Below are 121,896 nucleotides of genomic sequence, written 5' to 3'. Positions count from 1 at the left end.
TCCGGCTCCCCAGGAACCTCCCCCCGGAGCCGGGGAAGCAAACGCCCCTGCTCTTTCCCATGTGTTATTGTGCTGTGCAAATATTTGCTTTGGAAAGCGCTGCCTTGCCCGAGCCCCGCAGCCAAGGCTGTTCCCTGGCAGGAAAGCTGCTCGCACCCGGCACCGGGGATGGATCCTGCTCACATGCAAAACCCTGACCGTTATTGACGGGAAAACACCAGCCTGGAGCTCCGAGGATGCTCTGGGGAGATTTGGGACCTTCCTCCTCAGCCCCCTCTGCAGTCAGGAAATCACACAGGGAAGGGGGCAGTGGGGCTGGAGGGGGGTCAGCACCCCATCCCACAGCACCCTGGGGTGCAGAGAGAGTGCGACAGGCACACAGAGGGTTCAAGGTTATTGGGGGTCTGCACCGGGCTTGGAGACCCCAAAATTCTAGGAGATGGGCTGGGAATACACCTGCAGAGGGAAGAGCCTTGGGAAGCTGCTTGAAGGTCTTGGAGGGAAATCTCAGCCTTTTTTGTGCTATTTTTCAACCCCGGTTTGCTCCTAGAAATGCAGTTTTGGCTGATGGCAGCAGGACAGGGGTTTGTGGTGGGAGCTGCGCACAGCTGGGGGTTCCAGGGCAGGAATTTGGGGCAGGAACCCCCACGGTGGCGGCATTTGTGGCTCTGCCCGCGCTCCCCAGCCCTGGCCTCCCCAGCGCCGGGAGCCCGACCAGCCCTCGGCGGCTGGGACACTGGCCTTTGTTTCGGAGAATAAAGTTAGCGCTGTTACTCAGCCTGTCGCTATTCCAGCAATTCCTGCCTCCGCTTTCGCTCAGCAGCGGGGAAACATTCCTGCCTGGGGGCTGCCAAGAAAAATACCCACCGGAGGGACACGCGGGGACGGGGACCGGCAGCACCGCGCTGCGGGGACATCCGCGGGACGGCGGGTCCTCCACGCCGACACCACCCCTGCCTGGTTTGAGTCCCATTAGACACCATTCCAAACACGGGACACCAGTAACTCATCCCATCAGTGTGGCGGGTGGCTTGTGGTCCCTTGGGTGACCTGACAGCAACTGGAGGACATGGGGACGAGGTGTGTCACCTCTGCTGTGTCCCAGAGGTGAAGCATTATTACCCAGTGCCAACAATTTCATAGAACCATAGGATGGTTTGGGTTGAAGGGACTTTAAAGCTCCCCCAGTGCCCCCCTGCCATAACAGGGACATCTTCACCAGCTCAGGTTGCTCAGAGCCCCGTCCAGCCTGGCCTGGGATGTCTCCAGGGATGGTTCATCCACCACCTCTCTGGCCAACCTGGGCCAGGCTCTCACCACCCTCAGGGCAACAATTCCTTCCTCATGTCCAGCCTGAATCTCCCTCCTTTCGCTCTTTCCACGGAAAGCTTTGCTGGTGCCAGTGGGGCTCCCGCAGCTGCAGCCACACGGGGCTGTGCTTTTTTCTGCTTTCTGCCCTTCACCTTGTGACAGGCAAAGCAAACAGGTCCCTCTGTTCCCAGGAACCTGCCACGTCCCCGTGCTGCTCCTCCGCTATCGCCCCGAGTGGAAAATGGCAGTTGCGCTGATAACCCCTCTCTGAGGGGTGAAATAACCAGCTCAAGCCAAAGCTGTGGCCTCTGCCAGCTCCTACCGACCATGGCTGCGGGCGGGGGGTGCGGGTGGGGGATGCGGGTGGGGGATGCGGGTGGGGATGCGGGTGGGGGATGCAGACAGGGAATGCAGGTAGAGGATGCGGGTAGGGGATGCAGGCAGGGGATGCAGGCAGGGGATGTGGGTGGGGAATGCGGGCAGGGGATGCGGGTGGGGATGCGGGTGGGGGATGCAGACAGGGAATGCAGGTAGAGGATGCGGGTAGGGGATGCAGGCAGGGGATGTGGGTGGGGAATGCGGGCAGGGGATGCGGGTGGGGATGCGGGTAGGGGACGTGGGTAAGGGGATGCAGACAGGGAATGCAGGTAGAGGATGTGGGTAGGGGATGCAGGCAGGGGATGTGGGTAAGGGGATGCAGACAGGGAATGCAGGTAGAGGATGCGGGCAGGGGATGCGGGCAGGGGATGTGGGCAGGGGATGCGGATGGGGATGCAGGAACAGGGCTGGAGATGATGCCGTGGCTGAGCCAGGAGGTTTGCGGTGAAATCGCAGGCGGGCTCTGCTGGGAAAGCAGCCGTGGGAGCTGCGGGGGCTGCGTTCTGCCAGCCCGGGGGCTGACGTGCCGGGGCTGAGCACATCCAGCCTGCCTGCGCTGGTTCCTCTTTCACTCTGGCTGATGCTGGCAGGAGGGTGGACAGACGGAGATTTGAAACCGAAAGCCACCGGTGGTGGGTGACGCCAGCACCCTCCTCCTGCACCCATCCCTTCCCCTGCACAGGAAGCCCCAATGGGGAGATTTGGGTGCTGGCTTGGCTGGCACCTCCTGCCCGCACTGGAATGGAGCTGTAGGACACATCAAGCCTCGTGAGAGCCAAGAGCAGGTCCTGCTCCATCCTTTTTTGGGGGACAATCCTCTCCCCTCCACTCCATCCCAGCCCAGGGAGATGCTGTCATTGCATCCTCACCCTTTCCTCTGTAAAACCCCAGAAAACAGACCCCCACACCATGTGCAGCATCCTAAACCCCACTGAAAAATCCTTGCGAGCACCAAGATCCAACAGCTTTAATCTGCCCGGCCAAGGACTAAGCAGAAAAGCCGGGGCAGCACACCCGCAGCTGGGGCTCCGCGCTACAGTGCCCAACGCGGGGAACAAAGGGAGGTCGGAGGCCGAGGAACGTCCCTTCCCAGCCTTGGGGACATTAAACAAACCCCGAGAGGCCGTTCTCCTTTTGTCAGCCCCGCAGGTCAGCCGAGGTTTGATCTACAGCCCAGCGCACCAGGTGGAAGAGTTCCCGGCGAGGGTTTTGGATCAGCTCCCTCCGTTTGCTCCTGGACGCCGGGACACCGCTAACCCCCCAAAACCCTGCCCGTCCTTTCAAACCCCCTCTGAATCAGATCATAGGGTTGTATTTTCCCCACTCACCCTTTTCCTAAAATCCTTCAAGTCTTTCCTCTATCTAAGAACAAATTTTCAAGTGTGCCAAGTGGTCTCATCAGCTCCTACATTTAAGCCCAAGCTGCAGCGTGGGCTCCCGAGATCACAACCCTCCAAGCCCCCATCACCTGCTCTGCTTTCAGCCCAGGGTTTTAGCTCAGATCTCCCCTTGCTGCCGGAATTTTGGCCAAGCTGAAGCGCTATTTCCACTGGAGAAGAGCTGCTCAAGGTTTTGGTGAGAAAACTTGTAGGCCAGGACATGTGGAGAACCAGCTGGGGTGGGAAAATAGCCACATTACATTCCTCCTCGCACCCCGGGCTGTTAAAGCAGGTGGTAATACGCCCCAAAAATCTAATTGAAAAGGTAAAAGCGTCACTTGGCGTTGCATGGCTGCACGGTTGGCCCATCCTGAGTGTGGAAAAGGCACAATATTCACACTCGCTGCAGCTTATGCACTTTAGAAACCTGTCAATTTAGCCTTATAAAAGCATTATAAACTGAAGCCAATTTAATGTTGCTATCTCCCTCTCCTAGGCGCTTTGATAACCCCAAAGTTATGTACATAAATAACGCCAAACAGCTGCAAACTCCCATACTGCGCACAGAGAAAGCAGCCAGGACACAGAGCTTGCTGTAGTCTCAGAACACCTGCAGAACAGGGCAGAGCAAGGGGGATTTATTACCTGTCCTCTCCCTCTGCCCCGGCCAGGGGAGCCTGAGCCGCAGGGTCACCGGGAGAAATTCAAACAGTCCACTGAGAGCAAATAACCCAGCCCCGCTGCGGCTTTTGCGGGGTTTTGGTGCCGTGGTGGTGGTGCGGATGATGGGGGGTTTCAGAGACATGGGGGGTTTCTGGGCTCACCTCATCCCACAGCACTTGGTGGGACGGAGCTGGTGCTGCTGGCAGGGCCACCGGCACTGGGGACACACGGCAGCTCCGGCATCGGGCACATGGGGCTCGCAAGGCACCCGGTGGCTCATCACCTCCTCTTTGCAGCCCGTGTCCTGGGAGGGGACAATTAAAAGGTCTCTGAGTGTGACACACGGCACAGGGACGCCCAGAGCTGGTTGGGGAGGGTGATGTTCCCCTCACACCCCACCCCGCTCCAGCCCGTCCAGCCTGGCCTGGGATGTCTCCAGGGATGGTTCATCCACCACCTCTCTGGCCAACCTGGGCCAGGCTCTCACCACCCTCAGGGCAACAATTCCTTCCTCATGTCCAGCCCGAATCTCCCTCCTTTAGTTTAAAACCTCATTAATGTTTATAAATATATGAAGGGTGAGTGTCAGGAGGATGAAGCCAGACTCTTCTGGTGACAACCAGTGACAGGACAAGGGGCGATGGGTGCAAACTGGAACACAGGAGGTTCCACTTGAATATGAGAAGAAAGTTGTTGGGGGTGAGGGTGGCAGAGCCTGGGCCAGGCTGCCCAGGGGGGTTGTGGAGTCTCCTTCTCTGCAGACATTCCAACCCGCCTGGACACCTTCCTGTGTAACCTCATCTGGGTGTTCCTGCTCCATGGGGGGATTGGGCTGGATGAGCTTTCCAGGGCCCTTCCAGTCCCTGACACTCTGGGATGCTGTGAAAACCATCACCTCCTCCCCGGGTACTGTCTCTATTCACAGGGCTCCACTGCAACACGTCCTTTCACCCCACTAATCCAGTGAGATGCGCCAGAGCAGCTGCTCGCAGCTCTAATTCACACCCGGGAGCAGCACGGGCTGCAGATGGGCAGGGGAGCAGCTGCCATGGGGACAGGGGGGGGTTGTGCCAGCCAAGCTCCTCGAGTGTCTCAGCAGCTCCCTCTTCCACGGGGACAGAGCAGCCCGGTGTGGGAGCATTCCTGCGTGGTTTGCGTGTCCCCCAGCACAGGGCGCAGCAGGAGCTGGGACAGACCCGGGCTGTGGGGCAGAACAACGGTCACTGAGATTTGGGGGGACACGGGGAGCGGTGGACACCCCCCTGAGAAGACAGGAGGAAAGGGAACGAGGGAGTAGCCGCTGCTGGGGCAATGAGAGGGTGGATTTCCTCAATTATAGGATAACGCTGGTAATCCCGGCTTTTGAAGGTTTAGGCTGGAGGATGAGGCTGCGTCCTCCCACCCATGCGACGGCCAAGGAGCTCCAGTGTCTTAGCTGTGCTGTAAAGCGGGGAGTGGAGCAGCTCCCCCTGCCCACAAACACCAACCTTTGCACTCACCTGGGGCCGCAGGGAGCTGCTGGGGGATGGTTGTGCTGCAGGGAAAGCAGCGATCCCAGGAGCATCCCGGTTTCTCCAGGGATCACTGCCCTACACCGGGAATTTCCTTTATTCCAGCCAAAAAGCCGTTGTCCCTATCGCTGGGGCGGGACGGGGAGGCAGCAGTGAGCAGGGCGCATTCAAAGCCAGATTTGAACACTTGTTTTCCCCCGTGGTCCCACAAAAGCCTTAAATGTCTCTTTTATTCTCCCCATCGCAAGGAGTGAAGAAAGAGGTGCCTCCAGATAAGGAACTGGAGGGATGACCGAGAGATAGGGCTCGGTTTTGGCACCAGATAAACCGCGCTCATCCAGCTGGGAGCTGGCTGGGAAACAGCTCGTCCCTGCGGTCTCTCCCGGCTCATCCGCGCAGCCCGGGATGGCCCCGGGGTTGAGGTTGGACACAGGGCAGCCTGCCTGGATAAAACAAATCATCGGCTCAACAACTACCAGGCAATTATTGCTATTAGCAATGCCACCCATCTCCAATTCCCTGGGCATTACTGGGAGGTGGAGGGGACCCGGCCGCTCCCAGGGCAGGTCACCCGTGACGTGGGACAGCGGTGAGGGTGTTCTTACTCACGTCGCTCTGCGCCCTCCGTCACGGGCAGAACCTGCCGAGTGTGAGCTGGAATAGCAGCATCCAGCCCCAAATGAGCAGGTTGGGTTCAAGGCCGCCCTCTTCGGGAGGGCACGGCACAAAACCCCCAGGTTTGTGGTAGGAGCAACCCCGAAGCTGCACAGAAGGACACACGTGTTCCGTGTGTCTGATGGGAGCGGCTGAGGGACCTGGGGGTTCAGCTGGAGAACAGGAGCTGAGGGGAGACCTTCTGATCTCTGAACTGCCTGAAAGGAGCTTGGAGCCAGGGGGGGTCAGGCTCTGCTCCCCAGGAACAAGCGCCAGGAGCAGAGGAAACGGCCTCAAGTTGCGCCAGGGGAGGCTGAGGTTGGATTTAGGAACAATTTCTTCCCCAAAGGGCTGTGGGGCATTGGAACAGGCTGCCCAGGGCAGTGCTGGAGTCACCATCCCTGGAGGGCTGGACAGACGGACATGAGGTTCTCAGGACATGGGGCAGGGACAGGGGTGGGTTATGGTTGGACTCGATCTTGAGGGTCTTTCCCAATCAAAATGATTCCGTGATTCCATTCTATGACTCCACGGTCCCTCGCAGGTTGTTGTCACCATAGGGAAGGGCTTTGTCTCTCCTGCCTTCCCACCACCCACAATCAGGGTGTTTCTTTCAGCCTTCCCAGGATGGCAGCACTGCCCATGGAATCACTTTGGACCCTCAAGATCATCAGGTCCAACCAACCATCATGATCTCAGCTACAACACCCTGGGCAGATAATCATCCTTTCAGGGACCGATTCCTCCCGAGTCCCACCACGGCAGCAAGAAAACCTCCCTGTGAAGGGGGACAACGCTCAGCCTTTGCGACCGGAGAACGCAGGGACCACGAAGAGCTGCTGGGGAGGAGGAGCAGGGGAAGAAACCAGCCGAACTCGTTAGGGTGATATTTGAAAAGGATGGTTAGTAAGTAGCATGTTAACATGATGTCCAGTCTTTAAGGAATGCATCCAGGCTTCATTAGGGAGCAGTAGTTAGGTGAGTCACGCTGCGGCCATGCGGATTTAACTGGGATTTCAAGCCCAAGCGACCTGTAATTGTATATTAGCCGAGGGATGCTTAAAGTAATCAGCTGTTCCAGCCACGCCGGCCGGGTGGTTACATGGGGAAGGGAGGAGGCTGGAGGGGTGTCCTGCATCCAGCCCCTCCTTGGATTACAAGGCAAAAATATAGGGCAGGCAAACACCCCAGGGAACGCGCTGCTTGGTGGCTTTTCCTTTGAAGGCAGTGACACCGCTCCTGCTGAAATTGGGGGTTGATAGCGGCGAGATAAGCAGGGTAAATATGTCACGGTGGCAGGAGAGGGCAACGATCAACCACCCCAGTGCCACCGGCTGAGCCCCAAGCAGCCCGGCGCTACCCCCGAGAGGGACGTCCCCATGTGTCACCCAAGAGAAAGCTCCTGGCCGGGAAGGAGGGGTGGGAACGGCCCTTCCATACTCGGCTCTGACACCCTGGAGAAAACGGTGGGAGCTCTTAGGAGTGAAAAATGCAAGTTCTCACTTGTATGAGGAACAAGAGCACGTTACACATCGCCCTGCGCCTCCCCGGGCACCGCGCCAGCCTAACGCCCATCTCCAGAGCCACGGGCCCACCTACACGTCCTGTTCTCTCCTAGAAATGCCATTATTTCCCCTGGGCAGCACGCTGGGGTAAGGGGGTGCAAGAACACCCGTCCCATCTCACAGCTCGTTGTGCAACAGCTTGAGGCTACAGGCTGACTCTCTTTTCCCCTCCTTTCCGAAGAAAACATGACTTCACAGCAGCTGTCAGTCACTCTCCTTAATAACTTGGGATGCCAGCGGATGATTTCCATCAAATTTGTCAGAGCCATCAAGTTTCTACAAGCTGGAAATGGGTGGCCGGGCACGGGGATCCACCCAAGGCGAGGGAGCAGCAAAGCGACCGCGGCCGAGCCAGAGCCGGCGCCCGGCACGCGCGCGGCTCTCACCGCTGTGAGCTGGGGAAGAGAAGGAGCAGGGAAGAGCAGGAACCCAAGGAGCCGGTGGGGGCTTTTGTAGCAGCACGCGGGGTGTGGGGAGCGGGAGGCTCGGCACAGGCTGGTCTTGTGGTGCGGTGGCTCAGACATACAGACATGAGGTTCTCAGGACATGGGGCAGGGACAGGGGTGGGTTATGGTTGGACTCGATCTTGAGGGTCTTTCCCAACCAAAATGATTCCGTGACTCCATTCTATGACTCCACGGTCCCTCGCAGGTTGTTGTCACCATAGGGAAGGGCTTTGTCTCTCCTGCCTTCCCACCACCCACAATCAGGGTGTTTCTTTCAGCCTTCCCAGGATGGCAGCACTGCCCATAAAATCGCTTTGGACCCTCAAGATCATCAGGTCCAACCAACCATCATGATCTCAGCTACAACACCCTGGAGCAGGAACCCAAGGAGCCGGTGGGGGCTTTTGTAGCAGCACGTGGGGTGTGGGGAGCGGGAGGCTCGGCACAGGCTGGTCTCGTGGTGCGGTGGCTCAGGAGGGACGGGGACGCCTGAGCTTCCAATTTGAGGCTGGATGGAAGAAATCAGAGGTGGGGGAATGTGGTTGACACAGGAATTCATGGAGCTTCCCGCTGTGCCTCCCTGCCTTACGAAAGGTAAACTGCATTTGGAGCTAAACAGCGCAAATGCCCCATGCACAGAACAACAAAAAAGCACCTTTGAAATGCTCTGCCTCCACAGCAGCTCCAACACAAGCTAAATCCTATTTGTCATACAAAAACCTGAAGCAGAACTTGCAGCAGGCGGGAGATAAGACGGGAGGGTTCAAGGGCAGAGCACAAGCTGCACGTTTCTCGCTATCAGCCGTTCACCCTCCCAAGGCTCCGCGGCCGAGGGGACGGGGTTTGTACCGCCCTGCGGCAGCTCAGCGCCGTCCCGGCCCCGCCGGGAGCAAACTGCCCTCCCGGTATGTCCATATCAATGAAGCATTTGTCTCGTGCTTGGCACCGGGCGTCAGCGCACAAGGGTCCGTGTGCTGGATCGCCTAAACACGGCTATAAATGGCAAGAGGAGCCGCACAGACAGACTGTTCTCTCATTCGGCGCGATCTCAAACGGCGGAGTTAACACCCGCGCTGCCCGAGCGGCTACCGAGGAGGACGGCGGGCGGGCAGAAACGCTGCCGTACTACAACAGAGGCTAATTAGGGAGATTGGGATACAATTAGAATGCCAGGCTGGGTCTAGCTACTCGCCTGCATGCGATGGTGCCGCCCTCGGCGCTGAGCCAACGGGTTGAGCAGAGCTGAGAGCAGGAAGGCTGGAGCAAGACGCTTCTTGCATTCTGCAGATTCAAGTCGAATTCCTGCCGTTTCAGTGATTTTGGAGCTCAGCCAGCCATCCTCCCAGCAGAACAGCAAGTCTGCAGATGGAAACCCTGCACCGCGAGCCCTGGAAGTGATCAAGCTGATACAAGTGAATACTTTTTGGATGCATCTCAAGACATCGATCGCGCGCCAGCCCTTTGCAGAGGTGCTGCCGGGCATGGGCTGTGCTCACACACAGTGTGGGCTTCTCCGGTCCTGACCCAGCTGGGCCCAGGTCTGGGTAGAACACTGGGGTCTAAAAAGAGGGGATTGCTGGGGCAGAGCCACAGCCACCCCAGCACATGTCTGAGAGGAGCCCTGAGACACCCAGCACACACCTGAGACACCCAGCGCACACCTGAGAGGAGCCCCAAGACACCCAGTGCACACCTGAGACACCCAGCGCACACCTGAGAGGAGCCCCAAGACACCCAGCACACACCAACACCCCCATTAGAGTCCAAATCCCATTCACCAGTCACTTGGGCACAACCCGATTGTCCGCCACCCTCTTTTCAAAGAGGAAAAATAATGACGGACTACAGGCTATGGAAAAAAAATATATGGTTTTGTTGTGTTTTTTTTATTTGACAATTAACAAAAGAGGGATCCAAATCCCAGCGGTAAACATTAATAGCTCCTTTCTGATCACAACCAGTACTTTCCACGAATGTCCCTTTGTGTTCTCTGATCCACTCCAACAATGACAAGCCGACTCTGTCAGGGCTTTTGCTGCTCTGCTCAGGATCACAAATCCAGAGGCAGCTTATTCACCAGAGCATCAACAGGCCCCACCGCTGGCACCGAGAAGACAACTGACAAACTAAGCAGATATTTGCGAGCCGCTCCCATGGGCAAGACGCTCGGGGAAGGCAGAAGCTTCGCGCTGGGTCGTGTGCCAGCGAGAATCGAGCATCTCACGCGGCTGCCAACTGGTTTAGAGACACCGGCCCCGCGAGAGCAAAACGCTGCTCCAACGGGTGACAGGGACACGGCCCAGCAGCAACCACCCAAACCTGCTGGCAGCGGGGAGCTCGGCCCAGGCTGCGAAACGCGGAGATGCAGAGTCAGCAGGTTTGCCCTGCGCTGGGTGGGTGCAGTGGAACCAGAACTGCCCGTCGCTCGGCCAGGGGAAGTGAAACCTCACCCCAGGCTGGAGGGCAAACAGAGCGGGGGGAGCCCCAATATCCATGGATTCGAGGGGTTTCTTTGGGACATAAAGCCCCTGGAGCCTCTCACCCTCCCCTTCCCAAGAGGAATCGCTTTGCAGGTGGGTCAGCTACACAAAATCAAGAATTAATTACTCAAGCAACCTGATGAGAACATCATGGAAAGCCGGGAGTGAGAGTCTCCCATCCTGTCCCCACGGGGACCTCGGGTGGACACCAAGGGGCCGCCTCCCCCAGTGGAACCACCAGGAAAACACTCACAACACTAAAAACCAGTGTTATAAATAGAAACCTCCCTCAGCCACCACCAGCCACACAGCTGCCACTTCGGTTTGAGGGACCGAGGAGCCCTGGCCAGGTCCAGACCCAGGATCGCACCTCGTTCCTCTCGAGGAGACCAGTGGGTTCAGAGACTGGTTCTTAATGGGAGCAGAGTCACCCAACACACCGCCCGGACGAGAAGCAAACAAGAAATCCAACCAGTTTGAATACACTGTATTTATTTGTAACAGATTCTAAAGAATCTAGTGAGTCTATGTCAAGCCCATCGCATGACAAGTGATACAGGTGTAGGAAAAAAAGACATTTAAACCAAAAAAAAAAATAATCAAGTGTCATTCAAGCTACCGGAATCTTGCAATTGCCCCTCACAGGAGGCAGCACAGTATCACTGCAAGGTCTAGAAAAATTCAGATTCAACCCATTCACAGGAGTCCCACCGCACGCACGCCGTCAATCAAAAGTGCAATCGCAACGTTAAGTCGCCCTGTCGGGAATCTCGACATCTGTAACGGGAAGGAGGGGATCTCAGTTCAGTGCGCCTATGTGAGTGTGGGCAGGGGGTGAGCAGCCTGGACAAAGAGCACGGTACGTGCCATCTATGTTCATCTGAAGGTTAAAACACAAGGAAAATATATATATCTATCTTCCTTTGAAGCCGTGAGGCGGCATTTCAAAGCAGTTTTACCTCGCACTGGGAAATCTCAGCCCCACCGCGCGGATGAGGCTCCGGGCACCAGGGATGTCGGGGCTGCGGCGGAGCTGACGCAGCAGCTTGGCCGTGAAGGCAAAGCTGTTCTAGGGGAGGCGGTTAAACCTGTAGTAACTACATCGTTAGTGACACTTTTTCAGCTCTGACTGAACAGGAAGCAAAGCTGGACCGGCTGTAAATTGGTTAGTTTGCGTTAAGTCCAAAAGCCCCCAAAATCACTCCCCCCCCAACCCCCTTACACCCACTCCACCCCAAAAAAGGGAGCAATCTGGCTATGTGCATTCCAAGGATCTAAGTCTTTTATTAGAGCATTGTCTGCCCAGCTATTCATTACAGTTTTGTCACAAAAAAAACCAACAAAAAACCCCAAATTGAAGGAACTCGAGTGTGCCGGGCGCAGAGCCGCGGTGTCACCGAGCAGCACCGGGGGCGCCCGCTCGCCGCTCCCTCCCTGCGCGGTTAAACCGGAGCCGACGTCTCCCCGGAGGGACACGGCGATCCCGGCACCCCGTGAAAAAACACTGTGCTCTTTGACACCCAACGACTTCAAAGCCACGGTTGACTGAAAGCCAAACCCTCCAGGGGGTTTGTTTCGAGAACACATAGGTTTGGGGTTTTTATTTCCAACTGACTTTTGCACAACTTCCCACCCCCCCGCCCCAAGCCGAATTTCTAGCTAGAGGATGAATTTCAAACGCTATCAGCGGCTCACATGTGGAATCACGTAGCTGGAAATAGCTGCTTTTGAAGATAGGACCTGCCCGAGGGAAGATCTCCAGCCACAGGAGGCTGGAGAAGGTCTGTCTGTCTGTCTGTCTGTCTCCTAGAAGGACACAGGCTCCAGCCCCAGCACAGCAAGAGCTGGAGGTAGAACTGACTAGTGAACTAGTTGGTTTGTGCTTCAAAGGACAAGCCTCATCTCCCCGGATAACCCAGCTGGTTTTCTGCCTTTGTGCATTAAAACCACACTGCATGCCGAAAAAAAAAATCATACAAGCAGCATTTCAAATTCCCCTAGAAAATACAGGATTAGGTAGAGCAGCCTGGGGCAGGCTCCTGGACAGATCTGCCTCCCCGTTTATGGACACAATCACATTTTGGCACCACAGGCTTGGGAGCTTGAGGAAATTCATCTGCAGGTCCCTAGTGCCTTTTCTCCACAAAGCTCTGCACATTCTCCCCCCCGCCCCCAGTTTCAGGCGTTCCCACGGGGTCACTTGTCCCCCCCAAGTGCAAAGCCATCAGAAAACCTCAGCGCCACGTAACCCGCATCCCATTGGTGCTTCCGCGAGGCTACTAGAAATGATCTTACGACCCCCCCACCCCGCAACAGAAACGTTTTGCTCTCTGGACATCCCCACTCGAGCTCTCGGGATGTCAGCCCCTGCAAAAGAAAATGAAGGTTTACAGTACAGTTGTGTTTATATTGTTACAGGCACTTAAACAGGATTCTTTGGTCCATCAAAGGAATTAGCCACTCTGGCTTCTATCTTCAGAAACCACAAGTCTGCACACCCATAACACCTCCCGCACTAAAACAAACATAAATCCCAATTCAGATCCGTTTCAGGGCAGTGCAGCTCTACCTCAGCAGAACTCTACAATCTCCCCTCGCGCTTCCCTGCCCTCCAGGATTCAAAAAAGCAATCGAGTCTTCCTGTAAACGTCCGAGTTCTCTCATTTCCAACGCACCGCACTTCCCATCACAGTGTACAGCAGACAGGCCTCGTTCCAGCCACCCCAGGAACGAGACGCTCACGAGTCCAGGAAGTTTCCTTTGCTTAGAGTTCTAGAAAGTTCTTTTTTTTGCCTCTTTTCTTTTTGCCCCCCACTCTCCCCATTCCCCAAGGCAAGGAAATACCTCGGAGGACAAGACCCTGAAGTTTGTCCTGGCTCAGTTACAGGGAAGCCACGTCGGGTAGGACTGATTGCAAGGCAGGAAGGGTTGCACGTGGGCGACATAGTAGTTGAAGTTTATTTCGCTGACGTAAGGAGCTGGCTGGTAGTAACAGGTAACGTTTGTGATGGTGGGGATGATGTTCTGCTCAGCCAGGACTCTGACAGCCAGCATGGCAATGAGGTTCAGGGTCTGCCTCCTTTCGTGTCCCATGAGACAGACCGTGCTCTCATTGACCACCCTGTGGAGGGTCATCAAATAGTCATACCGTTTGCTCTCCATCCCGACAAAGTGGCTCTGAAGGTAGCACTCCAGCTTCCTCTGCTGCTCCCCGATGTCTGAGAAGTCTATGAAAAATCTGGAGCACATGTATCGCTGCAGCACCTTCATATCCGCTTCCGATTTGGGCTTAAAGCCCCTCACCAAGAGGTTGCAGTATTTCAGAAGCCCCCCACCTCTGATCTCCTCCGGGTTCCTCGTGGCGATCACCCTGCTCCGCAGATGGTCCATCGCCTCCTCGAAGTCCCCGTACATGCTCTCCCCGGTGACCGTGGGGTGGAAGCTCTCGGCCATGGGGTTCTCCGAGCACTCCCCGAACAGCAGAAACGAATCCAGGATGATCTGGAAGGAGTCCACACTGAACTCAAACTGCCGCCGGAGAGAGTCCACGAATTTGAGCTCCACGTTCTTCCCACTGTTGTTGGAAAGCGAGATGAGGCTCCAGCGGTCGGTCTCGTTACAAACCTTCACCAGCTTCTGCACGTAGGCCTCCTTCAGAGTCATGGGGGTGATCTTGTCTTTGTTGACACCTTCTGGGAGGAAGTCGAGAAGGCAATCCATGACCACGTCCTTCACCAGCTGGAACACATCTTCGGTCTTCAGATCCACACCGAAGATGAGGTCTAAGTCTTTGTACCCCAAGCCACTGTCTTGATGTAGAACGTGACTGGCTGCTGAGCCATTCAACCTTACGTTATGCACTGCGATTCCTTTCTTCTCCAGGCGACTACGGACAACCTGAGATATAAAGAGAGTCAGTGAGAAGCAAGAACACGTTCTTGGAGCAGCCTGGTTACGGCAGCAGGATTCACTCCCTGCGCTTTACGGGTCACTCCAGTGCCAGACAGTGAAATAAAAAGCTAATCCAGCAGAAATAGGTCACTTTGGGAAGCATCCAGTCTGGCCAGCAGCTGGGGGCAGCTCTCCCTTACTGATTTCCCTGAGTTAAAGGGCTCTTACTGCACATCAACAGCTGTTTCTGCTTCCGCTACAGCTGCCTGCTCTCCCCTTCCTTCCCCCACCAGAACCGAGAGATTATTTGGACTCTTTGGGGTGCGCTCTGCTCCCTTCACCCCCTGTAGCCGCAGCCAGACCTTCCAGCCACCAAGCCAAGCGCAGCCGATCCAAAAAGGCCTTTCCAAATGCAAGGCGGCAGCACAGTCTGCGGCAGTCCCTGTTGATTTAATCAGGGTGGCTCCCGCCTTTCAGCCGTCCCCTCCGCCTGTCGAGATTCATTAAATGTAAATCAAGATGCCAGAACTGCTCAAAAGCCCCAGCCAGGCGTATGCAAGTTCATGTCCTAACTAGTAAGTGTATCCTAACAATTTCCAGTGTGTCAGAGCTTCGTGCTGCACTTGGCACGCTATCAAGCGCAAGAGGCGGCTTTCATCTGACGGGTGTTACTCCAGCGATTTTCATGCTGCCTGCTCAGGCCCGGCACACCCACCGGTACCTCCAAAGCTTTGTTCCTTCAGAGCTAAGCTGAATCATTTGCCCGATTACTTAACATGCAGGAGGCCAAAATAACCCCAAGACCAAAAAATAAACTACCTGGACACCAGCTTATAATTTGAGTTTAACTGAGCTCAAAGATCCCAGGATGATTAAGTTCCCATCTTCCACCAGAAGCTCTTCCCATCCCTCACCCTGCTTTCATGTTTCTCTCCAGCAATTACCAGCTGTCCTGTGCGCCCCAGCTCGCCAGTCTGCTCAGCCGGTGCTTGAAGCGAGGTTAGAGCTTGAAAGAGCCAAAGCTCGGGATACAAACACACAAATTATATCCCTAGGAGCCAGTTTGACTGGGCTGCTCAGCCCGGTGAGGTTGCCCCGGCCTGAGAGGAGAATTCCAAAGCTCATCAGAGGGGCTGCGACTCCTGCGTGGTTGACACGGCCCTGAGCAGACAGCTCTGGGGACACGGAGCGTTGCGGCTCCAGCGAGTCGCAGCAGCTATAAAACTGCCCCTCCGTGAGTCTTGTTTGGAAGAATTAATAAATAAAGGGGAAAGACAGCGGTAAGGAACCCTTAGCATGCCACGGACCACTTGGTGACCAAGCTAAGACACTGTGCTACCAAGCTCCTGCCACCCCAAGGTGCCCTTGCAAACAGACTATATCTTGGTACCAAAGAATGCACATTTTGAAACACATTAAGTCTCACGATGCAGCTTCTCTGCTGGCATTTCCCTTATTACTCCTTGACAGGAGCCGTTGCTGCTCAGACTAGAAACACACCCGGGCTCCTGGCCAGCCCAATGGTGACAGTGTCATGTCACACAACAGTTCACCATCAGAAGCCCCAGGTCCCCTCCAGCACATCCAACCCAGCCAGGGAGACAGTCTGAAAACTGAATTTACTCCTAAAAGAGACACTGGGTTATCTCCCCACACAGAACAAATCCCAGGCAGTGGATCCAAGGGAGTTCCTGGTGCGCAGTGATGCCAACTGATCCACTCACCCAAGGCACAGCTCCAGCGCTACTTGTGGCGTTAAGGGTTCTGTGTTATTAGGCTTAGAGAGAGACAAGATATAGGTCAGAAAAGCGTTAGATGCAGAGCTAGGAGCACTGCTTGGAGAAGATCCCATCCCAGATTAATTTCCTAACCCCAAAGAGCAGCTGCTTAACCCCTTTCTGGGCCTGGCTCAGGATCTGCAGCACTTCAGACCCATAAGCTTCAGGCTTACTGGAGCTCCCCAGGCTCACAGTTCCACCCATACGAGATGTATCCAGAAAAAAGGATAAAAAAATCCAGCTACTTCAGGCAGTTTCATCCCAAATCACCACAAAAACTTCCAGCCTCGCTGTTTCCCCAAGGACAGGAAGCTTCAGCCAACCCGTCTCAACCTGAAGCGCATCTCCCGGCTGCTGCCGGTGGGTTCAGTACGTGTTTTCCCCGAGGGCTGGATATTTCGAGGGTTAGCCAGCTGCTGACCTGCTTCCTAAAGCAGCACCTCACGTTACGTGTGGTTCAGATAATTGAGCCTGACAGCCCGGCGCGCGCAAACCCTGACCTGCCGCTTCCCACCTCCCACAACAGCAGGCAGGCAATAAATAAGTGCCTTTTAGGTTACTTGCTTCACATTAGTCAGCCCTAAATACAGGGTCTGCCAGCGCGGTTGGTCAGAATTACAGCCCTCAGTTATTTCGTGTTTGAAGTTGCTAGTGGCAACATCCTTTTCAGCAGCTCCGACACCAAAATGCTTCGGTTTTATGGAACTAAACAGTAATAAGTGGTGGAACATTTGATGCTGCACCGCGCTGGGATTTTAACAGCGCTGGTGTAAAGTCCCTTAACGCTGGCCTGGCACAACCCAAGAGCAGCGTCCTGACAGTAGCTTGGAGCTGTCATTCGGTTTAAAGCTTTAGCAGCCAAGATTTAGCACTTCTGCCCTCAACAGATGCAGCAGGAACTCGAGGAATTCAAAATCAGCTGAGGCTTTCGTACAGCCGAGTCTTTCAAATGTCACCTTTCCATGTTTTCAGGCTCAAGCACAAATATTCCTCAAGCAGCTGAGGCTTCAGAATCCCAGTGATTAGTTTATTGTGAAAGACAGTTTGGTTTTGGCTTTGTGAATAGTCTTTTTAATTAGAAGCTAACATGCCCGATTTTATATTTGATGAGTCATTACTGAGGAATGAAGTTGCCTCCCAAACATGAATATGCATCAGCTTATTTGAACTACATTGTTAGTTTAATATTAAACACAGTTATTACTTTATGGTTAAACTAACAGGAACTCTTCAACAAGACGGAGTCTTCGGCAGACTCTGGAGGGTACAGTCAGTGTGATGAGAATCAAAGGACACTGACATCTGATCCAGCATTTAAATTAATAACCACCTCCTACAACGCACAAGCCCATCACGTCCCCAGCATGAAGCCATTTCATGGAAGCAGCTCCAAAAAGCCTTTTTTGCTTTGCCTACCCGCATTTCACAGCCCCCTGGGCACTAAATCACCCCAAAAGGAGGGAGGCAGGGTGGGATGAAGCCAAGCAAGGATCCACAGAACAAGTCACAGCAGCTCCAGGGATCAGGCGTGAGTTCTAAACACATGCGGTTCTTTTCTAGAGGAGCCTCCTTCCAGATTTAAACATTTCTGCTAAAAACGCAGCAGAACAGATGAAGGGAGGCACCTGCCAGCCCCACCGAGGCCTCCAGCACCACGAACCGGGGCCAACCGAGCACCCAGCACCTGCAGAACCATGGGGTCCCGCTGCCCCCCCACCCGGTTTTTAAACCCCCAGCCCCCCCGGGGGGACCCGCGCCCGGCCGGGAGCTCTGCCCGGAGCCCGGCGGGGCTGGCTCGGGGCCCGGTGGCCGGTTACCGCCGCCTCAGCAGTTTTATTTTCTCCCTGACCCCCCCGGCAGCGGGGCAGAGTCCAACGAGGGGGCGAAGCGCGGCCTGCACCCCCCCAGCCAGCCCGGCCTACCCAGGCCTGCCCGCCCCGGGCCTCACCTGGACGATGGTCCGGGGCCGCACCGAGAGCGTGGGGAAGTTCCCGCGGCCGTGGATGGGCACGGCCTCGCCCAGGATCTGGTCCAGCCGCTGCACCTGCTCCCACGTCAGGACGCTGAAGCGCTCGCCGAGCTTCTCCGCAGGGCCCGGAGCGGGCGCGGCCTCCGCCACCAGCATCGCCCCCCGCAGCCCGAACGCGCCGGAAGAGGAGCCCGAGTCACCCGGAAGTGCCGGGAGGAAAAAAAAAAATAATAAACAACAACAACAAAAAAAAGCTGCTTGAGAGAGGAGGGTCCCGCGGGGCGCAGGCGGGGAGGCGCGGTCGGTGCCCGAAAGAGACGCTACAACGGACGAACCGGCCCGCGCCGCTCCCCGCCCGCCACCGGCTACGCTGAGCGCTGCGCTGCCCCGCGCCCGCCGCCCCCTTATATAGAGCCCCCGACCGCGCCCCCATTGGCCCGGCCCAGCCGCCAATCGTTGCCCGGCTCAGCCGCCACTCCGGCGCTTTCATAGGCTCAGGATGAAGGATGGAGCTGGGCTGGACGCCAATCAGAGTGGGGGAGTACGAAAGAGGAGGGGCGAAGGCTGGAGGGGGCGGGACAGGCCGGTGGAGCCCCGCCCCTCGGGAGCGGCGTACTGCGTGCGGGAATCCCGGCGCTGATTGGTCGAGACAGGGCGAGTGTTAAAGGGACAGTCCAGGGACACCCCAGTGATGCCCCATTGACGCCACATTGATGCCCCATTCATGCCCCGTTGATATCGCATTGATGCCACGTGGATGCCACATTGATGCCCCGTTGTTGCCCCCTTGATGCCCTGTGCCCTGGTACCCCATTGATACACCACGGCCAGGCACCCCCAGCCCGGTGCCCCCCAGCTGGACACCCCCCACCCCAGGGCCCTCTGTCCCCAGCCAGCAGTGTCCCCAGGCACCCACCAGCTGCAGGGAGCTCCCACACCCAGGACGGTCACATCACGGAGTGACACCCCGGGGTGACAGAGCCCACCAGCTCGGGAGGCTGATGCCGGCTGCTCCCAGCCTCAGAAATTCAACTCCAGCCTCTAAAACCCACCGCGTGGCCCTGCAGTGGCCAGGCCACCGCCTCCTCCCCAGGCCAGCCGTGTCCCCAGCCGCTGGCCGCCCATTTCCTTTCATCCCAACCATTCCCATCACTTTAAAGAGCTCATTTCTCCGCAGCATTTAACCCTGCAGACATTTCCAGGAGGCGCCTCCCCGCCGAGCCACGGCCTGATGCCCCACGGTCCCATGGACAGACGGGCACAGCGCCAGGATCTGCATCTGCAGCCTCCACATCCATTTGCTCCGTTCCTGCTCGGAGCTCGGATCCATCCTTAGAAGCCACGTGCCCTGTCACGGAGCAAGCCAGCACTGGTTTGCTCTTACACTCTTGCAAGCGTTTATTGCAAGAGGAGCACCTGAAAACCCCCAGGCCCCCAACCTGGGGCACAGAATCTCAGGGAGGCGCCTGCAAAACTCTGCCAGGCTGGAAAGTCCGTCCCTGAAGCTGAGGCTCGATGGCAGCGCTTTGTCCCCTCCCATGTCCCAGGGATGTTCCACTGGAAGCTGGGGTTGGCTACGGAAAGAGTGATGGGGAGGTTTGGTTTTGGGGGGAAATGGGGTGTTTAGGAGCACGCACAGCTGGGGTTGGAGGGGAGAGCAGGTCCTGGGGTGCCCCCAATCCCTGGTTTCCTCTGAATTCTTCCCCACATGTTGCACCAACAGCCCCAGGGGTATTGTGTGCTGGGGAGTCTCTTCATGCCATAGGGTTTCGCTCTCTGGAGTAATTCCACCAGGCATCTCCATTGGGATTAAATGCTGCTCCTGGTTACGCCCCACGAGGCTCCGAATCGGGGTGCGGGAGGTGCTGCCCTGCCAGAAAGTGATTTTCCAAGTAACTTGATAAAAAATCAGGCAGCCACCTCCCATTGCAAAACCCTTTTGATCCTGTCGGCAAAACAGCTGCATCAGGAAGAGTTTCCCAAGAGGCTGAGAGGGGTCAAATGGCTTTAGGGGTCGAGATCCGCCCCACCAGCCCATCCCGGGGTCTGGCCGGGGGGATTTGGGTGCGGGAGGAGGGTGCTGAGCACCCCACGGGCAGGGCGGTGCGGGGCATCCCAGCACCATGATGGGTGATGGGACAGGATGCGGCTGCGGAGCCGAAGGGATGAACAAGGCGCTGTAGATCCTTGGGGACGAGCCGGTGGCCTGGTGACGAGCCAGGGGACACACGCAGGTGCTGCCGGGGCCGAGAGGGACAGGCAGGCTCATTGCTCTGGAGAAAACACGGGCTCATTAAAAAGAGCTGACGCGCTCAGGCCGGACTAGCTGAGCTGCTCGTTAACATCCATCACCAAACGATTACCCCAAAGAGCTGCCGGCAGCACAGCCGGTGCGGGAATGGCACCGCGGCCATTTCCTTCCAGCTCAGCAAGGGCCGGCCCCGGCTGCATTCGGTTGTTTTGTTGGCAATTAAGGAATAATCACCATCTTGGAGTGAAATGCGGGCGGATCCTGCTGCCTGGGTGACAGCACAAGGGTTGTAAAGCCCATTTTAGGGGTATAGGGGTGGGCTGGAGACTTGGGGATGCTGTGACCCCACTGTCCCTGTGGATGTGGGGTTGGCAGCGTCCCAGTTGTGCCCAGGGACACCGGCTTTGCCCTGCTGGGAAATCAGCTGGGGAGGAGCTGGGAGCCGCCCCAGCGTGTGCGTGGGGAGCAATGGGGCTGGAGAGCGGCAGGGGCTGCGGGGAGGGCGGCTGGGGGTGCAGGTTGAGCCCCCCATCTGAGCGGAGACCCCCGGGCCATTTGGGACCTTTTTCTGCCCTGAGCGCCCATCATGGGGGGAAAGGGCTGGAGGAGCTGGGGATTGTGACAGCCCAACCTGGAGGTGACGAGAGACCTGGGGGACTCCGTGACCCGCCTGGGACCGGCTCTGTCCCACCCGCATTTACGCAGGGTGTGTGTCAACTCCCTGAGCAAGCAGCAGGGACCAAGCCCTTCTCCCAGAGCCACCAGCGTCACGCAGTGTCACCCCGGGGCAGCAGCAACGCTCCCCGGCAGGGCAGGGACATTCCTCCTGCCCCGCTCCCACAGCAGCCCCTGCCACAGCATCGCCACCGTGCACACCCCACGCTGCCCCCATGCACATACTGGCTGTCCCTGTGCCTGCACAGCTGTCCCCATGCACATACTGGCTGTCCCTGTGCCTGCACAGCTGTCCCCATGCACATACTGCCTGTCCCTGTGTCTGACACAGCTGTCCCCATGCACATACTGCCTGTCCCTGTGCCCGACACAGCTGTCCCCATGCACATACTGCCTGTCCCTGTGCCCGACACAGCTGTCCCCATGCATGCAGCCACTGTCCTGTGCACGCCTGGGCTGCCCTGTGCACACACAGCATCTGTCCCCATGCACACACGTGCTGTCCCCATGCAGATGCCAGCTGTCCCCATGCACACATGTCACCGTCTCCATGCAAACACCCACTGTCCCATGCACATGCGCTGCTGTCCCCACACACATGCCGCTGTCCCCATGCACATAATGCTGTCCCCACGCAGACACCCACCTCCCCGCACCCGCTGTGGGTTTAGGAGGTGAAGCCACCACCAGACCCTCACTGCTGGGACACTCATGTCCCCATGGCTGTGCCACCATGGTCCCGAGTGGCCACAGCAAGGCCAAATGTGGTGTCTCAGGCAGCACAGCTGCACGGTGACCGCCCATGTCACTGCCTGGCACAAGGAGTGTCACAGCTCTATTCTCAGCCCGGGGTCCCCGTGTCACTGGCCGGGACCCCCAGACCCTTCGACATCCCCGGCTGCCTCCTGGAATTAATGATAAGTGATGACGCCGGGACGCCCTCGCCCTGGAGAGGGACACCTCGGGGGCCCTGACATGAAAGGGAGCGCAGGGTGTTATTACCGCGGGTGACACAGAGCTGGGGAATGGCACCCGTCACCTCCCCCGGCTGCTGCAAAACGCGCCGGGGGGACACGGCACCGCCAAGGCACGGGGAGGGGGACACGGCACCCACATGGCCCCAGAGCGGGGCAGGGACCCAGCTGCCCCCTTGAAGCTGCTTAGGGTGTCACTGGGGGTGTCCCTGCCCCCCAGTCCCCTGTGGCATGAACAGTGACCTGCGTGTCCAGGGCTTGGTGGCTTCCCGGTGACATCACGCGCTGTTTTGCTTGGGGTGACTTGTGCTTTTAAAGCTGTGGCAAGGGATGACCCTTCTCGAGGCCACTCATTTGAGCCTGGTAGGGAACACAGCCGGTCCCTTCCCTTTGGGTTTTTGGCCTCCAGGTGACACTCGGGCACGGCTGCGGGTGGTGGCAGCTCCGGTGCACCCTGTCCCATCGCCCACCAGCTGCTCGGCATCACCAGGCCCGTCACCCCGTTGAAGCTCGTGGGAAAGCTGGGGACCAGTGGGAGCTCTGCTTTGGGGGGCTGCTGAGCCTGGAACTGGTGACACCACGGGTGACTTCCCGGCCCTTCCCGAGGGGTCTCGGTCCTTGCTGCTCGTGCAGTTTGCTCAGCCCCTCGCTGCAAGCCTGGGCTTTGTGCCGGACCACACAGAGGGAAACTGAGGCACAGGGGTGCCCGTGGGCCTGGCCAGGGCAGATTCCTGCACGGGCGGGTGTTACGGAAAGAGCCATGAACGCCTCAGCACACGCGTGTGCAACGAAAAGCTTCATCCCACTGAGGGTCCCTCTATTCTCCTTGTCCTTGGTGCCACTGCCACAGCCAAATGTGCTTTGGGAGGGAGCTGGGGGGCGTGACAGGGGACAGCGGGGGCTGCGTATTGGAAAAGGCATCAACACCAGCCCCACGGGGCCGGGGACACGCACAGCACCCACCAAACCCCCGTGCCCACCCACCCCCGGCCTCGGCGCTGTGTGTGCTTTGGCAGTTGCTCAGCGGTGACGGCCCAGCCCTGGAGGGCTCATTAGTCTTTCCTCATTAACAAAAGTTACTCATCCTTTTAAAACAAGACCAAGAATATCCTGGAAATGCCTCGGTTTGCCGAGTTCTCGCACCAAAGGAATGACTGAACCGGCGGGCGGCCGCACGTGAGGCTCCCCGGCACGTGGGGACGGCGGGATGCTGGGGCAGGGGCTCCCGCTTTCCCCCGGTGCCCATCCCCGGGCTGCGCCAGCGCCTCTGGGTGCCCCCACCCTTTGGGCTGGGACAGTCACACCGCCGCTCTCCTCCAGCGAGAACACAGCTTGCCCAGCCCTGCTAAACCCTCCTGCTTCGGGGTCCCCGTCAGCCACCGGGGATGAAACACCCCCAACTGCACATGGGGTGCAAGGATGGCACCCACCAAACCGGCACCGCTGCGAGCCCCACGGCGTCGCCTGCCCCACATCCCCGCTGCATCATCCTGCCCACGACCCCCCGGGCAAGGGGGGAGCCCCGGGGCTGGTGTCCCTGCCTGGGGCCACGGGGGACCCTGGGCTTGAGGTATTTTCAGTAGATGAGCAAACCCAGCGACGATGCGCCCGGGGATGGCGAGGGGGTGAGTCACAGCCGCGCTGAATCACAGCGTTCATTCGCAGCCACCAAACACGCTCCCATTGCAACCGCCCGAAAGGAGCCCAAACAGCCGGAAAAAACCCCACTAAAAAGTAACATTAATTTATTAGAACATTCATGATAAAAACCAAGATTCTCTTTACATGTGTTTGGTTTTTTTTTTTCCTTTTTATACAAGAGAATTTTCATTGCTTTTGTGTTTTATCCTCCTGGAGACAGAGCAGGGCAGGCAGGCGCAGGCAGCGGCGCGGGCGCTCGCCCCCGCGGGACGAAGCCGCACGGACGCCGGTCCCCGGGGTCCCGGTTGGGACGCGGAGCGGGTGGGCATGCGGGACGGGTGCCCACCAAGGCAGAGGGGGCGCGTGGCAAGGCACGGCGCGGGGAGGGGGCGACGAGCACCCCGAAGCATGGGGGGGCAGCACCCGGGTGGCACGTGGTGGGAGCCGGGCGGCAGGTGGGGGACGAGGTGACACGCTCGAGGACAATGCAAGACACTCTGAGCCCAGGAGGGCTGTTAAGTCACCCAAAACCCAGCGCTCCCCTTGGGGACGGACACCCGCAGCCATCCCCCCAGGGGGGAGATTGTCCCCCCACACCAGCCCCAATGTGTCCCCACACTGGGTGAATTGGCTCTTGGCTCCTCCCCAGCTCCTCTTGGTTGCAGGGAGAGCAAAATAATCCTCCCCATGTAGCAAACGGAACCCCCCGCCATGTCCCCTCCCCGTGCCTGGGGGGCCCGGACGCCGTCTTTGGTTAAGAAGCGGCCGATGCCGCTGCCGCGCTGGCACAGGGCGAGGTGGCGGAGGGTCCCCGCGGGGACGGGTGACAGGCAGTGGTTCCAGGAGGGACAGAGAGGCCCAGGCTTGCGGGGCCGCTCGAAGCGAGGGGGGACCCGGCTCCCCCCTTGCATGGCTATAGGAGGTTTATTGAACAAGACCTGGCGTGAAATGTGGGGCTGGGGGAGAGGGTCCCGGGGGGCAGGCGGCCCCGTGGGGGACACGGCCACAGCGGGGAGCAGCGGCACAGCCTGGGGGGTCCCAGGTGAGGTGGTGGGTGCCCCAGCCCAGAGCCCAGCTCCTGTCTTCCCATCTCCCCACTCCGGAGCAGGTAAAACACCAGCCAGGGAGAGACGAAGCCTTGGACCCCCCAGCCTCCTGGGCAGAGCCCACCCTGCGCCAGCAGGTCCTGAGTGGGGAAAAGCCCCCCCGGGGCTGCGAGGCACCTGCAGAACCCAGTGCTGGGCGGTAAATTGTCCGTCACCCCCAGCCCGCGGTGGCTGAGGAGCCCGGTGACATCCCGGGGGCTCCGTCCCCGCTGCTCGGGGCCAGCCCAGGGCTCGCTGGGCAGCGCTGTCCTGGCAATCCCGGTCCATCCAGGATGGTCTCTCCATCCCAAACCCGGTGTGTAGTGAGAGGAAACCAAAAGAAGAGCAAAGAAAGAAAGAATGAAGAGAGAAAAACCGTACAGAGGCGCGGGAGGCTTCGCACACCGGCAGCTACTGGCCCTTGGGGATGAAGGGCTCCCCCTCCTCCGGCTCCGGCCGCGGCCCTGGGTCGCTCAGACATCGCAACATCCGCTGGTTGCTGGGGCTGTCGCTGGTCCCCGGGGTGAAGACGTCGTCAGTTCCTGGGGAGGAAGGCTCCTTCGCCCGCATCACCAGCCCTTCCTCATCCTCCTCGGGCGAGGGCGGGAGCCCACCGCAGCCCTTGGGCTCCTCGTTCACCAGGTCCACGGACTCCGGGGACTGCGGGGACGCTGGGTCGATGGTGATGATGGGCAGGTTCTCCGAGTCTGCCTTGGGTTCATAGGCCAGCGGGTCTGGGGGGGCACAGAGGGGTCAGGATAACGTGGGGAAGGGAAAAGGGGTCTCAGGGACCCCCAGCTAATGCACCCCAGATGTTTGGGGCTGGGACGCCTGGGTTGTCTCTCTCTTGATTTCTAAGCCTGTTGTTTAATTCCTTTTTTCTGATCTCCACATCCCATCTGGAGCCGCTCCAGACAGCCCAGCCCTGCTTCCCACACTGAGCCGCTCGCAAGGGACGAAGCTGCCCTCTGCCGATTAACCGCCGGCTCCGCCAGCACCGGCGTCACACCCTGTCACGCTGTCCCCAGAGCAGGAGAGGACACGCAGAACAGGAGGAACCAAAGGTGGCAGAGAAAATGCATGCTGGGGGTGCAGGGCAGGTCTTGGCGCTGAGCACTCCTGGCCCTCTCCCCCACAGAGGGCAGGGACGGGCACATCCAGAGATGTGGCTGCGCGGATGGACCGAACGGAGCAGCCAGGCTGATTTCCCAGCAGGAACCATGCCGGGAATTCTGCCCAGGCTGGAGAGCAGCAAACCCTGGGGCTTGGTTCATCACACACAGGGGAGCGGGATGGGGATGATCGGGGCTGGGGAGCTGCAGATGAGCTGCAGGAAACAGCCTCAAGTTGCGCCAGGGGAGGTTGAGGTTGGGTTTAGGAACAATTTCTTCCCCAAAGGGCTGTGGGGCATTGGAACAGGCTGCCCAGGGCAGTGCTGGAGTCACCATCCCTGGAGGGCTGGACAGACGGACAGGAGGTTCTCAGGACATGGGGCAGGGACAGGGGTGGGGGAGCGGTTGGGCTCAATGAATTTAAGGGGCTTTTCCAACCAAAATGGTTCTCTGCTTCTATCAAAGTGCCAGTGATGCCCAGCGAGGTGCCCGCAGTGACGATCCCCAGCAGCTCCATCGCACCTACCTGAGCCGATGCGAGCCCGGGACATGGTGGGCGAATCCAGCTTGTGAGCCGGCACCGTCAGGTAGTTGTTCATCTGGAATGGGAGCACAGGGACCGTCTCTATTGGAGCGTCCGGGATAAACGGGGAGGGGAGGCAGGGAACTGGCTCCGGAATGAGTGAGAAGCAGCAGTGGGACACAGAGGACACGTGTGTGCATCCTCCAAGCCACGCTGCAAGGACTCGCTCAGGGCCTGGGGGGTTCAGAGGACCCCAAGGTGTGTGAGGGTGACCCAGTGGCATCTGAACCTTGTTCCCCTCCCCATGCAGGACCCTGATGTCCTTCCCAGGCTGGGAAGCCCTCCTTGGCCCCCCATCCCCACCCAGCCTGCGGCAGCATCCCTGCTCCAGCATCCCCGCTCCAGCATCCCTGCTCCAGCACCCCCGTGACACCTTCTGTTCCAGCTGCCGGGCCTTCTGCCGCCGCAGGAGCATCTGGTTCCAGGCTTCCTCGTAGGGGTCGGCCACGAGCGTGTGCCGGTTGTAGGATCGCAACTGGGAGAAGACCCCAAGAAGAGGAAATGTTAAAACGAGACACACAGACAGGCTCCGTTTCCCTCGGAGGTGGATGAAACAGCCATCGTGGACACCTTACCCGCTGCCTGGTTTTCTGCAGGTTGTTGCGAAGGATTTTGCGGATCTCCTCCTCCTTGTCCTTGGACAGGGCGGGCAGGATGCGCTCCACGGGGAGGGTCTTGGGGTTGATGTTCCTGCAGGGACAGATGGGGTTCAGAGTGACACGACGATGGCCATGGCAAGGCCCACGGGCTCCTTGCCCTGTGGCCACGAGCAGGGAATGCTCAGACTACACAGGGCCTGTCAGAGGCACAGGACGGCCAGGGAACTCACTGGATGGAGACGGTGGAGACAGCAGAGGGGATCTTGCCTATGCCCCCGCTCTCCACCAGCTCGATCGCCTGCTTCATTTCCATCTTGTGATAAAATGCGATGAGCTGGGGCTCCTTGGACCGCTCCCCCGCTATCAGGCACTTCTTCACGTACTTCTTGTTGAAGCGATTCAGCCTTCCCGAGGACAGGAGGAAAGGAGGAGCAGAGATATATCAGACCTGGCTCTGCACCAGCACCACCTTCCTGCTCCCCATCCCTCTCCCAGGCCAGCAGAAGATCATAGAGTCATCAAATATTTTGGGTTGAAGGACCTTCCCAGCTCCCCCAGTGCCCCCCCTGCCATGACAGGGACATCTTCACCAGCTCAGGGTGCTCAGAGCCCCGTCCAGCCTGGCCTGGGATGTCTCAGGGATGGTTCAGCCACCACCCCTCTGGCCAACCTGGGCCAGGCTCTCACCACCCTCAGGGCAACGATTCCTTCCTCATGTCCAGCCTGAATCTCCCTCCTTTAATTTAAAACCATCACCCCTTGTCCTGTCACAACAGCCCCTGCTCAAAAGTCTGTCCCATCTTTTTCATTGGCCCCTTTTAAGTCCAGAAAGGCTGCACTAAGATCTCCCTGGAGCTTCTCCTCTCCAGCTGAACACCCCAACTCTCTCAGTCTGTCTGTGTGGATATCACAGACTGGGGAAAAACCTCACGCAGGGCTGATAAACCTCTTGGGTTATGATTCAAACCCTTTCCCATCTCCAACACAGGTCTCCCCAGTCACCAAACCTCCACACTCACTTGTCCTTCCAGTGGTGATGCCCATAGTGACCACAGATGTCCTCGATCCCCGTCAGAAGGTGATCCAAGAACTGCAAGAGAAGGTCCGAGGCATAGGCAGCTCGCAGGGCTGTTGCCCACCCTCTCCCCACCCTGACACCTATGCTGACACGGGGGTGAGGGCACTTGGGGGGCAAAATTAGGGCTGTGGGTCCAGGATGGGCCTCAGGAGGGCAGCACGGTCCTACCCAGCCAGGCTGCTTGGCTACCAGGCACAGGGGAGGTCTGGGTCAGAGCGGGCACTGGACAACACAGACGGGGAGAACCCTCGCTCCGTCCCCCCTTACCTTGGGCACCGATTTAGGGGCAGGTCCCACTCTGTAAACCCGCCTGGTTACAGCGGTGGAGGTGGCAGAAGCAGAGAGAGAAGAGGGCAAAAGCGGCGAAGAGAAGGGCCGGCCGGGCGCAGTGGGTTACCTGCGTGTGGATCTCTTCGTTGATGGAGCGTTTAGTCTCTTGCTTCTTCTTCACGGCCAGCAGGTCCACCAAGGGCCGGATGGTCATGCCCTGGGGAATGGGAAGGGGGGGTGAGACCCCAAGGGAGAGGGACGGGTTCAGCACAGCCAAACCACAGGGCTCCTGCACTGCTGGTGTCACTTCATAGAATCACGGAATAGTTTGGGTTGGAGGGACCTTCCCAGCTCCCCCAGTTCCCCCCTGCCATGACAGGGACATCTTCACCAGCTCAGGTTGCTCAGAGCCCCGTCCAGCCTGGCCTGGGATGTCTCCAGGGATGGTTCATCCACCACCTCTCTGGCCAACCTGGGCCAGGCTCTCACCACCCTCAGGGCAACAATTCCTTCCTCATGTCCAGCCTGAATCTCCCTCCTTTAGTTTAAAACCATCACCCCTTGTCCTGTCACAACAGGCCCTGCTAAAAAGTCTGTCCCATCTTTCTCATTGGCCCCTTTTAAGCACAGAAAGGCCGCACTAAGGTGTCCCCGGAGCTTCTCTTCTCCAGCTGAACACCCCAACTCTCAGCCTGTCCCCAGCAGAGCTGTTCCAGCCTCGGATCATTCCTGGGGCTCCTCTGGCCCCTCTCCAGCAGCTCCATGTGTGTCCTGTGCTGAGGAACCAGAGCTGGACGCAGTACTCAAGAGCTTTTGGAGAAGGGAGCCAGTGACGGGGTTAGGGATGGAGGCTGGGGACGTGCTCCTCACTCTCCACACACATGTGGCTCACCCTTTCCCTCTGAAACCAGATGGTCCCCACCTGCGGGCCACCAACCTGCACGAAAACGGTGAAAAAGATGACGGTGATGATGGCTGTGAGGAACATGTCCCTCATGCCGAAATGCTTATAGTCCAGGAGATAGCAGAGGGAGAAGGCGATGGCTCCCCGCAGGCCCCCGTAGGCGATAATGAACTGGTCCTTCGGCGTCAGCTTCACAATTCGGAACTTGTTGATGAACCAGGTGAGGACCAGGACGCCTGGGGGAGCGGGGCAGGGACGTGGGTGAGCGGATGGTGGAAATGTCCTCCAGCCCCAAAAGGACCCCCCGAGCTGTGTCGCCCCCTCAGGGCCATGGATGCAGGTGGGTGCTGTCGTGTTCACTCATCCCAACGCCCCTCACCAGCTTCAATCTCATGTCGAGCACAAACGTGGCCTCTACCCCACCTCCCCAGAGAGCCAACCCCCAGCAAGGCTGACGCCCACGGTGGAGCTGTGCCTCCCAGTCAACCCCAGTCTCCCCAGCAACGCAAACTGGGGCCTCATGGCTCTGAGAGTTCACCCATGGCCATCTCCGAGGGCTTTGCCACCACACTGACACCTCACCTAGAACTCTCGCGATGAGGCAGAAGAGCAACGTGCTGATGACGAAGGTCCAGTTCCAGTAGTGGTGGCCGGCCACGGTGGAGACACCCAGGAAGATGAAGATGAGGGTCTCGCTCACACTGCTCCACATCTTGAGGAAATACTTGATGGTGGTGTGGGACTTGTGCGAGATGTTGGCTTCCACGTAGGGCCGCATGACCACGCCAGAGGCGATGAGCCTACGGGCAAGGTCAGGGCACTCAGCAGCCACAGGGACACGGGGACAGCCCCGCCTGCTACTGTGTGCCCAGGAGAATCATAGAATCACAGCACAGTTTGGGTTGAAGGGACCTTAAAGCTCCCCCAGTGCCCCCCCTGCCATGAGCAGGGACATCTTCACCAGCTCAGGTTGCTCAGAGCCCCGTCCAGCCTGGCCTGGGATGTCTCCAGGGATGGTTCATCCACCACCTCTCTGGCCAACCTGGGCCAGGCTCTCACCACCCTCGTGATAAAAAACTTCTTCCTTATATCTAGTTCATCACATAGTAGATCATACTCCAGTTATACCCTGTATTGCACGCGTTTCTGGATTCCTTTTGGCCCCGGTTGTGCTGCTGCTGAGCCGTTCATTGCAGCAGGCAGTCAGAAAAGGTTTCTCTTAGACTGTTTGTATATCACACATGTAAACACTTTGTCCTAACTCGGTGGCTGTTTTTCCATATATGTGAGCATTACTTGCCCAGTGTAATTGTTCTTACACTTAAAAAGGTATCCATTGCTACTCTTCCTTTTATATCAGGCTTTTCTTTCTACCTTCTACTTATATTTTATCTAAAAATGAAAGTAGAATGGGACGTGCTGCCAGCGCCCTGGGATCTGTGGGACAACGCCAGAGTCACTTCCCGTATCTGCCCCCCCGCACACCCCACCCCAAACACACCCTCACTGGGCACGTACTGGCCACACTGGGACAGCCAGAAGCTGCGGTTACACCGGAGTCAATCCTCCCAGCGGTCCTGGGGACCGGAGGCACCTCACCCCAGCCCTGCCCAACTCACGCCATGATGCCGGAGAGGTGGAAGAGCTCGGCGGAGAGATACGCCATGTAGCTGTAGAGGAAGACGAAGAGGGGCTCGATGACTCGGATGTGGGAGGTGAAGCGGGATGTGAAGGCAGCGATCACCCCGTAAATGACACCCACGAAGACGCCGCCCAGCGACACCACGAAGAAGCTGAGGAAGCCGAGGATGATATCGATAATGGTGACCTGCTCGAAGGTGGCGAACTCCTCAAAGAGGTGGTAAAGGACCTGGGAAGGAGAAGGGAGAGGGGGGTTCACACTGTCCCCCTGGTAAGGGACAGCCTCACCTCGGAGGAGATGGGCACAGGGCCCTTCCTTGGGACAGCAAAGGTGAGACGAGCAACACCCGAGATGAGCAGTGCCAGTGCTCGGTGACCCTGAGCTTGGCCACAAAACACTGCTGGTGCTTTGCTGTGCAAGACACAGACCCAGAGGGACCAGCTCCCCGTTCTCTGTGGCCCACAGGGAGACAGAAACACAGAATCATTTGGGTTGGAAAAGACCCTCAAGATCATTGAGTCCAACTGTGGCAGTTGCACATCCCTGTCTGAGAACTGCAGCCTTCAATGGGGCGGTTAATGGCTCTTCTGTAGGACTCGGAGTTGGTTGACAGGGTTGTTAGCAGAGGAGGGGCCCGGAGAGGCTGAGAAGCTTCTGGGATGCCCACAGCCAGATCTGATCAGACTATAGACGGGGCTCCCGCTGAGATCCCCTTTGTGTGATCTTCTCGGAGCAGCGGCTCTGCTGACCCGGAGCCCTCCCCTTAGACTGGAACGCTGTCTAAGGAAACTTCCTGGGATTGGGAGCGTCTCACCTCCTCGTTTGAATGAGCGATAATTTACCGGATATATCCTTGAATAAGTCCTTGCCCAACCAGGCGAGTGAGTACCCTTGAATCAGAGGGCTCTGGTTTGTTTCTCGTGTGTGTGCATGCACACTGTGGATCCTCATTATTCTCATTTTGCTGTACCCCAATAATCTCCTCAACTGATATATGAACCTGTACTTTATGTTGTTGGAGTGCTAACTAATTGTATAAACGTCATTTGGGTCGGTTTATTGGCTGCACTTTTCCAGCCAGAATAAAGTCTGTTTTGGAACTTGTTGTCCGCCTAAAACTGCCTTTGGGTGCCTCCCTGACACCGACAATTAACCCACTCCTGGCAGTGACCCACATCCCTGAGAACGTCATCTCCGCATGGTGCCATGGGAGGTGTGTCTGGGCCAGCTCTGCCCCCAACACAGACCCTGCAGGGAGCCCCTCTGGTCAAAAAAGCGGGGAGACGTGGCTGGGAAAAGCCCCGTGGTGGGACAGCGTGTTCCTCGTCACCAGGAACCTCGTCAGCAGCGTGCGGCGCAGCGGACAGCTGGGATGTGGGAGAGGAGCCAGGAAAAAGCCATGGGTTAGGAGTAAATCTGGAGGTCAGCTCTGCAGAGAGGACGTGACGCTGATGGCCGAGCCAGCACCTGGACACAGATGTCCTTTGGAAATGGCACAGCCCCAGAGCGGGTGGTTGGGTCCCCAAAGGTCCCTGCGAAGCTGCTGCTCAAAGATTGGGGTTCAGGGGTGACCAAGGGGGTCTACCCTGGCTGTAGCCCCCACGGCTTCCCCCGGCCATGGCTGGCCATGCCCTGCGCTCCCACCTCCTCGGTGCTGCAGCTGGGGCACAGCGAGGAAGACCACGCGAGGAAGGAGACGGGAGGAGCAGCAGCGACGTGGCAGCGCTGCCTGACCCCGCGCCGGCCCCTCGCGCTCCCGCTCGGCCGGGACAGGCACGAGCACGGCCACGGGCAGCCCTTTCACCCCGCAGAGCAGATCCCCAGCAGATCAAGGCATTGGGGACAATCCTGCTCGTCACCGAGAGGCGGGAGTTGATCTGGGACGTGCTCTTGGCCTCCTCAAACCACCAAGGAAAAGACTTCACCTTAACTCACCTCTGCAGTGTTTTAAGTCGCTATATTTGGCTTTACAGCCTTCAAAAGGTGAGGAGCAAGCGGAGCTGCTGCTGGCAGGAGGCACCTGCCAGCTTGTGATGGCCCATCTAAGGTTCTGCCCACAGGGACTGATCAACAGCTGCCCATCCTGGTGCCACCACCCAAAAAAGCTCCACTGAAGCAAACCCCGTCCCCTCGGGTGATCCCCCTCATGCACTTACGACTGTGACGGCGTCGTTCAGCAGGGATTCCCCGAACACCAAGATGTGGAGCAGCTCGTTGATGTGGATCTCCTCAAAAACGGCCAGCACGGCCACCGGGTCCACGGCCGAGATGATGCTGCCGAAGAGCAGGTTGGCCAAGAGGCCGATGTGGTTGAGGCCGGGGCCACCGAGCTGGCACACGGCGTACATGAGGCCACCCAAGAAGAAGGCGTTCCAGAGCGTCCCCACCACGGCGAAGATGAGGATGGTGCCCAGGTTCTCGGTGAATTGGCGCAAGGGGAGGAAGTAGCCGGCATCCAAGATGATGGGTGGAAGGAGGACAAGGAAGAAGATGTCCGACTTGAGGATGGGGGGTTTTTCGCCCACCCCTTTGATGAGCCCCCCAACCAGAAGGCCCACCACGATGAGCAGGCAGCTCTCAGGGACGATGCTGGACACTGAAGGGATCACGTGGAAGCCTGGAGAGAAGGAGAAGAGAGCAAGACACATGTTTGCTGTGTGAACGGAGGATGGTCTGTGCAGGACACCCTTGCAGGAGACAGGGACCAGCTCCCAGCCCTCGCTCCACTCCTCAGGATCCTTTTCTCTTTGTGCGCCTCAGTTTCCCCTTCTAACCCCCTTCTTCCCCACGCTGTAAAGTAGAACCTGTGGCTTCACCAGACCCATATACCCTGGTATTGCTTGATCTCAGCCCAGAAGAATAACAGTGAGGCCCAGTTCAAAAGGCGGCAGCCGCCCTCTGGGCAGCCCAGGGTCTCTGAGGGGACCCCAGACCCCCATCTGTGGCACAGGCAGCATGACCCACATTTCATAGAATCACAGAACGGTTTGGGTTGAAGGGACTTTAAAGCTCCCCCAGTGCCCCCCTGCCATGAGCAGGGACATCTTCACTAGCTCAGGGTGCTCAGAGCCCCGTCCAGCCTGGCCTGGGATGTCTCCAGGGATGGTTCATCCACCACCTCTCTGGCCAACCTGGGCCAGGCTCTCACCACCCTCAGGGCAACAATTCCTTCCTCATGTCCAGCCTGAATCTCCCTCCTTGAGTTTAAACCATCACCCCTTGCCCTATGGCAACAGGTCAGCCGGGACCCACTGGGATGACACCCCAGCCCCGATGCAGCTCGATGCCAGGCACAGCAGCGCTCCAGCCAACGCACCGATACCACGGAAGGATTCTGGGTTCCCTGGATCCTCTCCCAGGCTTTATAATTATTATTTTGAAGTGAGGCACATTTGTTCCCTGGCAAGGGAAGCGGTTTAAAATAAGGAACCCTGCCTTGGCATCCCATGTTCCCCCGTTCCTTCCGGCCCGGCGGCTCTGCCATCTGCACAGCATTTCACAACAGATAAAAGAGAAAATATTCCCTAACGAGTCAGCATCCCGCCGATGATCCGGAGCTGCTCTGCGCTGTGGCGAACCCCCCGATGAGCCTGCGGGGACCACATCTGCGCTCATCCCTCCTCCACCTGCACGGCTGAGCGGGGAAAGTGCCGCACGGATCTGGCTCCGATGGGAAAAGCAGCTGCTTCCACAATCCCTCATTGCACTCGAGGCTCCATGCAGGGCCAAACACACCATTTTGGGTCCTGGGTGTTGGAGCGAGTCTGGTTTCTACGTCGGCTCTGCCGCAGCAGCACCGGTCACTGAGCAAACACCCTGTGGTGCTCAGGTTGGGGCACTGGGGACACCGGGAGGGGACGGGAACCAGCCTATTGCTCTCCCAGTGTCCAGCCACCTGAATTAGGTTGACAGAGGCTCTCCTGCCCCTCTGCTCTGCCCTGGGAGACCACACCTGGAATATTGTGTCCAGTTGTGGCCCCTCAGTTCCAGCAGGACAGGGAACTGCTGGAGAGAGTCCAGCGCAGCCACCAAGATGCTGGAGGGAGTGGAGCATCTCCCGTGTGAGGAAAGGCTGAGGGAGCTGGGGCTCTGGAGCTGGACAAGAGGAGACTGAGGGGGGACTCATTCCTGGGGATCAATATGGAAAGGGGGAGTGTCAGGAGGATGGAGCCAGGCTCTTCTGGTGACAACCAGTGATAGGACAAGGGGCAATGGGTGCAAACTGGAACACAGGAGGTTCCACTCGAATATGAGAAGAAACTTGTTGGGGGTGAGGGTGGCAGAGCCTGGCCCAGGCTGCCCAGGGGGGTTGTGGAGTCTCCTTCTGTGCAGACATTCCAACCCGCCTGGACACCTTCCTGTGTAACCTCATCTGGGTGTTCCTGCTCCATGGGGGGATTGCACTGGATGAGCTTTCCAGGGCCCTCCAACCCCTGACATTCTGGGATTCTGTGTAATTCTGTGAATTCAGAGACCTCCCAGCATGACTGAGGTTTCTGATTCACCCCCACAGGGTTTTTCTTCTGTCTCCGATCCCCCCACCCAAGGCAGGGAGCTCCATGGGGGGGAAAGACAATAACCCCCTTTTCCAAGCTCAGCTCAAGCAAACGCCGGGAACAACCGGCCCTTCCAGCACTCCAGATGACCACCCATCTCAACATATGGCAGCCCTGGCCAAAACAAGGTTTAAAGCCGCACAAGCAGCGAGAAGCCAGCAGAAAACCAGTTTTCGCTTTGCTAAGTATGTTCAATCATGAAGAAAACACAAACGCTGACAATTAAGCATCTCTCACTTCTTCCCCACAGGCCCCAGGATCCCATTAAACTGGAACATTCGCGTGCTGATGTGAATTCAATGTTTTAGAGCCTTTTTGTAGGGCCCTAAAAATACCCTCGCATGGGCTGCGTGTTAATTATGCCTTTGATTTCGCTGAATCTCAGCCATTTCTCGCTCCCTGCGTTCTCCGCTCGGTATTTTTAGCGCATTCCCAAGCTCATGGGTACCAATCTGTTGCCGGGATCCTGCTGGGATCCAGCTCGGGGTGCTGGGCCAGCATCCCGCGTGGGGCGCGGGTGATTAATGGGATGAAACGCTCTCACCACGGGGGCGATTCCAGGCTTGGAGAACCATCTCAATCCCAGCTTTTCCCATGGAGAATCACCCACTGGTTTTCCTGAACCCCCCGAGGGAGGAGAGTCCCCCGAGAGCCGCCCGCGATCCCCAAATCCCCAGCGCAGGGTGCGTACGGTCACCCCAGCTTCTTCCTTTGGAAAACAGCCCCCGTGGGAGCAGTTCCCCTCTCAGCGTCATCAAACACCACCGAAAACTATTAAAAGCAAGAACGGTTGAGTAAACATCAACCCCGAGAGCCTGAGCAAACAAGGAAAAGGAATTCCAGAAGTTAATAGTTCCTATTAAAATGGTTCTTCGGCCACATCGCGCAGCGTGGTTTGCGTGTGCCCAGGATCGCTGCCCGCTGGTGCTCAGCTCTTCCTTGGGCTCGGCTTTCCAGTCTGAACCGATTCTATGATCCTCTGATTCTCACACTGTGGCTAAAATAGAGATCTCTGTGCCCCGAGCCGCTCACAGCGATTTGGGAACCCCCCTTAAGGCCCGAGGGGATGATCTGCAGCTCTGGAGGCGGTTTCGGTGCTGGGAGCCTTGGGCCGAAGGCGCAGGGAGCGTCGCTCCTCGCTCAGCCCGCAGCACAGAGCCCTGGGGGGCGCGGGCGCATGTCCTACAGCACCCATAAGGTCCCCTCCCTCCCCGATGGCATTTCCCTGTCCCACCCATGCAGGACTCCTCTCCCTCCCCATCGCCCCAGCTGCTGCAATCCAGCTCCATATGGCACTAGACCCAAGGTCGGGCTTAGTCAGAGCTCTGGCAGCGCTCGCCTGGTTTTAAAGGCCTCTCTTAAAGCGGCGCGGAAAGAACATTTTAATCACATTCTAATCAAATACTTGAAAAGAAGGTTTATGATGAAAGCAAGGAGGTAAAGCTTTCATGTGCTCCCCTGCTCCGGGCCACGTCTGGGAGGTGTTTCTACCTCCCACCATGGGGACATGGCTGGAGTCGGAGCTTTAAGAGCTGCTCAGTCCCCACGGCCCTGAAAAGCACTGGTGTTTAGAGGTGAGAAATAAAATAAAATTGAAATTTAAAAGTATTTTTATATATAAAAATATATACAATGTTGATGGCAGCCTGTGTCATGAGACAGCGTGCCAGCCCTGGGGACCATGGAGCCCACTCAGTCTCCCCAGCTGGGATTTCCATCGGCCATCACATCCTCCCAGAGTCGCAGGTTGAATTAGGCTGGGACTAACGTTCCTTCCTCTCCCAGGAGGAAAAGAGACAGGAAGGAGGAAGGAAGAAACGCCACTCGGTTGGTGTTTGAGCTGGAGCCGGGTGAAAAAGGGGAGGAAAGAGGGACGGGAGCACGTGCGGCGGCTGCTCGGCACCGTCACGGTTAAGCGCGACGCTGCGGCGGCTTCACCGGAGGCTCACGCACCCGCGGGAAGGCCAGGCTGCTCCAGGAGTGCCTGTTGGCTGAGAGGAGGCACAAGGAACCAGACCGGTTACAACAACACCCCATCCTCCCGGCGGCAGGAGCTCACGGGAGCAGCTGCAGGCTCCGGCAGGCAGGCGGCAGCCCCGAGAGAGAAATCACGCAATGATTAACCAGGGATTAGGCAGCTCAGCCACCTCCTGGATGATTCTTTTTCTCCTGAAAGGAGGTAGATGAGGGGTTAGCGTGGGCAGTGAAGACCCGTGGGTGATGCTGCTGGCGGGGACCCCTGGGTGGTGTTTGGGCTGCAGGGTGGGATGGAGCAGCACAGGGTTTGGGTGCGGAGCTGGAAAAGCCCCAGGAGAAGACACGGGGGGCCGGGAAGGAGCGGCGAGGGGGAGCAGGCATGCTCAGAAGGGCTGCCCTTCTGAAGGACACTGCAGAGGACCGGCTGGAGGACACACACGTGGCTCGGCAGCACCGGGGTCCCTCCAAAGGCCACTTTAACCCTTCGGGACACCCATCTGGCAGGGACGCGGGGACCACGGAGAGCCCGGGCACGTGGATGTTTTGCTGGATGAGCCACAAAGTCACTGATGTGTCACCATCCACGGGGACTCGTCATCTGCAAAGCCATTACCCAGCACCGTCCCCTTATTTCTCTGCTTAGACGCAAGCGCGGGGCAGGGAGGGGCCGGGGCTGCGCTCCAGGGTCTGCAGAGCACCGAGACCCCCCCGACCTGGAGCTCACACCCTGTATTTTGGGGTAGCAGAGGCTTGAGGATGTGGGTTAAAACCCTGCAAGGATGGCGACGCAGGAACAGAACGTTTTGCAACCAGCTTCCAGGTGCAAACACATCTCAGGCTTTTAGATTCCAGCCACGGCTTCTTTCCATTTATTCCCTTTCCTCCCCAAAACGGTGCTGGATTCCTCTGCTCCCTGCCCGGCCATCAGCCGCTGCTGCTGTTGCCCAAGGAGCAGCCAGGTTTGCTGATTGCTGGTGGCCTCCAGCACAACCCTCGTGGGTCCTGCTGTGCATCCTCCTTTGAGAAACGGAGCTGGATCCATCGACCGAGGAACCCGAGGAAGGGCACGGACAGAGCCGCACCAGATACACCCGGCACCAGATACAACGGGGAAGTCTCGAGGGAGGGGGATGAAAATTGAACTTGCTAGAAAGGAATTAAATAGCTGGCGATTTACGCCTAAAAATAGAGCGAAGCCACGGCTGGTGTGACCCTGCAAGGGGAGGTGGGAAAAGTGCGGTACTTAAATTACAGCCCTCGCGTCCCACGAGCTCCAGCGGCAGCACCTGCCCTGGACCTTCAGCCTCACCGAGCACCAGCGTGGCCCCCGCCGGCCTCGCCAAATCTGTTTGTGCTTCACCACGGAGCGGGTCCGGGTCTCCCGAGTGCTCCTGCAGCTCTCTTTGGGCTGGATTCGGCCATTTGGGTTGGTTGGGGCAACCTTTAAGATAAGCATCCAACAGCTGCCTAGTCCTGAATGGAAAGCTTTGATTTTCCACCCCAAAATGACATTTCCTGGTTAGAATTGGACTTGGCTTTGTTTTTTAAATACACTGGTACAGAAAGAGCTCCTAAGGAAAACCATCTCCCCCAGATCAAATCAAACGTTTCGCTCAACCCTCATTATTTTCTTGTCGCTAATTATGAAGAAAAGCCAAGAACCAGGAAGGTATAGTAATTAATTTATAGTGCTTTTTGTGACTCACTGGGTTAATGCAGACACCACACAGCCGGCACCCACCCAAACCTGGTGTGTGCAAAGCGAGACGGGCAGAGAAGGGAAAACCAAGACGCCCAGCCCTGGTTTTGGGGGTCACTCCTCTGCACCCCAGCCTGGTGCTCAGGACTCAGCTTAAAATCCACGAGCACCCCTGCAGCCTCCAGCCAGTCCCCGTCTGCACAAAGCAGGGATCGAATACAATCCCTTTGTCTGCTAAAAGCAAATCCAGATGGGATGTGGGTGGGAGGGAGACGAAGCCCCGCGGGTCCGTGCACCCAACACAAGGTGCCAGCGCAGCCCCGTTGGGATCCCGAGCAGCCCCCCGTCCCCAGCTCTGAGCTGCATCGCACACAGTGTCCCTACAAGCTGTGTCATCGCAGTCAATAGCCATTAAGAGCCGTTGCTAATTGCCAAAGGTACGGTTTTATTTCCTCTCGGTGTGACGTTGTCCCTCTCGCCTTGCTCAAACACCCGGGTCCCACCTCGCAGCCGCTGCATTGTGCCTTGTTTTCCCTCTTTTCCCCCTGTACTGCAAACAAACCGGGGACAAATGGAGATTTTGCTGCGATAGGAGAGCGAGAGGCGCCTGGTACAGCCCCCGGCTCGCTAAATCCCGCGCATTCAGCCCCAACGCCCACGATGTGTGTGAGAAGGTGACCTGCCTGGCCCCTGCTTGCTTTGCAACAGATAAGAACAAGCGTCGATAGCATCGGGCCAGCCCACGAACGAGTCAAAACCTGAAAGCTACGGAACAAAAAGCAGGCGCTGTCGGGTACCAGCGTGCAACAGCCTGGCTGCAGCCACCGAGACTTTGCAAGGGCTCGTGCAAACGGGCTGTGCCATCCGAAGGGGCGCAAAGCTTCATGCTTTGTCTGTGCAGCATCCTTCCAGATGTGCACAGCATCTGGGAGCAGAGATGGGCCTATATTATTCAATATATTCATCAATGATTTGGATGAGGGATTAAAGTGCACTATCAGCATGTTTGCTGATGACACCAAGCTGGGAGGAGTGGTGACACTGGAAGCTGTGCTGCCATCAGAGACCTGGACAGGCTGGAGAGCTGGGCGGGAAAGATTTAATGAAATAGAACAAGGGCAAGTGTAGAGTCTTGAATCTGGGCAGGAACAACCCGAGGTTCCAGTGTAAGTTGGGGAATGACCTATTAGAGAGCAGCGTAGGGGAAAGGGACCTGGGGGTCCTGGGGACAGCAGGGTGACCATGAGCCAGCACTGGGCCCTTGTGGCCAGGAAGCCAATGGTACCTGGGGTGGGTTAGAAGGGGGGGGTCAGTAGGTCAGAGAGGTTATCCTGCCCCTCTGCTCTGCCCTGGGGAGACCACACCTGGAATCTTGTGTCCAGCTGTGGCCCCTCAGTTCCAGCAGGACAGGGAACTGCTGGAGAGAGTCCAGCGCAGCCACCAAGATGCTGGAGGGAGTGGAGCATCTCCCGTGTGAGGAAAGGCTGAGGGAGCTGGGGCTCTGGAGCTGGACAAGAGGACACTGAGGGGGGACTCATTCATGGGGATCAATATGGAAAGGGGGAGTGTCAGGAGGATGGAGCCAGGCTCTTCTGGTGACAACCAGTGACAGGACAAGGGGCAATGGGTGCAAACTGGAATACAAGAGGTTCCACTTGGATATGAGAAGAAACTTGTTGGGGGTGAGGGTGGCAGAGCCTGGCCCAGGCTGCCCAGGGGGTTGTGGAGTCTCCTTCTGTGCAGACATTCCAACCCGCCTGGACACCTTCCTGTGTAACCTCATCTGGGTGCTCCTGCTCCATGGGGGGATTGCACTGGGTGAGCTTTCCAGGGCCCTCCAACCCCTGACATTCTGGGATTCTGTGCAATACCCGAGGATGGTGACAGCACTAGCAGGAAACCACAAGGTTGTTCTTTTACAGTAGGGCTGGATTTGGAGACGAATAAAGGTTCCAAAAAGATAAGCGGCCTGGGGAACACAACCAAAGGCATCGCTGCGTCCTGCAGCAGCCGGAGCCACCAGCCGCATGCAGATGAGCCCAGCTCCCCACCCGCCCTGACGCCAGCCCCGCAAGTAAACGCAGCCCTTGGCACGGGAAATCTCGTGTTCTCTGCCCAAAGCCCCGCTGGAAGGTCGCGGGGGATGAGGAGGAGGAGGAGGAGGATGCTGCGCCGCGGGCGAGCGCACGGCGGGTGCCGCGGGACCTCGGCAGCACCGCAGTGCTGCAAAGCGGGAGGAGGACGCACCGATCCCAGGCGGGAGAGCTCTGAATCATCCGCAGACACCCTGGATATCAGCCTGCCAGGATGGGCGGCCCCCCCTTTGCAGAAAGCGCTGTGTACACTTATAAACAAGCTGTTTACGCAGCCCAAGAGGACTTCAGCGATAACACGGAGAGATCTCTTCCTCGCGGCACAAACTCACCCCTCCAGCACAACGCTCCTTGATTTGCATTTGCCCACTCGGCTATTCCCCCATCCAGAGGGGCTTTGTCCCTCTCTTTTCCCAAGCACCCAGCATGGGACAGCTCGGGGAAGCCCCCAAAACCTTTGCATGGTTCCCCGCAGCTCCGCAAACCAGACAGCAAGCATTCGTGTCACCAAGCCTGAGACTTTGCAGACAAGCGCCAAACAGCCGGCAGCAATTCCTCCCAATTAGACCTCGCTGCCCTGACACAGAAGATCTGGTCAGGCAGGCGAGCCAGCAAACAGCCTCAGCACTCTCTAATCCTCCCCCCTCCAACTCGAAAAGATACGCTAATTAATTAAGATGAACCCAAACTAAACAGTTGGCTCTGCCGGGCTGTGCGGAGCAGCTTGCAGCAAACTCTAATTGTGGCGTTGGCATCATCGGCGGGAAAGGGACTCATCCTGCTGCCCGTCTGCACCGCTCCACCCTGTGCTTTCTCTTGCCTTAGGCTTAGCTTTAGGTTAGGCTTAGATTTGGAACCGGCCTGCCCAGCGTTCCGGCCCAGCCCTGCGGAGCTGGTCCTGACCTGGGGCACCAACTGTGTTTCGGAGAGACCCATATCCTGCCCAAAACAGGCAGAGAAGTGCAGGGGCAATCGCTGCCTCCCTGACTCACCCTTTGGTTCAGCTGGCGACGCGCACACAAGCCCTAAAAAAGGCTTTTTGAGTAGAAACACTTGAATACTTGTTTTTTCAAGAGCAGGGAGAACCGAGGCAGCAAAGGCACGTCCCCTCGTTTTATCTCTGAAGCACTCACGAGAAATTAACAGATCAATTGGGAGTCTTTTATAGAGCTGGTATTAATTTTCTCCAAGCTGTAAAAGGGAAATGAGAGACAAAAGACATTAAATGGACTTGCCCAGGTCCCCGAGTGAACGGCGCAAGAGCCGGTGTGAGAACCCAGCAGCTCCCAGTTTCCAGTCCTATGTTTAGATAACGCTTCACCTTCAAACGAGAAGGAAAGCCAAGGACACTCTGCAACAAGAGCAGATATTAAGAAAGACCTAATTGCTTATTAAAGAGCGAGAAACCCACGGCGCCCCGGACTGTCACCCGACAGCCACCGCATTTTAAACAGGGAGGAAAGCACGGAGCCAGCTGGAGATGCTGCTGGAGCAGAGGTGACGGGGAAGCTTCACGGCTTGGCTCCATCACGCCTTGAAGGAACCTCTTCCAGATCCAGCTGTGCCCAGCTGTGAGCAGGGCAGCCCCTCCGCCCCTCTGCAGCTCCAGACGAGCTGCTGCAAACCCAACGTTCTCTGGAGAAGAAACTGGTGGCTGTTTAAACCCGCCGGTGACTTTGGGTGCTGCGGTGACCCCGATCCTGCTGGCGCGGTGACTACATTCCTCTAATGGGCGCCTTACAAGGCCGCTCCCAAACCGCAGGCGGAGATTAGCGAACCTGCTCAAAGCCCTGGGGCGAGCTCCACGCAGCTTTTCTAAGGCAGGACTGTGTGGATCCTCACCAGCTTGTGGCATTAACCCAGCAAGTGCCAGGCGCGCGGGTCCCGAGCTGCACGGGACAAACCACCGAGCAAATCACTGCTGCTCAAAGGCTCATTTTGACTCTTGTCCACCATCTCTGGTTGCTGGGCTCTTCTTGCACAGCTCGTTTACCCACAAAACTGAGTTTTCCATAGGGCAACAGCGTCCTCACCCGGGTTTCTATCCTTGAAAAGCATCAGAAGAGCGACAGCAGCTGGACTTGAGTGTTTTGAGGAGGGCCTAATAAAAGAAGGTCTGGAAAAACTGCTCCAGGGAAGGGAGCCAGGAGCTAAACATAACCACAGCAGCCAGGCGCTGCCAGCTGGTGCCACCAAGGGCCGGGTGCGGAGGGCTCAGCGCCGCACGGCTGCTCGGCCTGCCGTTTCTACCCTAAAACCCGCCCGGTTACCGTGGGCACGGCGCAAAGCGAAATTCCACGCTGCTCAATGCAGATATTGAATTGCTCTGGAGCGGCGGGTACTCAAGGGGATGTGAAAAGATGGTCCTTGGTCACCCAAAATCTATAGAATCACAGAATCATTTTGGTTGGAAAGCCCCGCAAGATCATGGAGTCCAACCATAACCCACCCTGTCCCTGCCCCATGTCCTGAGAACCTCATGTCCGTCTGTCCAGCCCTCTAGGGATGGTGACTCCAGCACTGCCCTGGGCAGCCTGTTCCAATGCCCCACAGCCCTTTGGGGAAGAAATTGTTCCTAAATCCAACCTCAACCTCCCCTGGCGCAACTTGAGGCCGTTTCCTCTGCTCCTGGCGCTTGTTCCTGGGGAGCAGAGCCCAACACCCTCCACGCTACAATAATACAACACCCTCCATGCTACAGCCGCTCTCCCAGCTCCTTGTCCCCAACCACACGATGCAGCATTTAACACACGGCCCCCGCTGGCCCTCGAGGCCCCGGGAAGAGTTAAAGCCGAGCCTGCCCGAGGTGACCATGACAAACTCCCCAGTGCCAATCGCCCTTCCCAGGAAAGGCAGATTTCCTACCGGGAACGCGCGCAGGAAAGACAAACAAAAGCTTTTCAGGAAATAACCTGTTGGCCTCCGCTCCGATGGGAGGGAGGAGGTAATTGCAATTATCGCTGATTACTACCGGGCTTTGCAAACCCAGACAAAGCAACAGCGCTTGTCGCACACGCCAGCGACGAGTCGAGAGCCAAGACGAGCGTCCAGACGCCTTTACCCCTTCCCCGGATTTCGGCACAAGCAGCCGCAGTGTGGGGACCCCCCTGTTAACCGCAGTGCCAGCGAGACCCAGGGGATGGAGAACCAGCCCGTCAGATGCCACTTCATCCATCCTCTGAGCATCCCCCTCAGCCGGGATGCAGGAGATGCCATTTCACACCCGGCCAAGCCGACAGGATCACCCCCGGAGCAACGCTGCCATGGGAAAAGCGCTCCCAAGGGAAACTGAGGCACGAGCAGGGCTGGATGCACCAGCTCTTCTCTTTAAAGGCCTTTGTGTGCTTAAGTCTGTACCTGTGACGCTCTCCAGCGCCGGGGTGGGGAGCTGCCTTCTCTCCAAATACATCACTAAGATTTAGCACGCCGTGACTCCGAAATGCAGCATAATTCCGGGCACTGAAAACCACCCAGCACTGAAAAAGCAAGTCTGCTTCTGCAAATGTACACCTTGCAGGCTGGACAGAGAGAGGGGAATTATTATATTTCCCTACTAGTACCCTCTATTAAGTGGAATTTAAGAGCTGTCCCTCAAGGTTGATTGTATTGCGACTTTCTGGAGACAAAGAACATTGATGCAATGATGTTTGTGCGTCACTTCTGGGCAACCCAAGGAAACTAATTTGTTCTCTTCCGATTGCAAAAAGTACTTTGTATTCTCCAACTTTCCGCTCAGGGATCTCAAAACATCAGCCCAGCTTCAAACGAGCCTCCGGTCACCCCTGTCTCTATCGAACCCGTCCCGTGGGTCAGGTTCTCTCGGGAAGGAACCCCAAGCTGTGGGTGAGGTATGACCCAAGGTGACACAGCACCCAAGGTGACACATCACCCAATTTGTTCTCATTACTCCCTCCAAGCAATGATCAATCTTTGGTCTCGCCTTTCCCGACAAACACGCGGCGACATGTGTGTGCATGCCCTTCTGCAGGGCTTTTCGTTGCATTTCTTCCTTCCCAAGCAGAAAGACACGTGTTCTTCTGCCCGAGAAAAGAGCAAAAGAACAAGACACAGAATCACAGAGTCCCAGAATGTCAGGGGTTGAAGGGCCCTGGAAAGCTCATCCAGGTCAATCCCCCCATGGAGCAGGAACACCCAGATGAGGTTACACAGGAAGGTGTCCAGGCGGGTTGGAATGTCTGCACAGAAGGAGACTCCACAACCCCCCTGGGCAGCCTGGGCCAGGCTCTGCCACCCTCACCCCCAACAAGTTTCTTCTCATCTTTAAGTGGAACCTCCTGTGTTCCAGTTTGCACCCATTGCCCCTTGTCCTGTCACTGGTTGTCACCAGAAGAGCCTGGCTCCATCCTCCTGACACTCCCCCTTTCCATATTGATCCCCAGGAATGAGTCCCCCCTCAGTCTCCTCTTGTCCAGCTCCAGAGCCCCAGCTCCCTCAGCCTTTCCTCACACGGGAGATGCTCCACTCCCTTCAGCATCTATCCCTCAATCAACACACAACTGGAAGACACTGGAAAATTAGATAAGCAAGATATCAAACGCCACGTAGGATAGATGGTGGTTATACCCCTTGCCTAAGGCCAGCACCGCAAAGCCAGAGGAACGAGCATCAGTACTTGGTTCAAGTCAAACCACCACCGCAGCTTCCCTGCCTCCCCAGCCCTGATTTCCAAACCCTGAGGCCGTTCTCCAACCTCCCCCAGCAGCTCCGAGCCCCAACGGGTGAGAACCAACCCCTGACGACCCAGGGAGCTACAACCCAGCTCCATCTCCGCTCAGAGAGCCTGTGTTTTCACAGAGTATTCCGCATGGATTTCAGTTTTTATTTGAACAAATTAAGCCTTGGGGACCCGAAAGAGAAAAAAAGAATACAATAAATCAAGTGTTTAGAAGGCAGCTGCAGTAATTCACCCTCGTTGTTGCTTAAAGTTTCCTCTCTCGGCACTCTCAGCTCCAAGGATGCTCTGGTGAAGGACCAACCCCTGCGTGACCCCGGGACAGTCTCCACAGCCCCATCATCTCCACAGCCCCATCGTCTCCACTGCCCCATCGTCTCCACAGCCCCATTGTCTCCACAGCCCCATCGTCTCCACAGCCCCATCGTCTCCACAGCCCCATCATCTCCACTGCCCCATCGTCTCCACAGCCCCATCGTCTCCACAGCCATCGCCCAGGACGTGCAGGAGGGAAAAGGGAAAGGATTATGGTAATTAAATACTCTTCTAACGAGCACCTGGTTTATACAAGTGCCACTGAGAGATCTGCCCCTCTGTGCCCCAGTTTCATATGCTTGTAACCCAAAGAACGACCCTCTCCCATCACCAAAGTCCAGTTTCCTCCTCAAACCCCGAAGGACTCTATTTAACTATGCTAATTGCAGGCAAAAGACTCGTTCTCCAGCCCCCTAACTCCCAAAGGGACTCCAGCACCGCTGGGTGTCGTGGACAAGCTGCAGTTGGGTGCCGGGGCAGTTTGGGGCTGAGGACACAAACCAAACGGGCCAAATCATGGATGAAACAACAACTTGGGGTCCTGAGTGGCCTCGGGGTCCAGAAAGCCACGGGTGACAGGGTCCGTGTGGGACAAAGCCATGGGTGACAGGGTCCGTGTGGGACAAAGCCATGGGTGACAGGGTCCCTGCAGGACAAAGCCACAGGTGACAGGGTCCCTGCAGGACAAAGCCACGGCTGCAAACCCAGCATCATTCTGCTTTAACGGAGGCGTGGGCTGCCCCTGCAGACAGGTTCAGCTTCTCCTGCTCCATCCCCATCTCCTATTTCACAGCGGGAACCTTCCACTCTTCCAGCACCAATTAACGTAATGGTTTTCTCAGGGCCGTGGAAGGAACAGTTTGGATGGTGTTTTGCTCAGACACCAGCAACGGGCAGATTAGGGAGGAGAAAAGATGCTGTGGCTGTTCCTTCTGAGACGGCAAAGCAGAGAGAAAGGGAAACGACAGCATGCATTTGGAAGCAGAAACGCAACAAGTCTGCTTTAGAAGAGGCTGTTTAAATTCATTATCATGACAATTTACCCTTCTGTGGCACCAGCTGCATCAGTATTTCAAAATCCTCTCCTGACAGTTACTCATCAAGCCTCAATTCCCCTGCAGAACAGCCACCGCTCACCAATACAAACAGGGAAACCTTTGGGGTGATCTCAGACCACACGCCACCTTGATATCTGCAGCCTACGCCTAAAATAAGCCGGGCTGCCGCTTGTGAGTGGGCAGGGTTTAAGACAAACATTTCCCTCCGGCTCGGTGAGGGAATCCACATCAACCAGCCCCACAGATCCAGATAAACGAGCCCACAAAACCCCTTCCCAGCCGAGTCCCGAGGAGCCAGCCTTGCAGAGCAGAGATAACCCCGTCCCGTACATCGGACACACGTATTTCCAACACGATGACGAAGGCTGGGGTGACGCACGGCTCCCGACGCGCCCGTGCTGTCCCCGTCCCGAGCCTTGCAGTGGCAGCAGCGTCCCCGCTTTGCTTTGGGGTGTTTGTGCTGTGTCTTGTCTCAAGATCCAGTTCCAGCAGCAGGTTTCCTGCTCCACTTATGGCACCTCACCCAAACAAATCCTCGAGTCACACAAGTGTTTTGGTTGGAAAAGCCCCTCAAGATCACCGAGTTCAACCGTTCCCACCCCCAGCACTGCCCCATGTCCTGAGAACCTCATGTCCGCATCTTTCCTGTAAGACCTCTGGGGTGGCCCCTCCAAAAGCCCCGGGTTCAGGAGAGGGACGTGGGCCGATAAAAGCATTTGAAAAGCACCCAAGTGTTTTAGCACCCAAACCCCACTGCCAGCCAGCAGCCGCCAGCCTCCAGAAACGTTTCTCTGGCAGTTTTGTTGCCGTCCCCACTCCTTCGAGCGCAGGAGCCACCCGGCCGTGCCCAGAGCCTCTGGCAGGCTCCAGAACTGCACACAGAACCACACAATGTCAGGGGTTGGAAGGGCCCTGGAAAGCTCATCCAGTGCAATCCCCCATGGAGCAGGAACACCCAGCTGAGGTTACACAGGAAGGTGTCCAGGCGGGTTGGAATGTCTGCACAGAAGGAGACTCCACAACCCCCTGGGCAGCCTGGGCCAGGCTCTGCCACCCTCACCCCCAACAAGTTTCTTCTCATATTCAAGTGGAACCTCCTGTGTTCCAGTTTGCACCCATTGCCCCTTGTCCTGTCACTGGTTGTCACTGGTGGTTGTTTTGCTCTTCCCAGCTCCTATCACCACCCCGCAGGCACCGGGAACTTCCTTAATCTTGTTCCTCCCGTGGCAGCAGCAGCGATGGGGATGATCAGCACCGGCTGCCGCAGGAGCAGCACCAGAGCCCGACACCGGGGTGCCCTGTGCCCAGTAAACCAGGCTGAGATGCGTCACCAACCAGTCATACTCAGCTCTCCAGACGTGAACTGTCTGATGGAAATGGAAAGAATTAAAACATTTCCAAAGACCTAAGTGATGCATTGAAACCTCAGTGGTGCTGACCCCCCTGTCCGGATTCACCTGGGGGGTTCCACGTGGGTGTGCAGCTACAGCATTAAGCCAGTAGATGCCAAGATGCTTTCAAATCTTTGAAGCCAACCTGCAGAGGTCATTATAAATGGCTTCAGGGAAGATGTGTGAGGCAGTAAAGCGGGACAAAGAGTTTTGAGACAAGCTGTAATCTCATGCTCTGCAGACGGTCGTTGGTAAAATATAGAGAGTACTGTGGTTGAGTCTAGACAGTCTAGTCTAGCTATGCTCATGGTACGACACACTGGCACCTCGGTGATTGCTACAGCCCAAGCGGAGCAGCGCGCGGCGGGCATCGGCGAGCAAAAGCAAGGCAGGAGAGCTCCTATGTCCTTGCAGGGACCCTCTGTAGCAGTCTCCAGCACGGACACGTAGGAAATCGAGTCCCCACCACCCTTAGAGCTGTGGGTGGAAAGGTCGGGATGCTCCATGGAAGCTCTCGGATGCAAAAGAGCCGCCTGGTGCAGACAGACGGCCCCGCGGACAGACGTCTTGATCCAAGGCAGCTCCTAATGAGGGACGGAAATATGATTGCTGTGCTCTCCTGCTTTAGAAGGCAGGGGCTGAGACGTGCTCTGGGGACACAGGTCAGCCCAACTCTTCTCCGAGGTGGCTTGTAATCAAGGTCTGATGGCCCCAGCCTGTGCCTGCCCAGCCAGCCAGCGACTGCTCACCACGATCTGTATTTACATTCCTGACTCACTCCTGCCCTTTCTCCTGAAATGGAAACACATTTACAGCCGAACCCAAATTTCCCTGAACACCTCCCGGAGTGTGTGAGCCGAAGGGTCAGTGCTCAGAGTCAGGAAACAGGGTTCTTGTGCTGAGAGACCCCCCAAGCCCTTCCCTACCCCTCCTCGGGCACAGCAATATCCTTGCAAACCCTTGGAGACGGGCACAGCGGGCTCCTGATTTGGATGTTTTATGAAGGTCCGACCTCCTGTAGCAATGCAACAGGTTGCCGCACGGAGCCGTGTGGCTTCGCCGGAGCAGGGATGTAGCTGTGCATCACCCCCTCTTCTCCTACACAGGCTCAAAATACCGCGTGAGTATTAAGCAAAGCAGCCGGCACCAGCCTTCCCCTTCTCTACTGGGATTAGCACACCAGGAACAGCCCACGCCTGCAGGACACGCCGGTGACACGTCCTTCTGTCCCACAAAGCGAATCCACCAGGAACTAACAAAAGGCATGTTACAAAATCTGCATTGAGGGGAAGGGCTCCACTCGCGCCTTGGATTCCCCAAACTAACTCGCAGTTTGGGCTACCGGAGAGAGGATAAATCACCTGGAAGGGACAACGCCGGGGCTCATTTGAGCCCGAGGAGCTGTCTGAGTGTCTGAGTGATAAGGGGAAACGGAGCAACAACAGGGTCAGGTTGCATCTTCTGGCCCCAAACTGAGCCATGTAAGCACTTGTGAGCTCCTCGACGTGGTCACCTCGGGATGACACCCAGAAACCATTAACAGGGCTGAAGACTGTGTTTTGCAGCAACACGTGGCTCAGTCCCCAGCTCGGCCCAGCAAAGGGGCGCCCTGAGCTGCAGGAGAAGCTGGGGAAGGGAAGTCAGGAGGTGCCAAATCGTGATGCACAGCCACGCTGCACAAAGCCCTTCTCTTGGAGAAGAGACGTTTGTCCCCTGCACCTCTGGGTTTTGCAGGGTTACCCTGATCCACATTAACAGGGCAGGAGGGACAGAGGGATGAGAGTTCTGCTCATCATCCCCTTTCCCCTCTGCAAGGAACCTGCAGGTTCCAAACCCTGCTGTGTTTGGGGAGCCCAGGGCTGCATGTGCCTCGTCAGGGCTTGTACTGCACAGGCGCCGGTTGTGTAAGAGCCATCCCCGGGTGGAAAACCAGCATATTCTGCTGCTCCTGAACAAGCTCCTCTGATCCAGGGTGGGAATGACGGGCCAGTATTCAGACACTGAGCAGCGAGCCATTTTTGCAGGTCACAAGCCTGAATATTCAGCTGTACCAGCAACTTGGGAATGATGTACCAAGACAAACATGAACAAGCAACATTATCCCCTCACTCTGATGCAGCTTCAGAACCCCGGAGGGGCCAAGGACAAGGATTCCCCAGGACTGCTCTGCTGTTGAAGCCCCTGCTAGAGGCGCAGGTATGATTTTGGCACAATCAGCATCCCCGGAGCTCTGCAGATCACCTGCCGTCTCCGGAGGACCTTTGCCAAAGTTGCACGGCAGCTCCTCCTAAAATACACCCCTTAAACACGCAGTCTTGCATAAGACTTTTAACACGTAAGAGCCGTGGGGACTCAGCTCACCGCCAGAAATAACTTCTCCCGCAGCACCGACGAGCTCTAACTTTGGGCAGAAGCGGCTTCACGCAGCGACCAGCGCCAAAGGGCGCCCGTGGGAGCGGGGGCGGCGATGCCCCAGTGCCCCCACCACGGCCATCCCTGGGGAACCGCTTTCCGCTGCCCATTCTGGTGCTTTCCAGCGGCGGTTCCTCCACGCACGCCCCGAGCAGGGACGCAGGCCAGCGCCGTTAGCCCCTCCTTTCTCCTCCAGCTTCCGCACAGATACTTCTGATTTCATCACTCGGTGCTCTGCGAGGCAGCAGGACTGCAAGCGCAGTGCAATAGCCCCGAACAGCTAGCAGAGGTCGCTTAACATGCGCTGGGCGAGCCCTGGGAAAGGAGGTTTCACGGCTGCATCGCCCATGGTGAGGCACCTTGGGGCTGAACGTGCCTTGAATCACTTTGGGCAAAGCCGGGAAGGGATAAGCCCCGCGGATCCCCGCCGGTTCCGCTCCCCAGCGCTTGTCTCGCAGACCGGCAGGAAGCCTCTGGGTCTGAAGTGTTTGCGCTCTTGCGTCTACATGTAAATAAAACACCCAGGGGGATTGGGAAAATGGGGCTTTACCTGCCTACGCGCAGGCATGGAAGGGGATGAGGTATTGTTAGAAAAAATAGGCAGGGAGGATCTGAGCTCCTGGGGGTCTCTCGGACCCGTCCGGGCCAGGACACGGCACAGTTTCTAACAGGCACCAGCTCCAAAAAGCTCCCAAAGCAAGACTTCCATTAGCAAGCTGGAGTGCTCCATAAGGAGCACTGCCGTTAGCGTTATTAAATCGCTGATGGTAATTGAGGCGCAAAATGACGGAAGCGCAGAGCTCCCCTCCCTCGCACCACCCGCTCCAAGGCAGGAACAGGCAAACATTTCACCTGCCCTCTCGGCTCTGTCACCGCCGACGGGACCAGGGCCAGATCGAGCTCTGCGCTGCCGGCGCCGGGCCCGGCACGCCGGTGCCGGTGCGCACGGAGCAGTTACATCACATCACACGCTTTGGGGTAATTCACTTGGTATTGATCCAGCTGCAGAAGTTTGGAAAACACTTTGTCAACAACCTCCACCCCGGCAGACTGATGCTTTCCCAGAGCGGGTCATCATAGCGGTGACTTTTCCCGGCCCTCTGGCCCGTGACGCTCATGATCTTTAAGGCAGAAATCCTCCGGATGCTTTGCAGCAGGGGCAGCTGCCCAGCCCGCTTTGCTGCGGAGGGGCAGGAAGAGGAGGCTGAAGCACTGGGAGATTTTAAGTGACTTCTCCAAGGTTACAAAAGGCATCTGTGGTTGAGAAAAGGAAGCAAGGAAACAAACCGGATGCTTCCCCCTCGCTGAGTGCCAAAGGGAAGAAAAGAAACCTGGTCCCAACAGGGATGGTGAGGGGTCAGGGAGCATCTGCAGCGAGACGAGTGAGCCCATGGGCGAGCAAAGGGGCTGGGGGGCCGCTGCCCTGCCTGTCAGGCCTACAGTGCTGACCCAAGGTCGTGGGAGAGCCGTGCCCACCCTGCCTGGGGGGCTGCACTGGAGAATTTGCCTTGGTGTGCTTGAGGGGTCCCAGCCTGGGATGCTCTGGGCAGTTTGTCTTTGGGATGCTCAGGGGGTTCCTCCTTGGGATGGATGCTCAGGGGGTCACACCCTGGGATACTCAGAGGGTCCCACTCTGGGATGCTCTGGGGGTCCATCCTTGGGATGCTCAGGGCACCTGCCCCATAAACCCGGGGGGCCCTCCCCGGTGCTCCCCCCGGGACCCCACCGTGGCGCCAGCGACCTACCCAGCTTCATGAGACAGGCCAGCAGGATCCAGAGGGAGATTTCGAAGGGCATGCGGACGCGGGTGTAGTCGGTGCCCAGCACGGGGAAGGCTTTGCGGTGCTTGGCGTGCCCCTCGCCCGAGCCGTTCGCCGGTTGCTTGTTCAGCGGGTGGATCTCCTGCACGGAGGGGGGGGGCGCGGGGGTGAAACCCCCCATGTCTGCCCCCGGTAGCGGGGCCGGCTGGCCCTGCGGGGGCTCGGAGGGGTTGGCCTGCAAGCCCTGCCCGGGGAGCAGCGGCCCCAGCAGCAGCAGGGCCCAGGGGAGGGCGCGCAGGGCCGCGGCGCCCATGGCGGCGGCGGGGGGCGGCGGGGGGCTCGGGCGGGCGGCGGGGCCCGCCGGCGGCGTGGGGCTGGAGCCGCCCCGCCGACAGCCGGAGCGGAGCTGGGGCGGCCGCGGCGCCCGGGAACATCCCACCGAGCGGCCGGGGCGGCCCCGGGGCGGAGGCGGGGGCGGAGGCAGCGCCGGCGGAGCGGGGGGGCGGGACCGGGACTGGGGGTGCTGCGGGGCGGGGAGGGGGGAGATGGGGGTGCTGGTGCCAGAGGTTGCGGGGTAAACGGGGGAGGCGGGGGTGCGGTGCAAAGGGGGGGAACTGGGGGTGCTGGTGCGACAGGGGTGCGGTGCAAATGGGAGCACGGGAGCAGGGGCGCTGGTGGGAGATGGGTCTGGGTGCTGCTGCGGAGCAGGGGGAGGAAACTGGGGGTGCTGGTACAAAAGGAGGTGCAGGGCAAAGAGGTGCGGTGCAAAGAGGGGTGCGGTGCAAAGGGGGGAACTGGGGGTGCTGGTGCGACAGGGGTGCGGGGTAAAGAGGGGAACTGGGGGTGCGGTGCAAATGGGAGCACAGGAGCGGGTGCTGTTGCGGAGCAGGGGGAGGAAACTGGGGGTGCTGGTGCAAAAGGAGGTGCAGGGCAAAGGGGTGCGGTGCAAATTGGGGTGCGGTGCAAAGGGGGGGAACTGGGGGTGCTGGTGCAAGAGGGGTGCGGGGTAAAGGGCGTGTGGAGGGGGGTGCGGTGCAAAGAGGGGTGCGGTGCAAATAGGAACACGGGAGCAAGGGGTGCTGGTGGAAGATGGGGTGTCCTGCGGAACTGGGTGCTGCTGCGGAGTTGCTGGGGGGAACTGGGGGTGCTGGTGCAGAAGGGGGTGCGGTGCAAATGGGTGCGGTGTGAAGGGGGGAGCTTGGACAGGGGGGTGCTAGTGGAAGATGGGGTGCTCTGTGGAACTGGGTGCTGCTGCAGAGTGATGGGGGAGCTGGCGGTGCTAATGTAAAAGGGGTGCTGTGCAAAGAGGGGTGCAGTGCAAATAGGAGCACAGGAGCGGGGGCTGCTAGTGGAAGTTGGGGTGCTCTTCGGAACTGTGTGATGCTGTGGGACGGGGGGGCAAGAAGAGGCATGGGTGGGAGCTGGGGGTGCCAGGGGAAGACTGGGTGCAGGGCAAAGGGAGTGCGTGCAGGAGGGGCTGCGATACAAAGGGGGGAGCACGGGAGAGGGCGTTCTATTGAAAGATGGGGTGCCCTGTGGAACTGGGTGCTGCTGCAGAGCAGGGACCAGGGGGAGCTGGTGGAAGAGGGGGTGCAGGGCAAAGGAATGCCTGGAAGGGGGTGTCGCATGGAGTCAGGGGCGCGATACAAAGAGGGGTGCAGTGCAAAGGGGGAGCAGAGGGGTGCTGGCAGAAGATGGGACAGCGCTGGGGCGGTGGGATGTGCAGGGCCTGGTGGGCACTGGCGGAAATTCTGGCCCAACATGGTGCTGTAACCCCATCTGTGCTTGTTGGTACCGCCGTGCCCTTCGTCCTGGTCACCAGCGGAGTCTGAGTCACCAGGAAATCTGATAAGGTTCTAGTAAAAGCGCTGGAGTAGCGTGGGGGGGTTGCTGGGCACCGTGTGACGGGGCTCAGCCACCCTGATTTCTTGGCTCTGATATCAGTTTCCTGAGCGTCACGTGTGTGTGACCAGGGCGGTCAAAACCGGCGCGAGTTTTGAACTGATTTGTTAGCTAAACTTTAGGGGCAAATGAACCTTTTGATAAAGATGCAGTCCCTAATCCTTGGGGGCACTCAGTGTGGGGAAGGCATGGGCCCTAGATGTGATGCATGGCTGCTAAAACTCGAGCTTTGCAGGTTGTACTTGCACGTTGGCATCAGTTACGTTCTCATTTTAAGATGGCATCAGCTCCCGAAGCGCTGGCGCTCAGACGTGCTCAGCAGACAGAAGGGGAGCGCAGCAGCCTTGCTGCAGCGACTTGGTGAAAATCATCAACAAGAAACGTGACCCGTCAATTAAAGTGAATCACCAGCCTGAGCAGGAACCAGCTAGGTGGGTCAATTCCTCACTTCCGCTTCGTTACGTTCTGGATAGTCAAATTAATCTGTTTTAGCAATTAAGCAAGGAATGCTGAGCGTTTCTCATTTTGAAATGGCTTAGTCATCTTTGGGTGAGAAGCCTGATTCTAGATGACAGCGGTTTGTACGCGTTTGGGTTGAAGCGGGACCGTGTGCTGGCAGCACACAGACAACCAGAGGCTTGTTCAGGAGAAAACACCGGGGCTGGTTTTATTTCAGAAACTAAAGAAGCTAAAACTAGCGCAATGTTCCCGTTAAATAACTGGGTCAGATTTTTCCATCTCCTCGTGCCTGGATCAACTGGCAGCCTTGCTGGGTTGGTCTGAACCACCCGGTACCTGGCTATTGTACATCTGTCAGTGGGGAATGCAGCGTCAAATTCACTTCTTGCTATTCTGGTAGTTTACGTTCCCAGCTTTCTTGGCTGGATGATACTGGCTGGACAAGGGCTTTTCACCCTGTTGAACTCTGCGAAGGATTTCGGTTGGTGCAAATTCTTGACAAAACGGAAAGCTGTTTCCTCTGGACCGGGAGATGAAGACCTGGAGCCATGCAGTTAAATCTGTGTTCCTGAGTTAATCCAGCAGCATTGCAGCGCTCTGACAGTGCCCAATATCCCCGTCAGGGCCTGGAGCTTGAGTTGCTTTGGGGATTTTTTCAGTTGTTTGTGTCTCCTGTGTTAGGAGAGTAAATCCTGTCACCTCAGGCTTCTCCTGGCCCAGTCGAGATGCTCACTGTGATTCTTGGAACCTGCACCAGCCATGCACCAGGACGGAGCATAATTTCAGTTAAGCTTCTTATCCTGCAAAGGGAGAGCGATACAACTGCATGAACAGGCAGGGGGAGCAAACTGCAGAAGTTATAATACACCAGAGCTTATCCTGTTGTATCTCAGTGAGCAAAATCAGACACTGTGTGTATACCTAAGTTCATAATTAACTTCCTTGGCCCCTGGAAATACTTCATACCTCCTGCCTTGGAGCAGCTGGGCACCTTCTCTGACCCAGACACCAGCATTTCCCGGCTGTTCCGGGCCGTACAAGCTCATGGAGCTTCATGATACACCAATCCCGTACCCAGCAAATGCCCAGAGTTGCGTTCACACATAAATCATCCAGAATTCAGCAGAATCCTCTGCAAAGCTTTGCTATTCTGCAGTAGCTTTGGTCAGAGGGTCTAAATATTTTGCAGCAGATATCAAGCATCAAAAGGTAAACATCATTTACGTGCCGCAGGGAGGTGAACCCAAAGGGAAAGGTTTTCTGAAGTCGTGCAAGGACTCGGCAGCAGATTTGCTCAAAGAAACCAGGAGTGCAGACCTTGCTACAGCAAGCTATAAGAATGTTTCTATACGTTTATGGCCCATTTCTATTATATACGAGATTCAGCTCACTCTTTCTCCTCTGTGCATTTATTTGATAAAGATGAGCTCAGCACCGCGACCTCTCTCTCTGTTGACACTTCGCCCCTGTTCCTCCATCCCCACTTGCCAGTAAGTGCAGGTCAGGCTTTCTCTCTTAGCCAAACTATTTTCTTTTCCTCCAATCTGCCCCAATAAACAGCACAGTAAAGGATGCATAACACTATATTTTATTTCAGCTGCTCTAGCCTAACCATTTCAACCTGCAAACAAATCCTAGAGCAGCTCCAGATGGCTGCAGGACAAACTGTGTTGCTTCTCCCTCACAGAATCAAATCTACACCTATGAACCTGTGTCCATGTGTGTTACGACTTTCTAACTATGGCACAGGGTGTAAAATTTAACATTTGTGCGCATGTTGTGGGTTTTTTTACACTGAATTGTCTTTTTTTTGTTGTTTTTCTGTGTGTAGCATAAATTGAGGACAGACTAGAAGACAGATGTTTACTGAAAGCATTAAAAAATGCTTTGTGTGACTGAAATGATTTTCCCTCACACTGTAAGAAGGGCAAGTCCAGCTCACAGGCACTTTTATTCCTCACTCCCTCTACCTTTCTTTGCACTGAAAACCTCACCGCCCTGTTTCACGAGGTGAACACCATGGTGGTGTTTACCCTGTGGGAGGGAAAACGCCTTATTTACATTGCCCAAGATGCCTTCAGTTCCCTGTGAGACTGCAGGGGAAACTTCGGCTCTGACCATCCCAACCAGTTCCTCCTTGGCCTCAGCCCCTGTTACGTCTGTCTGTCTGTCTGTCAGCAGCACAGAAAGAAAATCAAGCTCCTGTGTCCCAATTTCTTGTTCCTCAGCAAGTAAAACTTACATGTCAAGGGCATCCAAAGCCTGCCTGGTTTCTGCGTGCAGCTTTAGTTCCCCATGAGGACAGCATCTGAGAAAAGAAGATAAAACCCCGTTGTAAGGATGATAATGATGGATCCCGATTATTATTTGTTTAATTAAAAGAGTCCCGACAGATACAGGGGCAACAATTAACCATTATCTTCCATGAAGAACTCGGACAACAGCTGAATAAGTTAATGGGTTGTGGGATAAAAAGACAAATCATTACAGCTAATGGTTGGTCTGTCGTCTGTGAGTCTGAAGGTGTACGGTAGAGTCCTCGCACTTCCATCTAAGGTCTGATGTAAGGGGCTTTTTGCTCTTTCTGTTAACACAGAGTAGACAAGTAGCAATTTTCTTCTGTTGTGCAGCTGGGATTATCCAGGAGCCATGGAATTCAGTTCTAAATGAAAATTTAAAACTATTCATTGCACTTCATTAGTAGACTTCAGGAAATTTAATTGTGGAAATAAATTATAGAGGTCAGTTCATAACTTTTGATTTACTTTACACCCCTTACCCCACGTCAGGAGGGTGCACTAGGGTAATTAGGGCCAACAGAGATCCCAACCTTGCCTTCACCCTGCAGCCTGGCGGGGTGTCCCCAGGGCCAGCGGTGTCCCCAGAACCAGCGGTGTCCCCAGGGCCAGCGGTGTCCCCAGGGCCAGCGGTGTCCCCAGAACCAGCAGATGTCAGGACAAGGCAAAGGGAAGGTTTTTTGCAAACACTGCCACCCCCTGGCTTTTTCCACAGTGTTATTTTTTATTCCCCAAATAAAAAGACTTAACTTTGTGTTGCTTCATGGAGCTGTCCACTTCACTTCTACGAATTGCCTGCGCAAAGACCAAACACTGGTCGACTGGGATTAGTTTCTCCACAGGGACTCAGTGGCCGTGGGGACTTCACGCCACGAGCTGCCCGTGGAGACTTCCCCAGCGGTGGGGTGAGCCGTGCGGGATGGCTCAGGGCCGCAGGGTCACGGAAAGGGGCTGGGAAGCCCAGACCCCCATCGAGGCCGCGTTTGGGGCTGGGGCGCTGCACCCTGTGGGGTGTGTGAGGCAGCTGAGGCCCAGGCCCCACTGCGGCCTGTGGGATGAGGGGATCCCAGCCCAGCGAAGGCTGGCTTTAAGCAGCCCCGGGGCTTCGTGAAGGCGGAAGGGGAGCCGCGGAAAGGCCCGGCGGCGGCACAGAGGGAGGTGGCCGGGCCGTGAGGCTCCGGTTCCGCGGGCGGAGGCCCCGGGCCGGCGGCCATGGCGCCTCTGCCACTACAACTCCCAGCAGCCCCTTCGCGGCGCCGCCCTACCGCCCCCCTCCACGCCGATTGGTCGAACCTGAAGGAAGCGTTCTGCCCTCTCCCGTTGGTTCAGGGAGCTGTCAATCACGGCGTGACGGCGGCCTGGAGGGCAGGCCGAGGAGGTATTCTCGAAAGCGACTTGCGCCGTTTGCGTGAGGTCGGGGTGGCTGCGGGTGTGAGGCGGGCGGTGGCGCAGTTGGCGTGGCGCATGCGCAGAGCGGCGCGGGGAGAGCGGCGGCGGGGGGTGCTGCTGAGCCCCGGACAGCTGGAGGGGTAAACAGGGCAGGGGGCGGGGGGCACGGCCGGGCCTAGGCCGGCCCGCACCTTAGGGCCCTGCCCGAGCCCCGGGGACGGCGCCCGGTGACTGCGGGGCCCTTGTGATTTCCCCGCTCTTCTCGGTCCCGCTCTCCCCCCCGCATGGATGGAGCCTCGCAACTTCCAGTGCCCGCTGCGCCCGGGAGGCCTGACAGGTAACGGTCCCGAAGGCCGCCCGGGCCCCGCGGCCCCTCCTTCCTGTCAGCTCTGCCCCCCTGGACCTCCTTTCCTGTCACCTGTCCCCCCTGCACTCCCTTTCCTGTCACCTGTCCCCCCTGCGCCCCCTTTCCTGTCAGCAGGCCCCCCGCCCCTCATCTGACAGTTCCCCCCACGCCCCCCGCTGTCCCCCCTTTCCTGGGGGTTACTCCCCCCGCCCAGGTCCTGTCAGCTGCTCCCCCCTTATCTCCTTGCCAGACATCCCCCCACTCCTCTTTTCCAGCAGTCAGACCCCATCCCTCTTCAGAAACCCTCCTTTATCCAGCCCCCTCCAGCCCCTCACCCCCCGTTTTTCCCATCCCTTCTGCCTGCCCCCACTAACCAAGCACCCCTTTCCCCCAGCCCTGTCCATACCCGCATCCTCTGGCTGGTACCCACCCCCCAGCTTCAAACCCTGCTTTTTGGCTTCTGTTTTCCCCCCTCCCCCAGCTGGCACTGCCCTGGCTTCACTTTCGTCTCCCTTTCCTAGGGGCTGACTCTGCCCTGCTCCCCTTTCCCTCGCTAAAGCCTTCACCTGAAACTCTCCCCTGCCCTGGCGGGTGTCCTGGAGCCCCTTGCGTGGAGATACCAGCCTTTCCTCCTCTGCCCAGTGTCTGCTGGCAGAACTCCTTCCTGGAGCCACTGGGCCATGTGGGTTTTGGCATTGGGCTGTAACATGTGCTGGGTCGAGGAGTTGTCTTGCATCTTCTTCTTCTCCTATGGGTGATCAGCCGGAGGATGAAGACTAAAGGTGCGATGCCAGCTTAGGGGGCAGCTGCCCGAGCTCTAAGCGCTGTGTCTCTGGGCATATCGAAGTTTCCCTGACACTACCGTCCTCTTGTGCTGGGTCTGTCAGGTCGCACCTCCCACCTCCTCTCCTGTCCACCTCTGTTTTAGCAGCTCCTCCGTTGTTGGCTGGATCTGTGTTCCGAGCCATCTGTCCTGAGGAGCGACTGCTGCTCCTGGCAACTCCCATCAGCTGTAGCAAAACCTTCTTTTTACAAGGTGTCTGCTGTTAACCAGGTCATTTCTTCTTGTTTCTCTAGATTTGTTTAAAAAATCGACCTATTTACATGTATATATTTTAATTTGATCCGTGACCTCCTGGAAAGTCAAGGTAAAGAGGACAGGGAAAACAAGTTGAGAGGCTAAAGATTACTGAGTTGGGTCCTAGGTGGTATTTGGATGGGTGAAGTAATTTATAGATGCTTAGGGAAGGGTCACAGGAATCTTCCTTAGGGATGAATTGCGGATCCGCAAGGCTCATAGTGTGCAGACTGCTGCTTTATCAATGACCTTGAGTTTGGAGGCTGAGAAACTTGGGTGCATCCAAACAGTAAGGATTTAGATTGCTCACTAAGAACGAGTGCTGCTGCTTCGTGGAGTTTCTTCATGACGATGGAGCTTTTTGGAAGGGCGATGGTCACCAGGTTTGAACATTGAAGCCCGGTCTGCAGGTCAGGGCGTTATTGTGTGTGTGAGGTCAGGGGGTGTGTGTAGGTGGTTCTGTGAAGGGAAAATACATTCAAGTGAAGGAACAACCCCCCAAATCCCGGCTGCGTTGGGACCATTCATTATTAAAACAACCTAATCATTTGCATTATCGATGTTGAGGCTTTGTTTCTAGACTTGGAGTGAGTGTTTCAGGAAAATTAGAAGATCCAGCTGGGGAAAGGCAGAGAATCTTGTTCTTCCCCTCCCTCCCCGTACCCTGAAGCACCCTTTCAAAGCGCACTTTTCCAGGAGCTTAAGAGGCTCTTACGTTACTGTCAGTGTAAATAGAGCCTGGCAGCTTTTGAGCCCACAGCCTGCAGAAATCTGCGGCTTGTTAATTTTTGACTGCAGATTTAAAGGCCAAGTGTGCGAAAGTTCTTTTTCTGCCCCTGGAGCTTTGCGTCGCGGGAGCAGAAGAGTCCGCGGGTGAGCTGCAGGTCGAATGGTCCCTCCGGATGCTTCACGGTGCCGCCGTGGATGAGGTGAAGACTTTAACTGGATCGCAGGTTTTTAGTCCTGTCTGGGGTGTCCCAGGCGGGTTTGGAACAGTGCGGGATGAGGGAAGGTTGTCCTTGCCTGTAACTGAATGCAGACATACTTGTGAAAGGTGATTGAAAATCGTGCTCCAGCGTCTTCCAATAAATGACCAAAAAAGGTCACAATGGTCTCTTATGGGTGGCCAAGGTGAAGCTGCTTGTCACTGGTAGCAATAGTGCGAATTTATCAGAAATTGTTCCCTGTCACCGGGACTTAATCCTCTCATTTCATCACGAGTTGGTTGTGCAGGTTTAGGTAAAAGCCAGAGAACTGCATGAATGGTTTAGGAAACAGTATATCCAAAAGTGAACCGAATTTGCACGGCGGTTTTTGCTGGAGCAAAAATGGGAGGTTTTTTTGAAAGAGGAACATATTACACGAATTTCCATGTCTTTAGTGGTAAGAAATGCACAAACTCTTTGAAGGGCTTTCATGATTGGAAGCCTATATGTGTCTAAGAAATCAGAGACACTGTTTATTTTTCTCTGATTATATATTTTTTTCCAGGACATCTACAAATCTTGGGGGATTTTATGCTTTATGCCAGGATCAGTTTCTAACATAATTAGAAACTGTTAATCTCCATGGACAATGATGTGGTCAATATAATATCTAGTGTTAAGAGCACTTAATGCTTGTTTCATAGTAAGAACTCTACGTGTATTAACTCCAGAACTAATTAATGATGATATTGATGGTGAATGTGAGTCTGGGATTGTGACCAGTTGTGGCTGATGGACAAAGCTGGAACTGGAATGAGAATTTGGGACTTTTTCATTTTTTGTCTGTGATTCCATGATAATTGAAGGTTGCAAAGGCTTTGCGGCTGTGCAATACCTGTTGGACAACAGAAAAACAGCATCAGGAAAGCAAGAAAGGCTCTTAGAGTCTTCCTGGCCAAGCATATTCTGGGAGACCTTTAAGCATTTTACAACATTTGGTCGCCAAACCAAGCCCTGTCTAGACAAGAGAGACACCTTGGGCTCATGTATTCCCGTTTGACTTGAAGCTGCTTTTTCAGTTGGCAGTCGTCTTCTTTCTTGCAGAAATTAGCAGGAAAGCGTGTCTGGAAACACATCCCCGTGGGTGTCTCCAGCAATGTGGCTCATTGAGCCCGGCTGGCGCGTGGATGTGGAGCTGGCCTGGGACACAGGTAGTGATGGGTCTGGCCTGGTTTCCCATGTTCACCTCTGAGCTGCAGAGGCAGCAGGATGCACCTGCCCTTGTGCTGAGTGCTTTAGAATCCTCAAATTGTAGAATCCTTTTGGTTGAAAAAGCTCCTCAAGCTCCTTGAGTCCAACCGTTCCCCACCCCTGCCCCATGTCCTGGGAGCCTCATGTCTGTCTGTCCAGCCCTCCAGGGATGGTGACTCCAGCACTGCCCTGGGCAGCCTGTTCCAATGCCCCACAGCCCTTTGGGGAAGAAATTGTTCCTAAATCCAACCTCAGCCTCCCCTGGTGCAACTTGAGGCCGTTTCCTCTGCTCCTGGCGCTTGTTCCTGGGGAGCAGAGCCCGACCCCCCCTGGCTCCAAGCTCCTTTCAGGCAGTTCAGAGATCAGAAGGTCTCCCCTCAGCTCCTGTTCTCCAGCTGAACCCCCCAGGTCCCTCAGCCGCTCCCATCACACTTGTGCTCCAGCCCCTCACCAGCTCCGTTCCCTTCTCTCCACTCGCTCCAGCACCTCCATGCACTTTGCTGCAGGTTCCTGCTTCCCCTCCTTCCCGTGCTTGTGAGCTCTTCGCTGGGGCAGCTGCTTTTGTCTCCATACAGACTCTATCTCTATAAACATGCAAACCAATACCTCCTCTAAGCTCAGGTGGAAAGCTGGAGGATAGGTATCAAAATCTGATAGCTTAATCATCTACTACAAGAATTAGTGTGAAATATTGATGAGCAAATGCGTTCAAAGTGCTGCCTCCTGCTATTAAGCCTGGGAGTGAACCAGCATTACTTAACATGAGAGTGAGTGAGGTTAAATATGCTTAAAACTTAAGGTGTCTTCTTGGGCATGCATGCTGGCTTTCCTGGGGGGGTGAGGTTGGATTTAGGAACAATTTCTTCCCCAAAGGGCTGTGGGGCATTGGAACAGGCTGCCCAGGGCAGTGCTGGAGTCACCAGCCCTGGAGGGTTGGACAGATGGACATGAGGTTCTCAGGACATGGGGCAGTGACAGGGGTGGGGAATGGTTGGACCCGATGATCCTGACGGGCTTTTCCAACCAAAATGATTCTGTGATTCTACTTCTGGAGTAAAAGGAATGTGGATTAACTGGGTACATGACAGACAAATCCATACACACTAGCTCAGTTTCAGACTGGCCAGTGGCTTCTAGGGAACCCCTGATTTACTCACTAAAACAGATTATGAGATCCAAAAAATCTCAGCTAATTGCTCCAACATCTGGGGGTGTGAGTTGAGCTTCGCCCAGCCTGGTGAAGTCGAGGTGCATGGCAGAGGCTGTTTGCTTTACTGGAAGTTGCTGCTGCAGACACTGACGTGGACGGGGTGAGTTTGGGCTGCGTGTGTGTGTCTGGGGTTGGAGTCGGAGCTGGGGAAGGTCCGGCCTCATCAGCCCTCGCTGGGCACAAGTAGGAGCGAAGTCCTCCCGCTGTCCCGACTCACCTTATGTTCAAGGCCTGCGCTCTCACTGTGGGAATTTGATCAGTTTTATTCTCATCATATGTTCAGAATAAGGCAGAATACAACCGCGAGGGCTGCTCATCGGCTGCTGTAGCGACATTTATCCGCAGAGACCCCCAAACACCTGTGCCTGTTCTCTGTGTTGTACTCCAGATCCTGCGCCTTCCCAGAAATTCCTGCTTGGGAGCCTACTGCTCCGAATTCCAATTTGCAGTTTGTTTGTTGGCTTTTCTTGCCATCTGTAGGTCTGAATGACATTGCTGTGTTTGCTGCACGGAGGAGCCGAAATCCACATTGGCCAAACTCTGTGCGGAAACGGGAATGTTTGGTACCTCCTACCTGAAGTCACTCACGGTTGGAACCCTCGTTTTGCAGCAACATGACAGAGGAACCAGTGGAGCATCAGGCAGGGTTTGTCGAAACTTCAGCCCGACCTCAGCTGAGTTATTTGTTGCTGCGTTTCTGTGAAATGTTCTTGTTTCAGTGAATCAGCATTTCCTCATTCAAAAGAGGACGTGTTTGAAAATTTGGGCTTGTTCTGCTTGTGAAAGCTTTTAAAGAGAATTTAAAATGAGTGGGCTACATAGGACAAAACGGATGTTTAATTTTCATTTTATTTTTTAAGTTTTTTGGTAAGAGAACTGTAGAAATACCCAAATGGGACAGCTCGGGGCCTGCGGTGTGTAGATGAGGTGAACTGCATCATTTCTCAGAGACTGACTAGTCCTACGCTGGGCAGGGTTGCGACATTGACTCCACCATCTGAATGTTTTCTAGCAGGTTTAGTTAATTCTATAGGGTTTAAATTATTTAGGTTAGTGCATTAAATATGGAACTCTGTTAACAGTGTGGAAAACTTTTAATTTCTCCTGGAAAGACAACTTTAAATGATCGCCCCTTTTCTATTGCTAATTGAGTGTTGAGGTGATAGTGTCACCTCACGGTTGGCTGTTGTGATTTCTAAGGAACGCTTATGCCCTTTCGGTTCTTTTTTTTTTTTGGCTGATAATCAAACGTAGTAAATGAGAGAGAAAAGGTGGCCAAAAATATTGATGCTTTGTTATTTACAGTATAATCCATCTTGTTGATGGAGAGTTTGGGAGATGTGAAATCGAATGCGATGGTGGGAGCTCGGCTGTGGATCCGGGTGCTGCCCTGGCCTTGCGGGGTCTTTGCTGCCATAAAAATGGGACTTCTTGAGGCTGATGTAGGTCTGGAGTTCTGTTCGTCGTGGATTTCTCTGCAAACGGGGCATGGCCTCTTTCATCAGATGTCCTTCAGTCTTACGTTGTTCCTTCCCATCCTCAAGTTTCTTGCAGAAGCCTTTATACAAAACTTTTCAGTTCTTAACCACCGCTGTATTTTGAAAATCAAGTACTTGACGTTGTATATGAGTGACCTAATGTATTTGTCTGCCTTCATTCTCTCCCTGTTGTGTCCTGCAGGTAATTAAACACCCTTGGTGTGGATCTTCGCTCTGGTGGCATGCTTGGATGCACAGCAGCTCTTCCGATAGCTTCTCATCTGCCCCATTGCCAGAAGATGGCGAAAGCCAACATTACCAGAGACATCATCCACAGACAGATCAAGGTACGTGCTGGCCAAGCGCTCGCTTGTGTTGGGTGGAGAGCAGACGGAATTGGCGTTTGCTGCGTCGTGAAATACTCATGTTGTTGCCTTTACTTATGGAAAGATCTCTGCTGCTTATGTATCGATAAGCTGTATAAGAAGCTTAAGAGACCAAACACATAGGACCTATCACTGTCGTTACTGAAGAGCTGGGATGGAGCGTGGCGTAACAGTTCTTCTCCCTAGCAGGAGCGCACCTGCTGGTTTGACATCAGCAGGTCTGTTCCTTTTGAGCGCAACATTGAAGAGAGAAATCTGGCTGCTCGTGTTTGGGCACCACAAAGAACCCTTAGCCGGCTTCCCTCGAGAGTTTTCTGTCTGCTGCTTTACGTGTTCTCTTTGTGTGATCTTGCCATCAAAGGTATTTTGTGGCTGTAGTAGAGTTGACAATCTCTGTCTCAGTCTTTTTCTGTCTCTCTTCTTTAAAGAGTGGTGTGTTTGCTTCCTCTGTGCAGGGAAAAGCTTCTGCGGTGGTCGGATCAGTCATCTGATGGCTGCATTTGTGAAATATCTCTTAACGTGAAAGGACCAGCTCCTGCAGACACAATAGGCAATTATTACTTGGACTCAGAGGCCTTAAATCATTTGCAGCTTTGCTGGTAATCAGCATTGACAAAAATGGTCTGTTAGTGGCCAGAATAAAGAACTAGGAGCTTGAATGCTCATTTTGCAGTTCAGTACCAAACTTTGTGTTATAAGCTTGCTATTTAATCCACGTGCACAGATTTATTTTGTGGCTCTAACAAGGAAGGGATGGTTTTGTGGTTAGAGCATTAGCCTGGGACTTTTTCACCCTGGCCGCTCTGTTAGACGTCTGTATGTGACCTTGGCAAGGTTGCTAAGTCTGACGGTTCCTTGTAGAACAAGCAATATCCTGCTGCACAGAGCTCACAAGGCCACTGAGGTTGCAATAGCAAGGCAATTATAACTGCAGCACCTTGCACCGGGCCCAGCAGTGTTTTAGGAGTGCTATCTGTAAAAACATGTCAAGGGGTTTCACATTTGGAATGGAACTTGGTACTAAAAGCCTGTTCGGTTTTGTTTTTCCTCTGATCCCCTTATATCTGTCTCCATTTTGTTTTCAAAAGCTTTTGTTGTGTGGAGCTCGTTGCTTAACGTTGCTCTGCAGAGCTGTAACGTCGTACACTAGTTCTTTGTGTCTGCCCTGTGACTCCTGATGCATTCCTAGTACCATAACTATGATTTTGCCATTAGTATTCTCATCTATAAATTGTGATAACGATGGCTTGAGTTGCCTGACTATAGCACGGCATGGGACAGGACCGAGGCTGAATCACATTCTGGGACGGAATCTCCTCGGACATCAGATGTTCCATCCAAAACATGACTCGCGTTCTCTTTTCCTCACGCCTGCCTCTGCAGTTGGCCTCCTCTCATGGAAGCCATCTGCTCACGCATCTGTGGACCCCGTGAGCTCACAGGGGAAACAACTGTCCTGTTTTCTTCACCTTCATTAGTACTGCGGCGGTTCTGCGGCAGCTGTTCCTTCCCTGCAGAACAGGCTGTGCTGTGGTGCTGCGGCCACGCGCTCCTGCTCCATTTCTGAGCAAATAAGCCGTCTCTAATGGACGCTTCCCAGTCACGTTCCCCAGTGCTTCGCCCTGTGTTGGTGATAAAGTTCTGTGGAATGGCAGAATTCTGAGCAGCTGTGTCTTCAGGACTGAGTTGCTTTCAAGATCCTTGCCGAGGGATAGCGACAGGCATTGTTTCTGGCCGCAAAATAGGCAATTTATTCTGTCTTGGTGTAGGCCTCTCAAAATACATCTTGGCTACCCAGGCGGAGCCTGGCAATTAGATAAACATAATTTTAAAGCAATTCAGGGGCAAGGGTTACAAACTCCCTCCTGGAGATGATGCAGATGATGTCTCCCTACTGCAGGACAGGTACCTAACGCTACGCACAACCCAGTACATGGCAGAGACCCTGCTTGATTTTTACAGTTCTTGAATCTTCTCCTAAAGAGGAAAAAAAAAGAGGTGTATTTGTATAGCTGTAGTCAGTGTGGCTTGTTTGCTTCCTGCAGGAGAGGGGTGCGCTGGGCTTCGAGAGACACTATCACGTCACCGATCCCTTCATTCGACGCCTGGGCCTGGAAGCAGAATTGCAAGTAAGTGGGTCCTGTTTAAAATAGCAAACTGAGCTACTTGTACAACTTAATGCAGGAAAGACAGCGTGCGGGAGTGTATGGAATTGTCTCGGGTGGGATAGGTGCTGATTACTTCGTCTTCTGAACTGCATAAGGGCCAGGGATAGCTCGATGGGACCTCGTGTGAGGTTTCTGCGTTAAATAACGCACCTACACACAAACCTTTAACGGGTGTCAATTGACTGATCCTAACAGGGTACCCAGAGAAGACAACTGTCAGCTGGGCAAGGCACTCAGCTCTGACACTGAAGACTTAAAGAATAGGTGCTTGTGTTGCAACCTGACACAGCCTAAAAAGATATCTTGGTTTGGGGGAAGGAAGGACTCGTTTATCCCCCTTTTTCTACCACATCTCCCATATCAGATGCTACTCGATGCTCTCTTAGTATTTCCTGTTGCAGCTGGGAGTTAATTTGGATGAAGATGTGTGCTACAGTCACCCAGCAGCAAGGTGCTTCTAAAAGAGTTAGCAAAAGTGTGTTTTCCCTGCATTCCCAGAGAACCTGCACATGTAATTTGTCAGCCTAGCCAAGGGCTTTTGAAGCAAAGTCACCTTTCCGTGTGTACAGCAGGATTTCATCTGCAGCCTCTGAGACTAAACTGCCATTTCATTTTGCCTTTTCTACCCCCCCTGCTATAGCATGTCTGTCTTTTCTGGAGGTGCTTATCTGCCACGTGGGTGTTATGGGGTGTTTTTTTTTTCAGAGTTGGAATAAAAAAACCTGCTTGTATGGGAACAAGTTGTTTTGTGCCGCAAGTTCTCTGTGTCCTTGTCTAAGAACAGCTCTGTTCGATAAGTCCGAAGTTTGTGTAATACTAACTTCCCTTTTTAAATTCTTGTTGTTCCTCAGGGTCACTCTGGGTGTGTCAACTGTCTAGAGTGGAATGAAAAAGGAGAGTAAGTATGTGCCTTGATTTGGGGGATAAATAAACCCATAACCCCAGGTTTTCCCAAGAAGAGGATGTGGGGTGACTTATCATAAGCAGCTTCTTCCCATTCCTGGTCAAGTGGAGCTCAGGCTCCAAGTTTTGAACCGTAGTAGAGCTCAGGCTTCAAAAGAAGCTTTATTTTGTTAAATATATCTGGATATTATTAGAAACGCCCCTTTCATGAGTTCAGAAGGGAAATGGTCAGACTAAGAAGTGGAGATTGAAGGCTGCTTCTCTTCTCTTAAGTGGTATTATGGATTATAATGGATCTTTAGGATTTGCCCAGCTGGTAGTGACATTTCCCCACCCCCTTCACCGTGCTGCTCAAAGCTTCTGCTGGGGGACAAATATCTAAGGGAGACAGGCAGAACATTTACCCCTCTCTCCAGTTCTAGAGGGAAACTAAACCTAAGAGCATTTCTGTTAGCCAAGTGGAACAGAGCATCTGCATGAGAAAGGGCTGGGTGGAAGAGCATATATTTTTGACATACCTCTTGTAAGATCCAAAGTCCTGCTGTCTGATAACACTCAGGATTATTTACTAGTGAAAATTTCATGTATTTAAAAGATCAGGCTACAGGGAACTAAGTTTAAAACAGCTGATGGTTGCAGATATCAGATTCTTTTGCTTTGAATGAAGATAGATGAACAAGGCAAACGGCGCCTTGCGATACCACTCCCACACCCTGCACTGGAAAACAGTGAGAGAGCCCTGGCCTGGGACGGCTTGGGCACATCCACAGCCCAGGAATGGATTGTGGATGGTGCAGAGCAGTTAATTAAGCCAGGCTAATCAGGAAAATGGAGGCCCTGCATTTTGTTCTTGACCAAATGCTCCTGTTTTCCCCCGTGCCACCCGAGTCTGCGGTGAGCTGGTTCAGTGAGCTGAACCAACGACGAACGCTCGCTTTATCTGCTGTGGGGTTGATGTTCGGCTGGTTTAGCTCCCTGAACCGGCTGAATGGATCAGTGCACGGCGAGCAGCTGGAACACACAGCTGAGGAAAGAGGGAGGAAATGGGCTGCTTGGAGCTAAATTAACTTAATGGCTGTGGTCAAACCACTCTAAGAAATTGGGCACGGCTTAGAACAGAATACCTGATGCATGCTCGTCTTCTGTTTCTTTTAGCTTGTTGGCCTCTGGCTCTGATGACCAGCATACCATTGTCTGGGATCCTCTGCACCACAAGAAACTCCTTTCTATGCACACGGGACATACTGCAAACATCTTTTCTGTCAAGGTATATGGTTAGGTGGAATGAACAGCTAACAAATCAGTGACCTAAGCAGCCAGAGAATAGATTCTTGCTGGGAAACATTTTCCTGCAAGCAATTTCCCCTTCCAAATAATTTAATATTTCTAATGTCAGGGGAAAATTGCATTAAATCTACTATGTGCACCTTTTAGTTTATGCAGCTCCTGGACTTATCTCATTCCCTTTGTAAATTCAAAGGAAATGGTTGTAGCAAATGGGGGTGAGACTGTTTTGTGTGTCGCTGGAGCTGGTGACTGTTCAGTGTGCACGCTGGCCTGTGTGTAGTGTAGGTGATAACGTGGGTCATCGCATGTTCCTAAAAACAAGCCACTCTGTGACGTGCCAGGCCACCTCGGCCATGTCTGTGTGAACAGCCTCAGCGCTTCTTGCTTTTAAATGTCAAATCTGTTCCCCACAGTTCTTGCCGCATTCAGGGGATCGGATCCTCATCACGGGAGCTGCAGATTCCAAAGTGCACGTCCATGACTTGACTGTCAAGGAGACCATCCACATGTTTGGAGATCACACCAACAGAGTTAAGCGGATTGCCACGGCTCCCATGTGGCCTAACACCTTCTGGAGTGCAGCAGAAGACGGGCTAATCAGGTACGGAACTCTCGTTGTTCTGCCCCAAAATTAATTGGATTAGGATCCACTGCAGTATGTACTGTGCACAGATCTGAAGAGAAACTGTCTCTGTACTAAAGAGCTTAAGCTAATCTTTCCTTTTCCTGAAATGGGCAGGATTCATCTTGAAATGTAGACTCCTCTGATAAGTACTTTCCTCAGCTCCTCTGTTTTTCTCCACTGAAAAGGGAGGCCAGGAAAGGAACAGCCACATCAAATCAAAGGGAGATACAACGCTGAGAGACGTTTCCCTCTAGAGTCATTGAGGCACTAAGATGAGCAACGTTACTATGAGAGTTTGTTTCGTATGAGCTGCTATTTGTGAGGTCACGACTGGGAGTTTAATTTGAAACGTGAATAGTTTTGTGCACATTATAGAGCTGGTTTTAGTGGTTATCCCAGTACTGAGGCCTCGTGTCTCTTGAACTGAGGGACTTCCAGTAACTGGTGGTGCAAATAGCAGTTAATGTCATTGGTGTCACCTCTTCAGAGGAAATGGCCTCAAGTTGCGCCAGGGGAGGTTGAGGTTAGATTTAGGAACAATTTCTTCCCCAAAGGGCTGTGGGGCATTGGAACAGGCTGCCCAGGGCAGTGCTGGAGTCACCATCCCTGGAGGGTTGGACAGACGGACATGAGGTTCTCAGGACATGGGGCAGGGACAGGGGTGGGAGAGCAGTTGCACTCGATGATCTTGAGGAGTTTTTCCAACCAAAATGATTCTGTGATTCTGTTACCCAGTGGCACGGGCTGCCTGACGCTCTCTTCCCTTTGCAGACAGTACGACCTGCGGGAGAACAGCAAACGTTCGGAAGTCCTGATAGACCTGACCGAGTACTGCGGGCAGCTGGTGGAGGCCAAATGCCTGACGGTCAACCCCCAGGATAACAACTACTTAGCAGTAGGGGCCAGTGGCCCCTTTGTGCGGCTCTACGACATACGCATGATCCACAACCACCGGTAATGACAACTGTTTTTTCTGGGCAGATGTGAGTGGTACAGAAATGTGTCCAAGGCTCCGGTTGGAAGGGGGGGTTGCAATGATCTGGCTCTTGATTGTCCTGCTGTGGATTTTTACCAGTATTTTTTTATCACCCAGAGAATAATTTTGATTTGTGTGAGCGCACTGGGGTGTGTGAGGCCGGCTTGTGACTGCACAGCTGTGTTGGCCTTGCCCTTGTGCGTGAACAACAAGCGCCAGCGTAGATGAGGCTTCCAGCAGTTGAATGCTGTGATTATAAGACTGTTCTTCTTTTTGGACAGAAAAAGCATGAAGCAAAGTCCTTCAGCCGGAGTTCACACGTTCTGCGACCGACAGAAGCCCCTCCCGGATGGAGCGGCGCAGTACTACGTGGCAGGTACAGGGACCTGTGCTGGGGGTGACTGATGGGACTTTAATGCCTGAAGAAGCAGAGTTGCACCCTTCACACCAGAAACCGCTGCTTGGAAGAGCTCTTCTCTGATACAGGGACGTTCCACAGAATCGCAGCTTATTTTGCTTCTGTGCTGTGAAGCATCCTGGGTTGGGTTAGAAGGGGGGTGGTCAGTAGGTCGGAGAGGTTCTCCTGCCCCTCTGCTCTGCCCTGGGGAGACCACACCTGGAATATTGTGTCCAGTTGTGGCCCCTCAGTTCCAGCAGGACAGGGAACTGCTGGAGAGAGTCCAGCGCAGCCACCAAGATGCTGGAGGGAGTGGAGCATCTCCCGTGTGAGGAAAGGCTGAGGGAGCTGGGGCTCTGGAGCTGGACAAGAGGAGACTGAGGGGGGACTCATTCCTGGGGATCAATATGGAAAGGGGGAGTGTCAGGAGGATGGAGCCAGGCTCTTCTGGGTGACAACCAGTGACAGGACAAGGGGCAATGGGTGCAAACTGGAACACAGGAGGTTCCACTTGAATATGAGAAGAAACTTGTTGGGGGTGAGGGTGGCAGAGCCTGGCCCAGGCTGCCCAGGGGGGTTGTGGAGTCTCCTTCTGTGCAGACATTCCAACCCGCCTGGACACCTTCCTGTGTAACCTCATCTGGGTGTTCCTGCTCCATGGGGGGATTGCACTGGATGAGCTTTCCAGGGCCCTTCCAACCCCTCACATTCTGGGATTCTGTGTAATTCTTGCTGACGTTGCCTGCTCGCTCTCCCTGATCTGGCAGTGGTGTGTGTTGGTGAGCTGGTCTCACTTCTGGTCTAGCGTAAATGCCTTTTTGTCACTGTTATTGCGAAGTTGGGGACTGGATAACCTGGGTGCTCTAGGCTTTCTCCTGGAACTGGTCCCAGCAAGGCTGCTGTTCAACATCTTTTTGGCACAGAAGTGGCTCATCCTCATCCTGCAGATGAAGAACCAGTGATGCAGTATCTGGGCAGTCTAGATGACATTCTTTTACAGTGCTCATTATTTACTAGTTTTTTTCCCCAAAAATGTTTATTGTTTTTCAAGTGTCTTAGACCAGCATGTTCAGCAGACTGGTTTTGACTGTTTTGCTTCTGATGAGTCCCGCCAGAGAATTTAAGAAATCTGAATTGGTCATGCAACACATCTGCTGTCTGAAGCAAAAGAACCTGTGTGTGAGCTGAATGTTTAGAAGTGTTAGTTTGATTGTGCTGAGGGCTTTATTAAGGAAACCTGCTTAGAGGGTTGAGGTTGGAGGTTCTTGTTTGCATATGGCCACAAATTGCAGAAGACGAATCCGTAGTGAATCCCTAAAACTGAGATTTGCTGGGTTCTGCAGACTCCATTGTTAGCAAGCTAGTTGTAAATCCAGTCTTCTCTTCACATGGAGGTGGCCTTGCAGAATTGATACCTGGAACTTGTGAAGAGGCAGCTACGCACATCTCCGTGTTTTGGTGGCTGGTGGAAGGATTCAATAACCAATATGGGACATGGAAAATCACTTGGGTGCATGTGGAGTGACGTTTCTCTCCTAACAACCTCCTGTGAAAGGGAGCAGCTGGGGTAGGACAAAGACAACGGTTACCGGTTCTGCTAATACGTCTGGACCTCTTCTCTCCACAGGGCACCTTCCCGTGAAGCTTCCAGACTACAACAACCGGCTGAGAGTCCTGGTGGCCACGTACGTCACCTTCAGTCCTGATGGCACCGAGCTTTTGGTCAACATGGGAGGGGAGCAGGTAGGGAAACAGCTACAGATTGGCAGAAACTTCACATTTGGTTGTGTTTGTTGAGTTACTGTATGTTGTGCTTTCTTGAAAACGGGTATAGCACCTTCTCTGAGGGTAACGTGATTGATTAGTAAACTGCTTTCTGTTTTTTTCAGACCAAAAGCTTGGTATTAGGGATTCATTTGTTGTGCTACCACTGATCAAGCTTGAACCACATTCTGTCTGGTTTTCCAATTCACATTTCGCTCTCTGGAAGAGGAAAAAAACCCAAACCAGTTCTGGAACTGACCTTTGCTGACCTAGAAAAGATTTCATAACTCATTCTTGAAACATCAAACTGCTTCTGTAATAGAATGTAGTGAACAAGGAACTTAGGGAGGCAAAGGCCTTCACCTGCAATATTGATTGCTTTAATTTTAAGCGCTGGGCGATATTCATGGATCTTCTGTAAAGCCCATCAGTGAAATGAGAAAATCCTCCTGACAGCATTAATCAGCATGGATTAAAGAGGAACTTCGCTCGTGGGCAGGTTACTCCATGGTTGTCCTCTACAGATCTCTCTCACACGTGTGCTCATTCCCTTTATGAGAAGGTGCTGAGTGAGATGGATTATGGGTCTGATCTGGGCTGCCAGTTCCTACACCAGCAGTTTTAAATTAGGGCTTTGCAGGGCTGCTTTTGGAGTCTCTCAGGAAATCTTGGTTTCATCTCTGAGAGACTTTTACCTTGGTTTAGTGTGCTGCATCTTTCCTCTCAATAAATGCTTGATTTCTTCATGATCACTGCATTACTCACATGGTTAAAATAATCTTGTTGGAGTTGAAGCTTTTGGAGCAGGTTCACTTGTGGTCAGGACATCTCTTCAGTTCTGGAGGTGTGGAGAGGGTTTTCTTACCTCTTGGGTCCAACAGGGCTCCTGTTTCTTAGCAGTATTCTTTCAGAACCCAGCGCTGGAATGGAACGTGCCACTGGTGCTGCTGTCGTCCCATCTATAAACCAGATTCCCAGTTAGAAAATTGGAAATAGCAAAACACAGACATGCAACCACGTACCATCCAGCCCTGTTTTATTTCTGTGACTTGAGCTTCTGTGTTTCACTGACTTTTTATTTTTTGGTCTTCATTCCTTAGGTCTATTTGTTTGATCTAACATACAAACAGCGACCATACACTTTTCTCCTCCCGAAGAAGTGCCATACTTCAGGGGGTAAGTACGATGCCATCCTGAAAGGGAGTGGAAGGCAGAGTGAAACCATGTACCACACAACTCTTTTTAAGGGCGCAGCCCAGTTTGGGCAGGAACTAGGAAAATTAATTAGGGCACAGGTGTTCCTGGGCTGCTTTTACAGTGCAGTTCATACCCCATGTTCTAAAACCCTTCTACAGAGTGACAAACTTGTGTCTTGAGGGGAGAGCTGAGCTGTCGAGAGGTGTGCGCATGTGTGAACTAAGGAGAACATTTAAAGCTGCGCACGAAGGATAAAGCAGAATTCATGGAGGGGTTGGGGTCCCAGCATCCTGCCTTAGACTGAGGGGGAAAACTTTGTGGATTGGCATGGAAATAGCATGTTTTTATTTTTTTAAACATAACAGTAAAATGTAGGATACATCTGTTATCCCCCGATGCGCCCATTAGGAAGGAGACAGAACAATCTCTTCGCTAGTCTAAGAATCTGGCCTGGCACTAATATCCCTCCTGGTGGGTGAGATAGTTGAATCAAAAAGTCATTTATTTGATGAGTAAGTATAGCCAAAAGCCTTTTTATTCCTGGCCCTGTTTCTTACAGGGCCTGTTTGCACACAGATACTGCAGGCACAGAGCGTTATTCCCCGGGCAGAGCTGACTCTTATCAGGGAGTGTTCCCTGCTCAGCCCCTTCCCTGCTCTCCCAGCGCTCTGGCGGGGTTTGATCTGTGTACTCAGCGTGCCTTAGGCCTTAATCTAACACACACATCCTGGTAGCAAATCCACGTCCTGCCTGCCTTTCTCTTCTGTCTTGAATGCCTGTGGGCGATCCGTACGGCGGGATCTGGTGAGGTCACGCTTTAAATGGCAGGAGAGCGTTTGAACAGGCTCACGGTGCTGTGGTTGCAGCAAACGCTCCACCCTGTTGGGCACAGAAAATTCAGACAAAGGCTGTGAAAAGGCGGCATCGGTACAAAGGCTGAGTTTCGTGTGCGTGCACGTTTCCGTGCACCAAAATCTCCGAGCGGTTCGGTAGATGGGCTGGACAGTGTCCCCGATTTCCCAGCCTGTGAAATGGCCGCAGGAGTACTCCCAGCTGCAATGTAAATGCAGTTTGTAGAGCTTGAAGCTGAATATTTTCTGCAGAAATGGCAGGTGATGTGGCTGCATGACCTTCAGAGGATTAGTTCAGCTTGTAACAGCTCCTCGAGCAGCAGGGTAAGAAAAGAACGAAAGGAGGAAAGCGTCTGGAATTCCTTTACTGGATTCCTCCAGCAGTTCTACTCATCCTCCTTGTTCTATTAACTGCTCAACAGCTTAGCTCCATGATTCTTTATCTGACTAAATGTAAAATATACGGTTACTAATGTTACTAAATACTAGAGCAGTTTTAAATGTCAGGCTTCTGATGATCGATCAGGTGCTTCCATTACGGCCTCAGCTCAGTGTGAGTGCAGTTCAGTTCACGCTCTGCTCTCTTTGTGTGTGTACACTTAGTTCTACGTGTATCTACTCTCTGTTCTAGAGTTGTGTGTTGCGAAGGACGCTGCAAAGGTTATTTTAGCCAATGTAAGAAGGCAAATCAAATCTGTGTGACTGGAGGAGGTGGGATGCATGGAATCAGGAAGTTTGATTTCTGCTCTGAATGGGCGTTGGCTCAGCTGTACAATAAACCCCTGAAGCTTCAGATATTAGTTTGTATCATCGACATTGATACTTAGCGTGGCTGTATGGTTGTTTTCTTTCTAACCTCCAGAAGTGCAGAATGGAAAAACCTCTACCAACGGCGTGTCGAACGGCATCCATCTGCACAGCAACGGCTTCCGCTTGTCTGAAGGGAGAGCACACGCGAGGTAAGGGGACGTTCCTACCTACGTGAAAGCCCCACGGCTCTGTCCTCGTCCTCTTGCCAGGGTTTGGTGCCACTAAACAAGGCGTGAAGTGCAAATCCACTTGGCATGTTGACTTGATTGTCAAGTGGCCTCTGCCTTAGGAGCTGTATTTGCTTCTGGTGCGTGGGCTGCGAACTAGAGTCACATCAGGCAAGATCTGAGACTGGGACGCTGGGAGATGCGTTGTCCATGAGGATTTTTCCCCTCTTATGAAGAATTACTGCAGACAGAACTGAGAAATGACTTTTCAGGCCCAGAAGCAAGGTGTTCTTCGTTGTCCTGAGTGCTTGTTGCTTCCAGACCTGCAGGAACTGTGTCTCGGTAAATGGGAGAGGTTATCAGGTCGAAAGAGCTTTGCCATTTTTTTGGGGCACCTTCCTGCTGCAGACTGAACTGAAGCAGCCCAGATTGCTTTACGACAGTGGCACAGGAGTATCCACAGTCTGCACGTGAGTGGGGAAGGGATGGAGAGCCCTCTTCTATTGTTCCTGCTGCTTGCTTTCATTACGAGCAAAATGCAGTTGGGATGAAGCAGAAGGAGACTCGAAGCACATCTTGCTGACTGCTTTTCCTCCAGCTGATGAGACATGGTTAAAAGTCAAGACACAGTTGCTTAATACCATATATGGGTAGTGTTAGGTTCCACCAAAGTCACTTTGTTGGATTTTTTCGGCTCGTTTCCTCTAGATGGCCCCTCCACCACGGCAGCAGAGATGTGGCTGCAATTTGGGGTTGCTGAGCCTTGTGCAGGATGCTTGGTTTCTTCCCGAATTTGCATTCTGTTATACATTGCTAAAAGAGGATTAGAAATGTTTTTTATGCAGTCAAAAAAAAAAAAGGCGTATTGTGAAGTCCGAGGGATTAGACGCTGAAAATACCCACTGTTCAATTCTGAATTTATGTCTGTATATAAAGCAAAAATGGTAACAGCCACACGATGGTCAAAAAGAAACCTTCCTCCTGCATTCAGGTTTTTCAGGTACAGGGTCTCTTCTGCCTTTTTTTCTGCAGCTTTTGGTATTGGTTAATGCTGGGACTTGCTAAGCTAGAACAAAACACTGCAGACATTTTCCTGGCTTACCCGTGCTCCTTTCTGCTTCCCCTTCAGTCCCCAAGTGGAGTTACCTCCCTACCTGGAGAGGATCAAGCAGCAAGCCAATGAGGCCTTCGCCTGCCAGCTGTGGACACAAGCCATCCAGCTCTACAGCAAAGCAGTGCAGAAGGCCCCCAACAACGCCATGCTGTACGGAAACAGGGCCGCTGCCTACATGAAGCGCAAGTGGTAAGGAAGGAGAGAATATCGCGGAGTTTAGCGTCACTTCTGAGTGCCACGCTGCCTTGTTGGCCACTGCGAAGCACCCGATTTGCTGATGTGGGGGGTTATTGGATCAAACTGTAACTGGGTCACCTCTGGCATAGGTCAAGGGGGTTGCACAGCGGCGTGTCTTGGAGAAATTACAGCCGCAGATCCCGCACAGGCAAGCACAGCTGGTAATAGCTCATCGTTTTGCCCGCTGGCATGCTGAGTAACGTTCTGTTCCTTTCCTGTTTAAAAAGAAACCAAAATTCCACTTCTGAGTAACAGCATTATGAGTGTCTCCAAGGGCGTTTGCATTTCTTTGGGTAGTTCTGATCTGCGTTAGAGTGTGGCTCTAAATCGGCTGTCAACAGATGAGGTAATGGTTACCGTGCTTCCTAACTTCTTATCTTGTGATAGAAGGTGGTTGTGGGACTGCCTGGAGTTGCTTTGGTTGCTGCTTTAGCCGAGTAACTGGTACCGTGTTACCCCAGCTAACCCACGCTCCCGGGACTGGAAACAAACCCCCCTGAGGGATCTGGGGAGGTGGCAACTGGTGCCGCAGAGTCTGCGGGAGGTTCTGCCTTAATTGTTGCAAAATATTCTGTTAGCCTCTGCAGTAGGTAATGTCTTCTCTGACCAATAGCCAGAGCTGCATCTGCAAGATACAGCTGAGTTATTTTAGTATCTGTCCCCTTGAGCAGGGTAAGACTGAGGAGCGTGACTTGCCATTAACATATTTAAAATAGCTGTGGTCCTTCATCGACATTTGCTTTGTGAGGATATCCTTCTCCTCTCCCTGCTGAAATCCCCAGGATGAATTCTCCCATCTTCTTGCCAAGATAAAGAGCAGCCAGCCGTTGTTGTGACTGTTGGTAACTGGCCTACTGGCCATTTTGCAATAGCAGAGATTTGGGAGCTGCCTCAAAAAGACCTCAGTGTTCAGAGGGAGAAGAACAATAGGTTGGGATTAAGGAATGGAAGACAGAAGCCGAGTGCTGATCTCCTGAATGACATTTTTCTTATAGAAATCATTTTTCCCGAAGGATGTTGGCAGATCTGAACCTTTCTGTGTGTCAGCTACTGCTTTGCTATAGTTTTCGGGAGGAGGAAGATGTGAAAATACATGCGCAATGGGTTCCTGTGGCATGCAATGATTGCAATTTAAGTAGCACTGAGCTGATACCTTCTCAGGTGCGGAAAAAACGGGGCACTTTCCTGCTGGAAACATTTACTGGTGTATGGCAGAAAGTGGCTGGGTGTCACTGCCAAAGGGGGTGACGCGGTTGGACGGTGTCCCACACTGAACCACGTGTGTCTCTGAGGTGTCCTTCACGTTCCGAGCAGCAACGGCTATAGGCCACAGAATACTGCAGGTCTTGCTTTGGCCTCGTTCTCTGAAAACTGGAGAGATCTGGCGAAAAAGAAGGTCTGTAATTTCCAAACCTCCCCGTGCTCATCTCCCTGAAGATGCCGCTTGTACCCTGCAGCACTTCTAAGGCCGTCCTTTGAAAATCTGCTTGTAGGAGCCAACTGCATCCCTCTCCAGATTGCTTTTAGGGTCTATGCTCATGATACTTAGCTGATTTCTAGTGTGAGGTTGGACTCTATGATCTTAAAGGTCTTTTCTGACCGAAACAATTGGCTGATTCTGTGCCGTTGGTGCGCCAGGCGTGCAAGCCCTGCTTGACTTCTCAGCCTCCCGCAGTCTGAACTGGATACCAGCACCAGGGTTCCCCAAGTCTCCCCTGTTCCAGAGCACACGCAGAGCCATTCTTATCCCCACAGCTTGGGGAAATCAAGCGTAGCATCCAGTAACTCTAAAAAGGATATAAATATCCATTGTGACACCAGTCTGCTGTAATGCTTATTTCTAAAACTTGCCGATTTTTCCTGTGAGGGTGAGCAAAGACCGCTGCTTTACGCGTTTGTCCATCAGGGCTGTGAAGTGCGGTGGTTCCGTAGCTCCTCGAGGGCTACAAGTGGCTGTGGGCAGGGAATCGTGCTGCCACGCCGTGCGTCCACACAGGGGCACGCGTGAGCCGCCGCGCTGCCACGAGCCCCGCTCGCCTGTGCAGGAGAGGCCTTGTCTGCTTGGCCAGAGGGCTCCTGCATCCTCCATCTTCAAAGGACTTCCCGAAATGTGTTCTCTCTGTGAGATCAGCTCGGTCGGATTTAAAATGGCAGTTCAGGACTTGCTGTGCATTTGCTGTGTGGTCACGTTACGGGAAGGTCACAGAATCACAGAATGTCAGGGGTTGGAAGGGCCCTGGAAAGCTCATCCAGTGCAATCCCCCCATGGAGCAGGAACACCCAGATGAGGTTACACAGGAAGGTGTCCAGGCGGGTTGCAATGTCTGCACAGAAGGAGACTCCACAACCCCCTGGGCAGCCTGGGCCAGGCTCTGCCACCCTCACCCCCAACAAGTTTCTTTTCATATTCAAGTGGAACCTCCTGTGTTCCAGTTTGCACCCATTGCCCCTTGTCCTGTCACTGGTTGTCACCCAGAAGAGCCTGGCTCCATCCTCCTGACACTCCCCCTTTCCATATTGATCCCCATGAATGAGTCCCCCCTCAGTCTCCTCTTGTCCAGCTCCGGAGCCCCAGCTCCCTCAGCCTTTCCTCACCCGGGAGATGCTCCACTCCCTCCAGCATCTTGGTGGCTGCGCTGGACTCTCTCCAGCAGTTCCCTGTCCTGTGGAACTGAGGGGCCACAACTGGACACAATATTCCAGGTGTGGTCTCCCCAGGGCAGAGCAGAGGGGCAGGAGAACCTCTCTGACCTACTGACCACCCCCTTCTAACCCACCCCAGGTCCCATTGGTCTTCACGTTACAGGGAGATGTGTGGAGGTGCAGCGGAGAAGCCGGGCTTGGTGCCCCTGGGAAACAGCAAATGCTGTTAGTCCATGAGCTTGTGGGCTCTCTGCTTTTTGGAAACAAGCTGTGGGGTGAAATGAGGGCTGGGAAACAGCAGCAGAAAACATTCACTATTTCCACTTGGGCTATCTAACCCACCCCTGCTTTTTCTTCAGGGATGGGGACCATTACGATGCGTTAAGAGACTGCTTGAAGGCCATATCCCTGAATCCGTGCCACCTGAAGGCCCATTTCCGTCTCGCCCGCTGTCTCTTTGAACTCAAGTACGTGGCCGAAGCGCTGGAGTGTCTGGATGACTTTAAAGGGAAGTTCCCGGAACAAGCTCACAGCAGCGCCTGCGACGCGCTGGACAGGGACATCAACGCAGCCCTCTTCTCCAAGAGCGATAACGGTGAGTGCCAGCGGCCGGCGTGGTTCTTCAAGGTTATACTAAAATCTAATGATCAGACAAGGAGTTTTCTCCTTAAACTGCCTTTCTGAAGTAAAGCTCCGACTTGCGAGAGAGATTGATTGTTATTGTGCACAAAAACTGGCTGGAGCCTGTTCTTTCCTTGCGCCTGGGCCTGGTTTGCGCTTGAACGAGGGTATGATAAAAGGAATCTGATGTGCCCAGGGGATAATCTGGAAGGAAGCTTGTGCTCTAAACCCTGCTTGCTGCTGAAATTGTCCTTAACTCTTCTCTAAAGCTATTGGGGTCTCCTAGAGTGCTTTCTGTTTGCTGAGAACATGTTTTTCCCCAAATTCTGATGAGGGAAATCTGTTGTCTTTCCAGCTGAAGACAAGAAAGGAGGTGGTCCCATCCGGCTGCGAGCCACAGGCCGCAAGGACTCCATCTCAGAGGATGAGATGGTGCTGAGGGAGCGCAGCTACGACTACAAATTCCGATATTGTGGCCACTGTAACACTACTACAGACATCAAAGAGGCCAATTTCTTTGGCAGGTATGTTGGCAGAGCATAATAGGGATGCAGGACGGGAGCGTGAGCAGCAGCGGAGTGCTCTCTTCCATCGGATAAAGCCTCACGCGTAGCCCCATGTGACTGTTCATAAAATGCCGCTGACACCGGTTTGCAGGGTTGAAAAAGATGACAGAAACCCTCCTCCTTGTGTGGCTGCATGAATAGCTGGTTCGGTAGCAGATCCACGGAGGACCCGGTTGGGCTAGCGTTTCAGAAAAGCCATTTGGGATTGCAAACGTGAATCCTGGGGATGGAGGGAAGCAACACAAAAAGCTTTGTCTGGATCCGTAAGCGTGAGGGGTGGCAGCCTGCTGATTATAGACGCCAGCTGAGGTTCTGCTGTCTGCTAGAGACTAGCCTTGGCTCTGAGCCGTGATCTCCAGCCTCTGCTCCTCTCACCCTAGCAATGCACAGTACATAGTCAGTGGCTCAGATGACGGCTCCTTCTTCATCTGGGAGAAAGAAACCACCAACCTCGTTAGAGTGCTGCAGGGAGACGAGTCGATTGTGAATTGTCTCCAGCCTCATCCCAGTTACTGCTTCCTGGCTACCAGCGGCATCGACCCGGTTGTACGACTGTGGAACCCGAGGCCAGAGGTAAGAGCCGCTGTCACAGACTGTCTTGTCGTGACATGTAACGCACTCCGGTCTTTCCTCCTGGGATCTCTTGAGAGTTACAGCAGCAGTAACAGCCCCTCTTTGGTCCTAGCGCTGTCGTGCTGAGTCCTCTCCCTTTGTTTTTTGCAGAGTGAAACTCTCAATGGCCGCGTGGTAGTAGACATGGAAGGTGCTTCCCAAGCCAACCAGAGGCGGATGAACGCCGACCCGCTGGAGGTGATGTTGCTCAACATGGGGTACCGGATTACAGGACTGACCAGTGGCGGGGCTGGAGGCTCAGATGATGAAGACAGCTCAGAGGGGCAAGTCCAGTGCCGGCCCAGCTAAAACAGAACTGCCTCTCCTTCCTCTAATTGTTTGGCTGAAAGGGAACCTAGTTTCCTTGGTCCTGAACTTTCTCTGACGAATGACTGCACTGTTTCGCACTATGCACAGAGTAGGACAAGCTGGCAGGGGCAGGAGCGGCCGTCTCTTTAAACCATCGCCACCACCTCCTCCTCCTCCCGTCAGGCTACTGAGCAGCGTGGCAGTGCAGTCCGGGTTTGCCTTTAGTGGAGTTTAGTCCCAACAGGGGTCTTTGAGTTGTCTGTGAGCAGTGTAAGCTGGCGATGTATTTTTCCAGAGCTGCTGTGTGATCTGGTAGAGGAGGATGTTGCCCGCATTCATGCATTCGCAGACGGGATGTTAAATTCCTGAATAAAATACAAACCTAGGGCAGGGGTTACGGAATGAATTTACTGCAGTGATCTTGGTCTTGAAAGCTTCACTCTGCTTTTGTGCTACCAGCCCGTCTAGAGGCCCCTGCTTTAGGGTTGTTGGCCACGAAATACCTATTTTGTCCCATAACATTTTTCTTTCTGGCTTCCATCCCCAACACGTTGTCACCAGATGTGGCTGTGTTGTTTTAAGGACTGGATCTTGCCTGTCTTGTCCCTGGGCATCTGTCTTAGTTGATGACTCAGGAAAGGCGCTGAGTGTGTGCAGCTCAACAGGCCAGGAGGTGCTTGCCCAGCTCTGATACTTTTTCCTGTGGTCTGTGAACCCGTGGAGAGAGGTGACAGCAGCAGGAGCAGCTTTGATCAGCGGCCTGGGACGCGCGTAGCTAAAGCTGCTGAGGAAAGGGGCTGGTAACAACACTCGTTCAGACCTTCTCTCTATGTTGCCCAAATTGTGTGTGGCTGTATTCACCTTCTCCCCTCCATGTCACCTGTGCAGGAGCTGAGAACATTGTCACCGTGCCCATGTTGTAGCTGAAGTTTGGAGCTTTCAGCAGCGTTTTTGCGCGGTGAGCCGCTCTGTCTCACCAAGGCGGGCCTCCCCTGCCTCGCTGGTGTCACGGCCCATGGATTAGTGGTCCTCTCAGGAACCCTCCTTCCTCTTCCCGCTCTCCACACGCCGACTCTGGCTGCAAAGCCAGGAACACACCTAGAAATGCAGCACTGTTCTTCCGTTCCTCCCCCCTCATGGAACACGCAGCTTTGTTTCTCCCTCTTGCAGTTGCCAAACACTAACTATCAAATAGATCTCACGCAGCTGTACTACAACCGAATCCGAAGAGGTTGTTTTTTTTTCTAGGACTGTCAACTAAGACCAAAGAGCCCCTGGAGATCTTAACTGCTCCGCGCTCTCTCGTATCTCTTACTGCCGAAGGTCTGAACATGCTGGCCTGGTCCCAGGGGTGCGAGGTGTGTGTCTGGGAGCGCGTGTTTGCTGCGTTAGGGCTGTTCTTCCGTGTGCTGCAATCCCTGGTCTTCCTGCTGTGGAAGGATGAGAGGCCTCCCCTTTCCTCCTCTGGCTGCCAGGTGCCGATGAGAGAGACTGCGCAGTGGTAACCGGCTTCCTCTCCCTTCCAGAACAGTCTTTTTGAGATGAACGAGCCTTGTGCGGCAAGGAGAGAGGTCAGAGTCTCGTAGCCGGCAGCATCTCTCCAAGGACACTGTTTCCTGCATGGAGAGATCCCTCGTGGCCCCCTTGTCATCGCAGTGGAGCTAAGTGGGACCTGATCTCAGCCCCTCAGACTAAGATATCCATCTGCTCTTTCACGTCTGGGTAAAACCGAGCCTTAGCAAACCCCAGTCTTGTGGGAGCGTGTCCCTCAGTGCCCAGAACGCCTGGCTGGGCTGGCAGGCCGTCCGTCCGTCTATCCCCGCGCTCTGCTGGCGCGGTTTTCACTTGGCTGCCGAGGCCGCCTTGCCGTGTTTCACGCCGTACCAGCGCGGTAGACGCGACTCCTTCCTCAGTTTCCCTTTTGGTTGCGTACAAGCTCCCCCAACCCCTGTGTACCCCAACACTCAAAGCTCTTCAAAACCTGGAGGCAGCAGAAAACTCTTCTCACTTGGGTGGCTTTTTGACATTTTTCTGCTTTAGGTTTTCCTACTAGACACATTCTCTTTCTTTTCCCCCCGCTTCTCCTCCCACTCAAACTTCTTTTTCAGTTTTCAGTAGACAATGTCTGCAGCCTTTGATTTTTAAGCCAAGACTGAGACGGAAAGCTCTGAAGAGAACAGACCTCTCCCTCCCCATTCACCTTTTGCTGTGGCAGCTATTTTCTGTTGTTTTTACCCTTGCGAGACAGTGCGGCTCGTTTACCTGCCGGTTGCAGTGCGGAAGCTCCGAGGTTCCCTGCCTCTGCAGTGGATTGTTGGGTTTTTAATGGCTGCTTAGGCTAAAAAAGAGAAATAATAACGGGAGAGAAGGGGAGAGAAAAGTCTTTCTGCCTCTAGCCCCCTTTCCCCTTGTCGTGGGCAGATTACCCGCTTTGTCACTTGTTAACGAGACATTTGTATTTATTGGTGAAGGAAAAAACATGCTGGGGAAGTAGGGAGAAGATGTTGCTTTATTGACCTCTGCTGTTTACTTCAACCCCCTCTTTGGGAAAGCTTCTTCCTGCTCTTTCTGGTTAACTCTTTCTAGCCTGGGATATGCAGGGACACCTCCTTTATTTTTGTATTCTAGCAATGGGCTCTCCGTTAGGAGACTCTAGGACTCTCTTAGTGTTGCGATGACCATTGCTTCTCACTTTTCCGAGTACTAAAAGATGATCATCTCGTAAACTTTGCCCCTGCAGTTGTAGAGGTAACACACAAGCCTTACTGCCCTCATTAGAAGGAGCAGAAAACTTGTTTCTCTGGTCCCTGGAAGAGAAAGGGTTAAGCAATTAAACAATTCTTTGTTCTAGTTCTTTCTTGGTGTCATTTTCTTTGGGGGATTGTTCTGGCTTTGTTCTACCTTTCTCCTCTCTGGAGGTGGACACGGGCGGGTGGAGGGCGGGCAGGTTGTTGTCTCTGCTGCTTCATGGAGAGCAGAGGGCCCAGGAAACTTGAACGGGGAGTGGGGAGCCCAAAATGGGGCTTGTAAGTTGTGGTGGCTGCTGAGTTAGTGCTGATGTTGGTTTATCCAGGAGCTCAGAGCTGGTGGTGGAGCAGGAGCAGCATCCACCTCCAGCACCTGGTTTAGAGCTAAAGCTGCAAACGTTGGGGTGAGGATGAGGATGAGGATGGCTGCGGGGGCTTGCTGGGGAGGAGAGAGAAACGGCTCTGGAGGGAGTTAGTTTCCCGAATTGTGTTTTGTCAGCGTGGGGGTAAAATAGATAAAATTGTCTTTGAGTCCGTGCTGAATCCAAGAGGTAGAGGTGAGTGGGGTGGCAAAAAGCTGCATAGGGAAGATGAGCCTATCTTTGCCTTTTAGCGCTTCTTAACTAGCGTCTTGCCCTGGTGGTTTGGCTGTGGGACAGACCCAGGGTCACTCCCTGAGTCACCGTGATACCGACTGACCTTCTGAGGTGGTTCCACTCTCAGAAACAACCTACTTATTGCCTTAAAGCGTCTCGCGCTCAGCGTGGTGTGTAGGACACCGACGTTTAGACCCAGAGATGGTCCCTTTAGGATATCACAAACTCACTTTCTTCTCTGGGCTCCTGCTGCAAAACCTCCCAAATACTTCCCTGCCCTCCAAGCTGCAGAACACCAGGCCTTAAATAAGAGTTAGAAAGCCAATCAGCTGTTTCCAGCATCCATTCGAACTCTTATTTTCAAAATTCCCGTTGGACACCCTTCAGCCAGTGGCCCTTTGAGGCCTCTTCATTTCAGATCCTCTCTGATAGAAATTACTGCTTTACAAGCCAGCTCTGCTCTACCAAAGCAATGTGCATCCACAGCTGGAATTGGCAATCAGCTAATTAGGTCAGATCTTGGGTTGAATGGTTGGACAAAGAGGAAGCGTGGAAGGGGATGCTGAGTGGTTGAAATGGGGGTGGAATGGCTAGAAGGACCTAGAAAATGAGTTTGATTTGTAATTTGGGTAAGGGAATTGGGTTGGGGAGGGAGAGGAGCGATGTCCTCTGGGATGAGGGGAGGGGAACAGTCACAGCCGTGCTGCTGAGGTCACTCTTTTCTGATGTAACCGTTTGCAGTGCTGGGAATGAGTCTGCAAAGGGCTCGAGGTGGGAAATGCGAAACGGGAGCTGGATGTCAGCAAACTGCCGCTCTTGGGGGGAGGAATTCGGTCTCTGCCCGTTCTGCTCCTCGTAGCTTGTTCAGGCCTCACTGCTGCAGGAGACGAGGCCGATGGGGAGGGAAGGTGGGTCTGGTTTGGGATTTCATAGCTGAGAAATCATCGCGACCTGCACTTGGCTCTGAGCTCTTCCACCCTGTCTCCCTTGTCCCTAAGAAACCGGTGGCTTTCCCTTTAAACAGAAAAGTTGCCCTGTGGCTCGGCTGTGTCAGCTGGAGAGGGAGAGAGAAAGAAATGCAGCTCTGGAGTGACAGGGACGCAGAAAAGACCTGCAGGTTAAAGCTGAGGGGTGAGACGGCTTAAGGGCATCGCTTTTGGGGTGGGTGGCCAAGCCTGCGTATGTTCTTGCGCTCGTGAGTAGCACCAGCGTCGCTCCAGATGAGCGTGACGTTTCTGGTTCACGCTGAGCGATTAGGGGCTGTCAGCTTGCGGCAGGCACGGACCAACAGGAGAGGAACAACACGACCGCAAAACAACCCACCCCAGCATCACCTCCAGGGCGGGGGGAAGGACGCCTTGGTGTCCTCCATCAGCCTGTGCCTCGGTGACATTTTAAATCGACTCCTGTGTGCGGTGTCGCCTGCTGCTGCCTCGGTTGTCAATGTCAGAAGGGGGAGGGGATCTTTTCCTTGAGTGGTTTGGTTCTGGCAGCCCCTGTAATGTTGGAGCTGTCACAACAGGGAAGGTTCCCAAGGAAGCCGCTTGCTGAACAAGAGCTGGCTGGGTGCCGGCTTCTTTCAGGCTCAGAGATGAGCCGGGGTAGAAAGGGGAGTGAACCGAAAACCCCTCCCAGGCCGAGCTCCAGCCAGAGCCATGGTGGTGGTGCAGATAACCCCAAACGGGCTCCGCTCCTCTGGGAAAGGCTCCACAGCCCCAGGGTGCGAGTGATGCGCTGGCACCTGCGGCGAGTAGGAAGAGATCCTGAGGACAAACATCCTGGGGCTGACGGGAGAGAGGAGCCAGTGGTGGCAAAGCCCTGGCAGAAATGGGGGTGAAACCTTTTGTTTCTCCTCAAATGAGAGATTGCAGAAACAATGATGGCAGAATTCCTGCTCTGAGCATCGATCCAGTATTGTCGGCAGGCAAGATAGCTGCAATAAAAAGCCCGGCCTTTAATTTTATGCATGGAGAACTTCTTACCTGCTCTCCCCTCCCTGTTCCTCCCCCTTCCCCGCAGTTTCTTTTCCAACTGCAGCTATTTTTCCCTGCTGACTTCAGGTGTTTTGTATTCCGCTTAGATCAATAGCAGTAGAACAGCAGCAGCTTTCCAGTTGTCACTAGGAAGACCCTGCTGTCAGCTCCAGCTCACCCGTCTGCTGCCAGTGCGGTACTGGGGCTGGAGAGCCCTTCTGCTTGCCTGACAAACACAAAAGAAAGCTGTGCAGTACAGGAGGGCTGGATTGATTATGGGTTTTTTAAATCCAGCCTGCGGAAAACAGTGTTCTTCCCGTGCTGCCACAGCGGGGTTTGCCTTCCTGCATTTGGCTTAAGAGGGACTAAACTGGGATGACCGGAGCGGCCCCTGCCCGCGCGGGAGGGCACAAGGTGGCACGGTGGGGGACACATCCTGCTGAGGCTGTTGGCGCTGTCCTCGCTGCGGGACGTGCCAGGGGAGCTGGTCCCTGGTGATACGCTGCTTGGCAGCCTCCGAGCCGCGAGCAGGAAGGGCAGATCCATCGCCTAATCCGACAGACACGCCGGGACCACGGTAGCTGATGTGAACACTGGTCCCTTTCTCATAGATTTGAACGATCTCTGATATTTCTGTTAGCCCGGAGCAAATCAATGCAAGTATTAATTCATCGAACAAAAAGTGTTCACTGCAACAAACACGACCTTTGTGTGCATCTTCCAGCCCAAGTGCCAAAATAGGAAGCGGCTGTTAGAAACCAAAGCACCGCGCACGGCTTTGCTCTCAGGAGTCTCTGCGTTCCTCAGCTTTCTTTCGGAACCGAGCTATTTTGGGAATTCCCTCACTGTCAGATTCCGAGGAGCGTGATCTCAGGCTCTTGCTGGACTCTGACGCAGCGACAGGCGACGCTGAGACGCTGCCCGCGCTGCAGCTTGGTGTGAGCAGCCCAGCGCAGGCTCTGCTTCCATCCAGGTGCCTCGGGAGCCGCCCTCCCGCTCCCAGGGGCCGGCCCAAAACATGGGCTAGACTAGGAAATAAGGCGGGATGGTAGATGATCTCTCTAGGGCTCCGAAATGTAGTCTGCAGTGCGTTACTAAGCTAGTTTTGTTGAAACCTGAGTACTCCTATGACAAGTTAGCACATACCGAGGGTGGGTAGGGCCACCTCTAACCTAGACTGTTAGCCAGCGCTTCCCACTGCCGCGCTACCATCTCCAAATTTATTCTCTCTGCGGCAGGCAGAGGTTACCGGTCTCCTGGGTTTTCCAGCTGGAAGCTTCACTTGAGCATTGATAATTGTGGAAGGTTGGACTCGATTACTGAGCAAAGTCGGGTAGCGGACAGCAGAACGCATCAAGTAGAGATAGGAAAAGTCTTTGATGAAGGAGAGAAATTTTGGTAGAACGTGGGGGTGTTAGTTGGAAGCACTACGTTTGTGATGACTGTTGAGAAGGCGGCTCTGGCAATTAACAGGGTTTGCTAACAACAAAAGCCAGAGTGCTTGCTCGGCGTGCTGGAGCTACGAGGGAGGAGGACGAGTCCAAGACGTGTTTTATTAGCAAAACTCCTTGGCGTTGTGCTGCGTGACGCCGCAAACTGCGCCGGGGAGCTCTGGTGACCCCGAACCAGCTGGAGGTGTCTGTGTGGGGAGGAAAGGAGCAGCGTCCGAGGACAGTGAGGACAGAGGTGAAGCGGAGAGCGGGGCAGAACGGCCCCAGCGGCGACCAGCCCCGTCCATCCCGCTGTGTTCGCTGGGTGTGCTGTGGTGGGGTGGAAATCTGGAATAAACGTGTTTCTTCTTCAGCTCTCTCGTGTAGTTTGAATTAAACTTCCTAATAAAGCGATTGCTATTTTTCTAAGGCGCTTCTCCATTTGTAAATGCTGTTCCACACCTCGGGGTGCTGCTTATTCCTGCGCGGGCGCTTTCCTGAGAGGGTTTTTGACCTGGCAGCTCCCAGAACGGCTCCACCGGCTTCTGATCTTTGGAAAAGCAACAGCGGAGGTTGGTGTGGCGGATCTGCACACGGTAGGGGTGAGGGGTGGAAGTACCTGCCCGGAGGAGCTTTGCCGGAGCCTCCGCTGTGAACCAAACCCCCGCCGTTCTGCGCCACACGAGGCCGCGGGGGCTGGGGGATGCGGGGGGCTCGGAGAGCAGCGAGCACAGGCTCCATGGGGCCCTTCCAGCCCGACCCCCCGCCCCAAACCGGGGGCACCCTGAGGAGGGGGCGCTGGGCCCGGCCGTGCTGCCCCCCCGCCCCGCGCCTGGGCCGGCCTGCGCTCCCACTTCCTGGTTACCAGCGGTGCCCGGAAGCTGGGCGCGGTCTCCAGGAAGTGACGCGAGCGCGTCGAGCGGAGGGGGCGGCCCCCCGTGATGGCGGAAGCGGAGGCCAAGATGAAGCAGTTCAATGGCGGCGGGGCCGGGCTGGACGCCGAGCGCGGCCGCTTCCCGTACTGCGTGGTGTGGACACCCATCCCCGTCCTGACGTGAGTGCGGGCCCGGCGGCGGGCGGCCTGGCTGCGGCCTGGGCCTGCGCCTCGCTGCGGGGACACGGCCCGGGGGCCCTCACCTCTCCAGGGGCCTGTGCTGGGGGCCCGGCTGCTCCGGGGCTCTGGGGAAGGGCTCCCCTCTCCTTCCCTCCCTCTTCCTCTCCTTTTCCTCTCCCCCATCTCCTTTTCCTTTCCCTCCTCTCCTTTTCCTCTTTCCCCTCTCCATTTCCTTTCCCTCCTCTTCATTTCCTCTCCCCCATCTCCTTTTCCTTTCCCCCCTCTCCTTTTCCTTTCCCCCCTCTCCTCTCCTCTCTTCTTCTCCTCTCCTCTCTTCTTCTTCTCCTCCTCTCTTCTTCTTCTCCTCCTCTCTTCTTCTTCTCCTCCTCTCTTCTTCTTCTCCTCCTCTCTTCTTCTTCTCCTCCTCTCTTCTTCTTCTCCTCCTCTCCTCTCTTCTTCTCCTCCTCTCTTCTTCTCCTCTCCTCTCTTCTTCTTCTCCTCTCCTCTCTTCTTCTTCTCCTCTCCTCTCTTCTTCTTCTCCTCCTCTCTTCTTCTTCTCCTCCTCTCTTCTTCTCCTCTCCTCTCTTCTTCTTCTCCTCTCCTCTCTTCTTCTTCTCCTCTCCTCTCTTCTTCTTCTCCTCTCCTCTCTTCTTCTTCTCCTCTCCTCTCTTCTTCTTCTCCTCTCCTCTCTTCTTCTTCTCCTCTCCTCTCTTCTTCTTCTCCTCTCCTCTCTTCTTCTTCTCCTCTCCTCTCTTCTTCTTCTCCTCTCCTCTCTTCTTCTTCTCCTCTCCTCTCTTCTTCTTCTCCTCCTCTCTTCTTCTTCTTCTCCTCTCTTCTTCTTCTTCTCCTCTCTTCTTCTTCTCCTCTCTTCTTCTTCTCCTCTCTTCTTCTTCTCCTCTCTTCTTCTTCTCCTCTCTTCTTCTTCTCCTCTCTTCTTCTTCTCCTCTCTTCTTCTTCTCCTCTCCTCTCCCTCTCCTCTCCCTCTCCTCTCCCTCTCCTCTCCCTCTCCTCTCCCTCTCCTCTCCCTCTCCTCTCCCTCTCCTCTCCCTCTCCTCTCCCTCTCCTCTCCCTCTCCTCTCTTCTCCCCACAGCCAGGGTGTGTGTGGGGAAGCTTTGCCGTGCCCGGGTTTGTCTGTACTTGAGGATCCAGCGGGCCGTGGGAAGCCTGGCAGGTTTGGGGAGCAAAGGTTTGGCTGCGGGGATCTTGGAGCGCCCTGAGCTTTGAGGATAGTCTCTGTACTTTGCTTTTAATGAGTTTGAAAGTTGATTTGGCTTCCCAGCCAAGCGTCAGCAGGCTCCAAGGGGAACGTCTGAGTTTTTCTCTAGTCGTGGGAAAACGAAAAGCTGTAAAATGTGGCTTGGGGGATAGTGTGGGAGCACAAAGGCTTGTTTTTATGCTTCCTCTTCCCCTCCGGCTCCAATCAGGTGATGATGTTTACTGAGCCAGAGCTGGGAGTCAGGTAGAAGACGTGGCGTGGTCGGTGCAGGGCTGGGAACGGCTCCGGGACTGCTCGGCAAGAACCTGCAACTTCCCTGTTGCTGTCTCGTGTACGGCTACAAACCAGCTTGGATTTTTACCTCTTTTGATTGCTTAAATTTTTCACCTTAGTGTTTTCTTGGAGGGTTTTCCAAACCTTTTAACCTCCTTACCTTGTGCTGGGGGTGCTGAGAGCTGTCCTGCTGTCACTGGGCACCTGTGTGTCTGCGGGTTCGTCCCCCGATGAACAGGGACACCTTCCTGTTGGTTTCGTGTCACAGCAGGAATTTCAGTGGCGTTGTTTGGCAAAATCTCTCGTTAGGTTGCATAATTGCTCCATTTTCTCCCTCCAACGTTTCCTGTCATCCTTGGATTTGGAGGCTTGAAAGCTTCCCAGTGCTGAGAGGAGAATTAAAAGGGGAAGAAGTGTTTAGAACTTTGAAGGTGGCAGCGCCGTGACAGTGTTAATTCAGCTGTAGCTCTGGCTGATAAAACCTCACACAGGTAGCCAAGCTGGCCGCTTTGCATCGCCCCAGCTCGGAACGCGCACGGGGTAAGCGATGCAAATGCAGAAGATCAAACCACGCAGGGCCCTTTCTCTACATCGTAGGGTTATATTGACAGGCACTTTATGCTGTTTATAACCTGAGCAGCACTTAACAGCGCGTACGGCTTATTTTTCTTTGTACCATCCACCCACCGCAGTTTCTTTTTCGTAGATTTAGGGTCTCTCTGATTGAGCAGCGATTTGTGAGCCTGTCGCTGCGTCGCGTTGCTGTGATCTCTTCTGAAGTACTGGCAGACCTGAGGGCGCTGGAGGACGAGACCTGGAGCTTGTCCTGGAGTGTTTGCTTCTGAGGGGGTTGGGATACACATCTGTTGCTCCCTGGAGTGGTAAATACCCAGAGGGGAGGAGAAACTCTTTGAAGAAATGGGAACATTTGAGGAGAGAATGTTCTTCCTGGAGCCAGGAGCTCTATTCTCTGTCTGGGATGCTTAAATCTAGTTGTCCATGAAAAACTGCAGTGTGGAATATTGCAGCTCGAATCCTGGGGGCAGTTTTGGGCCCCTCAGGACAAGAAAGGCCTTGAGGTGCGGGAGTGATGTGAGAGAAGGGAACGGAACTGGTGAGGGGCTGGAGCACAAGTGTGATGGAGCGGCTGAGGGACCTGGGGGGTTCAGCTGGAGAACAGGAGCTGAGGGGAGACCTTCTGATCTCTGAACTGCCTGAAAGGAGCTTGGAGCCAGGGGGGGTCGGGCTCTGCTCCCCAGGAACAAGCGCCAGGAGCAGAGGAAACGGCCTCAAGTTGCGCCAGGGGAGGCTGAGGTTGGATTTAGGAACAATTTCTTCCCCAAAGGGCTGTGGGGCATTGGAACAGGCTGCCCAGGGCAGTGCTGGAGTCACCATCCCTGGAGGGTTGGACAGACGGACACGAGGTTCTCAGGACATGGGGCAGTGCCAGGGCTGGGGGAACGGTTGGACTCAAGGAGCTTGAGGGGCTTTTCCAGCCACAGTGATTCTGTATCTCAGCCTGACGGTTTGTTTGTTGCCTCCATAGATGGCTTTTCCCCATCATTGGCCACATGGGCATCTGCACGTCGACTGGAGTCATTCGGGACTTCGCGGGGCCGTATTTTGTCTCAGTAAGTAGATGATGGAGCTGGTGCTTAGGCAGAATCTGGGCTGGGTGTCCCGCTCACCTTCCTTGGTGACTTTTGAGCCGTCCTCTGGCTTTCGTAGCTCAAAGTTCTGCAAAGTAACAGCTTCACGTTCTTCTGAAGCTGACGGATCTTTGCGGTTACCGGCCAATGGGGATGGTTTGGGGGATGTGATAGAAAATCTTGTAGTCTGGGCTTTGAGCTAGGAATTTCGGACCTAAATCCTCTTAATTCTGAGGAACAGAAACTGCCTTCCTGACACTGTCGTGCCGCTCAGCAGCAGTTATGTGCCCGTCTTCTAAACTGCTTTATAGTCTGGTGGATTTTGGAAGTAAAGGAGTTTTAAGTTGGGTTAATTAATACTTTTAATAGATTGGGACGTTGACAACTTTGAATTAACAAATTATTTACAGTGGGGGGGAAAAATGGGGAGAAAGGTACATATACCACGTAGCTGGATGATGTCACCACACATAGAGCATATAAATCTACTCGTGCCTGGAACAGGAGTACAAAACCAATTGGAATCTAAATCCAGACACATCAAGATTGGTGTCTCGAGACCACCGAGGCACCGTGACGGTGTTATCAGCGCGCGATCGGGGCTGCGAGCGCTTCCAGCGAGAGGGATGTCACGGATATTGCGCGGGGTTATCCTCTTGAGACGTGTTTCCTTTCTTGTAGGAAGACAACATGGCATTTGGGAAGCCAGTGAAGTAAGTGCTCTTGTTAGATTTTATTAAACTACCCAAGTGACCCGCAGATGTCCTTTAATTCGCAGAGACAGACGTGCTGTAATATTGCTTCTCCTGTTGTTTAGATGCCCTAATCCAAGTGGATGGCTGCGGCGTCTCTGCTTTTCAAGAAAACCCATTAAATCAAATCCTTTTAGAAGCACGACAGCAGTGTAGTGATATTAATAACTAGAGCTGTGTGGAGCCTTTATTTAAAAAAGACAATAAAAGGTTAAAACATTTTAAAATAATGTTAACAGCAAATGCTCTGAGTAAATACTGCTTGTGCTGCACTAATGAACTGTCATCACTCGCACCTGTTAATAATTTTCTGGGGGGCAGGAGGAGAGGTGCCTGGGTTTTGTGGCTCTGTCAGACCAGGTTCGTGTTTTGAATGGCCGGAAGGTTTCATGTAGCGGGACGCAAAAGTGATTCAGGGTTTTGTCTGTGCCCCTGAGCCCTGCAGTTTCTCTCTGGAGTGAGTTTTGCCTGCACCCTGCAGTTCCTGGGGTGCTGAGGGTGCTGAGCAGTAGTTTCTGCAGCCACTTGTTTTGAAGAGCTCAGCTCCCTGCACTCCGGAGGGAGCAGATCTCTCCAAATCCTTTAAGCACCTTCCTGCTGGGAGCAGCAAAATCTGTCAAGCTGCAGCAATAACACCGAGGGATCTGTTCTCATCCTCCCAGGTACTGGAAACTGGATCCCGGCAAAGTTTACTCCACTGGTCCCAACGCCTGGGACACGGCCGTGCACGATGCTTCGGAGGAGTACAAGCACCGAATGGTACGGCCGTGGTGATGTCCTGTCTGCGCGGGGGGGAATCTCCCCCGCGTTCGGGTGTTTGCTGCGGGAACCTGCAGTTCCACATCGTGCGGAACCGCGCGGCCTCAAGGACGGGCTCTCTAACCCCGTGTCCCTTTTTCTGTTCCAGCACAACCTCTGCTGTGATAATTGCCATTCTCACGTGGCTTTGGCTTTAAATCTGATGAGGTACGATAACAGCACCTCCTGGAACATGGTGAAGCTCTGCTTCTTCTCGCTCCTGTACGGGAAATATGTCAGGTGAGCTGCGGAGCGGGCTCGATCCAGCAGGCGAAGGGGCTCTGGTTCTTTGGTTCTTCCTCGCCCTCCAAAGCTTCAGATCATCCTGTGGGGAAGGGAGAAACGTCTCTCTCCCCACAGCGTGTGGGTGGATGCTGCTGGTGGGTGGTACTGTCACCGCCTGCTGCCTTTTAGGAAAATAATCAAGAGTTTTCTGGGTTGCACCGGATTCCGCTGCTGAAATACCGTATCCGACAGCGCATTTAGGGTGCCTGGAATTTGGGAAAGGCAAACTAAAGCAGATCTCACTCTGTCTTGTCTGTTGGCGGGGTTATGCCGGAACATAAGATCACAGGAGGGCTTGTTCCCAAGGTTTACTGGTTTATCTTCCCTCGCTTGAATCTCGTTTACATAAAAACCAGTCAGATTTCCAACTTGAGTGGAGAGGGAAACCCCGAGCTCCCCTTACTAGAAAGGGCAGTTCATCTCCATTTCAGCCCTTGTGCCTGCCAGGACTGCTCTGCATAAAGCTTTTGAGGTTCTCCACTTCTGTTGGGTCTTCCCTGTTCTGGAAGAGTTTCTCTACCAGCTTTTAGGCAAATATAGTTCCTGCTGGCTTGGTTAAAGACACCAGCAGTCTGAATAATGAGGCCTGTGGTAATGGCGTTTCAATTTGTGGTCTCCTCTCACCCCTCCTGTCTGTGCAGGCATGAAACGTGTTAGTCTTCACCCTCAGTTTAAGCTGGAAGGAGAGTCCAGCCTTATTGTTCATGATACAGTTATTTATGGCCGTGATTTAGTCTCAACTTTTAGCACTAACTGAATCTCTGGGTTGTGATGCGTGGCAGTGCCAGCAGTGGATGAGAAAGTCAGAAGGGCGTCTGTCCCCCTCTAATTTCTTGGGTTATTCTCACATCCTTCTCTCCCTCTCATCTTTCTCTACTGGTTCCTAACGTTTAAACCCTCTCACTTTTGTCCATCTTGCAGCATAGGGGGATTTGTGAAGACCTGGCTTCCCTTTGTCCTCTTCTTGGGGGTGATCGTGACCATTGTTCTGACGCTTCACTTGCGGTGATGGCAGCTGTGACCCCCCCAGTTCCGCGGGCACACGAAGGACGAAACTGTGACCGATGCAGCGAGATGGAGGCACAGGGCTCTGCGAGGCGTTTTCCAGGGAAGGTGGCAACTCCGCTCCATTGTAACAGCTCATCTTTGTTTCCTGGAACTGGCTTCTTTTCCTTCTGTTGTGTTCTGTTGGTGGTGTCTCCCGGTGTCGGGTCCTGACGCCTCCCGCTCGCTCCCTTTCTGCGGTTCGGTAGGTCAGGAAAAGAGAGACGTGGGCACCTTTGCTTTCAGTGCCAAGTAAAAAGCCACAAGGCAAAGCTTGCCTGCTGGTCCACCTTGTAAGGTTCTCTCTGATCACTTGGTTTCTTCCTCTTGGAATCATTTTGGTTGGAAAAGACCCTCAAGATCATTGAGTCCACCCCCGGCACTGCCCCATGTCCTGAGAACCTCATGTCTGTCTGTCCAACCCTCCAGGGATGGTGACTCCAGCACTGCCCTGGGCAGCCTGTTCCAATGCCCCACAGCCCTTTGGGGAAGAAACTGTTCTTAAATCCAACCTCAACCTCCCCTGGCGCAACTTGAGGCCGTTTCCTCTTGTCTCGGCAGACTTCACCAGCTGCCTCCTCAAACTTCCTGGGTCTCCAAGAAGCAGTTGTCGTTTCCCTGTAACACATTTCAAAGCGGGGGGTTCTTCCTGAGGGTGTAAGTGCCGCGGCACGCACCGACCGCCTCCCCGGTAGCGACAGAAAGGTGTTGGTGGCAGGACGCTGCGGGGACGGGCGGAGGAGCGCTCTGCGGCAGGACAAGCCCATCTGGCCCTGCTGGTGAGCCCAGAAAGGCAGGAAAGTCGATGCAGTGGCTTGGGCCTGGCTCGTGTCAGCACACACGCTTCCAGGAGCCTGTTGCAGGGTTGGGAGTCTACTGCTGAGTCCCTTTTAGCTCGTGCCAGAGAAAATGCAGCTTCCCTGCTTCATCTTGTGCTCTGAATGTCTAAAATTGGCGTTGCGCTTCTCACGAGCCGCTTGCTTTCCTTTGATCCCTTGTGCTTTGCGTGTCACAGCATAGCTGGGCCTGCAGAGGCGGCAGCAGCGGCAGGGACGTGGTTCTGGGACAGAAGAGCTTAGCGTTGGGTTTTGAAAGTGTCTGTGAGAGCAGCACCTGAGACCCGGGCTTAGTGGGACCATCGGAGATTAAAAGAAAAGGTGAAGGGACTGGAAAGCACCCAAATTCTGTTTGGGCACAAACTGGGGCACTGGCTTTCTTCAGGATGGTGAACAAGAAGGTCTGTTTACATCCTGAGCACCCTTTGAAGAGTGCACCCGGGGTAAAAGTGCTTGGCAGGACTGGCTTTGGTGGGAAAAATGTTGGTGTGGCCGCACTGGGGGGCTGACGGCCCTTTTCAAGCTCTGGATCAGGATGGGTAGCAGGGGAGAGATTGTTCCGGAGCGCCGGGCGGGAAGGGGATTGGGACGTGCCCCAGGGTGAGGGCTCCAGGGCTGTGTTTGCTGAGGCTCTGACCAGCAGATGCTGGGGCTCTGAGCTAAGGGCTGTTTAAAGACAAGCGTGGCTGAAGGGTTGTGTGCGGTGGAGCAGGTCCCCTCTGCTGCAGAGGAGGAACAGCTTTCCACCCCCGCCCGGGAAGGCAGCTCTCCGCTCCCTGCTGGCTTTGCCCTCGAGGACGCAGCCAGGACGCTTCTCTGCTGTCCCTGTGGCCGCCGTCACCCTGCTGGCCCTCAGGCCCCCATGTGCCTCCTCATCTTCATCCTCCTCCCCAGCTCCTCGAGCTGTGTGGGAGGGTTGGGGACTCTGCTCGGGCCTCTCAATTTCTGCCTTTCGTCCTTTTCCTCGGTCGCTTTTAAACAAGCCCATAAACCTCTCGTGTCTCCGTCACATCCAGTCGTCTCCGTCACCTGGTGCTGGCCTTTCCGTGCTGGGGGAGCTGTGCAGCCCCTGCGCCCTTCCCCTCTACCCGGACCCGAAGCAGCCGGCGGTGTCTGGTCCATATGGGCCCCTCGGCTCTGGAGAGCGGGCTGAGCCTGCGGCTGATGGGAAAGCAGAGATCTCCATCAAAGAGAACCTTACGATGAAAGGACGGCGTCTTACCAAGCTACCCCGTGTCTCTGCGTTCTCCAACCGTGATCTCCAAGGCAGGTGAACAGGAGAGATTAGTCCTTTGCCTCTTTTGTTTAATTTAAGTATGATTTCTCAGAGTGATGAGCTTGGAGTCCCTGGCCCCAGGGCTGAAGCCAACCTGTCTTACACAGTAGCAATAACTTAGAGACTCTTAGGCCTGTCTCACACGTCGATTCAGTGTTTTATCGATAAGCTATACAAGCCTTGCCAAAGCTGAGACTTGGAGTTGTGGAGAGAGGCCGGGAGTGCGGCTGCCGGCCACAGTTCCCGCTCCTGGGACTTCGGAGGACACGCCGAGTGCCATTCCCCACCGTGAAAACCCTTGTCGTTCGCTCCTAACTCTTTTCAGCAGATCGTGGTTTCGAATGGAGGGTTTTCCTGCGCAGCACAGGGGCCGCGCGGTCGGTTGGAGCGTTTGCTGCTGGGGAAGGACGGCGACGCTTCGCCCAAGCCCTGGCTGAGCCACCGACCCGCTTCCCTTATGCAGATGGAGGAAAGAAAGGATGGGAAGGAGGGAGGTGAGGAATGTCCTTCATCAGCTTCTTCATCTCGCCACCGGCTTCTTCCCAGTGCCCCCTTTGAGCCCCATTAAAGGTTCACTTCACCCTCCAGATCCCAGTTTTTTGCTCCCCTCCTTTCCCTCTGTCCTTTGTTTGTTCTCTTGATCTCTGCGGGGCGCTGGATTTACTTTGTAAATATTTCAACTTTGCTTCTATGCTTTCATAATCCTGACGGTAGGGGCAATAAACTCATTTCTGTGATGTCTCCAAGCGCCACATCTCTTCAGTTGCGACTCTTCCCTCCTCCCAGCCGGGAGGGGTTGGTTTTACCCCCTGCCCGCAGGAGCTGGACCCCAAAGCTCCCAGGAGCTGGACCCCGAACCTCCTACGCCTTTTACTTCACAACCGTACCCTTTGCCCAGGGCACAACTGCCAGCCCTGCTGGTGGGAAGCGGGGGTTTGGGGGCACAGGAACCCAATTGCACAGTGGGGGAATTGTTCCCAGGTCTCAAAGCCCAGACCTGCTCAGGCTCTTTGTTCTGCATGGGAGGAGAAGGGGCTCTGCCTGCTCCCAAAGCCCTGGGCGGGGGGGGGCGAGTGGTTTTATAGCAGAAAAGCCCCTTTTGCAGGTCGGTCTCCCTTTCCACAGTCCTGAGTCTCCATCCCTGTTCTCGCAGATGCTGGGGGCACTGGCTTTGTGGTTCCATTCCCCATTTCTCAGGCTGTTGGGGGGTACTCGTGTGCTGGGGCTGCAGGGCAGGGTGGGCAGAACCGGCCTTGTTTCCCCCCTCCCAGCAGGACGCAGAGCCGGGGACGCTGGGCCTGGGGACGCTGGGGCTGCGGGCGCCGCACCGACCGCTAACGGAGCAGCTGATGTTCCGTCACGTCTGATACCCAGAGGCCGAAGCCGCGTGATGGGGGGAAGCGGATCAGCCTTAAAATGAGGTTGTGCGCAAGGCTGGGGGATTTGGCGGCGCAGCCATCTTACAAAACACCACCTGGATCCTCTCCTGCTCAGCCCCCCCAGCCAAACCGCCCTGCGGCTGCGGGAGCTCAGCCCTGGCTTTGGCTGCGGGGGGATGGCGGGAGCCCCCCCAGGGTTCATCCCGCATCCATCTGTCGCTGGGGGATGCAAAACCCCCCCAGGAACGCGCTCGGCGTCTCATCAGTAGTTCCATCCAGCCCTGACTGTCCTGCTGGCTCTCTCCTCGCCTCCCGAGGGGGTCAGGGTGTTTTTAACCCATTTCTGCTGTCTCAGGAGCTGCAGGGAGCAGGGCTGGGGTGGGAGCGGAGCCGCACGCGTTGGGTCGGGGTGTTTTGGGATTATACGGGAGCAACCAGTCCCATGCGCTGGTGCAGGGCTGGTCCCGGCGCTGCCAACCGCCCAGCGCGGCAATGAGGCAGAACCTGTTCTGCGCACCCAGTGGTGCTGCCAGCACCTGGGGACAGGACGGGTTCGGTCCCCAGCGGTGCTGCCAGCACCCGGGGACAGGACGGGTTCGGTCCCCAGCGGTGCTGCCAGCACCTGGGGACAGGACGGGTTCGGTCCCCAGCGGTGCTGCCAGCACCCAGGGACAGGACGGGTTTGGTCCCCCCGGCTCACTGCGCTGTCTCTGCAAGGAAACTGTCCCAGGCTGGCCCAGCGCCGTGTCACCTGGTGCTGGTGGCCGGGGTGCTTGTGGGTGTCACCGGGGTGACGCAGCCTCCGGCCGCGGGGTTTGGCTCTGGCTGTGCTGCCGCCTGTGTCCCCGAGGGGTGTCAGGTACCATCTGTCTGTCCATCCACGTGTTCATCCACCTCCAGAGATCCAGGAGCAGGGGACAGACCTGCCATGTCCTTCCCATCCCAACCTTGACCGATTTCTCTCTCTGTATGTTGCTGGTACGAAGGGTCCTGGTCTGGGGTGTGTAAAAAGGGCTCAGGTGACAGCTCTGGGTGACCCGAGGCTGAGCCACCAGCCCACAAACAGCCCTGTGGGGACCCCACGGTCCCTGAGCCATCCCCCCCCCGCACCCCTGCGGGGACCTGGCCGCGCTCGCTGCGCTTCCAGAGCATCCAGAGCAGGAACCTCGTCTGCCCGGGGCCTCTCCCCATCGGAGCTGAGCAGCGAGGGGAGGAAGAGGAGGGCGGCCGGCAGACACACAGACAGACACACAGGGCCGTTGCTAAAGTCTCATTTCCTTAGAAACCACGCTAAAAATAATCCCCTTTTCTTGCAGTCCTGAGCTGCCATGCTGCTGCACCCCAGCACGGTTCCTCCCCCCGTGGTGTAAAAGCCACTGGGTGACAGTAGAGCCTGGGGGGGACCTGCCACCCCCCCATGGCCACCCAGACCCCCAAGAGCTCCCCCAGTCCCTCCAAGGCCTCATCCTGCCTGGCGTGTGCCCCAGAACCCGCTGGGTGAGGATGGAGGGGGGTCCCACCCCAGACCCCCCCACCCGCACCCACCCCCTTGGCTTCCAGCCTCCACCACCCTTGGGGGGCCCCCTACCCCGGGGGGCTTTCCCCGCACACCACCCCTTCCCAGGCTGCCTGACGCCTCCCAGTTCAGCCCAGTTCAGTCCCGTCCGGCGGGTGCCGCTGGCTCCAGTCCCTGCTTTCTCACCGACGGGGCGAGGAGGCGCCTGCTCGCTGCGGTTGACTCAGCTCTGGGCCTCCAGCACCCTGCGAGGGTGGGGACCGGGGGGGCCACCCACCGCCACGAGGGTCCCCGTGGGGCGCTGGGGGGGACACAAGCCATTGTGACCCCCACGTGCAGTCCTGGGCAGGTAAGGGCGGCCGTGGGGCTCACCCCACTGTTTGCCCCATGGCGGGGCTGCACCGGCACCCTGGGTTGGGGGTTTGGGGGGACATGGGTGCTCTCACCCTGCTTGGGGGGCTGCAGAACCCCCAAACCCCGCTCCGCTCCCCACTGAGGACAGAGGGGATGGGGGCTCCGGGACCTGAATTTCTGCCGTGTCTTTCATGGTCCCCACGCTGTGCCAGAGGCTGGGGGGGGGTCTGAGGCCACGGTGATAGGCTCAGGGTCACGGTGATGGGAGGAGGGTGGGGGGCTCTGGGGGGCCCAGCCCTGGGCTGTGGGGGGACAGCTGGGCCCTGCCAGTCCCCAGGGGGCTGAAGGGGGGCCCGGGGGGGCTGAGCCTGGGTGCATTTTGTGGGGGGACATTTGATGCTGCCCATGACCCCCCTCCATCACGGCGGGTGCTTGCAAAGCAAAAAAGGGAAACATGCACCCCCCGCCCCCCCAAGTTGTGGCTTACGGGGGAAGTTGAACTGGTTAGACTGGTCTCCCGCGCAGGGTGGGAGGGCTGGGTGCCCAGCACCCCTCTGCAACCGGGGAGCAGCGCCTGGGCCAGACCTGGGTGAGCGCTTTGGGTGCCGCTGTGTTCCGGGGTGGGGGGGACACCCCTGTGCGCCGCCGGTAAACAGGATATGAGCGGGGAGGCAGCGGCAGCATCGTCCCAGCCCCGGTGACAACGGTACGTGGCCCCCGAGCCCCCCCAGCGCTGGTGCAGGGGGCTGGGTGCTGGGTCCTGGTGGGTGTCGCAGGGTTCCCCTACCCAAAGTGGGTGCTGAGGGGTCCAGGCGGTGAGGGGGCACTCTGGTGTGTGATGTGGGGGATCCCCAGTGCTGGGTTTTGCGGGGGTAGTTGTGGGGGTGACATCACTCTACCCAAATCCTGCACTGGCATCCCCAACGCTGGGGGTGTCTGAGACCCCCGGGGGCTGGGACAGGGGCCCCTGTGGGACAGGGACAGCGTCACCTCCAGGGGCCGGGGACAGGGCCACTGGTGTCTGAGTCCCATGGTGGCAGTGGGAACCCCACAGCCGTGCCGGGGTGCGGCCGTGCCGCTGCTCGGGGCTGGGGGGGCAGAACGGATCCTGCCCCGCGGCTGCTGCAATTTCCTGCCCCCAGCACCCCGTGCCGGGCAGCGCTGCCCAACGCCGGGGCCAGGAAGGCAGCGATGAGGCAAGAGCCCCCGGAGCTGTGATGAGCTGAGCGCGGGCCCAGCTCCGTTTTGTCACCCGCCTGGGTGCCGTGGCAGCTGGTGACACCCGTGGGAACGCGGCAGGGGCAGAGCCGGCCCTGAGCAAACACCCTGGGCAAACACGGGCTGCGGGCACAGCCGGGCAGGGCCGGCCTGGCACGGGGCCGGTGCCGGAGGAGCGGCCGGGATCACCGCGCTCCTTCCCTGGGCATCATCCCACCGCTCGGTTTGTCCCCGTTGAGGGTCCCGGGGGTGTTTTGGGGTGCAATGTGGGGGGGTGCATGCTGAGCTCCCATCTCTTCGCAGCCGATCAGGATGATCCCCACTGCACAGCGGCCCCGCCGTCCCTCTGCAGATGTTGGCGTCGCTGGTGCATGCCCGGCACGCTGAGCCCCCCCACCCGCAGCCCCCCGCTTCTCAGCACCCAGCTCGGCCAGCCCCCCGGGGCGCCCCTGCCGTGTGCCCCCCCCCAGCCATGGCGCTGGAGCTGGGGGCCGAGGCGCTGCTGGACCTGAGCTTCCTGACGGAGGCCGAGCGGCTCGCCATCGCCGAGGTGCTGCGCCGCGACTGGCAGCTCCGCCGGCACGAGGAGGGACGCATCAGGTGAGGTGGGGGGGCCCCTGGTCAGTGTCACCCTTGGGGACAGCGCGAACACCCCCCAAGAGCAGCCGGCTTGGGGTCAGTCACCCTTGGGGATGAGCAGCCAGTTTGGGGGTCCCCTTTCCCCTGGGGATGGCAGCACCCACTGAGCCTGTGCAGGGTGAAGCCACATGTAGGGTGACACCAGCACTGAGGGTCTGAAACTCCCCGGTGTCCCCAGGGCCACTCATGGCGGCCCATGCTTGGGGAGGGTGATGGGGACAGTGGCACAGGGGTTGATGGCAGCACCAGGCTGGGGGACACCCAACGCCACCCTCCTGCCACCAGCAAGCTCCGCAAGTCGGTGTCGGACCCGGTGCGGTTGAGGATCCTGACCGGGGACTGGTTCTGTGACGCCCGTGCCCAGCGGCACCGCCACCACCTGGGCTCCGACCTCGTCCGTGCGTCCATCCGCCGCAGGAGGCGGCCCCGGGGTAGGCAGGACGGGGACATGGGGGGACAGCGGGGGCTGGGGCTCAGCCCACTGAGCTCTCCAATGTCCCCAGGAGCCGAGGACTTGGAGTGTGGCCCCAGCCTGGGCGAGCTGGAGGCCATCAGAGAGCCGCTGGTGGAGGAGAAGGAGGATGAGGACGGTGCGGCAGAGCCGGAGGAGAGGTGACGGTTGCACGGGGACGACTCTCAGCCCATGGGTGGCCCATGGCTGGTGGCAGCTCTCGTTGGTGCCCCACTGGGGGTGCCACGTCCCCAGGGTGCGCTGGGGGAACTGGGAGCAGAGCCTGTGGTGAAGGGGATGGTGCAGACAGAGCTGTGCTGTCCTGCCGTCTGTCCACCATCCCGGTGTCTGTCCACCATCCCACTGTCTGTCTGTCCACCATCCCGGTGTCTGTCCACCATCCCAATGTCTGTCTGTCCACCATCCCAATGTCTGTCTGTCCATCATCCCAGTGTCTGTCCACCAACCCGGTGTCTTGTGTCCATTGACCCTGTGTCTGTCCATCATCCCAGTGTCTGTCCACCAACCCGGTGTCTGTCTGTCCGTCATCCCAGCGTCTGTCCACCAACCCAGTGTCTGTCTGTCCATTGTCCCTGTGTCTGTCCGTCATCCCAGTGTCTGTCCACCAACCCAGTGTCTGTCTGTCCATTGTCCCTGTGTCTGTCCGTCATCCCAGTGTCTGTCCACCAACCCGGTGTCTGTCTGTCCGTCATCCCAGCGTCTGTCCACCAACCCGGTGTCTTCTATCCGTTGTCCCTGTGTCTGTCCATCATCCCAGTGTCTGTCCACCAACCCAGTGTCTGTCTGTCCATTGTCCCTGTGTCTGTCCGTCATCCCAGTGTCTGTCTGTCCATCACCCAGCTGGACCCCAGCTCTATAAACAACTGTGGAGATGCTGATGGGGAAGAAAGTTCTCGTTAGTGTGATGATGCCTTGTCAAGAGAAACTAATTATCATCTGTTCTCGCAGCCCCCCCCCGGAGGACGTGCAGGAGGACGCAGAGCCCCAGGTCAGTGCCCGGCACCCGACGCCCCGGTGATGGGCTCGGTCAATGGGGCAGCTCCCCACAGCAGTGAAAGCCCATCGGGGATGTCCCATGGGATGTCCCCCACCCTGTCCCCAGCGGGCTGGACGGAGGGGAGCACGCTGGGGAGACGAGGGTGCTCATGTTCACCCTTTCTCCTGTGTGACACCCCACAGCCGAGCCCCACGGCTCCAGCTCTGGAGGGGACCCCAGTGTCACAGCCCCTGGAGCCGGGTGACATCCCAGCGAGGGAGCAGGACGGCCCAGCCCAGCCAGGTAACTGAGATCTGGGGGGTTGGAGCCCCCAGTGCAGCCCCCCCAGCCCTCACTTGCCCACTTGCTCCTCCTGCTGCAAAAATGGGACTCCCCGCATCCACCCCTGCTGTGTGGGGACCCCCACCCACAGCGTGCCCTTGCAGGTGACACAGGTGACACAGGTGACACAGGCGGTGGGAACCCCTTTGGCACATCCAGCACAGAGGAAGATGAGGAGGAACCCGACTCTGCACGCAGCGGCCCCGAGGATGGACAGGTGGGCTGGAGGGGCTGGGGGGGGCTGTGTGTGACTGGGGGGGCTCTATGGAGCTGGGGGGGGCTGTGTGGGGCTGGTGGGGCTGTGTGGAGTTGGAGGGGCTGTGTGGGACTGGGGGGCTCTATGGGCCTGGGGGGGGGCTGTGTGGGGCTGGGGGGGCTCTATGGCTCTATGGGGCTGGCTGTGTGGGACTGGGGGGGCTCTATGGGGCTGGGGGGCTGTGTGGGACTGGGGGGCTCTATGGGGCTGAGGGGACTGTGTGGGACTGGGGGGCTCTATGGGGCTGGCGAGGCTGTGTGGGACTGGGGGGGCTCTATGGGGCTTGGGGGGCTATGTGGGGTGTACAAGGCCAGCACAGCATGGGCTGTGCCCAAGCACCAGACACTTGTTGGGGTCTGGGTGCCCTCAGCACCCGCACTGGGGATGGGGGTCTGGGGGGGGCTGCTGACCCCTCTGTACTTTGCATTTCCAGGGGCCGGAGAACCCCAAGAAATCTCCAGCATCCCCAGACCGGGTGTCCCCACAGAACGGCCACAGGTCCCCGAGCAGCCTGCTGACCACCAGCTCCTCCGTGTCCAGCCTCAGCTCCTCCACGGTGCGGCACCCGCAGCTGTTTTGGGGACTGGGGGGTCACCTCTCCAGCCCCCCCTGACCCTGTCCCCCCCGCAGCTGAGCGGCAGCCTGATGAGCCTGTACAGCGAGGGCGAGCTGGGCAGCGTGGCCGTGCGGGGCTGCGTCCAGTTCTCCCTGCGCTACGACCCGGCCAAGAAGGAGCTGCAGGTCCACGTGCTGCGCTGCCGCGAGCTGGCCGAGGCCAAGAAGCAGCGATCGGACCCGTGAGTGTCCCGGTCCCCAGCGGTGGGTGACACCCCGGTGGTGCTCATAGTGGTACCCACTGCGTGTGCCTCTTTTCTTGGGCTCCAGGTACATCAAGACGTACCTGCTGCCCGATAAGTCCAACCGCAGCAAGCGCAAGACCACGGTGAGGAAGAGGAGCTTGAATCCCATCTTCAATGAGACCCTCAAGGTTTCTAAGCCCGCTTTGAGGTGGTTTTGGGGGGAAATCTCCTGGTTTGAGGGGGGATGGATAGGTGGGGGTGGATAAACTCATCCTGTGTCCCCCCCCAACCAGTATAAACTGGAGAAGAGGGACCTGCAGGGCCGGACCCTGAACCTCTCGGTGTGGCACCACGACAGCCTGGGCAGGAACCTCTTCCTGGGGGAGGTGGAGATCGCGCTGGGCACCTGGGACTGGGCCAACACAAGCCCCGAGTGGTTCAACCTCCAGCCCCGGGTGAGTGCCATGGTCTCCCAGCCCACCCCCCACCACCCACAGCCCCCCTGACCCCCCATCCTCTCCAGATGCCCATCTTCTCGGACGGCCTCACCAGCCGGGGCAACCTCAACTTGGCATTGAAGTTCATCCCTGCCGGCTCGGAAGGTGAGAGGTGCCCGTGGGCAGCCGGGGGGTGGAATTCGGCACGCCGGGGTGTCCCTGACCCCTCTTTCCTGCAGGCGGGGGGCTGCCACCCACGGGCGAGCTGCACATCTGGGTGAAGGATGCTCAGAGCCTCATCCCGCTGCAGAGCGGCACCGTGGATGCCTTTGTGCAGTGGTAAGCGGGGGGTGACACCCCGGGGGGCCCCAGAGAGGCGCATATGTGTGTGTGTGTGTGTCCCCTCACCCGCTGTCACCCCAGCTACGTGCTGCCGGATGACAGCAAGGCCAGCCGGCAGAAGACGCGGGTGGTGAAGCGGAGCCTCAACCCCCTCTTCAACCACACCATGGTGTACGACGGCTTCCAGGCCAAGGACCTGGCCGAGGCCTGCGCCGAGTTCACGCTCTGGCACCACGAAGCCTTTGCCAAGCGCCAGCTGGGGGGAATCCGGCTCAGCCTGGGCACAGGTGAGGGGGGGAGCCCTGGGTGCCCCCCGTGGCTGCCGGGGGGTGACGGCGGTGGTGGGGCAGGGGTGGCACAGGGGGTGACCAGAGGGCTGGAACAGCTCTGCTGGGGACAGGCTGAGAGTTGGGGTGTTCAGCTGGAGAGGAGAAGCTCCGGGGAGACCTTAGTGCGGCCTTTCTGGACTTAAAAGGGGATAAGAAAGATGGGGACAGACTTATGAGCAGGGCCTGTTGTGACAGGACAAGGGGTGATGGTTTAAACTAAAGGAGGGAGATTCAGGCTGGACATGAGGAAGGAATTGTTGCCCTGAGGGTGGTGAGAGCCTGGCCCAGGTTGGCCAGAGAGGTGGTGGATGAACCATCCCTGAGACATCCCAGGCCAGGCTGGACGGGGCTCTGAGCACCCTGAGCTGGTGAAGATGTTCCTGTCATGGCAGGGGGCACTGGGGGGCTGGGGAGGTCCCTCCAACCCAAACCGTCTGTGGTTCTGTGGCAGCGGCGCATGGCGGGGGTGACGGTGATGGTCTCTCCGCAGGGAGCAGCTACGGGCTGCCCGTGGGCTGGATGGACTCGACGCCGGAGGAGCGGGGGGTGTGGGGGCGGCTGCTCCAGCAGCCCGGGCGCTGGGTGGAAGCGCTGCTGCCCCTACGGACCAACCTGGTCCCCCGGGCATAGCCCTGGGACCCCCGCAGGGGACCACCCGGTGCCAGCAGGACTGTGGGACCCACTGGGGACAGAGCTGAGCCCGGAGCGTCACTGTGCAGGGCTGGGGACTGCACCCCCCCACCCTTTCAGCAGCAATGAAATGGAACTGGGGGGCACATCTGGCAGCTGTTTATTGCTCTGGGCACCGTACCCTGGTTTCTCCCTCCTGCGTGGGGCTGTCCCCTCCATCACATCCCACCAGCCCCCATGGTGGCAGCCCGGGGGCTCTGGTGGCTGCAGGCGGAGCTGTGACCTGCGGCTCTGAAATGCAGCATCCCCGGCTCAGAAAGTCTTGGGTCTGGGGTGGCATGCAGGGGACAGGCGGGCACAGCACCCTGGCCACCGGGATGTGCCCCATGGATGGGGACACCACGGGGTGAGAGCTCCGGGACAGGAGGGGACAACGTCCTGTCACCCCATGCTCCAGCGTGGCATCACCCCTCCTCATACCGGTTCCCCTCTCCTGCTCACTGGGAGGACTGGAATCACTTGAGACCAACACCACGCAGTGGGCAGGATGCAACCACATCCCCAACTGCAGGAATGGGGTTAGCAACAAACATCTGCCAGGGCAGCACCCACCACTGGGGCTCTGGGGGTGATGGGCGACCACGACACGGACACCAGAAATAGGACAAAAATCCTTTATTTGGTCTCTGCCCCCCCGCGCCGGCTCAGGCTCTGTGTCTGCTGTGGGGCTGGGGGTTGGCCAGCAATGGCCACCCCCCTGCCAGCCACGGCCACGTGTGCTCTGATCCCCTGGGTCCCCTGGTGAGCACGGAAAGGGGCGCCCAAGGCTGGGATTCAAGGCTGGATGAGACCCCCATGATGACACCCCCCTCTCCCTGCTCTGCCCCCTCTCCCTGCGAGCTGGAGGGTGCAACCGTGGCCACACTGGGTGCAAACGTCCCCCAGGAGCCATGCTGGGGACAGGGGTCAGACGTCCCCCCCAAGGGCAGAGCGGGCAGGCTGGGGTAGAGCCGCCTTTGCATAGTTGTGGTGCAGGAAGGGACCCTGCAGCGGGGGGGTCACTCTGGTACTAGCCAGGGATGCCGGTACCGGGCAGGGATGCTGGCAGTGGACAGGGATGCCGGTACCGGGCAGGGATGCTGGCAGTGGACTGGGATGCCGGTACCGGGCAGGGATGCTGGCAGTGGACAGGGATGCCGGTACCGGGCAGGGATGCTGGCGGCGTCGGGCTCTTCTCTGCCTTCCCTGCGCAGGACGAGGCAGCAGCACCTCCCAGCCCAGGGCACACCAGCGGCCTCAGATCCTGGTGCGGCAGACAGAGAAGAGCACGTAACAGAAAAAGCCCCCGGTGGCCTTTCCCTGGGGGGTCCAGCCCCTTGCAAGCCCCAGGGAGCAGGGAAAACGGGGGTGCCCTGGTGCCCACCCCGCTGTGCCCATGGGGGCGGCGATGCCGTGGGGAAGGGCTGGCCCCACACCTGGGAATGGGATGGGAGGTACCACAGGGCAGGGATGGGGGACACGGGGCTTCTGCTGCTGTTCCCCGCCCTGCACCCCCAGCCCAGCTACACAAACCCCCCCCCGGACACAAGACAGACACCACCTCACAGAGTTTAATGGGGGCAGCCTGAGCTACAAGTGTCACCCCACGGCACACAGCACACATTCCCCCTCCCCAAAACAACACACAGAAATGGGGGGTGGGGACTGGGACCCCCCACCCCGCACACCCCCACAGCAACACAGAGGCACAGCAAAAGCACACAGCACAGCCCTGGCTCTGCGCCGGAGGGGTCGGGGGCTGCAGCAGGGGGCTGGGGGCTCCAGCCAAAATGCTGAAGGAAAAAGCACCTGAGAGCCCAACGGGGGAAGAGGGGACCCCAAACCCCCCTCTCAGCAAGCCCCAAGGCTGGGGGGGCAGCGGGGTGCAGCAGGGGATTGGGGTGCGCAGGGGCTGCTGGGCGCCCTGCAGCTCCCGTCCTGCCAAGCGTGTTTGGGGGTGCACCCCGCTGCCATGGGGGGGCCAGGGACACGTCACCCGGGTGGCAGAAGGGACACGGATGTGTCAAAGGGGCTGTGCATCAGCTGCATCCCTCCGGGGGCTCTGTGCATGGAACAGGGGGGACGAGGAGGGACACCCCCTTCCCTTCTACTGCTAACAGCTCCCAGGAAAACAGCAAACCAACCGGGAAAGCCCCTTCATGCAAACCAGGAGAGAGGGACCACGCCACCCCCAGGAGGGGGGAGGGAAGGGTGAAGCTCTGGGGTGCAGGGGGAGCCCCCCCATCGCCGCCAGCACCCAGCACCTACTAGTTCTCCTCTCTGGCAGCGTGCAAGGAAAGAGAGACGGGGCACGGCCCCCCATGTTAGACACAGTGAGCCCCTGGCACCACACAAGGGGGGGGAAGAGCAACAAGCCCCCACTTGGCTCAGCTCAGGGGGGTGGATTTTGGGGTCCCAGGCTCCCCACGGGGCTCGGAGCCAGGATCCGGACAGGCAGCAACACACAGAGGAGGTGACAGGACAGCTGGACACCGGCGAGGGGACAGACATGGAGGATGAGCCCCCCCATCTCCCAAATCCTCCCCCTGCCGGGCACAAACACCCATGGGTGACAACACTGAGTGGCGAGACAGGACACGGAGCCCCACACACAGGGGCTGAGCCCCATTTTTGGCTTCAAGGGTGACCCAGGATGGGACCCCCCCCATCCATCCCGGCCGGGGCGCGGGAGCCTTACAGCGTTTGGTAGGTGCTGTCCTTGGACTTGATGAACTTGATGATGAAGAAGACCACGGCTTGGACGCTCAGCACCAGCACGATGCCCCCGATGAAGCTGGCCGTGTCGAAGCCGGGCGGGTGGAATTCGGGGCTGCCCGTCAATGGGGCGCTGGTGGTGGTGGTTCCTAATGGCACGAGAAAATGGAGGGGGGAATAGGGGTGCTGTTGGCATCCTTGGGGTACTGGTGCCCCTGCCAAGGAGAGGGGATTTGGGATCTGCACAGAGCCGGGACGTCCCCATCGACATGTGGATGTGGGGATGGCCTCAGCCCCTTCCCGCGCCAAAGCAGCCGGCACTGCACGGGAGAGGAGCCAGCGGTGAAAGGATCCCAGTGGGATCAATAATTCAGAGCGTTCTGGGCTCCAATTACCCGCCGTAATTAGCCCAACGCTCTCCAGTTCCCACTTCCTGGAAGAGGCTCCTTCTCCGCTCCCAGCTCGTGCTCCAGCCAAGCCAGAGATGGCACTTCCCAGCAAGGACGGCAGCAGAGCTGCTTCTCGGGGGGCTGCGGGGTGTTATGACCCCCCAGCCCCATCCTGGCACCGCTGCAGCCCATGGCAACATTGCTTGGGGCAGAGAGAGGGGACAAGGACCGAGTTGTGACGCTGGGGTGGCATTGGCACCCCCTGGGGCGCAGCCAAGGTTGAACCCATGGATGCTCATCCCTCCCCAGGGGTGCGAAACACAGAGGGAAGCACCTTGTCCCATCCCACTGGCCACTGTCCCCTGGGGCACCCGGTCCCCCAACCCTGTCCCACCACCTCCTGCCCCCCCAGACCCGCTCACTTGGGGAGTGCGTCACCGGCTCCTTGCTATGGGACCGTGCTGGAGGCTCTTCGGTGGGCGACCGCAGTGCTGCTGGGGACAGTGACAGAGCAAAGGGGGGGAAAAGGGTTGTCAAGGGACATCGCCATGCACCCCGTGCCCCATGTCCCCGTCCCAGCGGTGACATTTCACCCCCACAATCCCAACACCCACGGCAGCACCCCCATCCCCAAGGCTGCTGGTTTTGGGGTCCCGCTGTGGCGGGGGGAGCGGCGTTACCTTGACACAGGGTGCTGGTGTTGTAGAGCACACAGGTCTCCCGCGCGGCCGCCCCGCTCTGCACGCAGCTCCCCGGCTCTGCGGGAACGGGGAGCAGAGGTTCCCACAGTAACCCCCAGAAAATCAGCCCCCAGGGGCACCCAGTGCAGCTGATGGCGTTTGGGCCCAGGGAACCCGATGGTTTGGGATGGTGAGGACCAGTTCCCAGGGCCGGGCATCCATCCAAGGGGCTGCGAGCTGGGCTTGCAGCTGCACCCTTGCAGGGAAGAGCCCAAAAAAGGGCTTTATAAACCACTGTCTCTCTCACATCTCCATCACTTGGTGCTCCTCTACCCATGGGGTGAGATGGGCCTTCAGCATGGAAAGCCACTGAGACCAGGCACCCAAGGGTGCTGAGCCCAAGGCTCAAGGCTGGTGGCCCCTCATTGTCCCCCCGCATGTCCGAATCCCCTCACCTGGCTCCTCGGGGGTCCCGCAGCCCACCCAGACGCAGCCGCTGCCGTTGTGCGGTGCTGTGCCAGCCGTGCATGTCTCGCAGGACCTCAGCTCGCTGCACTCTCCTGCCGAAGCTGGGACAGGGGGACGGCAGGGTCACCATCCGGCCCCCCACCGGCCGGGCTGGGGGCTGCACCCCCTGCTGTACGGAGGGGGATTTCTCCCCATGCAGCGTAAGGGGTGAAGGCACCTCTCACAGCACCAAATGCATTAACAGACCAGTCCCAGCCAGCTGTGGGTGTTTGTAGCATCACCAGCTCTCTGCAGAGGGGACACCCCACAGCACCCACGGCCACCCAGGCTCCCCCCATCACCCACAGTGGTCCACACGGCCCCTCCGGCCTCGGATCTTCTGGTGGAGGCTTAAAAGAAACAAGGCAGCAGCACCAGCCCAGCTGCTCCCAGCAGCCCCACTGGGGTTATTTAAGCCCCATTGCCCCTCCAAACCATTCCACGGGACCTCCCCTTCTCCCCATTGCCCTGGCAATGGCAGTGAGGCACTTGGGCGTTCCTGGAGCTGCTCTGCCGTGAGCTCTTCCCCCCCCCACGCTCATCATTAATTTACAGGCTGCCTGGCAGCGAGGGAGGCTGCAACAGCGAGCTGCGGCCGGGCCCTGCTGCTCCTCGCCGCGTCCCACGCCCGCGTTTGCACCATCCCGGGACGGAGCCAAGAGCCGTTCCCCACCCTGGGCACGTCTCCAGGCTCTCAGGGGACACGCAACCCCCGCAGGACTCGCAGGAGGGTGCTGGGGGCTGGGACCCCCCTGGCCTGGCTCCCCATGGGTCTCGGCCACACAGGGACCCAACTTGGCCTTGTGGTTGGCTTTGCTACGCCCCATCCCCACCAGCAGTGCTTTGCAGAGGGCTCCCCACCACACCATACCCCTTTGGGGTGGGCACCTCCAGCCCACCCCCCCCCCCCCAGCTTTTAGGGTCCTCCTGGCCACTCAGACCATATCCAGCTGAATCCAGAGGCCCCTTCCTTCCCCCGTTGCCCCCCACAGTGAAAGCAAAGGTAGCGTAAGGCAAGCGGCGGGATGCTGCAGACCCATTGCCATGGCTACGGCGTGGTGGGCACGACGCTGGGCCCCCCCTCCGGCATTTAGAGACCTGCCGGGAACCAATGGGAAAGTAGGACTTTGTTCGCAAGGGTTTCAGGCAGGTTTATAATTTAAGTTATTTTTATCGCGGCAGGCACAGGAACAGACGTTTGAGCCCAACGTTGTCAACTCCCGCTCCTGCCGTCAGGTGTGGGGAGCGAGAAGGAAACCAAGGGGGGGCAGTGGGGCTGGCTGAGGGCAGCCCCGTCCCGATGGGTGCTCCGGGAACACGTGTGGGTCCCCGTGGGACAGGTCAGGGTGGAAAAGTCTCCCATGAACAGCGGGGTTTGGAGAAGGGGAGCAGAGGCAAGCCTGGGGTTTGCATAATTGATGCCCAGAGTTGCACCCCGGGCAGGAGGTGACGGCTCCACTCCCCGCTCCCCCAGCACAGAAACTGCCACAAACCACAAGTTCCCTCCGCTTTTCGGAGAGGAGGGCGGACCCTGCACCCCATTTGTCCCACATCAGCTCAGGGCACCCCTCCTGGCTCTGGGGGTCCCAGCCCCCCGGTTGGGAGCAGGAGTAGGGACCCTTCTTCCCCCAAACCGGGGCCAGCCGAGGGAACGGGGCTCTCCCGGTCCCATCACGGGAAAAGGGGTCACGGGCAAAGTTCCCCCCGCCCCCGGGCGTCCCTCGCGTCCCCGGCCGTACCTGCGCGGGTGGGTTCGGGCCCCTGCGCGCACAGCAGCGCGCAGAGCAGCGCGCAGCGCAGCGTCCCGGTGCACGGCGGGGCCATGGCCCGGCCCGGCTACGCTCGGCTTAGCCAGGCTCAGCTCAGCCCGGTCCCGGCGGGAGGTGTCGGCTGCGGCGCCGCGGAGCTCCCGGGAGAGCGGAGCGGAGGCACGGGCACATGCGCGCCCGCGGGAGGCGGCCCCGGGGGCGGTGGGGGGGCGGGGAGGGGCGGCCCCGCCTTGTCCCGCCCCGCCCCGGGGGCCCGGCCCATGACGGGGTCCCGCTCCGGGGTGCGCGCCCCCCTCCATCCCCCACCGCCTGCGCGCTGCCCGGGCCTGGGAAAGACGGGGCTGCTCCGGTCTCGGGGGTCCAGGCACTGCACCCCCAGCACGTCCTGCTCCGCTGCACTGCACACCCTGCACTGCACACCTTGCACTGCACAGACCGCACACCCCGCACACTGTGCGTGCACTGCACACCCTACACTGCACAGACCGCACACCCCGCACACTGTGCGTGCACTGCACACCCTGCACTGCACACACCGCACACCCCGCACACTGTGCGTGCACTGCACACCCTGCACTGCACACCCTGCACTGCACACACCGCACACCCCGCACAATGTGTGTGAATTGCACGCCCCGGACATTTCGCGCACTGCACACTGTCTGAGCACCGCACACCATGCGCTCACTGCACTCACTGCATGCACGCAGCCCGCCGAACACCCTGCACACCGCACACGCACTGCACGCACCGCCCCTACTCTGTCCGCACACCCGACGCGCACCGCACCCGTACCGCACCCGCACCCGCCCCGCCGCACCCCCCAGCCCCCGCACCCCCAGCCCCCTCCTCGGGCTGCAGCCGGTTTCTCCGCGGGTCCCGGCCCCTCCCGGGACGCGGCCGCAGCCGGCGGAGATGCGGGGGGGCGGCCCCGCCGGGACCCGGGGCCGTCGCGGCCGAGTTCAGCACCGCGAACAGCTCCGGCCGGGCCGAACCGGGCCGGGCCGAACTGGGCCGGGCCCCCTGGCCGTTCCCCGCGGGGGCGGCCGCAGGCCCGCCCGGGAGCACCGGGGGCTCCTGACACCCTGGCGGGGGCAGGTTGTTCAGGAAGCCCTGGAACGCACCAGGCTTCGAGGAACCGGGGCGGGGAGAGTCCCGTCAGGGTCCCGGGGGTGCGCACGCCTTCCCCTTCCTCCTTCCCCAGGGTGGGGGCTCCCTGCCAGCCACCCTTCCCGCAGCTCCCCCGGCCGGGCCAGACCTTCCCGGTTCTCCGGGCGATGAATTATTCAGGCCCGCGTGGGAAAGCCGTCCCGCTGGGACCCGCTCCTGAAGCGGAGGGGGGGGCTGCGCACCCCCGGCTGTGCGGGGGGCGGAGGAGGACCCAGCTTCGCCCCCCCGCTGTCCTCCGGGCCGCCTCCTCCGCACCCTACGCCCTGCGTGCAAAGCGGAGCCCCCAGATCTCTGCCATGGGGGGGCGAGGGAAGCCGGCTCCCCCCTCCTCTGCAAGGACGTGGCGGGGGGGACCCGGGCTGGGGGTGTCCCGGGGGCGGCGTGGGATGGGGGGGGGCTGTTTTTATGAATGAGCTGCTCTATGCCCGGCGCGATTACTATGCGGCGCGCGCGCGCCCGCTCTGCCTCTCGGGGCGCTGATTGGCTCCGACGCGCCATTGACGTCACAGCGGGGAGAACGGGGCTTGGGGGGGGCACGGTGGTGAGTCACCCCCCCCCGCACCCCCAGCCCCCCGGCGGGGCTCGGTCACTATAACTCGGCGGCGCCCATGGCAGCGGAACCCCAGCCCGAGCATCCCGGCAGGTGAGTGCCCGGCACCCGGGGGGGGACACGGACACCGGGGGGGCACTGGGGAACGGGGAACACGGACATCAGGGGGGTAGCGGGAGGAGGTGTGACCCCACTTGGCTATGGGAAGGAGGGCGAGGGGCAGCTGTGCGCCCCCCCCCCCCGCCCCCCGGGGCTGTGCTGCCTGTGAGTGCCCCGGGAGGGGCAGAACCTCCCCAAGGCGAGTTGGGGTCCCCCCGGTTGGGGGGCGCATGGCGGGGCCGGGAGGGCGCCCCTCCCTCCCCGCCGGGGTGTCGGTCCCGGGGGGGCAAGGCCACCCCCTTCACCTGCTGCTTGGGATCCCCGAAGATCTCTCGGGGGGGTGGTTGGTGAACCGGGGCCGGTGCTGCCCCCCCGCCAAAATCACGCAGTGCACAAGCCCCAGCAGATAAGGCAGGAGCGGAAGAGCAGGGGTTGCCCCCACTTCTAGCTCCCCCAACTCCGCTTCATAGATTTATTTTTCTTTGCTTTGAAAAAAATTAAAACCAAACCACCTTGTTCAGAAAAATCCCCTCAGAGCAAACAGCAAACACCACCCCCCCAAAAAAAAACACCCCACATGCACCTCTGCCCCCACTTCCAGAGACAACTTTTTTGGGGGGAGGCCGGACTGTCCCTGGCGGGGTGGCACAGGGACAGCGGGGGGTCCCCACTGCGGGTGCTGAGCGGGCTGCTCTTGCTTTCAGCTGCAGCAGGTCAGCCCCCGCCAGCATGATGGAGGACGGGCCCCCCAACTCCAGCGACGGCCACCACGGCTGGTTCACGGCCAGGAACGGCAGCGGCAGCGCCGTGGACCTGGAGTCCGTGGTGCGACCCCTCGCCTTGAACCCGTGGGACGTCGTCCTCTGCATCTCCGGGACCATCATCTCCTGCGAGAACGCCGTGGTGGTGGTGGTGATCTTCTACACCCCGGCTTTCCGGGCTCCCATGTTCCTCCTCATCGGCAGCTTGGCCACGGCCGATCTGCTGGCCGGTTTGGGGTTGATCCTGCATTTTGCCTTTGTGTACTTCATCCCGTCGGAGCCCGTCAGCCTGCTCACCGTGGGGCTGCTGGTCACCTCCTTCACGGCCAGCGTCAGCAGCTTGTTGACCATCACCATCGACCGCTACCTGTCCCTCTACAACGCCTTGACCTACTACTCGGAGAGGACGGTCACCAGGACTTACATCATGTTGATCCTCACCTGGGGAGCGTCCATCTGCTACGGGCTCCTGCCCATCATGGGCTGGAACTGCCTGAAGGAGCCGTCCACCTGCAGCATCATCAAGCCCTTGATGAAGAACCACCTCATCATCCTCTCCGTCTCCTTCTTCATGGTCTTTGCGGTGATGCTGCAGCTCTACGTGCAGATCTGTAAGATCGTCTGCCGGCACGCCCACCAAATCGCCGTGCAGAGACATTTCCTGGCCAGCTCCCACTATGTCACCACCCGCAAAGGCATCGCCACCTTGGCTGTCATCCTGGGCACCTTCGCGTCGTGCTGGCTGCCCTTCGCCGTTTACTGCCTCCTGGGGGATTACAGCTACCCGGCGCTCTACACCTACGCCACCTTCCTCCCCGCCACCTCCAACTCCATGATCAACCCCGTCATCTACGCCTTCAGGAACCAGGAGATCCAGAAAGTGCTGTGGACCGTGTGCTGCGGGTGCTTCTCCCCCACCCCGCCCTTCCGCTCCCGCTCCCCCAGTGACGTCTGAACCCCCCCCCGGCCTCCCTGCACCCTCCACTTACCCACAGCGCTGGGGGATTCTCCTTTGTCTTTTCCCCTTGTCTTTCCCAGAGACACACGGCGGGAGCTCTCGGGTCCGTGGCAGCACGACCCCTTCGCTCCCTCTATTTTTCCACTTTTTGAATTCACAGGAGAGAAAAACATATTTTTATCCATAATATAATCTATATTTATGCGTGTGCACGTGAGAGAGAGGGTGGAGATCCTCATATTTTCTTTAGAACTATTTATGATGCTTTATTTTTTGAAGGGGGGGCGACACCGGCAACGTTCGCTCCCCTCTTGCTTTTTTTACAGCCTCGTTACTTACCTCAGATGGTTAAAATATATTTGTACATTCGGGAAGGGGAGGGAAAACCCCACTTGCCGGAGGAGGAGGGGTCACACCCGCCCCCTTCTCCCAGCCACCCATCCATTTATTTATTACTTGTTAATTATGATTTGATGCGCTCCCGCCGCCGGCCCAGCGCTGGGACCTGCTGCCCCCTAGTGCTCGCTGCCTGTGGGCAGGAGGTGCTGCCGGAGGCTCCGCACCCCAAACCGAGCGCCTCTGGGGTCCCCTGGGTGCTGCCCCCCCCCCGCCATGGCACCCAGGGTTCCCCCGCCCCTGCCAAAGCCTTTCTTTGCACTGGGGCTGGATTTGCACTGTTTTTTGCGGGGGGGTGGATGTGACGAGCCCCCTTGGGAAGAGCCCCCTCGGTGTGTGTGGGGGGGGCGCTTCTTGTTTACAGCTGGGGGATGAGGAATAAAAGTGATTTGTGATACGAGGTGCGAGTGGTTGATGCTGGGGGTGGGTTGGGGAGATGGGGGGACAGGTTGAGGACCCCGAGTCCAGGCAGGACCTTCTCCCCGCTCCGCTTCCCCGCGCCCGGTTATGAAATCCCGAGCGACAGCGCGGCCCCCACCCATCAGATCCTGTTAGCAGGAGCCGGCCCCGCGGGGGGAGCAGCACCGAGGGCGCCCACCATCCTCATCCTCATCTTCATCCACATCCTCCCAGCGGGCAGAGGGGCTGCAGCCCCTTGTGCTGCTATTGCTGCCTTTGTCACAGGCAGGTGACAGGCAGCGCCCTGGGGGGGTGGCATGGGGGGGTGGCATGGGGGGGTGGGGGTTCTCCCCAGGACCCCCAAATCGAGGTGTCCGTGGTCCAAAAGCCACCACTCAGATCCGATGGGACGCCCACCGCTGCTGCCTACCCCGCATGCAGCGCTGGTCGCAGGGACAGCAGGGTTAACGATGGCAAAGCTAATTAGGGCAGCTCGCCCCCGCGGTGGCAGCGCTGTGCGCCCCGGAGCCCCGCGCCCGCCCGGCCCGGCCACGGAGCGGCGGGTCCTCACGGGCGTTTGTGGCTCCGCAGCCACGGCGGGATGTGGCAGCGCCCGGGGCTGAGGAGCAGCCGCAGCACGGCCGGGCGCTGCGCTGTGCAGGGTGCTGAGCTGTGCAGGGTGCTGAGCTGTGCAGGGTGCTGCGCTGTGCAGGGTGCTGAGCTGTGCAGGGTGCTGAGCTGTGCAGGGTGCTGAGCTGTGCAGGATGCGGTGCTGTGCAGGGTGCTGTGCTGTGCAGGGTGCTGTGCTGTGCTGTGCAGGGTGCTGTGCAGGGTGCTGAGCTGTGCAGGGTGCTGTGCTGTGCAGGGTGCTGTGCAGGGTGCTGTGCTGTGCTGTGCAGGGTGCTGTGCAGGGTGCTGAGCTGTGCAGGATGCTGCGCTGTGCAGGGTGCTGAGCTGTGCAGGGTGCTGAGCTGTGCAGGATGCGGTGCTGTGCAGGATGCTGTGCAGGGTGCTGAGCTGTGCAGGGTGCTGTGCTGTGCAGGGTGCTGAGCTGTGCAGGATGCTGTGCTGTGCAGGGTGCTGAGCTGTGCAGGATGCTGTGCTGTGCAGGGTGCTGAGCTGTGCAGGGTGCTGTGCTGTGCAGGGTGCTGAGCTGTGCAGGATGCTGTGCTGTGCAGGGTGCTGAGCTGTGCAGGATGCTGTGCTGTGCAGGGTGCTGAGCTGTGCAGGGTGCTGTGCAGGGTGCTGAGCTGTGCAGGGTGCTGTGCTGTGCAGGGTGCTGTGCTGTGCAGGGTGCTGTGCTGCGCAGGGTGCTGCGCTGTGCAGGATGCTGTGCTGGTGCAGTGTGCTGCGCTGTGCAGGATGCTGCGCTGGTACTGGATGCTGTGCTGTGCAGGATGCTGTGCTGTGCAGGGTGCTGTGCTGTGCAGGGTGCTGTGCTGGTGCAGGATGCTGCGCTGGTACTGGATGCTGTGCTGTGCAGGATGCTGTGCAGGGTGCTGTGCTGTGCAGGGTGCTGTGCAGGGTGCTGAGCTGTGCAGGATGCTGCGCTGTGCAGGGTGCTGAGCTGTGCAGGGTGCTGTGCTGTGCAGGGTGCTGCGCTGGTGCAGGATGCTGCGCTGGTACTGGATGCTGTGCTGGTGCAGGATGCTGTGCTGTGCAGGGTGCTGTGCTGTGCAGGGTGCTGTGCAGGGTGCTGTGCTGGTGCAGGATGCTGTGCTGTGCAGGGTGCTGTGCTGGTGCAGGGTGCTGTGCTGGTGCAGGATGCTGTGCTGGTGCAGGATGCTGTGCAGGGTGCTGTGCCCCCCCGAGGGTCCGTGTCCCCCTGGGCCCCGGTTCCCGGTGCAGCCGCCGGTCGGTGCCGTTTGTCGCACAGGAAATACTGAGATCGCTCTGTGCCCCCCGGCCGGGCCGAGCGCCGCGGGGCTGCGGCCGCCGGGGGGAGGGGACACGGGGCTGAGGGGCCGCGGAGCAGCGCCTGCTGCGCTCCCGGGGCCGGGGACAGCGCTGGGCTTTGGGGCTCCGCTTGTCCCCACTGAGGCTGATCCAGAGGGAAAGGAGCAGAGCTCAGGGGTTGGGGACATCCAACCTCCATCCCTCAGCCCGGGGTGGTTCCTGAGCCCCCCACCCAGCAGTGGAAAATCCTGCAGTTCCAGCCCCGCGTTACTCCCTGGCCCTTGGTACCTGGTGCTTCTGTCAACATTGTGCAGCAGCTTCAACAGCTTTTCTCTCCCCGTGCCTCCCCTGCTGATGATTTCAGAGGGAGCAGCTGCAGTCGCTTTGCTCCTCCATGGTGGGCAAGCCCGGCCGGTCCCTCCTGCTCCCTGGAGTCCCTGTCACCTCCCCTGGGGACAGGGTGACACGCAGGGTGTACAGGCAGCACCGCACAGGTCTGGTGGTGGGGCGGGCACAGCGCTGTGCTGGAGCTGCTGGGCTTCCCAATGTCATTTGGGGGGTTCTCAGGGCTCAGGAGCCGGGGTGAACCCCCAGCGCCAGCCCAGCTCCCTCCACAGCCGGCAATTTGGGAGCCCCCATACCCACTGTGATGGGAACCCCGAGAATGTCACCCCTCGCAGCTCTGTCCCTTGGTGCCACCAGTGCGCGGCTGTCCCAGCAGCCCCGGCTGGGAAAAACCCTGCGGCTCCTACCTGGTCCTGCTGGGATGGAGGGGGAAACGGGAGCCAGTGAGTCCCGAGATGCTCCCGGCTACTCCAGGACTTTGGGGACAGAGCAGGTGGCACCGAGCAAGGGGATAAACGGCCGTGGCAGCGCCCAGCCCGCTCCCTTTTTGGGAAAGATGCAGAAATCAGAGGTATAAAACCCGCTGAATCCATCCTTGGATGCAGCTGCCCCCACACCGCCGACGCGCAGCGGGGACCGAGGGCCCAGTTTTGGGGTTAAAACATGAGCTCAGAGGCTGCGAGCGGGATAAAGGCGTGGGAACGCCATCACCCAGCTGTGCGCACACATCTGGCCGGCCCGGCCCTCCCCCTGCCCAGCGCCGCGGCTCCCAGCAGATGTTGGAAGCCGCAAACAGCCTCTTGCCTCCAAAGCCTGTGCCGCGGGGGGGACACGGGGCTCC

General features: G+C 56.9%; 7 protein-coding genes and 1 long non-coding RNA gene across 14 annotated transcripts; 4 read left to right on the top strand and 4 right to left on the bottom strand.

Annotated features, from left to right (window-relative positions):
* Positions 1-12,554: 12,554 nt before the first annotated feature.
* TENT5B (terminal nucleotidyltransferase 5B) lies at positions 12,555-18,416 on the bottom strand. Its single transcript, XM_082071277.1, has 2 exons — positions 18,005-18,416; positions 12,555-14,284 (listed from the first exon to the last, which is right to left on the bottom strand). The coding sequence occupies exons 1-2, from the start codon at positions 18,179-18,181 to the stop codon at positions 13,265-13,267; spliced, it is 1,197 nt and encodes a 398-aa protein (XP_081927403.1). The 5' UTR covers positions 18,182-18,416; the 3' UTR covers positions 12,555-13,264.
* Positions 18,417-23,665: 5,249 nt separating this feature from the next.
* On the bottom strand, positions 23,666-53,203 carry SLC9A1 (solute carrier family 9 member A1). The gene is made up of 12 exons (XM_082071248.1): positions 52,779-53,203; positions 32,996-33,456; positions 30,817-31,067; positions 29,780-29,997; positions 29,231-29,433; positions 28,421-28,510; positions 27,965-28,035; positions 27,176-27,349; positions 26,922-27,036; positions 26,720-26,821; positions 26,290-26,362; positions 23,666-25,385 (listed from the first exon to the last, which is right to left on the bottom strand). The coding sequence occupies exons 1-12, from the start codon at positions 53,104-53,106 to the stop codon at positions 25,063-25,065; spliced, it is 2,409 nt and encodes an 802-aa protein (XP_081927374.1). The 5' UTR covers positions 53,107-53,203; the 3' UTR covers positions 23,666-25,062.
* A 2,615-nt stretch (positions 53,204-55,818) lies between these two features.
* LOC309449294 lies at positions 55,819-58,641 on the bottom strand. Its single transcript, XR_014185930.1, has 3 exons — positions 57,643-58,641; positions 57,397-57,462; positions 55,819-55,954 (listed from the first exon to the last, which is right to left on the bottom strand). It is a non-coding gene; the product is annotated as an uncharacterized lncRNA (long non-coding RNA).
* Positions 58,642-58,938: 297 nt separating this feature from the next.
* Positions 58,939-89,937, top strand: WDTC1 (WD and tetratricopeptide repeats 1). Its single transcript, XM_082071256.1, has 16 exons — positions 58,939-59,177; positions 65,332-65,476; positions 67,561-67,644; positions 68,535-68,581; positions 69,742-69,853; positions 70,287-70,474; positions 71,270-71,452; positions 71,756-71,850; positions 73,499-73,614; positions 74,736-74,811; positions 76,546-76,642; positions 77,790-77,963; positions 81,014-81,249; positions 81,631-81,799; positions 82,222-82,414; positions 82,565-89,937. The coding sequence occupies exons 2-16, from the start codon at positions 65,372-65,374 to the stop codon at positions 82,760-82,762; spliced, it is 2,073 nt and encodes a 690-aa protein (XP_081927382.1). The 5' UTR covers positions 58,939-59,177; positions 65,332-65,371; the 3' UTR covers positions 82,763-89,937.
* Positions 89,938-90,436: 499 nt separating this feature from the next.
* Positions 90,437-99,439, top strand: TMEM222 (transmembrane protein 222). The gene is made up of 6 exons (XM_082071294.1): positions 90,437-90,562; positions 93,599-93,683; positions 94,383-94,414; positions 95,116-95,212; positions 95,361-95,491; positions 96,458-99,439. Exons 1-6 carry the CDS (start codon positions 90,450-90,452, stop codon positions 96,543-96,545), a joined length of 546 nt encoding a protein of 181 aa, XP_081927420.1. The 5' UTR covers positions 90,437-90,449; the 3' UTR covers positions 96,546-99,439.
* A 2,370-nt stretch (positions 99,440-101,809) lies between these two features.
* Positions 101,810-108,626, top strand: SYTL1 (synaptotagmin like 1). Of its 4 annotated transcripts, none has more exons than XM_082071258.1 (15): positions 101,810-101,936; positions 103,463-103,759; positions 104,084-104,229; positions 104,302-104,410; positions 105,219-105,258; positions 105,450-105,549; positions 105,693-105,805; positions 106,278-106,400; positions 106,475-106,641; positions 106,730-106,832; positions 106,938-107,099; positions 107,168-107,246; positions 107,321-107,420; positions 107,505-107,710; positions 108,243-108,625. In XM_082071258.1, the coding sequence occupies exons 2-15, from the start codon at positions 103,512-103,514 to the stop codon at positions 108,380-108,382; spliced, it is 1,836 nt and encodes a 611-aa protein (XP_081927384.1). In that variant the 5' UTR covers positions 101,810-101,936; positions 103,463-103,511; the 3' UTR covers positions 108,383-108,625. The 4 variants fall into 4 exon arrangements, with proteins under 4 accessions (XP_081927384.1, XP_081927386.1, XP_081927383.1 ...); XM_082071260.1 differs by lacking the exon at positions 101,810-101,936 and adding an exon at positions 102,445-102,647 and having other exon boundaries at positions 106,730-106,787; positions 108,243-108,626; XM_082071257.1 differs by lacking the exon at positions 101,810-101,936 and adding an exon at positions 102,448-102,647.
* A 414-nt stretch (positions 108,627-109,040) lies between these two features.
* On the bottom strand, positions 109,041-114,669 carry CD164L2 (CD164 molecule like 2; the record flags this gene model as incomplete). Of its 4 annotated transcripts, XR_014185926.1 has the most annotated exons (7): positions 114,452-114,669; positions 112,661-112,774; positions 112,206-112,283; positions 111,948-112,019; positions 111,120-111,285; positions 109,607-109,685; positions 109,540-109,549 (listed from the first exon to the last, which is right to left on the bottom strand). XR_014185926.1 is itself a non-coding variant. In XM_082071295.1 (6 exons), exons 1-6 carry the CDS (start codon positions 114,534-114,536, stop codon positions 109,679-109,681), a joined length of 522 nt encoding a protein of 173 aa, XP_081927421.1. In that variant the 5' UTR covers positions 114,537-114,669. The 4 variants fall into 4 exon arrangements, 3 of the variants coding, with proteins under 3 accessions (XP_081927421.1, XP_081927422.1, XP_081927423.1); XM_082071295.1 differs by having other exon boundaries at positions 109,041-109,685; XM_082071296.1 differs by having other exon boundaries at positions 109,041-109,685; positions 111,948-112,016.
* Positions 114,670-116,993: 2,324 nt separating this feature from the next.
* Positions 116,994-118,016, top strand: GPR3 (G protein-coupled receptor 3; the record flags this gene model as incomplete). The annotated part of the gene is made up of 1 exon (XM_082071287.1): positions 116,994-118,016. Exon 1 carries the CDS (start codon positions 117,030-117,032, stop codon positions 118,014-118,016), a length of 987 nt encoding a protein of 328 aa, XP_081927413.1. The 5' UTR covers positions 116,994-117,029.
* Between the last annotated feature and the right edge of the window lie 3,880 nt (positions 118,017-121,896).

The sequence above is a fragment of the Streptopelia decaocto genome (assembly GCF_964273445.1).
Source record: "Streptopelia decaocto genome assembly, chromosome: 23".
In the NCBI taxonomy this organism is placed as follows: domain Eukaryota; kingdom Metazoa; phylum Chordata; class Aves; order Columbiformes; family Columbidae; genus Streptopelia; species Streptopelia decaocto.
Note: the sequence above shows the minus strand (reverse complement) of the source record. Positions and strands in the feature narration are given on the sequence as shown.

What these genes read in the sequence shown, in the direction of transcription:
- SLC9A1 (XM_082071248.1), bottom strand. Translation starts at nt 53,106, where the DNA reads ATGGGCGCCGCGGCCCTGCGCGCCCTCCCCTGGGCCCTGCTGCTGCTG. An exon ending in CACCTCTCCGGCATCATGGC is followed by an intron (nt 29,998 to 30,816) that starts GTGAGTTGGGCA and finishes CCTTGCCCGTAG; the next exon opens with GCTCATCGCCTCTGGCGTGG. An exon ending in TTTTCACCGTTTTCGTGCAG is followed by an intron (nt 28,511 to 29,230) that starts GTTGGTGGCCCG and finishes CCCATTCCCCAG; the next exon opens with GGCATGACCATCCGGCCCTT.
- TMEM222 (XM_082071294.1), top strand. Translation starts at nt 90,450, where the DNA reads ATGGCGGAAGCGGAGGCCAAGATGAAGCAGTTCAATGGCGGCGGGGCC. An exon ending in ACACCCATCCCCGTCCTGAC is followed by an intron (nt 90,563 to 93,598) that starts GTGAGTGCGGGC and finishes TTGCCTCCATAG; the next exon opens with ATGGCTTTTCCCCATCATTG. An exon ending in CTGTACGGGAAATATGTCAG is followed by an intron (nt 95,492 to 96,457) that starts GTGAGCTGCGGA and finishes TCCATCTTGCAG; the next exon opens with CATAGGGGGATTTGTGAAGA.
- SYTL1 (XM_082071258.1), top strand. Translation starts at nt 103,512, where the DNA reads ATGTTGGCGTCGCTGGTGCATGCCCGGCACGCTGAGCCCCCCCACCCG. An exon ending in CACGAGGAGGGACGCATCAG is followed by an intron (nt 103,760 to 104,083) that starts GTGAGGTGGGGG and finishes TCCTGCCACCAG; the next exon opens with CAAGCTCCGCAAGTCGGTGT. An exon ending in GCGGCCCCGAGGATGGACAG is followed by an intron (nt 105,806 to 106,277) that starts GTGGGCTGGAGG and finishes TTGCATTTCCAG; the next exon opens with GGGCCGGAGAACCCCAAGAA.
- WDTC1 (XM_082071256.1), top strand. Translation starts at nt 65,372, where the DNA reads ATGCTTGGATGCACAGCAGCTCTTCCGATAGCTTCTCATCTGCCCCAT. An exon ending in GCAGAAGACGGGCTAATCAG is followed by an intron (nt 70,475 to 71,269) that starts GTACGGAACTCT and finishes TTCCCTTTGCAG; the next exon opens with ACAGTACGACCTGCGGGAGA. An exon ending in GAAGGGAGAGCACACGCGAG is followed by an intron (nt 76,643 to 77,789) that starts GTAAGGGGACGT and finishes CTTCCCCTTCAG; the next exon opens with TCCCCAAGTGGAGTTACCTC.
- TENT5B (XM_082071277.1), bottom strand. Translation starts at nt 18,181, where the DNA reads ATGCTGGTGGCGGAGGCCGCGCCCGCTCCGGGCCCTGCGGAGAAGCTC. An exon ending in GGCCCCGGACCATCGTCCAG is followed by an intron (nt 14,285 to 18,004) that starts GTGAGGCCCGGG and finishes TTTATATCTCAG; the next exon opens with GTTGTCCGTAGTCGCCTGGA.